Below are 132872 nucleotides of genomic sequence, written 5' to 3' on the forward strand. Positions count from 1 at the left end.
GCCTTTCCCTCCCCATGTCCTGTCTTAGCTCAGGTGCCTGGAGAGAGAACACTTCACATGTGGGAGGAGTGCAGGGAAAGGGAAAATGAGTGGGTAAATGAATGAGTGAACGAATGAGTGATTGAGTGAATGAGTAAATGACTGAATGAGTGAATAAATGAGATAAGGAATGTGTACCTGCATGAATGAGTGAATCGATGAGTGAGCTAGATTGAATGTGAATGAGCGAGTGAGCGACTGAATGAGGGATTGAATGAACGAATAGGTAAGTGAATGAGTAATTGAATGAGTGAGAGCGCGAATGACTGACTGAGTTAATGAATGAATGTGAATGACTGAGTGAATGAATAAGTGAATGAGTGAGTCAGTGAGTGAGTGAGTGAATGAGTGTATGAGTAAATGAGTGAATGAATGAGTGGGTGAATGAATGAGTGAATGAGAGAGTGAGTGTATGAGTGAGTGAATGAATGAATGAATGAGGGTGAGGGAGGGAATGAGTGAGTGTATGAGTGAATGAGTAAATGAATGAATGAATGAGTGAGTGAGGGAGGGAGGGAATGAGTGAGTGTATGAGTGATTGAGTGAGTAAATGAATGAATGAGTGGGTGAGGGAGGGAGGGAATGAATGAGTGAGTGAATGGGTGAGTAAATGAAAGAATGAATGAGTGGGCGAGGGATCACACTGGAGGCTGAGTGACTGATGGGGTTAGGTGGACCGCCCCAGCCACTGGTGCTTCAGGAGGTCTGACCCGACCAGGTGTAGCCAGGGTCCCCCGCCCTGGCCCAGGACTGGACACCAGGTCTCCTGGTGCTGTTGAAAGCTGAGGGTCCTGGTAGTGGACAATGGGCCCCGTGGTGAGGTCAGATCCCAGGGCCATGCGATTATGTCAGCAGGGCATAGGGAAGGCCTCGAGGGTCTGTAGGTGTGATCAGGACCCTGGACAGGGGTGCGTGTGACTGCCCACAGGCCTGCCCTCCTTATGCCCTCAGATAGACAGGAGGCAGCGGGTGAGCCAGTGTCCAGCCCCCGGTAGAGGACAGGCTGAGTCACTGGCCCAGTCCTTACTGTGACCTCTGACCAATCTGAGTCACCAGCCTGACTCTCAGAGGGGAGTGCCCCCTGGATGTCTGAGGCTGGCCAGGCCCTGGGGCAGCTGGTCAACTGGCCACTCAGGTCTTGCCGTCTCAGCTGTAGCCTTCCTTCTCTTACCCCGAGCAGATGCCACCCAGGGCCACTGCTGGGGTCCAGTCTGGGGGTGACATCCCCCTGTCAGCATTGGTGACCCCTGGCTGTGCTGGGCATTCTCTTGGAAACTGGGTTCAAGCACCCAAACCACTGGACATGGGCCACCAGCTGACCGCCTGGTCCCATGAAAATCCCACCAGGCTGAGGCTGCAGGAGGCCTGAAGCCGGTGCCTGCAGCTCCCGGAGGTTTCCAGAAAGCCTATAGGGCCTTGTTTCTGAGCCCTGGAGGCGGGTGGGGGGAATTCCTGTGTGTCCCCAGGGGAAGCAAGGTCCTGGTGCCCCTGGCCACCCCACAAGCCTCAGAGGGGAACCTGAGGTGGTCACTGCAGGCTACCAGGGGCTCTCAGAGGATGCAGGCAGGGCTGGCCGAGCTGCAGCACAACTACCTGGCTCCTGGGAACCCTCCCTGAGGCCTAAGGCTCTCGGAATGCGTCCGGGAGTCCCACCCACCTCAGGGCTCCACGCAGTCTCCGGCCCCCTCCGTTCCCAGCCCCCCATCCTGCAGAGAAACCTTCCAGCAGAGGCCCTGACCAGGCCGGCTGGATCCTTCTCCCAGCCTGGGGCCCGAGTCGGCTCTGAGGCCAGCAGCCAAGACAGGTGTAGGCCCCGTGACTTGGCCTCAAAATCAGGGTCACTCTCCCCCGAGAGCTTCCGGCCCCCGAGGCAGCTGAGCACAGCACGTGCATCTCAGAGCCCTGGTGCCCCGGCCACCCTGCCTGCAGCACCGTCCATTTCAGTGAGCACGGCTGCGCGTGTGGCATGGGCGGGCTGCGGCAGGGCCTGGGGGCCGGTGGTCTGAAAAGCAGGTGCATTCCTTAAAGCAGACCCTGCCTCAGCCCCCGAGATGGGTGATGACCCCACTGGGGAGGAGTCCACCCTCCTGACTTGAACCTCCATGCTCAGGTGAGAGGCTCTTTCGGGGAAGGTGTGTGCCTGGGACCAGCAGCCGCCAATCATCTGGAAAGTGCTCGCAGGAGGAAGGTCTCCAGGGCTTCTGTGGGATGTGCCAGAGGAAGGCCGCACATGGGGATGGCACGTGGGCTCGGCGGGGACCACAGCCCCTCGAACTTCACTCTGCACGTCGGTGTCAGAGGCCCCACAGCTCCAGTCCTGGGCAGCCACCAGTGCCCTCTCTCCCCAGGATCTGACACATGAATGCAGACTTGGGAGCACTGGAGGAAGGACGGGGTCACGCCCCGATAGGAGCCCCCAGCCAGGCGTTGCCGTGGAGAACAGGATTGGGACCGATGGAGGCCCAGCCGCATCCCAGGGCGGTGCCGTCTCCTGCCGCCAGGTGCTGACCCCCACTCTGGCCCCCCGAAACTGGGGAGAAATCGCATGGGATCGCCATTCTTCCTGGGTGACTAACTCCAGTGACATGAACCCCAGCCCACACCGCATCCTGCGGGGAAACCCCTGTGGATGGCTTTGGCCCCACACAGCTGAGGGAACAGCCTGCGGTGACCTGGGGCCACTTCCCCTGGAAGAGGAAGTGAAGAGGGTCCCATTCCCAAGGACTCCCCAGGACCCCCCAAAACGCCCTGGGAGCCCCTCAGACACCCCCACAGGTGTCTACATTCCAGGCTCCTCGGCCCCACCGGGCCCAGCGGACACTGTTGGGGGCGCCCGGCCCAGTCTGTCCTCCAGCGGCATCAGGGGAGGTCCCCACCCAGCCTGGGCCCAGCCATGACCCCCTGGCCTGGTAGTAACTGACCAGGTGAGCAGGGGTGGGAGCCACTGCTTTTTACATCGCAGGCCGTGGCTGGGATTGCACTCCGCCCCCTGCCTGTCACTGCCATCCCGGTTTCCCGGCACAGCCCCAGAGAGGTGACCTGCAGGGCCGCTGTGGTCAGCCTGGCTCTGGCTGGCGGGACCTGGGAAGGCCACACCCTCCCTGATGCATGAGGTGGAGGGCAGGGGTCAGTCTTGGGGAGGCCACGGGAGGGCAGCTCCACACACCTGCCCATATGGGACCCCAGGGCTCCGTGGAGCAGACATCTCTCCCCAGGCGGGGGTGGCGTTGGACTCCGGCAGCAGCCACTGCGGGCCCTGAGCCCGCACAGTGACCGGCACATTATCCTCCTGTGCCTCAGGCCCCCATCTGTAAAATGGCTCATTTAGGGCCCACTGCTCAGAGCCCTGCTGCCCAGGGGGGGACCTGGCCATGCACCCCCACAGCATCCAGGCGGGGCTCAGTGCCAGCTCGCCCCACGCTCCTCCTAGATGTGGGGCCACTGGAGGCCTGCAAGGCTCCCGCGTCCTCATCCACAGCACGGGGAGGGGCCTCCATGTTCTACCATTCCCGCCACCTCCACACATCTGAACGTAGCCTCTCTCATGCCTGGCGGTTCAGAAATGATGGTAGCTTCCCACCTGTGACCCTCGGTCTCACCAAGGCGAGTGGCCTTGGGGTCCGGGACAGCCCCTGGTGGCTGGTGTCCTGGGGGATGTGGCAGAATTGGGAAGCCTGATTAGGCTCAGTGTGGGAATTGGAGAATTATTTCACAGAAAGACAATAGAGCTTCTCAGCGCTGGGACCAGGAAACGCAGAAACGCTCTGGCTTTGGAAGGGGCAGCGTCCAGGGCGGGGCTGGGAAACTGACACAGGAATTATCGGAGGCTGTTGACAGAAAGCACAGGTTTCGGGTGGATTTTAACCAAGCCAGGAACTTACACAATAGGAGGAAGGAGTCTTACGTTTCTTCCCGGCTTTACCAGGGGCCCGAGGGAGAGCCGTGGGGCCATCCCCGTGGCAGGTTGGGCGGCCCCTGCCTGGAGGGAGCTGAGACCCTGCCGGGCCTTCTGGGTGGGGAGGGGGCAGAGTAAATTTGGTTTTGCGGCGGGGCTGCGTGATCTGTAGGCTTCCCGCGTATATTTGTTTTCTCTGAATCACTGGACAAACAGAATTCCTCCCAAGACCTGGCCTGGGCTACTGAAGCCTGGCCCCAAGGCCCATGGTTCTGGCCAAAGGGTCAGTTCCCTGCACCGTGTCCACAGCAAGGGCCATACTGACCACCGGGAGTGGCCTTCGGCTCCGTGGCCTCCCCTGGGGTGGAGCTGCTCATCTGCATCTTCATCTTCCCGGGTGGGAAGGTGGGTGCGTGGGCAGGCGATGCTCTGTGCTGGGGGCCCTCCCTGGGCCTGGGTCCAGCGCAGCTCCTGGGAGCCCCGGCCTCCTCATCCCCTCCTCTCACCCCAGCCTCCTCATCCCCTTCCCCCTCCCCTCAGCCCCCATGCCTCTGGCTCCCCATTGCCCTCACACCTCCTGGACCCCAGGTACCTTCAGCAGAGCCCCCAAGTACACACGCACCTCTGGGTAATTTGGGGCTGGGAGCCACAGATTCTGGGGCAGATCTGTGGACCCCAAATCCCCCTCAGTCCGTCACCCAGGCACTTTCTTGGACCCTGCCTTTCACCGACCCCAGTTGCCCCGAGGGCCCACGAGATTCAGGGGATGCTGCTGACAAGGCTCCCCAACTCCGCCAAACTCACGGTGCCCCTCCAGGGTGGGGGGCCCGGCCAGGCTGCCTGCACCATGGCTCACCTTCCGGGTCAGCCTCTGGGAGACAGGACTGGCCAGAGCCTGCTGCCCTGGCTGCAGCACCCAGGGGCACAGGTTAGCACCTCTGGGGCCACCAAACCCAGAGACACAGAAAGCAGATGGTGGCCATGGGGGCTGGGCAGGGGCCGGGCACGGGGAGTGGGGAGCTGGTGTTTAACAAGACGGAGCTTCACTTCTGCCGGACAAAGAGGTTCTGGAGTTGGTGGTGCTGAGGGCGGCAGGGCAGCGTGGATATACAAACAGCACTGAACTGCACCCAGCAGTGGCGAAGATGGTGAACTCTATGTTACATGTATTTTACACAAAAAATTCGGAACAAAATGTAAAGCGAAAATTGCTCCCCTCATCTTGAGAAAATATCCACCAGTATTTTGATGAGGCCTTTTCAGATCTTCTGTGGACATGCCCACTCCTCTTATAAAGAGGCATTGGGGGCCTTTCCTGCTGGAGGCCCTAGGAAACTCAAGCTCAGCCCGGCCCCGTCACCGGGGGTCCTCTTCAGGTCCAACCTTCTAGGTTCATATAAAATACAAATGCCCGGGCCAATCTCCAGGGATGTTCTCCAAAGTGCTGGGTGAGGGGAGCTGAGCCACGGGAGCTGAGCTGGGCCCAGAGTCCCCAAAATACCCCGAGGGGAAGCTGAGTCTTCCCAGGGCTGGTGCCAGCCCAGCTCTAGGAGCAGGCAGGCCGAGGGACACCCACTTTTCGGGGCTGGAAACCCAGAGGTGCTGGGGGCCTCCCTGCCCAAGGCCCTGCCTGGCAGACACACCCCAGTGTGTGCACAGCCTCACCCTCACACCTGAACTGTGTGAAGAATGTGCAGGTGAGTAAGCCCTGTGTGCACCTGCTCTGAGCCACACCCGAGGCCAGGTGGGTTCGGGCCTCCGCGCCAACTAAGTTCCATCAGCCTCAAAGGGCTCTGCCAGCCTCACCTCCCCTTGGCAGGCCTGGCCCATCCGCCTGCATCTCAGAGCCCCCACAGAGCACCCCAGGGCCCTGTCCCAGAGCCGGGGGACAGGGAGTAAGTAGGACCAGGGACACAGGAGTGAGGCCACTGGCACCTGACCATGGTCCTGGGAGAGAGGCAGAGGAGGCACGAGCCAGGCTGAACTGTACAAGGGAGGCCCCACACTCACCCCACACACAGGCAGAACTCGCAAAACAATGATTACAAAAACGCCCAAGGAAACAATGATAGCCCATTCAGCTCTGAAGGTGGGACCGTGGATGGCCACAACACAGAAACCCACAGAACTGAGACACGGCAGCAGTAGCAGCCCCCCCACACACACACAACCGTGCAAAAACAACCGTGCAAACAACCGTGCAAAAATAGAACCGTGCAAACACACACAGCCATGCAAACACACACAACCATGCAAACACACACAACCATGCAAATATGCACACACAACTGTGCAAAAACAACCGTGCAAACACACAGAACAGTGCAAACACACACAACCATGCAGACACTGTGCACACAACTGTGCAAAACACCGTGCAAACACACAAAACTGTGCAAAAACACAGAACAGTGCAAACACACACAACCATGCAAACACACTGTGCACACACAACTGTGCAAAACACCGTGCAAACACACAAAACTGTGTAAAAACACAACCATGCAAACAGAACCATGCAAACACGCATAACTGTGCAAACACACACAACCGTGCAAAAACAACCATGCAAACATGCACACACAACTGTGCAAAAACACGACCGTGCAAACACACACACCGTGAAATCACACATACACACACAACCTGCATACACACACACACATGCAAACACACATACACAAGCACATACAATCTGCATCACACACATGCAAACACACACAACCATGCAAACATGCACACAAGCACGTACAATGTGCACACACACATGCAAACACAAACATGCACATACAACCTGCACACACACATATGCAAACACACACGACCGCACAAACACACGCACACACATGGAAACACATGCATGCAACACACACAACCATGCACACACACACACACAACCATGCACAGACACAAATACACAAGCACATACAACCTGCATACACACACACACACACACACGCAAACACCCAGAGCCCTGTGAACACACACACCCCAGCGCTGTCAGTTTCCCTTGGTGTGTGTGCCGGGTGCAGGTGACAGTCTGGTTCTTGCTCTCCCTTCGTCTCACCAACCTGAATGTCTAAGTCAAATCAATGTCACACCATCTCAACTAGCAGAGCTTTATTCTAAGTCTTGGAAATGTTTTTCTGCTCTGTCAAGATCGTCATGGAAAAACCCAGGTCTCTTCCGTGACCATCTAAGTTTTAGAATGCACCTGCCAATGTCCACCCAGGAGGTAACTGGATTTTTTATTGGGATTGAATTTACAGATGAGTCTCGGGGAAAACGAAGTTTAACAGTGTTGCCTTCTACTCTGTTAATGCAGCTCCACGTTTTGGTCTTTTTGCATTTCTGCTATTCTTTGCAGCGTCAGTGCAGAGGTTGCAGGTACATTTTGTTACATTTATTTCTAGGCAGTAGAAGTTTTGGGGTGCTCTTTTCTAGGAGCCTGTTGCTGGCATACGGAAACGCAGTGTTTACTATACGACTGATTTAGTCTGAATAACGGCCCCAAGGAGGCCCGCGTTTAGACCCTGGAACCTGGAACCGCGGCGGAAGGGACCCGGCGGACAGAGTGCTGGACCTCGGGGTGCGGAGGTTGTCCTGGGTTCCTGGGTGGGCCTGAAGTAATCTCGGGGTGCTTGTGAAAGAGGCAAGAGGGTCAGAGAAAGAAGTCACGCACACAGACAGCAGGGAAGAGGAACAGGCCACAGCCCTGCTGGGTCCACCTCCAGCTGCTGAGGCGCTTTTGTCTCACTCACACTTTCGTTAGCAGTTTTCAGTTGTATTTTGTCAGAAAACGTAGCCACAAAAATTAATCTCACATTAGTGCAGAGAGACCTCCAGCCGCTTCCGTAGACAAGACATTGGACAGAATCATACACTAACAAGGGTGAATACCCTAAAAACGAAAAACACATGCAAAAGAAGATTCATTTTTGTAACGCTTCTGTGGCTGCCTAAAATGAAGGAGCTTTATCTGTATTAGAGGAAAAGTTTGAAATAAATGTGTAAATAAATCTTATTAATTACATAATTCAAATCTTCTCTCCTCTGTATCTGTCATGGAGTAAGATACTATAACTGAGCTCTTTAAAATTTCTCTGCTCTTTTTCCTACATCAATTTTACATATATTTTTCATTTTTTATTAAGATGTGATTTGCATACCGTAAGATGCACTCCTGTTGGGGTGCAGTTCTGGGAGTTTTAATGAACGCACAGTCACGAAACAGCCACGACACTCAGATAGTCACTCGATGAACGCACAGTCACGAAACAGCCACGACACTCAGATAGTCACTCGATGAACGCACAGTCACGAAACAGCCACGACACTCAGATAGTCACTCGATGAGCACACAGTCACGTAACAGCCACCACACTCAGATAGTCACTCGATGAACGCACAGTCACATAACAGCCACGACACTCAGATAGTCACTCGATGAACGCACAGTCACGTAACAGCCACGACACTCAGATAGTCACTCGATGAACGCACAGTCACATAACAGCCACGACACTCAGATAGTCACTCGATGAACGCACAGTCACGTAACAGCCACCACACGTAGATAGTCACTCGATGAACGCACAGTCACGAAACAGCCACGACACTCAGATAGTCACTCGAACGCACAGTCACGAAACAGCCACGACACTCAGATAGTCACTCGATGAGCGCACAGTCACGAAACAGCCACCACACTCAGATAGTCACTCGAACGCACAGTCACGAAACAGCCACGACACTCAGATAGTCACTCGATGAGCGCACAGTCACGTAACAGCCACGACACTCAGATAGTCACTCGATGAGCGCACAGTCACGAAACAGCCACGACACTCAGATAGTCACTCGATGAGCGCACAGTCACGAAACAGCCACGACACTCAGATAGTCACTCGATGAGCGCACAGTCACGAAACAGCCACCACACGTAGATAGTCACTCGATGAACGCACAGTCACGAAACAGCCACGACACTCAGATAGTCACTCGAACGCACAGTCACGAAACAGCCACGACACTCAGATAGTCACTCGATGAGCGCACAGTCACGAAACAGCCACCACACTCAGATAGTCACTCGATGAATGCACAGTCACGAAACAGCCACCACACTCAGATAGTCACTCGATGAACGCACAGTCACATAACAGCCACCACACTCAGATAGTCACTCGATGAGCACACAGTCACGTAACAGCCACGACACTCAGATAGTCACTCGATGAACGCACAGTCACATAACAGCCACCACACTCAGATAGTCACTCGATGAGCACACAGTCACGTAACAGCCACGACACTCAGATAGTCACTCGATGAACGCACACTCACGTAACAGCCACCACACTCAGATAGTCACTCGATGAACGCACAGTCACGAAACAGCCACCACACGCAGAGTCACTCGATGAACGCACAGTCACGTAACAGCCACCACACTCAGATAGTCACTCGATGAGCACACAGTCACGTAACAGCCACCACACTCAGATAGTCACTCGATGAACGCACAGTCACGAAACAGCCACCACACGCAGAGTCACTCGATGAACGCACAGTCACGTAACAGCCACCACACTCAGATAGTCACTCGATGAGCGCACAGTCACGTAACAGCCACCACACTCAGATAGTCACTCGATGAACGCACAGTCACGAAACAGCCACCACACTCAGATAGTCACTCGATGAACGCACAGTCACATAACAGCCACCACACTCAGATAGTCACTCGATGAGCGCACAGTCACAAAACAGCCACGACACTCAGATAGTCACTCGATGAGCGCACAGTCACAAAACAGCCACGACACTCAGATAGTCACTCGATGAACGCACAGTCACAAAACAGCCACCACACTCAGATACAGTCGTTCAGTCACCCCACAAGGATCCTTGTGCCCTGTGCAGCTGACCTTGTCCCCTCTCCCACTCCCTGGCCACTGCACATCTGTTTTGCACCCTACAGCTTTGCCTGCTCTGCAATGGTGTGTGTGTGTGTGTGTGTGTGTGTGTATGTATATGTATATATATGTATATGTATATATGTATATGTATATATGTGTATGTATGTATATATATACATATATTATATATATATAATGGAATACTACTCAGTCATAAAAAGGAATGAATTAACAGCATTTGCAGTGACCCAGATGAGATTGGAGACTATTCTATTGAAGTCACTCAGGAATGGAAAACTAGCATTTTATATTCTCACTGATAAGCGGGAGCTGAGCTATGAGGACCCAAAGGCATAGGAATAATATGATGGACTTTGGAGACTTGGGGGGAAGGGTGAGAGGGGACGAGGGATAAAAGACTGCAAAATGGTGCAGTGTATACTGCCCAGGTGACGTGTGCACCAAAACCTCACAAATCTCCACTAAAGAACTTACTTATGTACCCAAATACCACCCCATAACTTACGGAAAAATAAAACAAAATAAAAAAATAATAAAATTATATAAGCAAAAAAAAGGAAAATCAATGTTTTTTTTCCATACATGGTGAAGTATTTGCCAATTCTAATGTTTTTTGGAAGTGTTTGTGGGAATAAAAATCTATTCTAAATTTAAAAAAAGAAAGACTTTCATCAGCGTTTTGTAGTTTTCAGCACCCAAGTCCTCCACGTTTTGTTAGATTTACGCCTACATTTCACGTATTTGAATGATTGAAAATGGTAGTTTATTTTTAACGTCAGTGAAGTTGTGGTCACTGCTAGTACACAGAAATACTATCCATTTTTGTATGTTTATCTTGTATCCTTTGACCTTTCTGCACAGATATTAGTCTTGAATTTTTTTTTTTTTTGGTATCTTTGGAATTTTCTATATAGACAATCAAGTCACTTGAAAATAGGGACAGCTTTATTTCTTCCGAACGAATTGGCTCTTATTTCCTTTTCTTGCGTTATTGCAGTGGCCAGAACTCCCAGCAGTACACTGAATAAGAGTGAGGGGAGGGGACGCCCGCACCGTGCTCCCCGTGGTATCAGACAGGAAGAACTCAGCCGTCACCATCAGGTACAGTGTCAGCAGCGGTGGTTTTTGCTTTTTTGGTTTTTCTGTTTTGTAGCTGTTCTCTATCTCATTGAGGAAATTCTCTGTATTCTTGTTTTTGAGAATCTGTAAGAATGCATGTTGGGTCTTTTCAAATGTCTTTGCTGCTCCGATTGATATGCTCGTGTGATTTTTCTTCTTTGTCCTGTTAGTATGGTGAGTTGCATTAATTTTTTAAATATTGGCCCAGTCGCCTTGCGTTTCTGGAATAGATCCCTCTTGGTTAGGATGAATAATGCTCTTCACACAGCACTGAATTCTCTTTGCTGCTATTTTGTTAAAGAGTCTGTATCCATCTTCATGAGGGGTGTTGGTCTGTAGCTACCGTTTGGGTTTCCTTCGTTTTTGTCCTGCCTGTATGATTTCAGTATCCGGGTCATACTGACACCCTCCTCTTCTACATTCTGGAAGAATTACGTACGATTGTGTTAATTCTTTAAAGTTTTGACAGAATTCACCACTGAACTCATCTGAGCCTGGAATTTCTTCTTTTGGATTTAAAATCAAATTCAATGTTCTCAACCATTTATCAGGCTGCCTGGTTATCTGTTTGCGTGAGCCGAGTTGTCATCGCCTGTGCTTTCTGAGGAACTGGCATAGTTCATCTAAGGTGCCAAAGTTCTGTGTGCAGAGCTGTGCCGCAGCCTCGTCACCCTCGCACCGTCTGCAGGGTCTGTAGCGATTGCTCCTGTTTTAGTCCTGACCTTGGTCATCTGTGTCTTTGTCCTTGTTTCTTGTTGTACTGCTGGAGGCTTCTCAGTGTTACTGGTCTTTTTCTTTCTGTCACTGCTGTCTCCCTGCTTTTCGCTTCACTGAGGTCCTTACGCTTTCCTACCTTTGGCTTGCTCTGTGTGCAACCTGCACTTCTTTTTCTCATTTCCCCAGCGGGTGGCATAGATTAGTGACTTGACTTGTCCTCTTTTCTAGTGCGTTCAGTACTGCTACAAATTTCCCTCAGAACTGCTTTAGCTGTATTCCTCAATTATATATATGTAATATATATGTTATATATACGCATATTTTTATATATTATATAAAAACTGTACACACACACACACACATTTTTTTTTTTTTTTTTTTAGAGACGGAGTTTCGCTCTTGTTACCCAGGCTGGAGTGCAATGGCGCGACCTTGGCTCACTGCAACTTCTGCCTCCTGGGTTCAGGCAATTCTCTTGCCTCAGCCTCCTGAGTAGCTGGGATTACAGGCACGCGCCACTGTGCCCAGCTAATTTTTTGTATTTTTAATAGAGACGGGGTTTCACCATGTTGACCAGGATGGTCTCGATCTCTTGACCTGGTGATCCACCCACCTCGGCCTCCCAAAGTGCTGGGATTACAGGCGTGAGCCACAGCACCCGGCCCACACACACATTTTTTAAGAGATGGGGTCTTGCTATGTTTCCCAGGCTAGACTCAAACTCCTGGCCTGAAGCGATCCTCCTGCCCCAATCTCCTGAGTACCTGGGGCTCCAGGCGCACGTCTCCGCGCCTGGCTACGTCCCTCAATTCTTGACATGTCGCAGTTTCCTTTTCACTGAGTTCAATGTCGTTTTCTAAGACTTCCCTTGAGACTTTCTCCTTGGTCCACATACTATTCAGAGTCTGTTCTGTAGTTTCTGAATGTCTGGAGATTTTCCCCTTAACTTTCTGCTGTTCATTTCTAATCTGATGTCACCACGGCCAGAGAGCACGCTGGAGTGCGACGTCAGTGGGTCGAATGTGCTAAAGTTTGTGTTCAGGCCCAGGATTCGGCCTTGGCCAGGGCTCCTTGGCCAGTTGGGAGGAATGTGTGTTCTGTGGTTGGGTGGGGTCCTCCGCAAATGCTCGTTAGATCCTGTTGGTTGATGGTGTTAGGTTCTTCTACATCCTTGTTGATTTTCTGCCTAGTTGTTCTATTAATTGTTTAGAGAGGGGTGTTGATGTCTCCAGCTATAATTAGAAACGGGTGTATTTCTCCATTTTACCAGATTTGCTTCACCTCTTTGAAGCCTTTGGGAAAATGTGTTGCTCTTTCTGGCCTTGGGAGTTCCTGATGAGGAATCCACTGCCATTCCAACTGCCTTTCCCTTCTGTGTAAAATGTCTCTGCCCTGCTATTTCCACAGCTTCGTTTTTCTAGTTTTCAAAAGTCTGACGACGAGATGTCTTGCTGTGGATTTCCCCGGGTTCATCCTCTTAGGGGTTCATCCAGCTTCTTGAATCTGTGGGTGTTTTGGCAAATATGGGGGGTTTCCAAGCTTATGTCTTTGAGTTCTTTCTCAGCCCCACCCTCGTTCGCTTCTCCCACGACCCCCAGAGCCGGAGTGCTGGGTCTCCTGTTCTAGGTGCGGTTTCTGAGGCTCCGGGCGTGTTCCTCCCGCCCCGTTCAGCCTGTTCCCTTCGCTGCTGGGTCTGAGAAGCTCTGTTTCTCTGTTTCCCTCCTCACTGTCTCCTCCTCTCGCTGGCCTCTCCCTTGATTCTGTGATGGGCCCCTTCACTGAAGCCTCGTTTTTGCTTTTTATCCTTTCAGTTACCGTGATTTTTACTTGTACCATTTCCATCTGGTTCTTCTTTACGTCCTCGCTTTCTGTGCTGGGATTTTTCTATTATCTGTCGAGACTTTCTATTTTAAAATTTGTTTCAATCTGTTCATGAGTGAAGCACTTTATGGGCTGCCCCAAAACGCTCTCCGGATCCTACTAACGCCTCTTCGCCTCAGGGCCAGCCTCTCCCGACTGTCCTGTTGAATTCAGTCTGAGATCTTCCTGGGTCTGGGCGTGATGACCGACTTTCTATTGAAACCTGGCCATTCGGGAAACTGCTGGAGACTCTGGGTCTTGTTTAACCCTTTCTCATTGAATTCCTCTGGCACAGACTCATCAAGGGAAGGGGCAGCTAGTGGGATGCAGGTGTTCATTCCCCACCGGCCCTCTCTTAACACCCCACGGGTTCTTCCCATGCCTGCCAGGCAGGGTGGAGCCCTTGCCAATGCCTTTCCAGTTTGAGGGGGCTGGGAGCCTGGCAGTTGCTGCCATCCCCTCTGTGGGCATGACAGAGGGGCCCTGTCTCACTGAGCAGTGGTCAAAGTCCTGATTCTCTGCCTGGCCTCCTCTGACAGCCCCGTGGGGAAGGGGAGGAGTGTTTCAACACCAGGGCTGCGGTGGAAATGCAGGCCCCCTAACCCCGTATGGTCTCCACCGTCCCCATCACTGGCCACAGGGAAAGAGGTTCAGAACCACCTGCTGGGATAACCCCCACCTGCTGCTGCACCCACTTGGACAGCAGCCCTGGGGCCATCTGGGGTGCCTCGTTCCAGTGTCCAGGGTGGGTGCGCAGCCCCGCCCAGCTCTGCCCAGCCTTTGCTCCAGTGGAGCACAGGTTTTCGGTGACATTTGGCTGGAGCCAGGCAGTTATCACCTAAAAGTCTTCGGCTCAGTGGGGCAGCTGCTTTCGCGGCCACGCTGGCTCCAGGAGGCAGACACTGCGGCCTTTTCTTGGCGGACCCGTGTTGAAGGGTCCACACTGCCAGCTTCTCCAGCTCCAGGCCTGAGATCCATGAGGCAAGAGCAAAACCCAGGGAACTGGCAAAGAGTCTTTCCTGGTCCCCAGAGGTCCCGGCTGTTCTGCACTCTCCTCTCCACCTTCCGGAACCTTCCTACATGTCTCCCGTGTCTAATGTTCAGGGTTGTTCTTTGCACCCAGGAGGAAGGATGGGGAAAAGATGATGCATGCCATCCTCTGGGGCAGCAGCGCTGCTTTCTAGTGAGCGAAAATCAGAACAAATCAGCATTGTTTCTTCTGTAAACTCACACCGACCCTCCTCGTCCTGTTTGGTGTTTAATTGTTTCATTCCGTTTATTAATATTGTGGCCACGGCTCTGCATCTGCCGGCTTTGTCTCATATCCTGTTGCCTTTTTCTTTTTGTTTTTTGAGGTGAAGTCTTGCTCTTGTCACCCAGGCTGGAGTGCGGTGGCACTGTCTCGGCTCACCGCAACCTCTGCCTTCCGGGTTCAAGCAGTTCTCCCGCCTCAGCCTCCCGATTGCCTGGGATTACAGGCGCCCACCACCACGCCTGGTGAATTTTTGTATTTTTAGTACAGATGGGATTTTGCCATGTTGGCCGGGCTGGTCTCAAACTCCTGACCTCGTGATCCACCCACCTCGGCCTCCCAAAGTGCTGGGATAACAGGCGTGAGCCACCGCGCCCGGCCCTGTTGCCTTTTGCTTTTAACTTTGCTGTGGCATTGGCATTAGACGTGTCTCACAAGCGCCGTGCAGCGAGGCGGTGGGCGTGCTCCCGTCTTTCCAGCCCCCCGTCCAGCCTCCTCGTCGCAGGAGCGTCCGGCCAGCCCTTATTGCCGTGACTGGTTGCCGGGTCTTCGGTCTGCGGCCTGAGAGTCCGGACCTTTCCCTGGTCTGTTCTTGTGCACGGCGCTCCTGCTCACTCTCCCGTCTCCTCCTGCAGGTGTTGGCTCTGTTTTCATTATCACAGAGGCCAGGTTTTAACCCTGGGACCTGCGTTTCTGTGAGTGACACTGACTCGCCTGTGTGTGCGGAAGAGACGTCACTGCCCCTTCCCTGCCTCCCGCCGGCCCCTCCTTCCAGGTCTCAGTCCTCGGCTGTGTGCTCTGGATTGTAACCATGACGCCCACCCTGGTCCTCCTCCAAGAACTGAATGTGCTCCCTGCAGCCTGGGGCAGCAGACGACCCAGATGACCCCTAAGCCCAGTGGTTCCGGACCTCTGAACTGCAACTGTTCCTTTCTTGAGTTTCTGTCTGCTCTGCCGTTTTTGTGGGGTTTTTTTGCTGAGATTGTATCTTGATTGGCTGAAGTATGTCCCCCGCTCCTTTCTGTTTCCTGGAAAAGTGCACGGGGAAATACTCTTTCTAACTGATTGCCTGAGCAGTTTTCCAGGGCCCGTTCCCCCACCCCAGGACTTCACCACAGCTGCCCCATCTGAGCACCCCACCTCCCCCGTCACCCCATCACCCGTGCGGGACACATCCCCTGGCTGTACCCCGTTCAGCTCCCGTGTGGAATTTCCCCATGGAAATGTGCTCCCTTCTGCAGTTACCCGTTGATTCCTGAGCTTATACAACTAAAATATTAGGGTCCCACTACGTCTAATCCCAGTGACAGCAAGGCCCCTGTCCGGTTCTGCGCGCTCCGGTGAATGACACATGGGAGAGTCTCAGGAGCTGAATGCGCCAAGTCTCGCTCTCACTCAGGCGGGCATGATTCTGTCACCGCTCCAGTGCTACCGCTGACAGGCGGGGCGGGCTCAGCCACCATCTTGCAGTTTGCTTCACGCGTAAGCCAGGTGTTCTTCTCCCATCTTGTTTGCCGGCTTTCCTTTCGGTGAATCGATTTTCTTGTTTTCTTTTGACATAGCATTTTTTGAGATAGAGTTTACCTATAATAAAATGAATTATTATTATTTTTGAGACGGTCTCACCCTGTCACCAGGCTGGAGTGCAGTGGCACAGTCTCGGCTCACTGCTACCTGCGCCTCCAGGTTCAAGGGATTCTCCTGCCTCAGTCTCCCGAGTAGCTGGGATTACAGGTACGTGCCAGCACGCCCGGCTGATTTTTGTATTCTTAGCAGAGACGGGGTTTCACCACGGTCGCCAGACTGGTCTCGAACTCCTGACCTCAAGTGATCCACCCTCCCCAGCCTCCCAAAGTGCTGGGATGACAGGTTGAGCCACCCGCCCGGTTAACAGGAATTCATCTTAATACAGCCAACCCTGCACTTCTGTGGTTTCTGCATCTCTGGATTCAACCAACGGCTCATCCAAAATATTCAGAACAAAATTTTTTCACAAAGTTCCAAAAAGCAAAATCTGAATGTGCCAGCCGCCGAGCGCCATGTGGAATCCACGGGAATGAAGTGGTGTGCAGGCATCATCTGCAGTGTGAGGGATAACCAGAGACGACTCCCAGTGCCATCAACCCTTGAATGACGGGGTGGGAACTACGTGGGCCACTTACACATGGAGTTTTTTCCAGAAAAGTTACACCGAGTGTGCCTGCCTCTCCCGACCCCCCTTCCACCTCCTCCATATCTTCCACCTCTGCCACCCTTGAGACCAACCCCTCCTCCTCCTCCTCCTCCTCCTCCTCCTCCTCCTCCTCCTCCTCCTCCTCCTCAGCCTACTCACCAGGAGACAACCACAATGAAGACCTTTACGATGACCCACCTCCACTTTGTATAGTTAATATATTTCTCTTCCTTACGATTTTCATAATGACATTCCTCTACTCTAGCTTCCTTTACGGTAAGAATACAGTCTACGATACCTATAACAGGCAAAATATGCGTTAACCAACTGTTTATGTGATTAATAGGGTTTCCAGCCAATGGGAGACCATGAGTAGTTAAGTTTGGGGAGATCAGAGGTTACACATGGATTTTCGACTGCCTGAGAGGCTGGCACTGAGTCCCCGTGTTGCCCAACAGACACCAAGGGGTGATTGTATTCAGTGAGCTTGGCAAATGCGTGCACCCACGGAACCACGGCCACGATCAAGCCAGAAGATGTTCCCATCACCCCAAAGAGTTTCCTCTGCCCCTTTTCCAGTCAGCTCCACTCTTTGCTTTGTTTCGTTTTTTAAGACAGACTCTCAGGCTGGGCACAGTGGCTCACACCTGTAATACCAGCACTTTGGGAAGCTGAGGCCGGCAGATCGCAGGGTCGGGAGTTTGAGACTAGCCTGGCCGATACGGTAAAAACCCGTCTCTACTAAAAATCAAAAGTTAGCTGGGCGTGGTGGCGGGCACCTGTAGTCCCAGCTACTTGGGAGGCTGAGGCAGAAGAATCGCTTGAACCCAGGAGGTGGAGGTTGCAGTGAGCCAAGATTGCATCATTTCACTCCAACCTGAACAACAGAGCAAGACTCTACCTCAAAAAAAAAAAAAGATGGAGTCTCACTCTTTCGACCAGGCGGGAGTGCAGTGCCGACACTGCACTCTTATTCCTGACCCAGGCAAGTATGGGTCTGAGTCTTGTCACCATACATTAGTTTGGTCTTGTATGGGACTTCAGACAAATGGAATCATAAAATATTAACTCTTTTGTGTCTGGCCTTCTTCACACATGATGTTTTGAGATTTCTCCATATTCTGGTGAGTTTCCATTGTTAGTTTCTTTTTATTGCTAAACAGTATTCCATTACGTGGATATACCACAATGTATTTATCCATCACGTGGATATACCACAACGTATTTATCCATCACGTGGATATACCACCATGTATTTATCCATCACATGGATATACCACAATGTATTTACTTCATGCACCTCTTCAGGAATATCTGAGCCTTTCCCAGTCTTTCAGTTATGAGTAATGCTGCTAGCAACATTTTTTGCAAGCAAACGTTTTCATTTCTTTTGGGTAAACATCTAGGAGAATTGCTGAGTTCTATGCTAAGCACCTGTTTGATTTCATAAGAAACTTTCAGACAGTCTTCCAAAGTGATCATACCACTTTACGTCTTGTCTGCAGTGTCTGAGAGCTCCGCCTGTGCCATGTCCTTGCCAACACTTAGTATGGTCAGTTAAGTATTTTTCAATATTCAATTTTAATACCTCTTTTTGCTTTCTATCTAGATATCATTATATTTTTAGTAGTTTCACTGAAAGTTATAATATGCATTCTTATCAGTCTATCTTGAATTAATATTATATCACCTCATATAAAATATAAGAACCCAGCCAGGCATGGTGGCTCACGCCTGTAATCCCAGCACTTTGGGAAGCAAAGGCAGGTGAATCACCTGAGCTCAGGAATTTGAGACCAGCTTGGCCAACATGGTGAAACTTCATCTCTATTAAAAATATAAAAGTTGGCCAGGCGCGGTGGCTCAAGCCTGTAATCCCAGCACTTTGGGAGGCCGAGGTGGGTGGATCACGAGGTCAAGAGATTGAGACCATCCTGGTCAACATGGTGAAACCCTGTCTCTACTAAAAATACAAAAAATTAGCTGGGCATGGTGGCGCGTGCCTGTAATCCCAGCTACTCAGGAGGCTGAGGCAGGAGAATTGCCTGAACCCAGGAGGCGGAGGCTGCGGTGAGCCGAGATCATGCCATTGCACTTCAGCCTGGGTAACAAGAGCAAAACTCCGTCTCAAAAAAAAAATTAGCCAGGTGTGGTGCCCCATACCTGTAATCCCAGCTACTTGGGAGGCTGAGGCAGGAGAATCACTAGAATCTGGGAGGCGGAGGTTGCAGTGAGCTGAGATCTCACCACTGCCTTCCAGCCTGGGTTGCAGAGTGAGACTCTGTCTCTCTCTCTCTCTCTCTCTCTCTCTCTATATATATATATATATATATATATATATATATATATATATATGAATCTTTGTACAGTCTAATTTCATTTTTTCTCCATTGTTGGTGTTATTTAGAGTTATGTATTTAACTACTCCATGTGTCATAAACTTCCACAATTAATTTTTTGCTTTAAACAGTCCCTTAAGGAAAGTTTAAAAAAATAGAACATTTTACTTATATTTACACTCATATTTATCATTTCTGGTGCTCTTCATTCCTTCCTGTATATCTAAATTTCAGTGTTGATTGACAGGCTTTCTTTTTTCTTTCAACACTATGAAGATGCCTCTCTGGCATCTTCTGACCACCCTTGTTTCTATGAGAAGTTCGTTGTAATTCTTATGTCACTTTTTTGACCCATAGGTTGTGTGGAATGCATTGTGCTACTTGATTTTCAAATATTTGAGGTTTTTCTTAATATCTGATTGTTACTGGTCTTTAATTAATTTATATTTTAGTGAGAGAACATACGTTGATTATTTCAATCCTTAGAAGTTTACTGAGACTTGCCCAGCACTGTTTCATCTTGGTGAACAATCCACGTGGACTTTTGAAGAATGGTGTATTCTACAGTCATTGAATAGAGTTCCAAAAATGTCCATTCACTCAAGCTGGTTGATAGTGGTTTCAGAACTTCTAATTGCCTTCCTGAGTTTTTGTTTATTTGCTTTATCAATTACCAAGAAAATGGTGTTAAAATCTGCGTGTGCTTCACCCTAACGTTTTGTCTGTTTTTGCCTTGTACACTTTGAAGCTTTGTTATTAGATGTATGTACATGAATATTGTGCTTTCTCAATGAATTGTCCTTTCTTTCGTTATAAGATGTCCTTTTTATCCCCGGCAGTATTCCTTGTCTGGAAGTCTACTTTACCTGATGTCACTGTAAGCACTCTGGCTTTGTTATCTCGACGGCTTGCATGGCAAACGTTTTTCCATCCTTTCACTTTTTCCTGATCTGTGTCTATAGCCACAACAGGTCTCTTGTAAGCAGCATATATCTGGGTCTTGCTCATCGAGTCAATCTTTTTAGATTGAATGTGTCTGTCTTTTAATTGGAGTGTTTAGTCCACTGACACGTAATTTATGTTTCGATATGACTGCTTTTCTATCTACCATTTTATCATCTGTTTCCACGGTGTGCTATGCCTTTTTCTTCCTGGATGCTTTAATTTTCTTTTACCTTTCCAGTGGTTTGACTATCACATGCATCGTAAGTGTCGTTTTCTTCATATTTATTGCACTGAAGGTTTGTTTCTTGGAATCCAGAGTTGATGTTTTTAGCCGAATTTTACAACCTGTGGCTGTTTTTTCTTTAGTTTTTTTTAACCCCCTTTTCCCTTTCTTCTCCTTCCTCAGACAACTTAATATCGTCCGACCAGTCACTGAGACTTTTTCAAAAGACTGTTTTCTCTGTAGCTTCCCACCTTCTGTTAAGGCCATTCAATGACTATTAATGACTGTTTCATTTCAGATATTCGGTCGTGTGTGTTTGTCTTCAGTTTCAAGATTTTCATTTAGTTCAGTTTTAGAGTTTCCACACCTCTCCTGATGTTCCCCACCTCTTTTCCATCATGTTCATTTTCTAATGTAAGTTATATAACACTTTTATAATGGTTCATTGAAAATATTGATCTCCTGGCCGGGTGCGGTGGCTCAAGCCTGTAATCCCAGCACTTTGGGAGGCCGAGGCCGGTGGATCACGAGGTCAACAGATCGAGACCATCCTGGTCAACATGGTGAAACCCCGTCTCTACTAAAAATTACAAAAAATTAGCAGGGCATGGTGGCGTGTGCCTGTAATCCCAGCTACTCAGGAGGCTGAGGCAGGAGAATTACCTGAACCCAGGAGGCAGAGGTTGCAGTGAGCTGAGATGGCGCCATTGCACTCCAGCCTGGGTAACAAGAGCGAAACTCCATCTCAAAAAAAAAAAAGAAAATATTGATCTCCTAATTTCAACATATGGGTCTCTGTGGGTCTGCTTCTGATGATTGGTTTGTTCCTTTGATTGTGGTCCATGTTATGCTCTCTGGTGATTTTTATTGTACCCTGTGCATTGTGTATGATATGCTGTAGAGACTTTGGATTCTGTGATCTTCCTGAGGAGAACGTTAAGTTTTACTTCAGCAGCTGGTTAAATGATTGGTGGATGGACTTGATCCTGAGGAGGATCCTTTTCAGGCTTTATTATCTGGGTCTCTTTCAGTTTAGCCCTGTTCCTAGGGCATACCTCTTAGTCCTAGGAGATGGTCCTTGCTCCTAAGCACAATGCTTATGGAGTCATAATGGGGAGCAGTGTGTTTATCCAGGAGCTCTAGCTGGGCCATCTTGAACTCCAAACTCTGTGACCCCATGCTCCTATCTTTCAGCCTTCCAGCTGTTTCCTTTCACTCCGGTGTTTAAGGTCTCAGCCTACATGTGACTTTTAAGGACTCAGTCGCTAATCTGTGGATCCGTTCTTCCCGTAACACCCTTCCTAATTCCCAGCCTCTAGCAACCTTACGCTTGGACCTCTGTCTCCTCAGCCCAGCCTGGGAGCTGCAGTCAGCTGCACCCTCTCCCTCACGTTCTTGTGAACGGGGAAGCTCCTTCCAGTGGAAAGTGAGCTGAATGGGGATGTTCCTCATCTACTTCCCCTTTCAAGGGTCGCGTCCCTTCCGGTGCTGCCTGCCTCTGACTGTTTACCCGTCACTTTTTTTTTTTTATTGCATTTTAGGTTTTGGGGTACATGTGCAGAGCATGCAATACAGTTGCATAGGTACACACATGGCAGTGTGTTTTGTTTGCTTTCTCCCCTTCACCCACATTTGGCATTTCTCCCCAGGCTATCCCTCCCCACCTCCCCCTCCCACTGGCCCTCCTCTTTTCCCCCCAATAGACCCCAGTGTTTAGTACTCCCCTTTCTGTGTCCATGTGTTCTCATTTTTCATCACCCGCCTATGAGTGAGAATATGCGGTGTTTCATTTTCTGTTCTTGTGTCAGTTTGCTGAGGATGATGTTCTCCAGATTCATCCATGTCCCTACAAAGGACATGAACTCATCATTTTTGATTGCTGCATAATATTCCATGGTGTATATGTGCCACATTTTTCCAATCCAGTCTATTATCAATGGGCATTTGGGTTGATTCCAGGTCTTTGCTATTGTAAACAGTGCTGCAATGAACATTCGTGTGCATGTGTCCTTATAGTAGAACGATTTATAGTCCTCTGGATACATACCCAGTAATGGGATTGCTGGGTCAAATGGAATTTCTATTTCTAGGTCCTTGAGGAATCGCCACACTGTCTTCCCCAATGGTTGAACTAATTTACACTCCCACCAACAGTGTAAAAATGTTCCTATTTCTCCACATCCTCTCCAGCATCTGTTGTCTCCAGATTTTTTAATGATCGCCATTCTGACTGGCGTGAGATGGTATCTCACTTTTTTCTTCGTTTGTCTGTTTTGTTTTGTTTTGTTTGAGACTGAGTCTGACTCTGTCGTCCTGGCTGGAGTGCAGTGGTGCGATCTCAGCTCACTGCAACCTTCATGATGAAATTAGGTTCAAGCGATTCTCGTGCCTCAGCCTCCCGAGTAGCTGGGATTACAGGTGTGCACCACCACGCTCAGCTAAGTTTTGTATTTTTAGTAGAGACAGGGTTTTGCCATATTGTCCATGCTGGTCTCGAACCCCTGACCTCAGGTGATCTTCCCACCTTGGCCTCCCAAAGTGCTGGGATTAGAGGCATGAGCACCACACCCGGCCGTTCGCCAGTCTGTAAAACAGCTGCCTTTTCTACTTCACCTTGAGTGTGTAATGATGAAGGGCAGGCAGGCTAGTAATAGGAGCCATTCCCCAAACGCTGAGGGAGCATTCACGCCAGTTTGATCTCTCTGTTCTTTCCCTCCTGTTCTCAAGGAACTTCCGTTGTCTTCCACCTTACTTGTCAGTTTCATGCAGTGATTTTTGCTATTTACTGCCTTACTGTTTTGCGTACAGATATTAACTCTCCCACGGCGGTTTCTCTGCAGGATCTAGTCCCCCCATCTCTGCCTGGGGCTGATTCTCTCCTCTCAGGCTGTGACCTTTTGTTTCATTGAATTCATAAATAATAAAAGCACATACTTTCTAAATGTACTTTGTTTCTAATTTTTTTTTGAGACAGGGTTTCATCATATTGGCCAGGATGGTCTCGATCTCCTGACCTCATGATCCAGCCACCTCGGCCTCCCAAAGTGCCTGGATTACAGGTGTGAGCCACCACACCTGATTTCTAATGTATTCTAAAAAATAAAACTATGTGTTCCCTCTGCCTCTCAGGAGAAACAGTTTTTTAAAAAATTAATATGTAAGGAAGGCCAGGTGTGGTGGCTCACGCCGGTAATCCAGCACTTTGGGAGGCCGAGGTGGGCAGATCACTTGAGGCCAGGAGTTAGACCTGCCTGGGCAACATGGCGAAACCCTATCTCTATAAGAAAATATTAAAAATGGCCAGGTGTGGTGGCACGTGCCTGTGGTCCCAGCTACTCAGGAGGCTGAGGTGGGAGGATCACCTGAACCCGGGAGGTTGAGGTTGCAGGGAGCTGAGACTGTACCACTGCACTCCAGCCTGGGCAACAGAGCAAGACTTTGCCTCAAAAATAAATAAATAGGCCAGGTGCAGTGGCTCACACCTGTAATCCCAGCACTTTGGGAGGCCGAGGCGGGGGGATCACAAGGTCAAGAGATCAAGACCATCCTGGCCAACATGGCAAAACCCCATTTCTACTGAAAATACAAAAATTAGCCAGGCATGGTGGCGTGTACCTGTAGTCCCAGCTACTCAGGAGGTTGAGGCAGGAGAATCACTTGAACTGAAGAGGCAGAGGTTGCGGTGAGCCGAGATCACGCCACTGCACTCCAGCCTGGCAACAGAGCAAGACTCTGTCTCAAAAATAAATGAATAATATGTAATGAATCTCTTAGTAGGCCCCTCTTCCTCGGGTTTGCCAGTGTGGACGTGTTCCTTCCAGGCCCGGGAACTCTCCAGTTGGGAGTGTGGACTCTCCCATCCCCTGGGTCCCCAGTTGGATGGTGTGTCAGCCAGGTACTTAAAAGTCTGTCTGTGACTTAAAATAGCAAAGCTGGAGCCCAGGCTCCCACGGCACGTTCACTGCAGGCAAGCTGGACCTCCCCCTGCGGATGCAGCTGCCACTGTCAGGAGCATTCCCAGGTGGACAGCGGAGGTAAAAGGGAACGCCACTCTGAAGTCAGTCGGGGGGATTGTTAAAGATGGTCATTCTTTCACATCTTTATTCCCCAAACAGGTGAATTAATCCTGAATAAATGGAGAGCTGAGTGTATGGGTGGGAAGGTGAGGACACCAGGGAGGCTTGCATTTGAGGGGCAGGGACTGGGGTTGGGCTGGGAACTGAGGGAGTAAGATGTGAGTAACAGTCCCAGGGCCATGTTCGGAGCTGGCAGAAGACCAGAAAGGTGGTCCTGGCCTGGGCTGCTGGGAATTTCCATCAGCTACAGGCACAACTTGGGGCACCAGGGTGGTAAATACGCAGGGCAGGCCTGGGTGAGGACATGAGGCTGGTGAGCAGCTGTGGGGGGTTGGGGCACAGGGAGAGTGAGGGGAGAGGGCAGGTGCAGCTGGGGGGACTGTGGTGCAGGGAGAGTGAGGGGAGAGGACAGCTGCAGCTGTCGGGGGGTTGGGATGCAGGGAGAGTGAGGGGAGAGGGCAGGTGCAGCTGGGGGGGCTGGGGTGCAGGGAGAGTGAGGGGAGAGGGCAGGTGCAGCTGGGGGGGCTGGGGTGCAGGGAGAGTGAGGGGAGAGGGCAGGTGCAGCTGGGGGGGCTGGGGTGCAGGGAGAGTGAGGGGAGAGGGCAGGTGAAGCTGGGGGGGCTGGGGTGCAGGGAGAGTGAGGGGAGAGGGCAGGTGCAGCTGGGGGGGCTGGGGTGCAGGGAGAGTGAGGGGAGAGGGCAGGTGCAGCTGGGGGGGCTGGGGTGCAGGGAGAGTGAGGGGAGAGGGCAGGTGCAGCTGGGGGGGCTGTGGTGCAGGGAGAGTGAGAGGAGAGGGCAGGTGCAGCTGGGGGGGCTGCGGTGCAGGGAGAGTGAGGGGAGAGGACAGCTGCAGCTGTGGGGGGGTTGGGGTGCAGGGAGAGTGAGGGGAGAGGGCAGGTGCAGCTGGGGGGGGCTGTGGTGCAGGGAGAGTGAGGGGAGAGGGCAGGTGCAGCTGGGGGGGCTGGGGTGCAGGGAGAGTGAGGGGAGAGGGCAGGTGCAGCTGGGGGGGCTGGGGTGCAGGGAGAGTGAGGGGAGAGGGCAGGTGCAGCTGGGGGGGCTGGGGTGCAGGGAGAGTGAGGGGAGAGGGCAGGTGAAGCTGGGGGGGCTGGGGTGCAGGGAGAGTGAGGGGAGAGGGCAGGTGCAGCTGGGGGGGCTGGGGTGCAGGGAGAGTGAGGGGAGAGGGCAGGTGCAGCTGGGGGGGCTGGGGTGCAGGGAGAGTGAGGGGAGAGGGCAGGTGCAGCTGGGGGGGCTGTGGTGCAGGGAGAGTGAGAGGAGAGGGCAGGTGCAGCTGGGGGGGCTGCGGTGCAGGGAGAGTGAGGGGAGAGGACAGCTGCAGCTGTGGGGGGGTTGGGGTGCAGGGAGAGTGAGGGGAGAGGGCAGGTGCAGCTGGGGGGGGCTGTGGTGCAGGGAGAGTGAGGGGAGAGGGCAGGTGCAGCTGGGGGGGCTGCGGTGCACAGAGAGTGAGGGGAGAGGGCAGATGCAGCTGGGGGGGGCTTCGGTGCACAGAGAGTGAGGGGAGAGGGCAGGTGCAGCTGGGGGGGGCTTCGGTGCACAGAGAGTGAGGGGAGAGGGCAGGTACAGCTGTGCATCCCTGGGGGCTGCATTGGGGTCTGAACTGTGTGCGCTGACACCGGACACCACCAACGGACGGAGAGGCCCACATGGCTGGTGAGAGCCTTCTCCCAGCTGGGGATGGTGGCCACAGCCGCGCCTCCTGGTGCTGCACCTTGTCTTGGGTATGGCTCTATCAAGTCCCACAGGTGAGTCCCCATCACTGCCCCTCACTGGGGTATCTCTGAGGCCAGCGACAGTCAGAAGCTGGTGCAGGGCTGGACATAAGATGTGGGTTCCTAGAGTCCTTGGGAGGCAGGGTCAGGTCCTGCTGGCTTCCTGGAGGTGGTGACCGGCAGAAAGGAAAACCAGGGAGAAACTTGAGGTGGGGCCCAGGGTCCCTGAGGAACAATGCCCCGCTCCCCCCACCCCCGTGGGCCTGGTCGCTTATCCGCCCTGGCCTGGCCCTGCAGTCTCAGGATGCCTGGCACCTGCTTCTCTGCCCAGGGAGCCCCTTCCTTTGCTTGCCTCGTGGGGTGGGGCTGTCTAGACAGCGGGGGCTCCTTGGCCCACTGGCTTTGTCCCCAGAGCCCCCCGAGCAGAAGAGGTGGCCGCAGACAAAGGGGTGTTTGCTTTCCCCCCACAGCCAGGCAGTTCCCCTGGCTCCAGGCCAGCCTGCGGCCCTGGCCCCCACCCAGAGCTGGGCCTCCCCGAGGGGTGGGGTGAGGACCGACACCAGGACTCGCTTCCCACAGGGGCTTCCTGGGGGTGCCTCCAGCCGAGTCCGGGGTGCAGGGCAGGGCTCTGATGAGAGGATGTGAGAAGGGTGCTGTGGAGGTGGCAGAGATTCAGGCAGAGATGCCCCGGAAGTGAGGAGGTGGGAGGCGGGCAGAGCGGGGTGCAGCTTCCATCGGGGGCACCCTGGCCTCGCAGGTCTCAGGTGGAAAGCCAGTCCAGCGGTGGCCGGTGTAGGTGGGCTCTGGGGTGGGGCAGATGAGGAGGGCCCGGGCAGCTGCAGTTCTGCGCCCCCCCAGCCCGGCCAGCAGGTGCTTCCTCTGCCTGGCCCCAGGTTCGCCCAGCACTCTGGGCTTCTTCAAGTCCCCCGGCCTCTCTCCTGGCCTTCCAGACCCAGCTCCTGTGAGCCAGGCCTGTATCCCTCATCCCAGGTGGCTTCCCAGGCAGCCCTGCCCCTAAAACTGGCACCAAGAGTGTCCCTGCCTGTGCCGGCACCTTCACCCCACCCGGCTCTGCCCGTCCGAGTTTCTCCCACACGATTTCCTGGCATATTTCATGCCAACAGCTGCATGGCCGCCAGGTGCCCAGGTCTGTCTTGGGATGGGGTGGGCTCTGACAGTCAGCCAGGAGGCAAATGTCCCATGACTCAGTTTTTCCACTTGTGAGCAGGGCTTCCCCCCAGGGCTCAGCAGGCGGGGTGCTCCTGGTGCCCTGGTCTAGTGACAGACCCTCCCCCGCCCCTTGATCTGCGTCCCACAGGCCGGGGCGCACGTGGATTTTGTGAATGAACAAGCAACAGAGGCAGCGAACTCTCCTGCACACTCTCACCCCCTGCCCGCCGAAGGCAGCCACAGAGCAGGCAGCTGCAGCGAAGCCCTGGTCCTGCGCCGGCCGGGGGGTGAGAGCTGGGCAGAGCGTATCTGGCCTGGAGCACCCGCCTCACCTGGGGCAGCCCAGCTCCACCTGAGACAACATCCGGGCCCTGATAAACCATTGGTGACCCCTCTAGCACTTGCCACGCCAATCCGATTATCTGCCCGGCTGGTCACAGCTGTGCCCAAGTCCTCTTCCATGCTGGGCAGAGATCAGGGGACAGGCATGGGGTGGGAGGTTTGCTCTGTGTCCCAGCGGCTGTGCAGCCAGGTGGGCACCCAGGCCCTGCAGCCTTCCCCACCTTCCCCCGCTGGGTCTCAGCGCCCAGGCCCCACAGCCTTCCCCACCTTCCCCCGCTGGGTCTCAGCGCCCAGGCCCCACAGCCTTCCCCACCTTCCCCCGCTGGGTCTCAGTGCCCAGGCCCCAAAGCCTTCCCCACCTTCCCCCGCTGGATCTCAGCACCCAGGCCCCACAGCCTTCCCCACCTTCCCCCGCTGGGTCCCAGCGCCCAGGCCCCACAGCCTTCCCCACCTTCCCCCGCTGGGTCTCAGCGCCCAGGCCCCACAGCCTTCCCCACCTTCCCCCGCTGGGTCTCAGCACCCAGGCCCCACAGCCTTCCCCACCTTCCCCCGCTGGGTCTCAGCACCCAGGCCCCACAGCCTTCCCCACCTTCCCCCGCTGGATCTCAGCACCCAGGCCCCACAGCCTTCCCCACCTTCCCCCGCTGGGTCTCAGCGCCCAGGCCCCAAAGCCTTCGCCGCCTTCCCCCGCTGGGTCTCAGCGCCCAGGCCCCACAGCCTTCCCCACCTTCCCCGCTGGGTCTCAGCGCCCAGGCCCCACAGCCTTCCCCACCTTCCCCCGCTGGGTCTCAGCACCCAGGCCCCACAGCCTTCCCCACCTTCCCCCGCTGGATCTCAGCACCCAGGCCCCACAGCCTTCCCCGCCTTCCCCCGCTGGGTCTCAGCACCCAGGCCCCACAGCCTTCCCCACCTTCCCCCGCTGGATCTCAGCACCCAGGCCCCACAGCCTTCCCCGCCTTCCCCCGCTGGGTCTCAGCACCCAGGCCCCACAGCCTTCCCCGCCTTCCCCCGCTGGGTCTCAGCACCCAGGCCCCACAGCCTTCCCCACCTTCCCCCGCTGGGTCTCAGCGCCCAGGCCCCAAAGCCTTCGCCGCCTTCCCCCGCTGGGTCTCAGTGCCCAGGCCCCACAGCCTTCCCCACCTTCCCCGCTGGGTCTCAGCGCCCAGGCCCCACAGCCTTCCCCGCCTTCCCCCGCTGGGTCTCAGCGCCCAGGCCCCACAGCCTTCCCCACCTTCCCCCGCTGGGTCTCAGCACCCAGGCCCCAAAGCCTTTGCCGCCTTCCCCCGCTGGGTCTCAGTGCTCAGGCCCCATAGCCTTCCCCTCCGTCCCCCGCTGGATCCCAGGTTTCAATGGCCTTTCCTGTACCCCAGCCTGCAGTGGTCATCTTGATGCCATGTCCAGCTGCAGGACAGCCATACCTACAGATGGCCTCCCACACAGGGCAGCGGCCACACCCCAGGCTCAGGGCATTCTACAGCAGGCAGGCACAGGACCCTGTGGCAGCCAGACAGGGTGGGCAGATCAGGCAACCTGCTCCCCTGCTGGCCTGCGCCCCAGACTCAGCTCAGGCCGCTCCATCCCAGACCAGGCAGGGCAGCAGGTGTGAGGCCTGCTCTGTGGGGGATGGGCTGCATTCCCCTGGGTCTCGGACTCCCCAGACACACATTAATGGTGTTGGGGCAGGAGCAGCCCCCAGGCCCGGCTCTGGGCCGGTGTGAGCACTGGGCACCTGCTGGAAGCTGAAGTGGACACAGCGGGTGGGAGGAGAAGGCCACTCCATGACCACCCACAGGCCTGTGTTGTGTGCACTAGGGCATTGCCCGGGCCCCACGGGGACCAAGGCCTTCATCCCAAGCCACCGGCATGTCGGCTGCCAAGGGCTTGGCCATCCCTCCCTGGGAACTGCCCTCCCCAGAAAGCCACCTCACCCACGGCCACAGCAAGCCTGCACGTGACGCCTGCCATGTCAGGGGACAAGGCCCAGCCTGGCACGTTCCCCAAGGCCTCCCAGCTCCAGAGGGACTGCCTCAGCTCTGACTCATCCTGACTCATGGCCCTCCAGGCTCCCCTCACCCCAGCGGGTGTCCTGAGAGCCCCACTGACCCAGCCCACACACCTAGGTAGTCTTGCACTGGGTCCCAGCCTCAGGCAGCCTAGTGGCTGGCAATGGGGTGCATGTGGCACTGCAGTGGGGGGACTCGGAGACACATGCAGGTTGGTACCCCCAGGCCTCGGTCCCACTCTGGAGCCCTCAGGGCCTTGACAGGGGTGGGCAGGCCAGAGCAGCACCCACCTCAAGAGGCTCCTCCAAGGGAGGTGGGAACAGATTGGGGGTCAAGAGGGGAGGCCGGGGCTGGGGGAGGGCGATGAGACCTGGGCCAAGGGGCAGGAGGCTTGGGGAGGGTGGCCTTAGAGGAGCCCATCCTCCTCCTCCCTCGGGGACTGGCCTGGCTGAGGTCACAGCACCAGCCACGTCCCTCGGTCTCCCTGCCTTTCTGCCCCCCAAGCCCTCCCTCCCACCTGGGTCCCCCAACAACCCGGGCAGTGCCTTGACCAATAATGTCTCTCATGAGCTCCAGAGCTCGAGAGTTCAGTGCCAACACCAGGAACCAGGGTGCGTCCCAGAGTCAGGACAGGCAGCATTAGACCCGGGCTCAACTGGTTGCAGGTGCTTTTCAGGTGTGTGTGAGTGCGCAGGTGTGTGTTCACGTGGGAGTGTGTGCATGGTTGTGTATGCGCAGGTGTGTGAGTGCATGTGTGCGTGCATGCATGTGTGCACAGGTGTGTGTGTCTGCGTGTGCACATGGGTGTGTGCGTGCATGTGTGTGGTGTGTGTGCGCTTGGGTATGCACGTGTGTGTGCGTGCATGCGTGTGTGGGGGTGTCTGCGTGGGTGTGTGCACGGGAGTGTGTGCATGGGTGTGTGTATGTGTGTGTGCCGGTGTGTGCATGGGAGTCTGTGCATGGGTGTGTGTGCATGTGTGTGTGGGGGAGTGTGTGCACGCGTGTGTGTGCGTGTGTGTCCATGGGTGTGTGTGCGTGTGTGTGCATGGGTGTGGGGGGGTGTGTGCATGCGTGTGTGTGGGAGTGTGTGCACGGGTGTGTGTGTGGGAGTGTGTGCACGGGTGTGTGTGGGAGTGTGTGTGTGCACGCTACAAAGCAGTTTTACTTCTATACACAGACTTCGAGGAAAGGCTAGTAGTTCTCAGCATCTTCACAATCACGGCAGTCTCTGAGCTTGGCTGTGCTGAGGTCTCTACAGGCAGCGTTTTGCCTCAAGACTTCTGAAGAATTCCTAGCAAGTGTTACAGTCCCCATTTAACCCCAGAGCAGACGGAGATGCAGGGCTCAGGGGTCCTCGGGTCACAGGCAGGGACAAGCCCTAGAGAGCCAAGAGCCCCCCAAGAGCCCAGATTGCCCAGGTGTGGCCAGCCCTGCCAAAGTCTGTCCCCGGCTGCAGAGCTGCATAAGGTGGGGTGGGGAGCCTGCTGGGAGCCCTCCATCCCCTTTCCTCCCCCACCCCTTTCCCCTTTCAGTATTTCAGACGATGGGTGGCTCTGGGCTTGGAGCTGATCCAAAAGCTTGAGGTCCCCCAGGCAGAAGGGACCCTGCCGTCGTGGCATGGATGTTCCATGGAGACAGACAGTGAGCTGGCACACAGGACGATGCCAGCCAGTGAAAGATCTAGACGGGAAACTGCGGGCAGCGTGGGCTCAGGGAGGCAGGGGCGGGTGTCTGCTTCAGAGGCCTCTGGGCAGTGACCTGGAGCTCAGGGATGGCAACAGGGCACTGCCGTTACTGCAGACCACCTGTGGGTCTGCAGCGGGAGGCCCCAGCATGGCAGGGGCTGGGCAAACTGGGTAGGGCCGAGCCAGGAGCCACTCTGCCTCAGTTTCCCTGGCTGGCAACAGGGCTTGCACAACAGGCCACTGTAGGAGCCTATTCAGAGTCATCCTCATTCACTGATTCTCATCCCCTCGTTCCCACCCCCTCGTTTCCACCCCCCTGTTCCCACGCACTCGTTCCCATCCCCTCGTTCCCAGCCCCCATTCCCACGCCCCCCCCTTCCCATCTCCTCGTTCCCACCCCCTCGTTCCCACCCCTCGTTCCCACCCCTTGTTCCCACCCTCTCCTTCCCATTCACTTGTTCTCACCCCCTCATTCCCACGCCCCCCCCGTTCCCATCTCCTAGTTCCCACCCCCTCATTTCCACCCCCTGTTCCCAGGCACTCGTTCCCACCCCCTCGTTCCCATCCCCCATTCCCACGCCCCCCCTTCCCATCTCCTCGTTCCCACCCCCTCATTCCCACCCCTTGTTCCCACCCCTTGTTCCCACCCTCTCCTTCCCATTCACTTGTTCTCACCCCCTCATTCCCACCCCCCATTCCCAAGCCCCCACCCATTCCCACCCCCTCGGTCCCACCCCCTCGGTCCCACCCCCTCGTTCCCACGAACTCAATCCCACCCCCTCGGTCCCACGCACTCATTCCCACTGACTCGTTCCCAACCCCTCATTCCCACCCCCTCGTTCCCAGGCCCTCGGTCCCATGCACTCATTGCAGTCAGGTGCAGTGGCTCATGCCTGCAATCCCGGGATTTTGGAGGGGGAGGTGGGAGGATAACTTGAGCCCAGCAAGTGGAGGCTGCAGCAAGCTGTGGTCCATCACTGCACCCCAGCCTGGGCAAGCCCTTTACCCCAAGGCCCCTGATTCCCTACCCTGGCCACGCCCTGGCTGCAGCCCCGGGCCGCTGAAAACAGACCCTGGGTCCCATCTGGGCACCGAAGGGTCCCTGTGTCAAGGGCTACTGTTCAGCCCCGGGGAGACCCCAGCCTCTCTTCACAGGCTGCTTTGAAATCTGGCATAGATGCTGTACGGCACAATTTCCTCAAGTTGGGACCTCGTCCTCTCCCCCTCGTGTAACCCACATAGCTGCCATGCAACAAATTCGATCACAGCCGAGCCCGGCTCAGGGTGGACACAACCCCTGAAGGAGAAGAACCCATGGGGCCCCAGAAACCGGAAAGGAGGCCCCTCCAAAGATGGCTGAATCTAAGACGGGGACCCAGAGCTTAAACCAGCCCTGAGCACACTGCAGCCTCAGCCTGGGCCGCCCCAGCCGTCCCCGGCGCACACCCTTATCCTCTGTGATAGAGCCGGGAGGTGCCCCAAACTCCCCTCCTCTTGAGGCCTCCCCACGGCCTGGGTTCTGTCTCCCACAGCCCTGCCCTCTGTGAGCCACCATGCAGGGTGGCACAGACCCCCATTTTGGGCCCAGGCAGAGCTGAAACAGCCCCCCAGAGCCCGGAGCCCCCAGATCCAGGCAAGGTCCGGCCCTGTGGGATGACACCCCCTTTGGTCTCGAAAGGACACTGGGAGGGCAGAGGTGTCAGGGGCCGGATTGGAGGGAAAGTGCTGGAATTCCAGAGGAGGGAGGACAGCAAGGGACAGGGACCAGGGTGAGGAGGGGAGGGGGTCCCGGGCTCCCCCGGCAATGGGCACAGCCACACCCATGCTGCCTATTTGCACATGGGGCTGGCCCGGCCACCGTATTTATTTATGAGATTTATGGGGTTTTAATTCAGCCCTACCTAATGACGCACGCAGTGGCTGGTCAGCGTCCAGCATGGGGTTTGGGGAGGGGTCCCACCCTTCGGGTCCTGAGGGCTGGCCAGGAGCCTCGGTGACCTGGGGACAGAAACAGTCTCAGGTGCTCCATGACCCCCTCTGGATGGGAATCAATGGCCAGGGTCTTTCTGGAGTGCCCGGAGGTCCACCTACTCCCCAGCTCCCAGCCTCGCTGAAACCTACCGGCTCCACCTTATCTTCCACTTCTGGGAGGGCCTCCACACACTCTGTCCACTCGTGGGCCCTTCCAGGGTCTCTGGTGCCCACCCCTCACCTCCCCCTGCCCTCCCAGTTCCCACCAGCCTCCCCCCTCCCTCCTTCTCTCAGCATCCAGGAGATCCTTCCAGAAGCACTGCTTCCTGCTCATCCCTCTCCAGCCCACCCAGCCCCAGCAGGCCCGCCTTGCCCTCCCACAAAGCCCCCAACTCTTCTCCACCAGCCCCGGCCCCCAGCAATGCTTCTCAAAAGTGCCTGATGAGGTTCTGTCCCGTGCCAGGCCTCTCCAGGCTGCCCTGGGAGCCCCAACTCCCGCTGCCAAAACCCTGCCATGTGAGCACCACCTGCCCAGAGGTGGGACCAGAGGCCAACACGGCACCTCCACACGGCCCCTCACACTCAGTCACCCACAAGGCCTGACCCAAGCAGGGGGTGGTGGGTGGGCAAGGGCCCCGCCTCTGGCTGTGCCCTTAGCCCTGGGCTGCCAGTTTAGGCTGGTCTTAGGGAGCCGACCCTGGGGTCTTGGCCTTCTGATCCACCTTGCACAAAGCACCCCAAGAGATGGGGGTGTCCAGGAAGCGTCAAGAGGCCGGCAGGGAGGGACCCAAAGATGCTGCCCCACCACCCCCAACCATCAATCAGCGAAGACGACGATTGTATTTCTGTTTTGTTTTTTTTGTTTTGTGTTAGACAGAGTCTCACTCTGTCACCCAGGCTGGAGTGCAGTGACACGATCTCAGCTCACGGCAGCCTCTGCCTCCCAGGTTCAAGCAATTCCCCTGCCTCAGCCTCCCGAGTAGCTGGGACTACGTGCCCCCGCACCCTGCTAATTTTTGTATTTTTAGTAGAGACAGGGTTTCACCACGTCAGCCAGGCTGGTCTCGAACTTGTGACCTCAGGTGATCCACCCACCTTGGCTCCCAAAGTGCTAGGATTACAGGTGTGAGCCACTGCGCCCGGCCCTATTTCTTAAACATTTATCCAAGCGGCGCTGGGAGAAGTCAGGGCCGGTCCTGGGGTCTGGGAGTGGGGGACACCTACTCTGACGGGCAGCCTTCGGGGGGGACCCCATCAGCACATAGAGCTCCCCCTCTCAGGGACACCTCCCATCCCAAGTGAGTGCAATGGCCAGCCAGGTCTCTCAGGGATCAGGGGGCAGAGTGACCTCCCTGAACCCACGCCTGTCATAAGCAAGGGTTACAAGCCTGTGTTTTGATGAGAGCAAGGACAGGTGGGCATCCGGGACTCTGACCCCAGGCTCAGACATCCACTCCATGAACCCTGGGTCTTGCTTTGACCAACGAGGAGCTTTGGCCTTCTGTGGGCCCCCCAGCCCACCACTGCTTGCCTTGAAGGCCCAGCCCCTCCAGCCAGCCTCGGTGACCCCATGACGGCCCCCTCGGGCAGCCTGCAACACCACTGTCCTACAGCCAAAACTGTGACATCAGGGGCTGGGCAGGCATGACCCCCGATCGAGCAGCCCGGTGGCCCAGCCCAGACAGGGGTGCGTCCTGGGACAGCCTCAGCTTGTGCTCTTGCCCCAACCACATGAGATAAGCAAGGACGTGGGGGAGACACAGAAGAACCACGGGCCCGTGGCCTGCAGGCGTCCATGCAGCCCTGTGCAGTTAACGGAGCCACGAGTGGACACGGCTCAGCTCCCACTGTCCAAGCAGGACACACCCCAGAAATCTCATCACAACACACCCCAGAAATCTCATCACTCAAAGGGCCGGCGGGGGTCTCAGAAGAGAAGAAAGCCCCTGTGACAGGGGCTGAGGGGTGGGCAGTGTGGCTGACAGGAGCCCAGCCGGTGCTGGACAGGAGCGGCCCCACGGCCAGGCAGGTGAGCAGGATAGATACCCGCCTCCAAGCCGTCGGCCGGGCGAAGCTGGGCTCTTGGTCACCTCCCTCAGCAAGGGCCACAGGGTCCTCCTGCCCAGCCTGTCCAAACCACGCCGGAGGGGGGCGCCCACCTCGTTCTCTGGGAAGGCGCAGCTGCTCAGGTGGGGCGCCCTGGCTGGAGCGTGCCAGCCGTGCCCTGTCCTGAACCCTGTGGCCGAGGACAGAGACGTGAAGTGTGAAGGGCCTCCAGTCACCAGCACTCTAACGCGGACCAAACCACAGCTCCCAGAGCCAGGTGGCCAGGGATAGGCAGGGGGCCCCGTTCCTGCCCAGAGACCTCTGAAGCCCAGGTCAAGGTAGGCAAGTTCAGAAGCCCCAGGGACCTGTGGTGTCCTGGCCCCTTGCCCACCCTGCCGCGGGGCCCCCACGCCGCTCTCAGCGTCCCTGGCCAGCCGGCACCACCCTCGCCTGTGCAGGAAGTGGGGAGGCGGCCGGTGAGTCACCGCCCACGCAGCCCACTGTCGTGATAAGCTGCGGTTTTGTGGCCCACAGCTCAGCCCCGACATCCCCAAGAATGAGAGAGCACCGCTGGCCCGAGGCCACTGGGAGGAGCCCCTCTGACACCAGGCGGCACCAGCCCACAGCCTCCTCCGGGGCCCTGTTCAGTGAGCCCGCTGAGGCGTGAGATTGGTGAAAATGCCGGAGGGACCCACTGACAGTGCCGGAAGCAGGCGGTTTGGGCTGCATGGAGCCGTCTGCCGATTCTTACCAGGTTTAAACAGACAAGAGGCCCCTCGGCCACGTGGCAGAAAAGAACAGTGAGGCAGGCACGGCACCCCAAGCTGAGGACTGGAGGCTACGGACTGGGGGCAGCTGGGGCCAGGGGGACCCTGAGCAGGAGACCAAGGCCTGGTGGAGGGCAGCGTGTGAGGGGCACTGCCAGCCCCAGCTATGGGACCCCCGAGGCCACGTTGGCCAGCTCTGCTACCTGTTAACTGGAGATGGCAGCAGCCGCCCTCCCCAGCAGCCTGGATGGAAGTGAGGGGTTAGACTGTCCGCGGGGGCCGGCCCCTCCCCGGTGATGCCACCCCTTCTTCCTCCAGCTGTTCATGGGGGCCCCACGGCGTCTCTAGCTCCACGTTGTCCCGTCCCGTGCAGCCCAGGTGGACCGTGGATGAGCAGGGACCAGGACACTCAGGCAGCACGTGCTCCTCTCAGTCAGATGGGAGTGGGGCCTGCCCCACTGGCTCATTTGGATTTAACTCCCTCTGCAAAGTCCCCATCTCCAAATGCAATCATCCTGAAGTACCAGAGGGTGGGATTTCAACATATTAATGGGCGGGGGTGGGGGGAGCACAGCTCTGCCATAACACAGGAGCCACAGCTGAGGCAGCGAGCCCAGATCCCCAGAGAGACCCCAGCTCCTCCTGGGCTCCGCGAGGGTGTGCGCTGCAGGGGTGGCCAGTGGAACCCTGCAGGGACAGGATTTGATTCCACACCCTGCGTTCAGCGAGGCTGGGGCTTCTTTCCCAGGGTCTGCCAGAGCGCAGCTGCTCTATGGCCTCGCTAAGCCCTGGCCTCTGGTCCCCGGCCGGCATGGGGGTGGGCCCTGGCTGTCTCAGGATGGAGAGGGATTGTCCACAGGAGCATGGGGACCCAGCACAGAAACCGGGCCTCGAAGAGGCCGGTGGGGGGCACCCTCGCCCCGCAGGGCATGTCCACAGCCGCCCCATCTCCCTCACCTGCCTCCACACCCGCTGGGGTCAAGACTGCAGGCTTCCCAGCAGCTCAGCTCCGGATGCCACGGAGCCCCTGCTGGACGGTTCAGCCCACACACGCGGGGCCCACTCACATTTTTCGTTTTATTTTGTTTTTGTCTGAGACGTGTCTCACTCTGTCGCCCAGGCTGCAGCGCAGTGGCGCGATCTCGGCTCACTGCAACGTCTGCCTCCCAGGTTCAAGCAATGGAAGATTTCACAGCCTGTGAAGAGCAGAGAGTAACGGGATGGACACAGCCACCATTCCTCACCATCAGCTGTAACTAATGTCACACCTGCCACGCCAGCTCAGGGGCTTCCCATCAAGGAAGAAAACCACCGGCAGAAGTGGGTGCTCCTCCTGACCCCCACCCCTCTCCAGAGGCAACTATCACCCTGAATCCAGTGCCTCAAAATGTTTTATAATCTTATTGCTCTTGTGAGTATCTACGATAGGGTCCTGCTTCATATTCAGAGACGCGGATGGCACCGGGCACAGGGTTAGAGAGACCTGCGACACCCGGGCACAGGGTTAGGGAGACCTGCGACATCCGGGCACAGGGTTAGGGAGACCTGCGGCACCCGGGCACAGGGTTAGGGAGACCTGCGGCACCCGGGCACAGGGTTAGGGAGACCTGCGGCACCCGGGCACAGGGTTAGGGAGACCTGCGGCACCCGGGCACAGGGTTAGGGAGACCTGCGGCACCCGGGCACAGGGTTAGGGAGACCTGCGGCACCCGGGCACAGGGTTAGGGAGACCTGCGGCACCCGGGCACAGGGTTAGGGAGACCTGCGGCACCCGGGCACAGGGTTAGGGAGACCTGCGGCACCCGGGCACAGGGTTAGGGAGACCTGCGGCACCCGGGCACAGGGTTAGGGAGACCTGCGACACCCGGGCACAGGGTTAGGGAGACCTGCGGCATCCGGGCACAGGGTTAGGGAGACCTGCGACACCCGGGCACAGGGTTAGGGAGACCTGCGGCACCCGGGCACAGGGTTAGAGAGACCTGCGGCATCCGGGCACAGGGTTAGGGAGGCCTGCGATTCACTCTCTCTGCTCCATGGTGGGTTTGCCATGCAGCCTTGTCAGGACAGGCAGTTCTGGTCTAGGGCTGGGCCCCATCCTGGGGACGAATATGCCGGGAGAAGCAGCAGGTTCCTGGTGGACGGGCACTCAGGGCATTGCCACTCGCCACACTCCCCGGGTGCCCGGAAGCAGAACGGTGTCCTCAGCTTGGCTGCCCTCACCAACCGCTCTCCACTGAACGTGGCAAGTGTGCCCTCTCTGGAGGTGTGAGACGATCACCACGCACCCCCCGGGGTCCCGGCGGCGGAGCCTCTCCGCTGGCTTCTCGCTGCGTTTCGTCCTGTGTGACGCCCGCCTCAGCCTTGGGCTGCTTGTCTGACGGTGACGTTCACTGGATGTCCTGGACCCCGGCCCTCGGCGCCAGATGCGCAGAAGAACCTCCTTCCACTCCGTGGCTCGCATTTTACTATGTCGTCTTTTTTCAAACAGTTTTAAAGTGTAGTGTGGTCAGATGCTCCCTCTTTGGTGGCCTGTGACTTTAGTGACTCGGCTAAGAAACCCTTTCCTGCCCGGAGGTCATAGTTATTACGCCGTTTTCCTTCTAAGCGTTTTCGGGTTTAGCTTTCCACGTCGGAGTTTAATCTCCCTGCTGTTTATTCTGTTTGGAGCGTGACGCAGGCACCTAATTTCCCCACGTGGAGGAAGCATCCGCCCAGAGCGCTCACGGGGGGGACAGTCCTCCTTCCTTGCAGACGTGGAGCACCCGCCCGCCTCAGAACTTCACCGTGAGCGCATGGGCTGTTCCAGCCATCCACTTGCCTGTCCCTGCACCAATGCCACGCCGTCTCAGAGGCAGGAGGCCCAGAGAGACGGCCTCCCACGTGATTCTTCCCTGAAATTCGTGTAGCTCTGCTTGGCTTTTCGGCCGTCCACGTGGAACTTTCGGACCAGCCCACCAAATCCCACGAAAAGCTCAGCCGGGATTGTGAAAGGCTGTTTGGCAGAGGCGGCCTCAGTGTTCAGTTTCTTTCATGGACCTCGTTTTTCAAAACTGAAACCTTTTCGTTCACAAACGGGACACGCCTCTCCAGCCAGTCGCCCTTCGCAACACTGTCCTCACGGCCTGGACACCCTTCCATCCGATGTGGCCGACACGGGCATCTTCGTAGGTTTTGAGGCGGTTAAGGGGATGTTTCTCTATGACATTCCGACCGAGTTTCTCTGCTGTGAACATAAACTATCGCTTTTCCTTCATCGGACTCGTGGCCAACACAAAGTTACCGAACCCTCGCGTGAGTTCACATCATAAAGTCACAATTTCTTTTGTTTTTACGTCTTCTCTTTTTTTTTTTTTTTTTTTTTTCTTGAGTCAGAGTCTCACTCCGTCGCCCAGGCTGGAGCGCAGTGGCGCGATCTCGGCTCACCGCAAGCTCCGCCTCCTGGGTTCAGGCGATTCTCCTGCCTCAGACTCCCAAGTAGCTGGGAGTACAGGCGCCCACCACCACCCCTGGGTCGTTTCTGTAATTTTAGTAGAGACGGGGTTTCACCATGTTGGCCAGGCTGGTCTGGAACTCCTGACCTCAGGAGATCTGACCCCACCTTGGCCTCCCAAAGGGCTGGGGTTACGGGCCTGAGCCACCGCGCCCGGCCAGTTAGCTTTTACATCTTGATAATCATATTACATTAAATGAGGGCCAGTACCGTGGCTCACATCAGTAATCCCAGCACTTTGAGAGGCCGAGGCAGGCAGATCACTTGAGCCCAGGAGTTCAAGGCCAGCCGGGGCAACACGGCAAAAGAAGCAGATGCAAATGGCACGAGTCAGAGCTCTGCTCCTCCCGGTGCTGCTGTTCGTTTCTTCTCGCTCTTGTCCTGCGGCCTTGGTGAAGCCTCCAGTGCCCCGTGGAGGGAAGGCACGGCCGTGGCCAACATCTCCCGTGTGCCCGGCTTCTGTGGGAGGGAGTCCCGCGTCCCACCAAGGGGTCCGACGTGTTTTCCTAAGCAGGCTGAGACTGCTCCTTCCAGCCTGGGCTTGATTTTTTGACAGAAGCAAGTCGAGTCCCGCTGTGACTTCCGTCAGGCACCTGTCTGCCCCTCAGGTCCTGTGGTTTTTACATCCTCCGCACGTCTCTGGCACCCTCTTCTGCTTGGTGGTGGTACTGCAGCCCCAGGGCCCTGGTGTCTGAGCAGAGCCAGAATCTCAGGGGACTTGGACACAGGAAGACCCTCCTGCCCCTGTCTCCACGCTGTGACCACAGAGGCTATAGCTGCTCCCACCGCCTAGGCCCTGGAGTGAGTGGATGAGGAGGAGGGCACCAGCCACGTTGCCACAGACAGCGTGTAAGCCAGACAGAACCCTGCTGCCGTGAGCCACCAAGACTTCGGGGGCAGACGCCGTGGCTCACTCCCGTAACCCCAGCACTTTGGGAGGCCGAGGCGGGCAGATCACCTGAGGTCAGGAGTTCAAGACCAGCCTGGCCAACACGGTGAAACCCTCTCTACTAAAAATACAAAAGTTAGCTGGGCATGGTGGCGGGTGCCTGTAGTCCCAGCTACTCCAGAGGCCGAGGCAGGAGAATCGCTTGAACCAGGAAGGCAGGGGTTGCGGTGAACCGAGATCGCACCACTGCACTCCAGCCTGAGTGACACAGCAAGAATCTGTCTCCAAAAAAAAAAAAGGAAAGAGAAAGGGTCTTTGCCGATGTGATTAAGTTAGGGGCTTCTCGATGAGCTCATCCTGAACTCTCAATCAGGTGGGCCTGAAATCCAACCACCGGCGTCCTTAGAAGAGACCAGAGGAGAAACGTCCGGGAGAAGCCCCCATGGAGACGAGGCAGGGCGTGGACAATGCAGCCACAAGCCAAGGAACGTCCGGAGCCACCTGCAGCTGGAAGGGCCGAAAGCGTCCCACGGAGCCTGAACCGCGTCCTCTCCGAGGCTGAGCGGCGCCCTCCCGGAGCCTGAGCCACGAGTGGTTCCACCAGGCCTTCTCCTCAGACCCAGCCCCCGAACTGCAGGAAAGGGCTTTCCCGTGGCTCCCTGCCCTGGTTTGTGGTGATTTGCTGGTGCACCCCGGAGCACCTGACAGCAGGGGAGTGGCTTGTTTCGGCCAAGGGGACAGCAGCGAGTCTCACGTCGGAGGAAGGGAGGGGTGTGCGCTGGGGCCTTCCATCTGCTCCCAGAAACAGCGAGGCCGCCGTGGGAACAGCCAGCTTCCTCTGGGCAAGGGGAGAACTTGGTCCCAATCCTTCCAGCTACTCCAAGGGGGTGGGGGCTGCCCACCTGCCTGGCTGGCTCCCCATTTCCTCTGCTGTAGGTGTAGCCCACTGTGGTGAGCCCAGGGAAGCAGGCAGCCCCTGCCCCAAGTCACCCCTAGGGAGACCCAGGAGGACCCAGCTGGGGGCATGAGCTATGTGAGGAAGAGGAGGGCACTGGGAATAAAGTGGGGGGCTGCACAGTGACTGGAAGGAGTTGGGGGGAGCCCCTGCATCTCCCTGCCCCTCCATTTGCACCAACCCTGCCTCCACCTGAAGGGCAGCTCCCTCCCGACCCTCAACACCTGCGCTGGGGAAGATCCTGAGGGGGCAGAAGGGGTGGGGCCTGCTCTGGGGAAGGGGCGGGGCCTGTCCTAGGAAAGGGGTGGGGCCTGCTCTGGGGAAGGGGTGGGGCCTGCTCTGGGGAAGGGGTGGGGCCTGCTCTGGGGAAGGGGTGGGGCCTGCTCTGGGGAAGGGGTGGGGCCTGTCCTAGGAAAGGGGTGGGGCCTGCTCTGGGGAAGGGTTGATGTCAGGGCTCATGCTCTCCTGAGCTCCCCAGGTAGCCTCTGCTTTAAAGGGCACAGCAGGGAAGAGCAGGCAGGGGCCCAGCTGTACCCATGTCCACACCGCGTCACTGGGGGAGCCCCCTCTTCACAGCTGCAAGCTGGAAGACAGATGAGGAAGCTGGAGGAAGCCTGACCACCTCTTCCTTACTGGGCCTCTGGCCACAGTGCCCCCACCCCGCCCTGTCCATTTCCTGGCCTGTGCTGGGGCTGCTGGGCTCCACCCAGAAGGCCAGGGCTCAGCTCTCCCACGCACGTGGGCACTGTGTCCAGGGTGCACACCCAGTGCCCACTGTCCAGCTGAGTCCACAGAGCAGCCAGAACTTCTGTAAATTGGTTTGAAGGTGTTGGTGGCTCTGCCCAGCAGCTCCTGGAATTCCTGGCAGGGCCACCAGGTCCTGGCTGCCTTTTGTCACTTTGTAGCAGGAGCTGACAGTGACCTGAGGACTAAGACCTTCTCCCTTTTCCCAGTGCAGAGACCCAGGGAGGGGCACACTTCACACACACATGGCACATACAGACACACATGCACACAGACGCTCACACGTGTGTGCTTAAACACACACCCTCTCCCCAGAGCCACCTGAGCCTCGGGGCTACCCAAAGGCCCCAGCAACCGTGGAAAACTGAGAAATGGCTGTGAAGGAACCCAGAGCTCTTTTCACAGCCTCCAGGCCGGGAGGACTCCTAGAAGGGAATCTGACCCCGTCTGCACAGCCTGCGGTCCCTTCTCTGCCCACCCACCACTGCACAGCCTGCGGTCCCTTCTCTGCCCACCCACCACTGCACAGCCTGCGGTCCCTTCTCTGCCCACCCACCACTGCACAGCCTGCGGTCCCTTCTCTGCCCACCCACCACTGCACAGCCTGCGGTCCCTTCTCTGCCCACCCACCACTGCACAGCCTGCGGTCCCTTCTCTGCCCACCACTGCACAGCCTGCGGTCCCTTCTCTGCCCATCACTGCACAGCCTGCGGTCCCTTCTCTGCCCACCCACCACTGCACAGCCTGCGGTCCCTTCTCTGCCCACCCACCACTGCACAGCCTGCGGTCCCTTCTCTGCCCACCACTGCACAGCCTGCGGTCCCTTCTCTGCCCATCACTGCACAGCCTGCGGTCCCTTCTCTGCCCACCCACCACTGCACAGCCTGCGGTCCCTTCTCTGCCCACCCACCACTGCACAGCCTGCGGTCCCTTCTCTGCCCACCACTGCACAGCCTGCGGTCCCTTCTCTGCCCACCCACCACTGCACAGCCTGCGGTCCCTTCTCTGCCCACCCACCACTGCACAGCCTGCGGTCCCTTCTCTGCCCACCACTGCACAGCCTGCGGTCCCTTCTCTGCCCACCACTGCACAGCCTGCGGTCCCTTCTCTGCCCACCCACCACTGCACAGCCTGCGGTCCCTTCTCTGCCCACCCGCCACTGCACAGCCTGCGGTCCCTTCTCTGCCCACCCGCCACTGCACAGCCTGCGGTCCCTTCTCTGCCCACCACTGCACAGCCTGCGGTCCCTTCTCTGCCCACCCACCACTGCACAGCCTGCGGTCCCTTCTCTGCCCACCCGCCACTGCACAGCCTGCGGTCCCTTCTCTGCCCACCCACCACTGCACAGCCTGCGGTCCCTTCTCTGCCCACCACTGCACAGCCTGCGGTCCCTTCTCTGCCCACCCACCACTGCACAGCCTGCGGTCCCTTCTCTGCCCACCCACCACTGCACAGCCTGCGGTCCCTTCTCTGCCCACCCACCACTGCACAGCCTGCGGTCCCTTCTCTGCCCACCCACCACTGCACAGCCTGCGGTCCCTTCTCTGCCCACCCACCACTGCACAGCCTGCGGTCCCTTCTCTGCCCACCACTGCACAGCCTGCGGTCCCTTCTCTGCCCACCCACCACTGCACAGCCTGCGGTCCCTTCTCTGCCCACCCACCACTGCACAGCCTGCGGTCCCTTCTCTGCCCATCACTGCACAGCCTGCGGTCCCTTCTCTGCCCACCCACCACTGCACAGCCTGCGGTCCCTTCTCTGCCCACCACTGCACAGCCTGCGGTCCCTTCTCTGCCCACCCACCACTGCACAGCCTGCGGTCCCTTCTCTGCCCACCCACCACTGCACAGCCTGCGGTCCCTTCTCTGCCCACCCGCCACTGCACAGCCTGCGGTCCCTTCTCTGCCCACCCGCCACTGCACAGCCTGTGGTCCCTTCTCTGCCCACCCACCACTGCACAGCCTGCGGTCCCTTCTCTGCCCACCACTGCACAGCCTGCGGTCCCTTCTCTGCCCATCACTGCACAGCCTGCGGTCCCTTCTCTGCCCACCCACCACTGCACAGCCTGCGGTCCCTTCTCTGCCCACCCACCACTGCACAGCCTGCGGTCCCTTCTCTGCCCACCCACCACTGCACAGCCTGCGGTCCCTTCTCTGCCCACCCACCACTGCACAGCCTGCGGTCCCTTCTCTGCCCACCCACCACTGCACAGCCTGCGGTCCCTTCTCTGCCCACCCACCACTGCACAGCCTGCGGTCCCTTCTCTGCCCACCCACCACTGCACAGCCTGCGGTCCCTTCTCTGCCCACCCACCACTGCACAGCCTGCGGTCCCTTCTCTGCCCACCCACCACTGCACAGCCTGCGGTCCCTTCTCTGCCCACCCACCACTGCACAGCCTGCGGTCCCTTCTCTGCCCACCCACCACTGCACAGCCTGCGGTCCCTTCTCTGCCCACCCACCACTGCACAGCCTGCGGTCCCTTCTCTGCCCACCCACCACTGCACAGCCTGCGGTCCCTTCTCTGCCCACCCACCACTGCACAGCCTGCGGTCCCTTCTCTGCCCACCCACCACTGCACAGCCTGCGGTCCCTTCTCTGCCCACCCACCACTGCACAGCCTGCGGTCCCTTCTCTGCCCACCCACCACTGCACAGCCTGCGGTCCCTTCTCTGCCCGCCACTGCACAGTGGCCAGGCCACAGCCCTGCAGTGCAGCAGTCTGCTGAGTTTATTGGAAAGCAAAGACTGAACAAAGACTCACACAATGAATATCTGAAGCAAGGGTATTTATTGCTTAGGAGGCCTCTCAGGGGAGGTAAAGCTGCTGAAGGCGGAGCCGGGCTGTGCCCACGCCGCTCACGGGCTCCCCAAACGCCTGATGGAGCGGCGGGCCCGGCGGGAGGTGCTGGCGGGGAGCTCGCAGGCGGTGTCCTGGCACTGGCAGCTTTCGATGTGGGTGTAGGTGTGCGTCAGCGAGCCCCCGTGGGGGCAGTTCAGGACCACCTCCCGCTGGCTGGTCTTCTCCTCTTTGCAACAGGAGCACGTGTGCTCCAGGGCCTGGGCCTCGGCGGAGTACCTGGGGGGAGGGCAGAGTGAGGGGCGACCTCCCAGGGGCAGTGCTGGCCTCCTGCCCCTCTAGGGCCTCCACCAGCCCCACCAGACACACTCCCAGCTGCGGACTCACATGACGAATGTCCCACAGGACCCGGAGCAGTGATTCATGATGACACTCTTGCTGCAGCCGGCATGTGAAATCTCCCTGGTGACGGGGACGGTGGAGCAGGGCACCCTGGTCTCATTTCGAGGGATGCCTGGGGAGAGAGGGCAGCGGCTCAGGGAAGGGTCTCCACATCCTTGAGGCCCAGAGTGACTCCCCCTCGCTGCAGCCCTTCCCCAGGCCCAGCCTCAGCCCCCAGCCTCATGCCCACCCAGAGGCCATGGTCCAGCCACCCCTGAGCAGGCAGGGCTGAGGGCTCCAGCCTCTGTGCCCACACCATGCCTGTCCCCTGGGCCATGCCCTGTACTCACAAGTCTTGCAGCATCCATTGGGCATGAATGTGATGGAGCCCTGGAGGGAACAGAGAGTGAGCCTAGGACCCCTAGACATCCCTGGGGGTGAAAGCCCCTTCCTGCCATGCGGTGGGCAGGGGGACTGCTGCAGAAAGCCCCGGGCAAAGCCTCTCGGCCGCACAGACCAGGCTCTAGGCCACTGCCGCAGCACCACCAGGCACCCTCACTCCCGGCAGAGCGCACAGAGCCAGGCGCCCGAGGCCCACTCACCGGGACGCAAATGGCGGGGTCGAAGTCGGGGCAGGTGATGTTGGAGACGGACGAGATTAGCTGGTTGTGGATCTTCACGCAGCTGAAGAACGTGCAGTTGTTCTTGGGGTCGCTCTTAAAGTCCCCAGGCTGTGGGGCAGGGGGTTCCCGTGAGGGAGAGCAGCAGGCCCAGCCCCAGCCCCAGCATGCCCAGGAAGACACCCTGGATACACTTGGCCAGTGAGGCTTCCCGGGGGAGCCAGGGCCACAGGACAAGTGACATGGGCGGGACCCACGTCAGGCACCAGCCTGGGGCCCACACAACTCTCAAAGGCCTGTTGCAACTCTCTGAACCTGTGAAGGTGACCTGCCTTCGAAAACAGCTCTTTGAAGATGTGATTAAGTGAAAGATCCTAGGATGACGTCATCCTGCGTGGGGGAGGGGGAGGGGGGCCTTGAAGGATCCTAGGATGATGTCATCCTGTGGCAGGAGGGGAAGGGGCGGGGCCTTGAAGAATCCTAGGATGACGTCATCCTGCGTGGGGGAGGGGGAGGGGGGCCTTGAAGGATCCTAGGATGACGTCATCCTGTGGCGGGAGGGGAAGGGGCGGGGCCTTGAAGAATCCTATGATGACGTCATCCTGTGGCAGGAGGGGAAGGGGCGGGGCCTTAAAGGATCCTAGGATGACATCATCCTGTGGGGGAGGGGAGGGAGTGGGGCCTTGAAGGATCCTAGGATGACATCATCCTGTGGAGGGAGGGGAAGGGGCAGGGCCTTGAAGGATCCTAAGATGACATCATCCTGTGGAGGGAGGGGAAGGGGCGGGGCCTTGAAGGATCCTAGGATGACATCATCCTGTGTGGGGGAGGGGAGAGGGCAGGGCCTTGAAGGATCCTAGGATGACATCTTCTGCATTCGAGGGGGTGGTGGGAGGGTACTAAATCCTTAAAAGAGAAACAGACACAGGGAAGGAGACCACATGGCCACAGACAAGAGATGGAGCCCCATGGCCACAACCAAGGGACAGCAGCAGTGACCAGGGGCAGGGAAGGGTCCTTGCCTAGAGCCTCCGAGGGTGCGCAGCCCTGAGGCCCTTTGCTCTTGGACTTCTGGGCTCCAGACCCAGGAGAATCTCTTTCTGCCCTACAATGCCTGCTCATGTGTCACAGCAGCTCCCGGACACCCGTCACCGCTGCACCCAGGACTGGGAGGACTCAGCTTTGCCTGGGGCTCAGACAACCTGGCGGCCTCGGGGCAGTGGCACCCACCTTCAGGATGATGTGCTGGTTGTTGGGGCGCTTGATGATGCAGTGTGTCTGCTCACACTTCTTACAGCACTCTCCGGGGGCCTCCACCAGCTCGAAGCCCTGCGGACAGACACACCGCCGCAGCTGAGCCCCTGGGCCATGCCCCACACCACACGAACCTGCGGAGCTACTGAGACCCCCACTCGGAGGAGGCCCCAGACTGGGCAGGTGTCAGCATGGAGAGGTGGGGACAGCGACAGGTGGGCATTGAAAGGAGAAAAGAAAGTGCCACCATGCAGACATGGGCCCCAGTGCTTGTCTGGTATGAGGGAAGGGGCAGGACCTAGGGGGAAGCCGGGCTGGGGCTGGGGTGGGAGCCAGGGCCAGGGCAGGAGCTGGGGTTGGGGTGGAAGCCGGGCTGGGGTGGGAGCCAGGGCTCAGGCTGGGGTGGGAGCCAGGGCCAGGGCAGGAGCTGGGGTTGGGGTGGAAGCCGGGCTGGGGTGGGAGCCAGGGCCAGGGCAGGAGCTGGGGTTGGGCGGCCACTTACAGGGCTGCAGGAGTTGTTGCAGGGCACGTGGGTGCAGGCAATGGTGTTGAGCAGGGTGCTGTTGTCCACTTTGTGGGTGCAGACGCAGTCCTGGCACTTTGAGGAATACACTGGAGAACCGGGCTTTGGGGACAGTGAGAGATGTGAGGCGGAGGCCACCCCAGCTGGCCGAGAACCTGCCAGGACCCCCACGCCACAGCCCAACCTCCTCCCCCCTCACCCCCACTCAACCCAGGGCTCACCTGATACTCAGCATTCTCGTGAACACACACCCCCTTGGACTCTTGGGAGAAAGAACGGAGAAGGCCGTTGGTTAGCGACTGTCCTGGGGTGGCCATCTGGCCGGACCCCCATTCCTGGTGCCCTCCCCCCGGGGAATGGGGCGTGTGTTCAGGGCTGGGGTGGTGCATCAGCCAATCGTGCAGCCATCTGTGTCCCCAGGATCTGAGCCCCAGGAGGGAGTCCTTCCCCACACACACCCATCCCGGCCGTGGCCTCCTTCCTGCCCACCCAGCAGCCCTGCTTACCACACCAGTAGAAGGGACAGCACCTCCCCGGCACCATCTTGCTCCTCAGTTCAAATCCCAGTGGGCACAGGGGGGGCTCCTCTTTGCACAGGCTGGTGTTGCACTCTGAAGACAGGGCGGGCACGCCCCGTGAGGGTGGCTCCTCGAAGGCAAAGCCCCGGGGCCGCTGCACCTCCACGGGGCCCCTCCCCACCCAGGCCCTGCAGCAGGGATGCCTGGACTTGGCCCAGCAGCCCCTCCCAAGCCCTCTCAAGGGGAACATCAGAGGCTCCAACATCGGCTGTCTCCTCACTGGCCAAGGAGGGGACAGCATGTAGCCCCACCTACAGGGATGTGCACTGGGGCCAAGGCATGGACTTACTGCAGATGCTGATGTTACAGCAGGTGTCATCAGGGTTGACCTCCGTGACCAGGTAGGTGCCATCCTCCACACAGTGGGTAACAGGCCTCTGGCTGCACCTCTTGGGCTGGCAGATGATGCCACTTCCACCCTCCAGGCAGACACAGTCCTTGCAGTCGAACTCAAAGTGCTCCCCAAACTGCAGGGAGGAGGAAGGGGGGTGAGGAGAGAAGAGGAGGCGCCGGCAGGCCCAGAGCTGCATCTGTAGTCAGCAGGTAGAAACAGCTGCCCTGGGCAGCTCGCTGAGGGATCCTGGGGGAAACCCATGTCCCTCCTCATTTCTGAGCACACCGGTCAGGTTCTGGTATAGGACAGGAAACAGGAGCTTGGCACGGGGCAGACACTCCACTCAGGCCTCAGGCTTGTGCAGAATTTAGCTAAGGAATCAGCCAGTGGCTGCGACCACAGGTGGGAGGCACAGGCAGCCCAGAGGTGGCCGAGATGTCATGTCAGAGCTTCTAAACAGAGCATCATATGACCAACGGTGGTGAATGGAGGGAGGGGGAATGGATGGATGAATGGGTAGATAGTGGGTGGGTGGATGTGTGGGTGGGTAGACAGTGGATGGGTGGGTGGGTGGGTAGATGGATGGGTGGATAGTGGATGGGTGGGTGGGTGGGTGGGTAGATGGATGGGTGGATGGTGGATGGGTGGGTGGGTGGCTGGGTAGATGGATGGGTGGATGGCGGATGGGTGGGTGGGTGGCTGGGTAGATGGATGGGTGGATGGTGGATGGGTGGGTGGGTGGCTGGGTAGATGGATGGGTGGATGGTGGATGGGTGGGTGGGTGGGTGGGTAGGTGGATGGGTGAATGGTGGATGGGTGGGTGGGTGGCTGGGTAGATGGATGGGTGGATAGTGGATGGGTGGGTGGGTGGGTAGATGGATGGGTGGATGGTGGATGGGTGGGTGGGTGGGTGGATGGTGGATGGGTGGGTGGGTGGGTAGGTGGATGGGTGGATGGTGGATGGGTGGGTGGGTGGGTAGGTGGATGGGTGAATGGTGGATGGGTGGGTGGGTGGCTGGGTAGATGGATGGGTGGATAGTGGATGGGTGGGTGGGTAGATGGATGGGTGGATGGTGGATGGGTGGGTGGGTGGCTGGGTAGATGGATGGGTGGATAGTGGATGGGTGGGTGGGTGGCTAGATGGATGGGTGGATGGTGGATGGGTGGGTGGCTGGGTAGATGGATGGGTGGATGGTGGATGGGTGGGTGGGTGGCTGGGTAGATGGATGGGTGGATAGTGGATGGGTGGGTGGGTGGCTGGGTAGATGGATGGGTGGATGGTGGATGGGTGGGTGGGTGGGTAGATGGATGGGTGGATGGTGGATGGGTGGGTGGGTGGGTAGGTGGATGGGTGGATGGTGGATGGGTGGGTGGGTGGGTAGGTGGATGGGTGAATGGTGGATGGGTGGGTGGGTGGCTGGGTAGATGGATGGGTGGATAGTGGATGGGTGGGTGGGTGGGTGGGTAGATGGATGGGTGGATGGTGGATGGGTGGGTGGGTGGCTGGGTAGATGGATGGGTGGATGGTGGATGGGTGGGTGGGTGGCTGGGTAGGTGGATGGGTGGATAGTGGATGGGTGGGTGGGTGGGTAGATGGATGGGTGGATAGTGGATGGGTGGGTGGGTGGGTAGATGGATGGGTGGATGGTGGATGGGTGGGTGGGTGGGTAGGTGGATGGTGGATGGGTAGGTGGGTGGGTGGGTAGATGGATGGGTGGATGGTGGATGGGTGGGTAAGTGGGTGGATGGGTAGATGGTGGGTGGATGGATGGGTGAGTGGAATAGATGGGGTGTATAGGTGGATGGGTGGATTGATGAAAGGATGGATAGATGGATGGACAGATGGTGGAAGGATAAAAGGACAGATGTAAGAATGGATGGGTGGATGGATGGGAGGGATGGAAGGATGGGTGGGTGGGTGGATGGATGGGTGGGTGGAAGGATGAGTGAGTATATGGATGGGTGGGCGGGTGGATGGATGGGTAGATGAATGGGGTGGGTGGATGGAAGGATGGGCAGGTGGGTGGAAGGATGGGTGGGTGGGTGGAAGGATGGGTGGGTAGATGAATGGGGTGGGTGGATGGAAGGATGGGTGGGTGGGTGGAAGGATGGGCAGGTGGGTGGAAGGATGGGCGGGTGGATGGAAAGATGGGCGGGTGGATGGAAGGATGGGTGGGTGGGTGGAAGGATGGGTGGGTGGATGGAAGGATGGGTGGGTGGATGGAAGGATGGGTGGGTAAGCAGGTGATGCCAACTTAGCCTTAGATGAGGTCAACTCAGGACTTAGATGACCTCATTCCTCAATCTTTGAGGCTCCAGGTTTTCATGTCCATCCCCCTCACTCCCCAGAATTCAGAATTTGTGGGAGAATCCCTCAGCACCAAGCGGGGCCTACCTCTCTGGGAACATTGTCGGGTCCCACGCAGCCTAGGAAGAGGGAAGAAACAAGTCCTGTTAGCAGGGTCCTGGTGCAGCAGGAGTGGGGCTGGGGGCTCAGCCTCCTGGTTACAGCCTCTGTGGACACCCAGGAGGAGGCAGGAGGGGCGGTGTGAGCAGTGGCCTACCGCAGGTCTTCACACAGACGTCATAGCCAGGAGCATAGTTCATGGTGCCATCAGGACAGAAGCAGCCTTCCACTGGGACCGTGTTGTTCTGCTGGGAGGAGCTGGGGGGGGAGGGCACCGTCGGACGGGTGCAGGTGAGGAGCTGGGGGGGCACTGTCAGACAGGTGCAGGTGAGGAGCTGGGGGGAGGGCACTGTCAGACAGGTGCAGGTGAGGAGCTGGGGGGAGGGCACTGTCAGACAGGTGCAGGTGAGGAGCTGGGGGTGGCACTGTCAGACGGGTGCAGGTGAGGAGCTGGGGGTGGCACTGTCAGACGGGTGCAGGTGAGGAGCTGGGAGGGGAGGGCACCGTCGGATGGGTGCAGGTGAGGAGCTGGGGGGGCACTGTCAGACGGGTGCAGGTGAGGAGCTGGGGGGGGCACTGTCAGACGGGTGCAGGTGAGGAGCTGGGAGGGGAGGGCACCGTCGGATGGGTGCAGGTGAGGAGCTGGGGGGGCACTGTCAGATGGGTGCAGGTGAGGAGCTGGGGGGAGGGCACTGTCAGACAGGTGCAGGTGAGGAGCTGTGAGGGCACTGTCAGACGGGTGCAGGTGAGGAGCTGGGGGGAGGGCACTGTCAGACAGGTACAGGTGAGGAGGTGGGGGGAGGGCACTGTCAGATGGGTGCAGGTGAGGAGCTGGGGGGAGGGCACTGTCAGATGGGTGCAGGTGAGGAGCTGGGGGGAGGGCACCGTCGGACAGGTGCAGGTGGGGCTGAGAGCAGACAGGCAGGACTGCTCTGCCCGGATGGTGCCACCCTCCGCACTACAGTGGCAAGCCCACAGTCCTGGCAGACCCTCAAGCAACATACCTGGACTTGCAGGTGGGCTCTTCCGCAGGGCCACAGGCCTGGTACTCCCTGTGAGATGGGCACTCCACCACTGCGGGACAGGGCCGGGGTCAGAGGGCTGCCCCACGCATGTCAGGGGAGGAGCCTGTACCCCTCTGAGTGACAGAGCTGCCCAGCGCCCCACACACGGCAGATGGTGGCCAGTCGCCTGGGGAGTCAGCCTCCACCCTCATGGTTGCCCTGAGCAGGGTGGTGGGTGCCCGACTGCATCTAGTGACATTGGCAGAACCCCCAGCACCTCAGCACCTCCAGCCTGGCCTTCTCCACCCCGCGGCCCCGGCCCTGGTCTCACACCCGCCATCTCTGGGAGCCGGGCCACAGCCCACTCGAGAGCCTGGCCACAGCCCACTCGCCACAGCCCACTCGGGAGCCTGGCCACAGCCCACTCATGGCCACAGCCCACTCGGGAGCCTGGCCACAGCCCACTCATGGCCACAGCCCACTCGGGAGCCTGGCCACAGCCCACTCGTGTCTAGCTTCAGGCTGGATACAGCACCCGGCAGAGCCTAGTGGGCACATCTGGCCTGCAGGCCCCCAGCTCCAGGGCAGGGGCAGACGGGCACTTACGGCAGGCCCCGTGCGTGTGGTTCCGCCAATCGAGGCAGACGCCCTCCTGGGCACAGAGGGCTGCATAGGCCTGCAGACTGGCGCACTCCAGGCGCGAGCCGGGCACGAAGCAGCTGTCGAACACGCAGGCTTCGTAGTAGTGCTGGGGCGGCACCAGCGCATGGCACTCGGCAAACAGGCTGCGCAGGGAGGGGCAGGGTCACACTCAGGCGGCGCCCGCCTCGCCCCCCCTACCCTAGCACCTCCGCCTAGACCGTCCTCCTGGAGTCCAGCACCCGCCAGAGAGGCACCCGGAGGGACAGCCCAGCCGGGGAACAGTCTGGGGACAAGGGATGGGCAAGTGAGGCGGTCCTGTAGCCGAGTTCCCAGGACAGAAGCCACACATCTGCACGGCCATTAGCTCCAGCAACCCTGGCAGACAGACACCCAGCCTGTCCACCGCACCCACACTTCCAGGGACGGGGTGCTGACTCCCCATGGCTGTCAGCATTGGGAGCACAGCTTGGTCAAAGCGCAAACCTGCCTCCCCAATGTCAGCCCTGAGCTCTGTCCTGGGTTGACTGGTCTGCTCCGGGCCTCACACCCAGCCAGCCCTGCACCTTCCCAGGAGGCGGGAGAAATCGTGGAACTCAATAAAGGCACAGGCACGTGGGACATGGCAGCTCAGCCCCGTGGAACCCAAGGACCCGGGCCCTGGACCCCGCATTGACCTAGCGCCTGACCCTGGTTCCATGGCCTCCTGCCTCCCCAGCCCCACACCAGGCCTCACGTGCTGCCTCCTCCCTCTTTGCAAGAGCTGGGGGCCAGGGCTCAGAGAGGCAGGCAGGCCAGGCAGGGTCACCTGTCCTTGATGAGCTGGCAGAGGGGAGATGGGGTGCAGTCCTTGCGTGGGGTCGTCTTGCTGCCCCCGGGCACCGTGATGGCCGGGCGCTTGGTGGTGGAGATGCTGTGAGGACAGTGTGGCTTGGAGGGGTCGTTCACCACCCACTGGTCGGCCGCGGCCTCGCAGTTGGAGATGATCTCCCCACTGGGCAGAATGCAGTCGTCAGAGGTGGAGTTGGTGCAGGTGCCTGTCGGAGAGAGAGGCCACCGGGGCGGACAGTGTGAGCCCTGCCCTCTCCAGCCCAGATGCCCAGGACTGCCAGGCCAGGCCGCTCCTATGGGCTCCTCGCAGGGCCTGAACCGGGATGATGGCCACAGTGGCCCCAAGCAGAGGGGCAAGAGGCCCACAGCCAGGTCTGCCATGCTCACACGCAGCCTCAGCCTCGGCCCGCCAGGCTGCCCTCCCCGGGGCAGGTCATGTGGACACAGGGCACCGTGGGAGCCGTGGGGGCTCGGGGGCCTCAGAACTCACCACACTGGCCCTTGGTGTTGTTGCCGAATTTGTGGTAGGGTAGCCTGATGGAGAAGGACAGGCCATTGTAGGAGACGAGGGCGCCCAGCTCGGGGACGGCCACCACGTAGTTGATGCCGGACTGGTAAACCTCCAGCCCATACTTCTTGTAGGGCAGCGCCACCACCTGACCGTTCACCTGCACCTGCCGCCGACACACAGGGTGGGGGTGCTGCAGCTGCCCCGGAGGCCGCTGCCCCCGCTCCGCCTCGGCCTCCCCTGGGGAGAGCTCCAGGGCTGCTCCTCCCCACCTGCTCTCCAACGGGCGCCTGCAGAGAGCGGGCCCTGCCTACCCGCCTTTCCCATCCCCTTTCTTGCTTCTGTTCCACTGCGCCTGACCAGACCCTAGTCCCAGAGGAGCCAGTGAAGGAGCTCTCCCGGGAAGCCCCCAGGATTGTGGAGCCCCTCACAGGGGGCCAGGCTCCCTGGGCCTCCTGAGCCTCAGAACCAACGATCCCCTTGCAAGTAGGGGCATCTCAGCCAAGGGTGTGCAGAGCCCTGTCCCCCACTCTGTCCTCGGGAGGCAGCATCTGCTGCAGAGACTGTACCCAGCATGGCAGAGGTGGCAGAGGTCAGGGGGCCCCTCCAGGATGTCCCTGGAGGATTGTGGGAAGGGCTGCCGTGTTCAAGAGCCAGGCGCCCACCTTGCCGCGCCCTCCAGCCTGGGTCTGGGAGAGGCTGTGCCTGGCACCCCGAAGCGCAGTCCTCTGGCCTCGTGGGGAACCGCGGCACGTTGGGGCCTCCGTGCCAGACACCCGCGGCCGCACTGCGCCTACCTGCACCCGCATGGGCATCATCTGCACGGTCTTGACGAGCACCTCCTGGGTCTCGTGGCGCACGATGAGGGTGCGGGGGCAGGACACCCTGTCGTTGACGTCACAGTGGTAGTTGTCAATGTAGACCCCGAAGTTGTCCACGGTGGGGCTGATCTCCTCCACCAGCACGTAGGTGCAGTTCCCCTGATAGCTGTAGTACAGCCCGTCGAAGGTGGTGTAGTGCGGGTCCCCCCAGCCCGTGCAGTAGCCTGTGAGGGAGCCCGAGTGAGCACGCTGCCTGTGCCCCCCGGCCGGAGGCGGGTGCAAGGGCTGGGCTGGGGCACAGTCAGGAAGAGGCTGTAGGAAGCTGGGGCCTGAACACCCACTCCTGGGTGGGGGCCTGGGGACGTATGAGCTGCAGTGGCCCCAGAGCACCCACAGCGGCCAGACTGGGGTTCAAACCCCAGCTCAGCCCTCTCTTGCCTCAGAAGCACCCTTGTTCCAGGGAGGGGCCCTAACTCCACCAGGCAAGCCCTCTGCCTGCCCAGGCCCCCCACCCCTCACAATGGGGCAAAAGCAGGACTGTGAGAAGCCCCTCAGATGGCACCCGGCCTCAGTGAACACAGCGATGGGGTCTGTCCCTAAGGAGCCTCAGCCCTTCTGTCCCCCAGAGACAGCCCCGCAGCCCCCACCCACAGAGAGGGCAGGAGACTCGGGGAGGGGAGGAGATGCAGCCTCAGAGGGCAGGGGATGGGGGAGGGCAGGGGATGGGGGAATGGGGGGCTGGGGGGATGGGGGAGGGCAGGGGATGGGGGAAAGGGGGAATGGGGGATGGGGAGGGCAGGGGATGGGGGAATGGGGGAGGGCAGGGGATGGGGGAATGGGGGAATGGGGGATGGGGAAGGCAGGGGATGGGGGAATGGGGGAATGGGGGATGGGGAAGGCAGGGGATGGGGGAATGGGGGATGGGGAGGGCAGGGGATGGGGGAATGGGGGATGGGGGAGGGCAGGGGATGGGGGAATGGGGGAGGGCAGGGGATGGGGGAATGGGGGGACGGGGGGATGGGGGGATGGGGGGATGGGGGAGGGCAGGAGATGGGGAGAGGGCCTGGGGGTCCCGGACTCACAGTCGCACTCCCAGTGCCAGCAGCAGCCATTGTCATCCATGACGCGCACGGGGGTGAGGCCGTTGGAGCAGGTGGGCCTGGGCGGCGGCTCGCACTTCACCTCCGTGATCTCCACGGTGTTGTTGTACTTGCAGGTGGCCATGAGGCAGTCACACAGCCACCAAGTCTCATTCTCCTGGGGGCGGAAGGTCAGGGATGGTCAGCAGGACGGGCACAGGATGGAGAGGGGTCTGCACTTGGCAGGGGCAGGCACTGAGCCAGGAGGCTGGAGGCCGAGGTTGCTTCCACACATGTCACCGCAGCCAGCCACCTCGCCAGGCACGGTAAGAAGGTGGAGGGTGGACCCCGCACCCAAGGGGCCACAGGAGGCCTCGGCTCTCAAACAACCAGCAGGAAGTGGTGCCTGGGGCCTCAGGTGCACGGACCTGCTGTGCTCAGCACCATGGGGACAGAGCCGCCTGCAGCCACTGACCTGCCTGGGTGGATCAAAGTCTGGGCACTCGGGGGGCTTGGTGCTGGGAGTGGGCTTGGAGGGCGTGAGCGTGGGCGTGGGCTTGGAGGGCGTGGGTGTCGGCTTGGAGGGCGTGGGCGTTGGGGACGGCGTGGATGGGCAGGACCAATTATAGATCTCCAAGGTGCAGCTCAGCGAGCAGTTCACGAAATAGCAGGTGTCCCCGAGTGTGCCGTTGTACACCTGCTCACCTGCAAGGGGACAGACCCATGCTCACGCATCCAGAGGCAGGCTGTCCGCTGACTGTGTAGCAGGTTCCCACAGAGGCCACCCAAGGGAAGCCAGGCCCTGGACACAGCCACCCTCCTGAGATGCCCCACTGTGACCTCAGCCCTGGCGCCTGACCCATCGGTATGTGCCGGGGCCAAAACCAGCCTCAGCCGCCTGAGCACAGGGTGTGAAACCCGAGTACCTGCTGAATAGTAGGTGTCGTTCAGGACACAGCACGTGATGATGGTGTGGGTCATGTGGCTTGTGGTCGTGATAATGCTGGATGTGGAGATTGGGGTAGGCATGGGGGTCCAGGCGCTGGTGGTTGTCCGTGCAGTGCTGGGGGTGGTGGGTGAAGATGACCCAGTTGTGGTGCCTCGTGTGGGGGTGCCTGTGAGAGTGGGGGCCACAAGTGAGGGCTGAGGTGCTGCGCATCACAGACACTGCCGTGGGCTCCCCACCTCCACTCCCCAGCTGCAAGGGACACTGACGGCCGAGTGGGTGGTAGTACCGGAGAGCCAGGGCCTCCCGCCCACCTCCCAGGCCCTCGGAATCACGGGGGAGGTGGACTGCCAGGGCTGGCGACACCACGCCCGAGCGTCTTGGGAGCCCTCAGATGACCCGGCGCTCCAGCAGCACCACGGCTTGCTGGACACACTGACTGCCAGCAAGAGGTGTCCAGACAGCACTGGTTGTGGGAGGCCGTCTGCTGGGGAGAGGCCCCGAGGCCTGAGGAGGGCATGCAGCCAGAAGCAGGGGTCCTGCAGGCCCTCACTGGCAGCCTGTCTCCACCCCTGCAGCTTGGTGGGCTCCCACAGTGCCACGTCACACAGTGGGGCCCTGAAGAAGGCCATCCCATGGGAGAGCGAACCAGCTTTGGCTGGCTCATGTCAGCAGCTCCTGCCCGCACAGTAACTGGGCTTGGTGAGCAGGGAGGCACCCAGAGCCTGTCCGGAGCCTTCCTGGGACAGTCCCAAATGGCACACAGGAGGAGGAAGCACTGCAGGCAGGAGGAACCCAGCAGCTCTACTTACCTGGAGGGGCCGTGGTGGTGCCAGGCAGTGGGGACGGCGTGCGACCTCCCGTCGTGGTGGCCGTGGGTGTTGTGGGTGTGGAGGGTGGGGCCGTGCTGGTCGTCTTCATGGCAGGAGGTGGGGTACTCAGAAGGGTGGTTGACTCCGTGGGAGGGGAGGAGGTGGACCGAGAGGTCTGAGGAGCTGAGGACTCAGGTGCGGGTTTGAATGTGGTTGACTGAGCAGTGGGGGTTGTGGCTGTGGGGGTGGGGGGCTCTGTGCTTAAAGTGGGGGGTGTTGGGGTTGGGGTCACTGTCGTGGTGGTGGTGGGTGTTGTAGTTGTGGTCTCTGTAGTGGTTGGAGGGCTGGGAGTGGTGGTTAGTGGAGTGGTGGCTGTGGTGGTTGATGGAGGGCTAGGGGTTGGAGGACTAAGAGTGGTGGTGGTGGTTGTGGTTGGTGGAGTGGTGGTTGTGGTGGTGGATGGAGGGCTGGTGGTTGGAGAGCTGGAAGTGGTGGTTGGTGGAGTGGTGGCTGTGGAGGTGGATGGAGGGCTGGGGGTTGGAGAGCTGGAAGTGGTGGTTGGTGGAGTGGTGGCTGTGGAGGTGGATGGAGGGCTGGGGGTTGGAGAGCTGGAAGTGGTGGTTGGTGGAGTAGTGGCTGTGGTGGATGATGGAGGGCTGGTGGTTGGAGAGCTGGAAGTGGTGGTTGGTGGAGTGGTGGTTGTGGTGGTGGATGGAGGGCTGGGGGTTGGAGAGCTGGAAGTGGTGGTTGGTGGAGTGGTGGTTGTGGTGGATGATGGAGGGCTGGTGGTTGGAGAGCTGGAAGTGGTGATTGGTGGAGAGGTGGCTGTGGTGGTGGATGGAGGGCTGGGGGTCGGAGAACTGAAAGTGGTGGTTGGTGGAGTGGTGGCTGTGGTGGATGATGGAGGGCTGGGGGTCGGAGAGCTGGAAGTGGTGGTTGGTGGAGTGGTGGTTGTGGTGGTGGATGGAGGGCTGGGGGTTGGAGAGCTGGAAGTGGTTGGTGGAGAGGTGGTTGTGGTGGATGATGGAGGGCTGGGGGTCGGAGAGCTGGAAGTGGTGGTTAGTGGAGTGGTGGTTGTGGTGGATGGAGGGCTGGGGGTCGGAGAGCTGGAAGTGGTGGTTGGTGGAGTGGTGGCTGTGGTGGTGGACGGAGGGCTGGTGGTCGGAGAGCTGGAAGTGGTGGTTGGTGGAGTGGTGGTTGTGGTGGATGGAGGGCTGGTGGTTGGAGAGCTGGAAGTGGTGGTTGGTGGAGTGGTGGCTGTGGTGGTGGATGGAGGGCTGGGGGTCGGAGAGCTGGAAGTGGTGGTTGGTGGAGTGGTGGTTGTGGTGGATGATGGAGGGCTGGGGGTTGGAGAGCTGGAAGTGGTGGTTGGTGGAGTGGTGGCTGTGGTGGTGGATGGAGGGCTGGGGGTTGGAGAGCTGGAAGTGGTGGTTGGTGGAGTGGTGGCTGTGGTGGTTGATGGAGGGCTGGGGGTTGGAGAGCTGGAAGTGGTGGTTGGTGGAGTGGTGGTTGTGGTGGTAGATGGAGGGCTGGGGGTCGGAGAGCTGGAAGTGGTGGTTGGTGGAGTGGTGGCTGTGGTGGTTGATGGAGGGCTGGGGGTTGGAGAGCTGGAAGTGGTGGTTGGTGGAGTGGTGGCTGTGGTGGTTGATGGAGGGCTAGGAGTTGGAGGACTAAGAGTGGTGGTGGTGGTTGTGGTTAGTGGAGTGGTGGTTGTGGTGGATGATGGAGGGCTGGTGGTTGGAGAGCTGGAAGTGGTGGTTGGTGGAGTGGTGGCTGTGGTGGTGGATGGAGGGCTGGGGGTTGGAGGACTAAGAGTGGTGGTTGTGGTTGGTGGAGTGGTGGTTGTGGTGGTGGATGGAGGGCTGGTGGTTGGAGAGCTGGAAGTGGTGGTTGGTGGAGTGGTGGCTGTCATGGTGGATTGAGGGCTGGGGGTTGGAGAGCCGGAAGTGGTGGTTGGTGGAGTGGTGGCTGTGGTGGTGGATGGAGGGCTGGGGGTTGGAGAGCTGGAAGTGGTGGTTGGTGGAGTGGTGGCTGTGGTGGTGGATGGAGGGCTGGGGGTTGGAGGACTAAGAGTGGTGGTGGTGGTTGTGGTTGGTGGAGTGGTGGCTGTGGTGGTTGATGGAGGGCTGGTGGTTGGAGAGCTGGAAGTGGTGGTTGGTGGAGTGGTGGCTGTGGTGGTTGATGGAGGGCTGGGGGTTGGAGAGCTGGAAGTGGTGGTTGGTGGAGTGGTGGTTGTGGTGGTTGATGGAGGGCTGGTGGTTGGAGAGCTGGAAGTGGTGGTTGGTGGAGTGGTGGTTGTGGTGGTGGATGGAGGGCTGGGGGTTGGAGAGCTGGAAGTGGTCGTTGGTGGAGTGGTGGTTGTGGTGGTGGATGGAGGGCTGGGGGTCGGAGAGCTGGAAGTGGTGGTTGGTGGAGTGGTGGCTGTGGTGGTGGATGGAGGGCTGGTGGTTGGAGAGCTGGAAGTGGTGGTTGGTGGAGTGGTGGTTGTGGTGGTGGATGGAGGGCTGGGGGTTGGAGAGCTGGAAGTGGTGGTTGGTGGAGTGGTGGTTGTGGTGGATGAAGGGCTGGGGGTCGGAGAGCTGGAAGTGGTGGTTGGTGGAGTGGTGGCTGTGGTGGTGGATGGAGGGCTGGTGGTTGGAGAGCTGGAAGTGGTGGTTGGTGGAGTGGTGGTTGTGGTGGATGGAGGGCTGGGGGTCGGAGAGCTGGAAGTGATGGTTGTGGTGGTGGATGGAGGGCTGGGGGTTGGAGAGCTGGAAGTGGTGGTTGGTGGAGTGGTTGTTGTGGTGGATGGAGGGCTGGGGGTCGGAGAGCTGGAAGTGGTGGTTGGTGGAGTGGTGGTTGTGGTGGTTGATGGAGGGCTGGTGGTTGGAGAGCTGGAAGTGGTGCTTGGTGGAGTGGTGGTTGTGGTGGATGATGGAGGGCTGGGGGTTGGAGAGCTGGAAGTGGTCGTTGGTGGAGTGGTGGCTGTGGTGGTGGATGGAGGGCTGGGGGTTGGAGAGCTGGAAGTGGTGGTTGGTGGAGAGGTGGTTGTGATGGTGGATGGAGGGCTGGGGGTTGGAGAGCTGGAAGTGGTGGTTGGTGGAGTGGTGGCTGTGGTGGTGGATGGAGGGCTGGGGGTTGGAGAGCTGGAAGTGGTGGTTGGTGGAGTGGTGGTTGTGGTGGTGGATGGAGGGCTGGTGGTTGGAGAGCTGGAAGTGGTGGTTGGTGGAGTGGTGGTTGTGGTGGATGATGGAGGGCTGGTGGTTGGAGAGCTGGAAGTGGTCGTTGGTGGAGTGGTGGCTGTGGTGGTGGATGGAGGACTGGGGGTTGGAGGACTAAGAGTTGTGGTGGTGGTTCTGGTTAGTGGAGTGGTGGTTGTGGTGGATGATGGAGGGCTGGTGGTTGGAGAGCTGGAAGTGGTGGTTGGTGGAGTGGTGGCTGTGGTGGTGGATGGAGGGCTGGGGGTTGGAGAGCTGGAAGTGGTGGTTGGTGGAGTGGTGGCTGTGATGGTTGATGGAGGGCTGGTGGTTGGAGAGCTGGAAGTGGTGGTTGGTGGAGTGGTGGTTGTGGTGGATGATGGAGGGCTGGTGGTTGGAGAGCTGGAAGTGGTGGTTGGTGGAGTGGTGGCTGTGGTGGTGGATGGAGGGCTGGGGGTTGGAGAGCTGGAAGTGGTGGTTGGTGGAGTGGTGGTTGTGGTGGATGATGGAGGGCTGGTGGTTGGAGAGCTGGAAGTGGTGGTTGGTGGAGTGGTGGCTGTGGTGGTGGATGGAGGGCTGGGGGTTGGAGAGCTGGAAGTGGTGGTTGGTGGAGTGGTGGTTGTGGTGGATGATGGAGGGCTGGTGGTTGGAGAGCTGGAAGTGGTGGTTGGTGGAGTGGTGGCTGTGGTGGTGGATGGAGGGCTGGTGGTTGGAGAGCTGGAAGTGGTGGTTGGTGGAGTGGTGGCTGTGGTGGTGGATGGAGGGCTCGGGGTCGGAGAGCTGGAAGTGGTGGTTGGTGGAGTGGTGGTTGTGGTGGTGGATGGAGGGCTGGGGGTCGGAGAGCTGGAAGTGGTGGTTGGTGGAGTGGTGGCTGTGGTGGTTGATGGAGGGCTGGGGGTTGGAGAGCTGGAAGTGGTGGTTGGTGGAGTGGTGGTTGTGGTGGATGGAGGGCTGGTGGTCGGAGAGCTGGAAGTGGTGGTTGGTGGAGTGGTGGCTGTGGTGGTGGATGGAGGGCTGGTGGTCGGAGAGCTGGAAGTGGTGGTTGGTGGAGTGGTGGCTGTGGTGGTGGATGGAGGGCTGGGGGTTGGAGAGCTGGAAGTGGTGGTTGGTGGAGTGGTGGTTGTGGTGGATGATGGAGGGCTGGTGGTTGGAGAGCTGGAAGTGGTGGTTGGTGGAGTGGTGGCTGTGGTGGTTGATGGAGGGCTAGGGGTTGGAGGACTAAGAGTGGTGGTGGTGGTTGTGGTTAGTGGAGTGGTGGTTGTGGTGGATGATGGAGGGCTGGTGGTTGGAGAGCTGGAAGTGGTGGTTGGTGGAGTGGTGGCTGTGGTGGTGGATGGAGGGCTGGGGGTTGGAGAGCTGGAAGTGGTGGTTGGTGGAGAGGTGGTTGTGGTGGTGGATGGAGGGCTGGGGGTTGAAGAGCTGGAAGTGGTGGTTGGTGGAGTGGTGGCTGTGGTGGTTGATGGAGGGCTGGTGGTTGGAGAGCTGGAAGTGGTGGTTGGTGGAGTGGTGGCTGTGGTGGTTGATGGAGGGCTGGTGGTTGGAGAGCTGGAAGTGGTGGTTGGTGGAGTGGTGGTTGTGGTGGTAGATGGAGGGCTGGGGGTCGGAGAGCTGGAAGTGGTGGTTGGTGGAGTGGTGGCTGTGGTGGTTGATGGAGGGCTGGGGGTTGGAGAGCTGGAAGTGGTGGTTGGTGGAGTGGTGGTTGTGGTGGATGGAGGGCTGGTGGTTGGAGAGCTGGAAGTGGTGATTGGTGGAGTGGTGGCTGTGGTGGTTGATGGAGGGCTGGTGGTTGGAGAGCTGGAAGTGGTGGTTGGTGGAGTGGTGGTTGTGGTGGTTGATGGAGGGCTGGGGGTTGGAGAGCTGGAAGTGGTGGTTGGTGGAGTGGTGGCTGTGGTGGTGGATGGATGGCTGGGGGTTGGAAAGCTGGAAGTGGTGGTTGGTGGAGTGGTGGTTGTGGTGGATGGAGGGCTGGTGGTTGGAGAGCTGGAAGTGGTGGTTGGTGGAGTGGTGGCTGTGGTGGTGGATGGAGGGCTGGTGGTTGGAGAGCTGGAAGTGGTGGTTGGTGGAGTGGTGGTTGTGGTGGATGGAGGGCTGGTGGTTGGAGAGCTGGATGTGGTGGTTGGTGGAGAGGTGGTTGTGGTGGTGGATGGAGGGCTAGGGGTTGGAGAGCTGGAAGTGGTGGTTGGTGGAGTGGTGGTTGTGGTGGATGATGGAGGGCTGGTGGTTGGAGAGCTGGAAGTGGTCGTTGGTGGAGTGGTGGCTGTGGTGGTGGATTGAGGGCTGGGGGTTGGAGAGCTGGAAGTGGTGGTTGGTGGAGTGGTGGTTGTGGTGGATGATGGAGGGCTGGTGGTTGGAGAGCTGGAAGTGGTGGTTGGTGGAGTGGTGGCTGTGGTGGTGGATGGAGGGCTGGGGGTTGGAGAGCTGGAAGTGGTGGTTGGTGGAGTGGTGGTTGTGGTGGATGATGGAGGGCTGGTGGTTGGAGAGCTGGAAGTGGTGGTTGGTGGAGTGGTGGCTGTGGTGGTGGATGGAGGGCTGGGGGTTGGAGAGCTGGAAGTGGTGGTTGGTGGAGTGGTGGCTGTGGTGGTGGATGGAGGGCTGGTGGTTGGAGAGCTGGAAGTGGTGGTTGGTGGAGTGGTGGTTGTGGTGGTGGATGGAGGGCTGGGGGTTGGAGAGCTGGAAGTGGTGGTTGGTGGAGTGGTGGCTGTGGTGGTTGATGGATGGCTGGGGGTTGGAGAGCTGGAAGTGGTGGTTGGTGGCGTGGTGGTTGTGGTGGATGGAGGGCTGGTGGTTGGAGAGCTGGAAGTGGTCGTTGGTGGAGTGGTGGCTGTGGTGGTGGATGGAGGGCTGGGGGTTGGAGAGCTGGAAGTGGTGGTTGGTGGAGTGGTGGTTGTGGTGGATGATGGAGGGCTGGTGGTTGGAGAGCTGGAAGTGGTGGTTGGTGGAGTGGTGGCTGTGGTGGTGGATGGAGGGCTGGGGGTTGGAGAGCTGGAAGTGGTGGTTGGTGGAGTGGTGGTTGTGGTGGATGATGGAGGGCTGGTGGTTGGAGAGCTGGAAGTGGTGGTTGGTGGAGTGGTGGCTGTGGTGGTGGATGGAGGGCTGGGGGTTGGAGAGCTGGAAGTGGTGGTTGGTGGAGTGGTGGTTGTGGTGGTGGATGGAGGGCTGGGGGTTGGAGAGCTGGAAGTGGTGGTTGGTGGAGTGGTGGCTGTGGTGGTGGATGGAGGGCTGGGGGTTGGAGAGCTGGAAGTGGTGGTTGGTGGAGTGGTGGTTGTGGTGGATGATGGAGGGCTGGTGGTTGGAGAGCTGGAAGTGGTGGTTGGTGGAGTGGTGGCTGTGGTGGTGGATGGAGGGCTGGGGGTCGGAGAGCTGGAAGTGGTGGTTGGTGGAGTGGTGGCTGTTGTGGTGGATGGAGGGCTGGGGGTTGGAGAGCTGGAAGTGGTGGTTGGTGGAGTGGTGGTTGTGGTGGATGATGGAGGGCTGGTGGTTGGAGAGCTGGAAGTGGTGGTTGGTGGAGTGGTGGTTGTGGTGGATGGAGGTCTGGTGGTTGGAGAGCTGGAAGTGGTGGTTGGTGGAGTGGTGGCTGTGGTGGTGGATGGAGGGCTGGGGGTTGGAGAGCTGGAAGTGGTGGTTGGTGGAGTGGTGGTTGTGGTGGATGATGGAGGGCTGGTGGTTGGAGAGCTGGAAGTGGTGGTTGGTGGAGTGGTGGCTGTGGTGGTGGATGGAGGGCTGGGGGTTGGAGAGCTGGAAGTGGTGGTTGGTGGAGTGGTGGCTGTGGTGGTGGATGGAGGGCTGGTGGTTGGAGAGCTGGAAGTGGTGGTTGGTGGAGTGGTGGTTGTGGTGGTGGATGGAGGGCTGGGGGTTGGAGAGCTGGAAGTGGTGGTTGGTGGAGTGGTGGCTGTGGTGGTTGATGGATGGCTGGGGGTTGGAGAGCTGGAAGTGGTGGTTGGTGGCGTGGTAGTTGTGGTGGATGGAGGGCTGGTGGTTGGAGAGCTGGAAGTGGTCGTTGGTGGAGTGGTGGCTGTGGTGGTGGATGGAGGGCTGGGGGTTGGAGAGCTGGAAGTGGTGGTTGGTGGAGTGGTGGTTGTGGTGGATGATGGAGGGCTGGTGGTTGGAGAGCTGGAAGTGGTGGTTGGTGGAGTGGTGGCTGTGGTGGTGGATGGAGGGCTGGGGGTTGGAGAGCTGGAAGTGGTGGTTGGTGGAGTGGTGGTTGTGGTGGATGATGGAGGGCTGGTGGTTGGAGAGCTCGAAGTGGTGGTTGGTGGAGTGGTGGCTGTGGTAGTGGATGGAGGGCTGGGGGTTGGAGAGCTGGAAGTGGTGGTTGGTGGAGTGGTGGTTGTGGTGGTGGATGGAGGGCTGGGGGTTGGAGAGCTGGAAGTGGTGGTTGGTGGAGTGGTGGCTGTGGTGGTGGATGGAGGGCTGGGGGTTGGAGAGCTGGAAGTGGTGGTTGGTGGAGTGGTGGTTGTGGTGGATGATGGAGGGCTGGTGGTTGGAGAGCTGGAAGTGGTGGTTGGTGGAGTGGTGGCTGTGGTGGTGGATGGAGGGCTGGGGGTCGGAGAGCTGGAAGTGGTGGTTGGTGGAGTGGTGGCTGTTGTGGTGGATGGAGGGCTGGGGGTTGGAGAGCTGGAAGTGGTGGTTGGTGGAGTGGTGGTTGTGGTGGATGATGGAGGGCTGGTGGTTGGAGAGCTGGAAGTGGTGGTTGGTGGAGTGGTGGTTGTGGTGGATGGAGGTCTGGTGGTTGGAGAGCTGGAAGTGGTGGTTGGTGGAGTGGTGGCTGTGGTGGTTGATGGAGGGCTGGTGGTTGGAGAGCTGGAAGTGGTGGTTGGTGGAGTGGTGGTTGTGGTGGATGGAGGGCTGGTGGTTGGAGAGCTGGAAGTGGTGGTTGGTGGAGAGGTGGTTGTGGTGGTGGATGGAGGGCTAGGGGTTGGAGAGCTGGAAGTGGTGGTTGGTGGAGTGGTGGTTGTGGTGGATGATGGAGGGCTGGTGGTTGGAGAGCTGGAAGTGGTCGTTGGTGGAGTGGTGGCTGTGGTGGTGGATGGAGGGCTGGGGGTTGGAGAGCTGGAAGTGGTGGTTGGTGGAGTGGTGGTTGTGGTGGATGATGGAGGGCTGGTGGTTGGAGAGCTGGAAGTGGTGGTTGGTGGAGTGGTGGCTGTGGTGGTGGATGGAGGGCTGGGGGTTGGAGAGCTGGAAGTGGTGGTTGGTGGAGTGGTGGTTGTGGTGGATGATGGAGGGCTGGTGGTTGGAGAGCTGGAAGTGGTGGTTGGTGGAGTGGTGGCTGTGGTGGTGGATGGAGGGCTGGGTGTTGGAGAGCTGGAAGTGGTGGTTGGTGGAGTGGTGGTTGTGGTGGTGGATGGAGGGCTGGGGGTTGGAGAGCTGGAAGTGGTGGTTGGTGGAGTGGTGGCTGTGGTGGTTGATGGAGGGCTGGTGGTTGGAGAGCTGGAAGTGGTGGTTGGTGGAGTGGTGGCTGTGGTGGTTGATGGAGGGCTGGTGGTTGGAGAGCTGGAAGTGGTGGTTGGTGGAGTGGTGGTTGTGGTTGTGGATGGAGGGCTGGGGGTCGGAGAGCTGGAAGTGGTGGTTGGTGGAGTGGTGGCTGTGGTGGTTGATGGAGGGCTGGGGGTTGGAGAGCTCGAAGTGGTGGTTGGTGGAGTGGTGGTTGTGGTGGATGGAGGGCTGGGGGTCGGAGAGCTGGAAGTGGTGGTTTGTGGAGTGGTGGTTGTGGTGGTGGATGGAGGGCTGGTGGTTGGAGAGCTCGAAGTGGTGGTTGGTGGAGTGGTGGCTGTGGTGGTGGATGGAGGGCTGGGGGTTGGAGAGATGGAAGTGGTGGTTGGTGGAGTGGTGGTTGTGGTGGATGATGGAGGGCTGGTGGTTGGAGAGCTGGAAGTGTTCGTTGGTGGAGTGGTGGCTGTGGTGGTTGATGGAGGGCTAGGGGTTGGAGGACTAAGAGTGGTGGTGGTGGTTGTGGTTAGTGGAGTGGTGGTTGTGGTGGATGATGGAGGGCTGGTTGTTGGAGAGCTGGAAGTGGTGGTTGGTGGAGTGGTGGTTGTGGTGGTGGATGGAGGGCTGGTGGTTGGAGAGCTGGAAGTGGTGGTTGGTGGAGTGGTGGTTGTGGTGGTTGATGGAGGGCTGGTGGTTGGAGAGCTCGAAGTGGTGGTTGGTGGAGTGGTGGTTGTGGTGGTGGATGGAGGGCTGGGGGTTGGAGAGCTGGAAGTGGTGGTTGGTGGAGTGGTGGCTGTGGTGGTTGATGGAGGGCTGGGCGTTGGAGAGCTGGAAGTGGTGGTTGGTGAAGTGGTGGTTGTGGTGGTGGATGGAGGGGTAGGAGTGGTGGTCGTCGTGGTTGGTGGAGCGGTGGCTGTGGTGGTGGATGGAGGGGTAGGAGTGGTGGTCATGGTGGTTGGTGGAGTGGTGGTCATGGTGGTTGGTGGAGCGGTGGCTGTGGTGGTGGATGGGGGGCTAGGGGTTGGAGGACTAAGAGTGGTGGTGGTGGTTGTGGTTATTGGAGTGGTGGTTGTGGTGGATGATGGAGGGCTGGTGGTTGGAGAGCTGGAAGTGGTGGTTGGTGGAGAGGTGGCTGTGGTGGTTGATGGAGGGGTAGGAGTGGTGGTCATGGTGGTTGGTGGAGTGGTGACTGTGGTGGTGGATGGAGGGGTAGGAGTGGTGGTCGTGGTGGTTGATGGAGGGCTGGTGGTTGGAGAGCTGGAAGTGGTGGTTGGTGGAGTGGTGGTTGTGGTGGTGGATGGAGGGCTGGGGGTTGGAGAGCTGGAAGTGGTGGTTGGTGGAGTGGTGGTTGTGGTGGTGGATGGAGGGCTGAGGGTTGGAGAGCTGGAAGTTGTCGTTGGTGGAGTGGTGGCTGTGGTGGTGGATGGAGGGGTACGAGTGGTGGTCGTGGTGGTTGGTGGAGCGGTGGTCATGGTGTTTGATGGAGTGCTGGGAGTGCTGGTTGGTGGAGGGCTAGTGGGGCCACACTCACAGCACTGAATGTTGATCTCGTAATTGAGGCAGAAGGGCATAGGGATGTTCCCACCTGGCTTTTGGTCTTCATTTTTGCACACCAGTCCCATAGAGACATTACACAGCAGTGTTTGTCCAAGCTGTCCAATGGGAACATCAGGATACATGGTGGCTCTGCAGGAGATGTTAGCTGCCCAGCCTCCTCCACAGGTGTCTCCAATCAATTCCTTATCCCCACCTTGTATGGTAAAGTTAGGTTTTCCCGAATCCAGCCAGCCAGTCCAATGGCAGACAGGCACACATGGGGTTGTTGACGGTGGTACAGGTGGAGGGCTGGGAGTGGTGGTTGGTGGAGCAGTGGTCATGGTGGTTGATGGAGGGCTGGGGGTTGGAGGGCTGTGAGTGGTGGTTGTGGTTGATGGAGGGCTGGGAGTGATGGTTGTGGTGGTTGGTGGTGGGGTGGTTGTGGTGGTTGATGGAGGGCTAGGGGTTGAAGGGCTGGGAGTGGTGGTTGGTGGAGCAGTGGTCATGGTGGTTGATGGAGGGCTGGGGGTTGGAGGGCTGTGAGTGGTGGTTGTGGTTGATGGAGGGCTGGGAGTGATGGTTGTGGTGGTTGGTGGTGGGGTGGTTGTGGTGGTTGATGGAGAGCTAGGAGTGGTAGTTGGTGGCGTGGTGGTCATGGTCATTGTTGGAGGGCTGGGAGTGGTGGTTATGGTGGTTGATGGGGGGCTAGGAGGGTTGGTTGTGGTGGTTGGTGGAGGGCTGGGGGTTGGAGGGCTGGGAGTGATGGTTGGTGGAGTGGCGGTTGGTGGAGTGGTGGTTGGTGGAGTGGTGGTTGGTGGAGTGGTGGTTAGTGGAGCAGTGGTCGTGGTGGTTGGTGGAGTGGCGGTTGGTGGAGTGGTGGTTGGTGGAGTGGCGGTTGGTGGAGCAGTGGTCGTGGTGGTTGGTGGAGTGGCGGTTGGTGGAGTGGTGGTTGGTGGAGTGGTGGTTGGTGGAGTGGCAGTTGGTGGAGCAGTGGTCGTGGTGGTTGGTGGAGTGGCGGTTGGTGGAGCAGTGGTCGTGGCGGTTGGTGGAGTGGCGGTTGGTGGAGCAGTGGTCGTGGTGGTTGGTGGAGTGGTGGTTGGTGGAGCAGTCGTCGTGGTGGTTGGTGGAGCAGTCGTCGTGGTGGTTGGTGGAGTGGCGGTTGGTGGAGCAGTCGTCGTGGTGGTTGGTGGAGTGGTGGTTGGTGGAGTGGTGGTTGGTGGAGCAGTCGTCGTGGTGGTTGGTGGAGTGGCGGTTGGTGGAGCAGTGGCCGTGGTGGTTGGTGGAGTGGCGGTTGGTGGAGAGGTGATGCAGCCAGGTATGGGCTTGCAACAATTGACACGTATCTTGTAGTCATAACACAGTCCAAATGGTCCATTTCCAAACTGGTCTTCATTCTTGCAAATGAACCCAACGGAGAGGTCGCACTGCACCTTCTGGCCCAGCTCCTCCAAGCTGAGGTGTGGCTCATTGACAGACCTGCACTCGATGTCCTCAGGGGCGCTGCAGACCCCATCAAACGTCTCTCGGTCACCGCCATCGCTGCCGCTGCTGGGGTGGTTCTCATTGATCCACTCAGACCAGGAGCAGCACGGCTCTAGGGAAGCAAAACCCAGCTCTGGTGACTCACTCCTAGGGAAGGCACCTCCAGGAGGCCACCCGGATTCAGAGGACCCGGGGACCTCCATGCCCGTCCCCCAGATGCAACCTCTCTTTTCCCTGTCATTGCCAAAAACCTGAGTGCAGGACCAGAGAGCTCAGGGCTGGACACCACTTCCATCCTCATTTTGCAGCTGAAAACCTGTGCCCAGAGAGACGGGGACACCAGGGCCACACCTGGTGTGAGGGACCCTTTCCTCACCTATTTTGGATACTTTTTTCAAGGAATGAATAGCAAGAGAACCACCCATTCCAGTAAGGAAGTGTGCCTGAAAGAGCTTTGTCTCCACTCTTAAGAGTGGTTAACCAGCAATATTGTCACCCACAGCCACTCAGGTCCCGCTTGAGTCCCTGGTCTCAGCAAACCATGAACCAAGTCCCCGAAATACACCCATCTTGGGTCCATAAGCAGAGGAGGGCAGCCCCGCCGGCCTCACATCTGGGCCTGAAGGAGGCGCCCTGCAGGTGACTTTGCAAACTGCTCCTCCCAGCCTGTGTTCACCATGAGTATCGTCACCATCACTTACCCGGAGTTGCCGGGGACACTGCAATAAAACAGGAAGAAAAGAGAACGTCTTTATATAGTTCGAGAGCTTTGGGAATCTTGTCTTAATTTTTAAAGCTTCTTTTCTCTGTGGCTGTCGTACCCCTGTTGGCTTTTGGGTAGGACCTAGGATCTCAGCCAGAACAAATGCAGGGGCATATCAGGAAGTTTCTCTGATTTCTCTAACCCTCGGGGATGTTTTCCTGCTGGTTTTCAGAAATCTCCTCAAGTCATCCTCCATCATGACCTGGGTTTGGGGATGTGGTCAGGATGCCACCATCTCAACTCACCAGGTGAGGGGAGCCAGGGCACGGCCTCTGCCCCCCATCCCCATCCTGCCCAGTGCACAGGAATGTGACTGTCACCTTACTCTGCAGCTGCTGTGCACAGGGCAGAGCCTGGCTGCACCGGGCCAGGGCCTGCCCCTGAAAGTGCCCTCTGTGCCGGAGGCTGGATGCAGGGTAAGGTGAAAGCCTGAGGAAGCACAGGGGCACCAGGGGGCCTCACCTGTGCTGGGGGTCTTGGTGGTGCTGGTGGTGGTGAAGGTGGTGGGGGTGGTGGGGAGGGTGACCGTGGTGAAGGTGGTCAGCGTGGACGGGCGTGGTGTAGTGGACACACAGATATTGAAGTGCTTCTCCACTGTCCCATTGGGGCCACAGATCTCCCAGTAGCAGAAGGCGCCATCCTGGGTCTCATTGAGAATCTTTCCTGGGGGTGAGGGTGAGGCCAAGGGTCACCTCACTGGGAGCAGGGTCGGGGAAGGTGGGTGTGCCCAAGCTCCACATGTGGGAGGCAAACGCCCCAGTGGGACTGCCTTTGCCCCGGAGCCACTCTCTGAATAAAGGGAATCCCATCAGAACACAGAAGCTGGATCATGGGAGAGGGTGACAGAGATTCCCCACAGGGCACCAGCACCCCAGAAGAAGAGACAAATGTGTTACGGGAGCCCCACGGGGCCGATGCACATCAGAGCTGGGTCCGAGCCAGTGGGGGGGACCCAAGGGGGAGAACCCGGGAGGAGACCAGCACCCCCCACCCATCCAAGCTCCACAGGCTTCCCAGGGATGGGCCCAACCAGCACAGGGCTGGGGCGAAGGGCAGCTCACCTTCCTCCGGCCTGCAGACAACTTGGGAGGAGTTGGTGCACACACTGCAAATCAAGCAGACAGCTGCAGGTTCACCCCCCGACGCCATGCCTGCCCCGCTCAGCCCCCGGCTTCCCCCTCACGTCCCCCCACGACCGGCATCCCCCTGCTGTGCCAGCCCTGCTCAGACCTCTGGTACCCCCATGCAGCCAGCCAGTGCCGAGCCCAAAGCCCCTGGGTACTGCCCCAAAAGCCAGCTCCAGAAGAGCCCCCCATTGGGTCCTAACTGTGGGAACAGAGCAGGGACAAGGAGAGGAAGGAAAAGCCAGACCCAGAGGATGGGATGAGAACAGAAGACCCCACCCCAGTGAGGCAGGGACTGGTGCCTCCGTGGCCTGGCTCCCGTGTGCCTGCATGGCTGTGTGCCTGTGTGTGACTGTGTTTCTGTGTCCATGCATGTGTGACTGTGTGCACGTGTGCGTGTGTGACTGTGTGCCTGGGTATCTATGTCTAGGCATGTGGACATGTGTGACTATGTGCATGTGTGACTGTGTGACTGTGTACACATGTGACTATGTGTGCATGTGTGACTGTGTGTGTACACGTGTGACTATGTGCGTGACTGAAGTGTGTGCATGTGTGACTGTGACTGTGTGACTGTGTGACTGGGTGTGTGCCTGGGTATCTGTGTCTAGGCATGTGTACATGTGTGACTGTGTACACGTGTGACTGTGTGCGTGACTGAAGTGTGTGCATGTGTGACTGTGACTGTGTGACTGTGTGACTGAGTGTGTGCCTGGGTATCTGTGTCTAGGCATGTGTACATGTGTGACTGTGTACACGTGTGACTGTGTGCATGTGTGACTGTGTGACTGTGGGTGTGTGAGTGTGTGACTGTGAGTACGTGCCTGGGTATCTGTGGCTAGGCATGTGTACATGTGTGACTGTAACTGAAGTGTGTCTGTGTACACATGTGACTGTGACTTTGTGACTGAAATGTGTGCATGTGTGACTGTGTGACTGTGTGTATGGTGTGACTGTGACTGTGTGTGCCTGCATGGCAGTTATCTGTGCATGTGTTCATGTGTGACTGAGAGTGTATGCATGGTGTGACTGTGTGCATGTGTGACTGTGTAACTGAAGTGTGTGTACATGTGTGACTATGTGTGACTGTGTGACTGAAGTGTGTGACTGTGTGACTGTGGGTGTGTGACTGTGTGAGTGCCTTCCTGGGTATCTGTGTCTAGGCATGGGTACACGTGTGACTGTGTGTGCATGTGGTGCACTGTATGACTGTGACTGTGCCTGCATGTCCGTATTTGTGCGTGTGTGCATGTGTGACTGTGTGCATGTGTGACTGTGAGCGTGTGTGCATGTGTGACTGTGTGTATGGTGTGACTGTGACTGTGTGTGCCTGCGTGGCAGTTATCTGTGCATGTGTTCATGTGTGACTGAGACTGTATGCATGGTGTGACTGTGTGTATGGTGTGACTGTGAGTGTGTGACCGTGTGGCTGTGTGTCTGCATGTGTAATTGTGTGCACGTGTGACTCTGTGTGTGCATGTGTGACTGTGTGACTGTGTATGGTGTGACTGTGACTGAGTGTGTATGTATGACTGTGTGACTGTGAGAGTGTGCATCTGTGTGCCTGTGTGACTGTGTGTGTGCATGTGTAACTCTGTGACTGTGCCTGCGTGTCAGCATCTATGCATATGTGAATTGGGTGTGTGTGACTGTGTTTGCATCTGTAACTGTGACTGAGTGTGTGCATGTGTGACTGTGTGACTGTGTATGGTGTGACTGTGACTGAGTGTGTATGTATGACTGTGTGCACGTGTGACTGAGTGTGTGTGCGTGTGTGACTATGTGACTGTGCCTGTGTGTCAGCATCTATGCATGTGTGAATTGGGTGTGTGTATGACTGCATGCATCTGTAACTGTGACTGTGAGTATGTGCATGTGTGACTGTGTGACTGTGCCTGCGTGTCAGCATCCATGCATGTGTGACTTTGGGTGTGTGTGTGACTGTGTGTGCATGTGTAACTGTGACTGTGCGTGCATGTGTAACTGTGACTGTGTGTGCATGTGTAACTGTGACTGTGCCTGCGTGTCAGCATCTATGCATGTGTGAATTGGGTGTGTGTGTGACTGTGTGTGCATGTGTAACTGTGACTGTGAGTGTGTGCATGTGTGACTGTGTATGGTGTGACTGTGACTGAGTGTGTATGTATGACTGTGTGCGTGTGTGACTGTGAGTGTGTGTGCGTGTGTGACTGACTGTGCCTGTGTGTCAGCATCTATGCATGTGTGAATTGGGTGTGTGTGTGACTGTGCATGCATCTGTAACTGTGTATGTGCATGTGTGACTGTGTGACTGTGCCTGTGTGTCAGCATCCATGCATGTGTGACTGTGGGTGTGTGTGTGACTGTGCATGCATGTGTGACTGTGGGTGTGTGTGTGACTGTGCGTGCATGTGTAACTGTGACTGTGTGTGCATGTGACTGAGAGTGTGTGCATGTGTGACTGTGCCTGTGTGTCAGCATCCATGCATGTGTGGCTGTCGGTGTGTGTGACTGTGCGTGCATGTGTAACTGTGAGTGTGTGCATGTGTGACTGTGAGAGTGTGTGTGTGTGTGACTGTGTGACTGTGCCTGTGTCATCTATGCATGTGTGAATTGGGTGTGTGTGTGACTGTGACTGAGTGTGTACATGTGTGACTGTGACTGTGAGTGTGTGCATGTGTGACTGTGTGTGCCTGCATGTCAGCATCTATGCATGTGTGAATTGGGTGTGTGTGTGTGACTGTGTGTGCATGTGTAACTGTGACTGAGTGTGTGCATGTGTGACTGTGTGACTGAGTGTGTGTGTATGGTGTGACTGTGACTGTGTATGTATGACTGTGTGTATATATGACTGAGTGTGTGCATGTGTAACTGTGTGACTGTGCCTGTGTGTCAGCATCTATGCATGTGTGAATTGGGCGTGTGTGTGACTGTGCGTGCATGTGTAACTGTGACTGTGAGTGTGCATGTGTGACTGTGCCTGCGTGTCAGCATCCATGCATGTGTGACTGTGGGCGTGTGTGTGACTGTGTGCACATGGTATGTGTGCGCATTTGTGTGCATGTGCGCCCATGTGGAATGGTTGTGTGTTCATGCATTGTGTGCTCACATGTGTGTGTGTGCCCATGTCCCCATATGTGCAGCTCCCCAGACCCCCTGCCATGTGGCTTAGGTACCAGGACTTGCAGATCTCCTCTGTGGGAACCGACGCTCCAGGTGGGTAGTGGGTGTCCTCAATGTAGCAGCCACACTTGTCTGCACTGACACACTTCTTCAGGTCCTCGTCATAGATGGGCCTGTCCTTGGGGCACCGGGGGTAGCAGCCTGGTGGGCACAGGGCATGGAGTTGGGACCACCGCAGTCTACCACACCCCACCCACCATCCCCACCCTGGCAGGCCCTTCTCTGGAGGATGCCCCTCTGGGAAGCCCAGGAATTAGAAAGGCAAGACCTAGATCTCCCCCTGCACTGTGCCCGAACACTGCCCGCTGAGGGTCCCTGCCAAGTCTCAAGAGCACCCCTGAGTCCCAAGACCCACATTCCTCTCCCATGGCGGAACTCTCCTTCCCAAATTTCCCACCACACCCTCCTTCACATCACTGGTTCTCAGCTCAGATGCCAGCACCCACCGGGGCCTCTGCGGACCTGTGCCTGAAATGTTCCCCAACCTGCCCTGCTCTGCACCGACCTTAGGACCTCCCACCATGCCACTTCTGATTTCTGGGCCAGCCTGTTTCCCTCCTGATCCTGCAGCAAGGGGAGCCTGGCCTCCCTGGGCTGAAGGTGCCCTGAGGGTCATGCCTCCCTCCGCATGTCCCCATGGGTCTCCAGCCTTCAACCCCACATGGCCAGGCCTGTCTGCCATCACCCCTCCAGGCCTGCCCCACTCACACTCCAGGCTCATCTGCCATCACCCCTCCAGGCCTGCCCCACTCACACTCCAGGCTCATCTGCCATCACCCCTCCAGGCCTTCCCCACTCACACTCCAGGCTCATCTGCCATCACCCCTCCAGGCCTGCCCCACTCACACTCCAGGCTCATCTGCCATCACCCCTCCAGGCCTGCCCCACTCACACTCCAGGCTCATCTGCCATCACCCCTCCAGGCCTGCCCCACTCACACTCCAGGCTCATCTGCCATCACCCCTCCAGGCCTGCCCCACTCACACTCCAGGCTCATCTGCCATCACCCCTCCAGGCCTGCCCCACTCACACTCCAGGCTCATCTGCCATCACCCCTCCAGGCCTGCCCCACTCACACTCCAGGCTCATCTGCCATCACCCCTCCAGGCCTGCCCCACTCACACTCCAGGCTCATCTGCCATCACCCCTCCAGGCCTGCCCCACTCACACTCCAGGCTCATCTGCCATCACCCCTCCAGGCCTGCCCCACTCACACTCCAGGCTCATCTGCCATCACCCCTCCAGGCCTGCCCCACTCACACTCCAGGCTCATCTGCCATCACCCCTCCAGGCCTGCCCCACTCACACTCCAGGCTCATCTGCCATCACCCCTCCAGGCCTGCCCCACTCACACTCCAGGCTCATCTGCCATCACCCCTCCAGGCCTGCCCCACTCACACTCCAGGCTCATCTGCCATCACCCCTCCAGGCCTGCCCCACTCACACTCCAGGCTCATCTGCCGTCATCTCCTGCCCCAGGCCCACCCTGCTCACACTCCAGGCTCATCTGCCATCACCCCTCCAGGCCTGCCCCGCTCACACTCCAGGCTCATCTGCCATCACCCCTCCAGGCCTGCCCCGCTCACACTCCAGGCTCATCTGCCGTCATCTCCTGCCCCAGGCCCACCCTGCTCACACTCCAGGCTCATCTGCCGTCATCTCCCGCCCCAGGCCCGCCCTGCTCACCCTCCAGGCTCATCTGCCATCATCTCCTGCCCCAGGCCCGCCCTGCTCACACTCCAGGCTCATCTGCTGTCATCTCCCGCCCCAGGCCCGCCCTGCTCACACTCCAGGCTCATCTGCCATCACCCCTCCAGGCCTGCCCCACTCACACTCCAGGCTCATCTGCCGTCATCTCCCGCCCCAGGCCCGCCCTGCTCACCCTCCAGGCTCATCTGCCATCATCTCCTGCCCCAGGCCCGCCCTGCTCACACTCCAGGCTCATCTGCTGTCATCTCCCGCCCCAGGCCCGCCCTGCTCACACTCCAGGCTCATCTGCCATCACCCCTCCAGGCCTGCCCCACTCACACTCCAGGCTCATCTGCCGTCATCTCCTGCCCCAGGCCCACCCTGCTCACCCTCCAGGCTCATCTGCCATCACCCCTCCAGGCCTGCCCCACTCACACTCCAGGCTCATCTGCCGTCATCTCCCGCCCCAGGCCCGCCCTGCTCACCCTCCAGGCTCATCTGCCATCACCCCTCCAGGCCTGCCCCACTCACACTCCAGGCTCATCTGCCGTCATCTCCCGCCCCAGGCCCGCCCTGCTCACCCTCCAGGCTCATCTGCCGTCACCCCTCCAGGCCTGCCCCACTCACACTCCAGGCTCATCTGCCGTCATCTCCCGCCCCAGGCCCGCCCTGCTCACCCTCCAGGCTCATCTGCTGTCATCTCCTGCCCCAGGCCCACCCTGCTCACCCTCCAGGCTCATCCGCTGTCATCTCCCGCCCCAGACCCGCCCTGCTCACCCTCCAGGCTCATCTGCTGTCATCTCCCGCCCCAGGCCCGCCCTGCTCACCCTCCAGGCTCATCTGCTGTCATCTCCCGCCCCAGGCCCGCCCTGCTCACCCTCCAGGTAGGACACGGAGATGTTGGAGTGAATGCCATTGATGGTCCTGCAGGTCTCGAAGCTCCGGTTCCCACACGGCTCATAGTGCCACTCACACTCATGCGGAGGGTTGTAGTAGTCACAGAATACGGCTGGAGGGAGGTGGGGCCGGGGTCAGACGCCGGGGCTGGGGGCTCAGGCATGGGCCAGGATGAGGCGAATCTGGGGTGGGGGGCTGGGGCAAGGACACATCAACCCTGCTCTGCCATCCCAGGTCTATGGGGCCCCAAAAAAGGACTCCAAGGAGGTTGGGGAAAGGGTGGCGATGCACACCTATTGCCTGGATGGGCAAAGAGTGCCACCCCAGCCCACAGGACAGCCCTCCCAGCCCCCCTGCTGGCCCCAGATCCAGTTTGGGGGGCTCTTACGGCACAGGTCCGGCGTCCTCCAGAACACGCAGGCCTCTGCTTTGGTACACTCCTGGGCATAGGAGGCCACAGCAGAGCAGAAGCACTCACAGTCCCCACCCGTGTCACAGGAGCATGAGTCATGCACGCAGGCCTCGTAGAAGGGTGTGGGGTCCACCTGCGGAAAAGACCCTGGTGTGCCCTGGGCCCGTGCTGCCTTCATGGTGCCAGGAATTCACAGGTGCCCTAGAGCTCAGGACACTGAGGCTGCCCCTGCTCCTGGGACAGGGCACATCACCTGGGGCCCCAGCAGGGCTAACCTCTGGGAGAGGCTCCAGAGACACCTGTCCGCCGTGGCTGTGTGGACCTGTCACCCCGCCCCTCAGCGTCCTTGGCTGCAACATGGCCATCCTAGAACCCACCCTCCCCACACTCCCTGCAGCTGGGGGCATGTGGGCCTAGCAGGGGTGGGGGTGCATGTCCTTTCTCCCTCCAGTTGAGTGTCTGAGCCTGGGAGGCAGAGGGAGGCTGCGGGTCCAGCCCAGGGCCAAAGGGAAGGCTGATTACATGGCCCGTGACCTAAGGATGCAGCGGCCAGAGCCAAAGCTGGAGGACAAGCGCTCCATGGTGGTGCAGCAGGGCGACCCCTGAAGGTGCCCACTGAGCATGTGGAGAAGTCCGCTAGCCCCAGGAACACCTAAGACACCGCCCTGCTGTGACCACGCCCTGATCAGGAATATGCTCTACTAGGCCCTAACCACGTCCAAGGTCAACCCATAGCGCCACTCTGCCTAGGCGGCCCCGCCCATGGCCCCACCCACAGCCACAGCCACCTATAGACCTGCTCTGACTATAGTTGGCCCCACCCATGTCCCCGCCCACAGCCACAGCCCACCTACAGCGCTGTTCTGCCTATAGTCGGCCCCGCCCATGTCCCCGCCCACAGCCACAGCCCACCAACAGCGCTGTTCTGCCTATAGTCGGCCCCGCCCATGGCCCCGCCCACAGCCACAGCCCGCCTATAGCACTGCTCTGCCTACAGTCGGCCCCGCCCACAGCCACAGCCCGCCTACAGCCCTTCCCTGCCTACTCTGCCCCTCCATGGCCGGCCCCCCACCTTGCTGTGACAGATGCTGAACACGCTGCTTTTGAGGATGCTGCACTGCTTCTCCGCCCAGGAGCGGCGGTGCGGGTTCAGGCTGCAGGGCTCGGGGTTGGCGCTCACGTCCGGGCAGGTGGGGGCCTCCTTCCAGCTGTTCCCAAAGTCCAGCTCACTGCTCACCACCATGTGGTCCCGCGTGGTGAAGTCGTTGCTGGAGCGGTCATCGAAGTTCCCACACAGGCCACACACGGTGCCCTGCAGGAGACAAGCATCCTAGGACTCCAAAAAGGGACTGGAGGAGGGCAGGGGCTTGTCTTGCAAACACTGGGGTAGGGGATGTGGGGTGGGGCGGCCAGGAGAGGACAGGGAGGACAGGGCAGGCAGGGAGGCAGCCCACCTTGTAGGAGGGAGCCAGCTTGATGAACACGGTGGTCCTCTTGTCCCAGATGACGATGATGCCCGTGCTGGACTCCACCACCAGGTACTGGCCCACCTCCCGCGTGGTGTAGGCCACGTGGCGACCCTCATCCCGCTGGATCACCACTCGATGCTTGTCTTCCAACTTCAGCTCTGTCCTCTGCCCGGAGGAGAGCCCCAGTCACTGGCTGGCCTGAGGGTCCCCCAGGGCTCACACGTTCCCGGGGCCGGCGGCACTCACCCCCATGAAGATTTTGATGGCCTTGGAGCAGGTGACTCCCGTGGTGCCACAGGGGACGTTCTCGGTGATGATGCTGAATGAACCCAGTGAGGAGTTCTGGCCACAGTAGTCCTGGGGGCCACGAGGGGGAGGTCAGCCAGGACGGCTGGGCCCCAGGTACCCCTCAGGGCACACCCACCCTAGCTGGTGGGGCCACAGCCACTGAGCACACAAACCTGGCCCTGCTCCTGCCCATCCAGGGACCTGACCAACTGCAGGCCCATCCCCTGTCCCCAGGGATCATGGTGCCTCAAAGGGCTGTGGGATTTGGATCCAGAGAGCCTCGTGGGCAGGGGCCTAGCCCTGGCCCTTACTCAGCTCCCTATACAGGTCCCCTCAGTCCCCATTGCTGGGCGGTCAACCCCACCCACACCCACAGGAGGGCCACAGAACTGGGTGGTGCAGAGGGGATTTTACCACCCCCGCCCACCCCTGGCTGGAAGGCCAAATCTCCCTGCAGGTGTGGGTCTGGGGCTGAGGAAAGTCCAGTGCTCCCACATCTCAGGACCTCTCAGGGAGCTGAAAGCCTCACTCGGGGCAGGCAGGGGGTCCCTGACCACAAGCAGCTGGCTAGGACGTGGCCATGACCGCACCTGAACAGCCACGTAGGAGCAGTGTCCGTCGAAGTCATAGTACTTCCCATCAAAGGTGACGTAGTGGCCACTCCCATAAATGGAACAGGTGCCGTGGCACACGGCCTGGGAGCACGCCCAGCGTCCTTTCTGGCAGGTGCTGAGGAGGACAGGAGAGGAGCCTGAAGGGACCCAGGGGCCAAGGCCCCCCCACCCACTCATGGGTGCCTGGAGGAGACCCTGGGCATCAGGCAGACAGCTCCCTGTGCCGCCCACACAGGACACCTGCAGGTCCATGCTGGCCCCAAAAGTGGCTCCAAATGCCTCTCCCCCCATGGCTTCAAGACCAGCAGCTGACATGAGAGACCCCCCACCCCCGTGGTGGGACAGGGGCTACCACACCCAGGCGGACCCCCCCAGGAGAGGCACCTGCCCCTCAGCCCATTCTCCAGTGGCCACCGCTGTAGAGCACGTGGGGCCTGGGAGGCAGCCAGGACAGGCCGGGCCAGCTTACCAGGTGTTACAGTCCACCTTGATCTTGTCCCCGGGGGAGTACAGGTCCTTGTTGTGGACACAGGGGCACTCCTCCTCCACCACGCAGCCCCCCCGGCCATCGTCCATCAGCCCATCGGGGCACACACAGCCACTGACACACTCTGTGTGGTACTGGAGACAGCCAGAGGGTGGGATTCGGGGGTGGACAGGTGAGGGTGCAGCCCTCCCTGGGGTCAGGATTGGATGCCCGGCCAGGATTGACAATGCAGTCTCCATTATGTCCTGGACCTCCCACCTCTCTCCCTGGCCCAGGCTAAGGCCTCCCCACTCTCAGGTCCGCCACTGGGCAGGGAGACTGGTAAGGGCTGCCGCCGAGGGCCCTACACTGGCCCCTGTGCCCCAGTGGCCCACAGGCTGCCGCTTCCCTCCCAGGGACAGGGCCTGCATCCTCAGGACTCAGCACCCAGACCCTGGCCGGGGGCGCAGCTCAGGATCCAGGCTCAGCCAGCCAGGGACCCCCCCACCCACAGCAGCACCCCCAGCACGCACATAGCCAGCGGCCAAAGTCTGACAGCTGAGGGCTCGGGGCTTCAAGGTGGCCAATGCGGTCAGGTTATTGCAGTCCATGTGGATTTTTGGGGCTGAGCAGCCTGTGGGACGGAGGGACCACCTCAGCTCCAGCTGAAGCTGAGGGTCTCAGGAAGGCTGGGGAGGTGTGGCCAGGCCAGGGAGGAATGGCTGGGGAGGGTGACTGGGGCAGATGGCCAGGGTGGGCAGGCAGGTGGCCGGAGAGAGGTGGCCAGGCTGGGGTGGCCGGGGAGGGGTGGCTGGAGAGGGGCGGTGGGGAGGGGTGGCCAGAGAGGGGTGGATGGGGAGGGGTGGGCAGGGAGGAGGGCAGGGGAGGGGTGGCAAAGGAGGGGTGGCCGGAGAGGGGTGGCTGGGGCAGGGTGGAGGGGAGGGGTGACGGGGCAGCGCCACTTACTCTGGCCAAGCAGCCGGATCTGCATACAGTGCAGCTTCCCATTCTGGCAGACGCTGTGGGAGAGGCCAAGGATGAGCAGGGCCCACTGGGGATGGCCACAGACAGCAGCAGCTTCCCCGGGACACAGGTGAGCCCGGCGACTCTCGGAGCCCCCACCCAGGCCCCCCTCAGCCTCGGGCATCTCAGCTTCCCCAGGTAGAGCCTCCCAGGTCCCCGGGGCCCAGCACCCACCATCGTTCCTCCTGCCTGACGACCACGTCCCCCGCCTCCAGGTACAGGCCTCGGTGGTAGCAGGAGCACTTGGCCAGCGGCACGCAGCGGCCCTTCTCGTCCAGGAAGGTGTGGTCAGGGCAGCCACAGCCGTCCACAGGTGCGAAGCCCTCGAGACAGTGGCTGTCGGCCTCGGAGAGGGAGCGGCAGGTCTTCTGGCAGGTGGTCAGATTGTAAAGGAACACCTGTGAGCTGGGGCAGGAGCCCACATCCTTGTCTGCGGAGGACCACGGGTGGCGTGAGGGGCGTGAGCAGCCAGACACCCAGCTCCCATCCCCAGGGCGTGCACACTCTGGGACCCACTCCCACACTCGGCCGCCCGTCCCCAGTTCCATCGCTGCTGCGTGGCTGCCCCTTGCTGTGGGAGGGACTGGTTTCCCACTACTGCCAGCTTCAGAAGCTGGGGCCTGGTCCGCAGCTGCCTGGGAGCCGACCCCTCTCCCCGGACCACCCATGCTCAGGGCCCCAGCCCCCTCCCAGGAACCTGAAGCCCAGACCCATCCCCGGGACGCAGCGTGCAGGGGCAGACTCACTGCAGACGCGCTCCCGCCAGCCCCACAGCATGACGCCCTTGGCGGCGCAGGCGCGCGCGTAGGAGGACAGGGCGGCGCACAGGCAGTCCTCGTTGTTCTGACAGTTGCATGTGTCATATTTGCACCTCTGGGTGACAGAGCAAGGCGGGTGGGCAGTGAGGCCGGGGGACAGAGTGGCTGGCACTCACACATACAAGCTAGCATACCTCACACGCACAACCCGCGGGCTGGGCCGGGCCGGGTGCACTGAGTCCACCTCACGTGTGGCGTGGGGGGCTGGGGCTGCCCTGCATCCACCTCGATGGCGTGGGGGGCTGGGGGTGCGGGTCCCACTCACCTTGTAATACTCAGCGGGGTCCACGGCCGAGTGGCACCTGCCGAAGGGGGTCTCTGTCTTCTTGAGGAGGGAACACCAGTGCTCAGCGTAGTTGGCTGGGGAGAGGGTATCGGAACCTCATTGGGACCTGGGACCCCCATGAGATCCCCTGGACCCCAGACATGGCTCCCCCTGTGTACCCACGCCCAGTCCCCTTCCTCCCCTGGAATCAGATTTCCAGGCAGCTCCAGGCTGGGTAGAGCCCCCTGCAGGGTACCCACCACCTCCCATCTCTCACCCAGGGCCCAGCATCCCAGTAGGATCCAGCCCAGGCTCTCTTCCGGGTCACCTGGCAGGCTGCCGCATGGCCACCATAAAGCAGCCCCAGCAGGAAGTCAAAGGTGCTGTGCTGCCCCGTGGGGAGAGCCGCCTAACTGCCCTCCCCACCCACACATCTGACTGGAGCCCCGGCTCCATGGAGGCCATGGGCGGGTCCCCCAGGTGGGCTGGGCAGAGTGCCCGCGTTGCCGAGCCTCACCACTCTCGATGTTCAGGGAGCAGGGGTCGTCCAGCCAGTCCAGCTTGTCCTGGCAGCTGGACTGTGCCTTCCAGCTGTTGGCGAAGCCGGCTCCCGTGGCCTCCACCAGCCCACTGGCGGTCTTGAAATCGTCACCTTCCAGGCCATTGAAGTTCCCGCAGAGCCCTGAGGGGCCAGGGCAGGTTGGTAAGGGTCTGGGGCTGGCAGGGCAGGGCCCCCTATGGGCCTTTGTCGGGGCAAGCTCGGTGGAGCCACTCACCCTGCACCTGCCCCTGGAGCCACTCACCCTGCACCTGCCCCTGGAGCCACTCACCCTGCACCTGCCCCTGGGCGGCCTGGTCCAGCGTCAGGAAGAGTTGCATGACCGGGGCCAGCTGCACCTGCAGCCGGAGGCCGACGGCCACGCTCACGACGATGTGGTAGGAAGATGGGCGGAAGATGGAGAAGCTCGCTGCAGGCAGGGGCACGGTGAGGGGCACGATGAGGGGCACGGAGATGGGCGGGGTGAGGGGCGGGGTCCCGGGACCTGCCAGGCCCAGGTGAGCAGCGGGAAGGTGCCACCCTCCCACCGCCCCCTCCATCAGAGGACCCAGGACGGAGTCTGCGGGGGGTCACAGGGACCCTCCCAGTGTGGGATCTTCCCACCCAGCCTCCTGGGTCGGAGGCATCTGGACTGCCCGAATCACTGCAGGCCCCGTGGAGCTCGAAGGGCCCGGGCCCCTCCCTGGGCGCTACTCACCAGTCACGTGGGGCAGGTTCACCTGCAGCTCATTGAGCAGCACGCTGCCGTCGGACTTGAAGACCACCACCTGGGGAAGGGCCGAGGATGCTCAGGGCAGGGAAGGGCCCCCTCGGGGGACCGGGGGCTCCAGAAGGAGAGGGCAGGGCCACTCACATTCTTCTTCCTGTCGGCCAGCAGCACCACCGTCTTCAGGCAGGTCTGCTTGTCCGTGGAGCCGCAGGGGGCCAGCTCGCCCAGGAGAGCGTAGGAATCATTGTCACCCTGTGACAGGACAGGAGGCAGAGTAGCCGCTGAGGGCCGGGGCGGACAGCACCCTGCACCCTAGGACCCGGCAGTGGCTTAGAAGGGAAGGCCCACTTCTCATCCTCCAGCCAGAGAGCAGAAGCCCCATCACCTGCCCCGAGACAGCCCACGGGCACCCTGTGCTTCACGGACAGCCGGCCCACCACCCCCGGACAGCTGAGGGCCTGGATGCCAGCCCAGCTCTGCCCCGTGCCCCAGCCCCTGGACGGCCTCTACCTTGGCCAGAACGTAGTAGCAGTCCCCATGGAAGGTGAACTTCTTCCCATCGAAGGTGGTGATGTGGGACCCGCCTTCCAGGGTGCAGGTGCCGGGGCAGGGCAGGTCTTTGCACACCCAGCGGCCATCGTTGCAGATGCTGTTAAGCGGAGGGCACAGGGTCAGGGCTCTGCCGCCCCCACCTCTGCCGTGCCAGCCCTGGCCCAGGACTCACCACTGCTCGCAGTCACTGGTGATTCCCTGGCCTGGTGTGTACAGGCGTCCGTGCAGCCTGCAGTGGCACTGGCTCACGGGAACACAGCCGCCACCCGCGATGTCATCATACACGGTGCCTGGGACGGCCAGGGAGGCAGCGTCACCCCGGCTAGCTCAGAAAGAGCCAGAATCCCCACTGGGGGGACTCCCGGCCAGGCCTCCCACCCGCAGGCACCGCTGATCCTCTGGGCTGACACCTGTGGTCTCCACCCAGTCCCTGGGTCAGGGTCTGGCCATGGGGCTCCAGCCTCCAGGCCAGGCAGTAGGAGGTCTGTCCCCAGGGTGATAACCAGAAGGCAGCCCCCTTCCCGGCCTCCCCAAAGCCAGCCTTGGGGAAGAGCCTGACACTGAGGCCCCTTCTCCCTGGACCCGCCCGGGTATTGGGTGGAGGCAGAGGCACTTCTGTGCCGCCACTGCCCCCACCACCCAGCAGAGCCGTCCCCTCAGCACAGGTGAGAACCCGAGGCCAGGGCTGCAGGCATCTCGCCCGGTGGGCAGTGCCGGGGCAGGGCCTCCTCCACACGCACCTTCCGGGCAGAAACAGCCGTCCATGCGGTGCTCCTCGCACAGGCTGCTCACTTGCAGGTGTGAGCAGGTGTCCATGCAGGGCGAGCCACTCTCCAGGTACACCATGTTCCCGGGGCAGGTCTTGGCTGCAACCACAGAGGCCCGAGGTGAGGGTGAGGCTGGGGCACAGCAGCGGCTCCACCCCGAGGTGCGGCAAGAAGGGCTCCCAGCCCGAGGTGAGCATCCCCCCGCTCCCGGTCCCCTGCGCAGACACTGCTCCCACCCCCACCTCCAGGCTTGGGGGGACAGCGTGGGGTCCCCCCGGAGTCCCCTGCCCGCAGGGCACCGGCGCTTACGGCAGAGCGAGGCGGTCCTCCAGTTCCTGGGCCGGCCTCCGGCGTGGGAGCACTGGCGGGAGAACTCGGCCACGGTGCTGCAGACGCAGGCGTCCCCGCCGGAGCAGCGGCAGCGGTCCTGCTGGCAGGCTTGCAGGTACGGCTCCAGCGGCACCCGGTCCGGGCAGTCGGCGAAGGCCTCGGCGGTCAGCAGCCGCTCACACTCGGCGCGCTGGGAATGGATGTGGGTGAGCACGCTGCTCAGAGGCCAGCTCCACCGGGACCCCCACCCGGGACGAGGGGACTCACGTGCTCGGTGCAGGACGCTGCGGCCGGCTCCTCCTCGGGGTCCTTGCACTCCACGTCAGGCTGGTTGATCTTCTGCATGTTCCCGAACTCCAGGGCACTGAAGAGCACGCCTGGGGAGGCACGGCCTTCAGCGGGGCTCCCGGGAGCCCCCAGCCCACCCGCCCCGCCAAGTCCTCTGGGCCTCACCGTCAGAGAGGAATTCGGAATAGCTCTGCAGGCCGTTGTAGTCCCCGCAGAGGCCACAGGTGCGGTTCCGGAACTTACTGTCCAGCTCCAGCTGTTGGGGAGGGAGCGGGTGAGCTGGCCTCCCACCCGGCCCACGGCCTCTGGGACAGCGGCCAGGAACCCCCTCGCTGCTCATTTGAGCCAGAGGAAGGTGGGACAGGAGGGAGGGCAGGTGACCCAGAAGCCAAGTGCGTTTGGGGGAAGGGTGAGGCCCGGGGGTCAGAGCCAGGCTGGCTTCTGCTGCTGCCCCCCAAGTCCAGCGCCATGCCCTGCCCACCCTGCCCTCCCTTGGGGTCCACCCAGAGGCCTGACGGAGCCCCTGCCAGCCCCACAAGCCCGGGGCCCCTGAGCACCATGATCGCATCCTCGCGGTTCCACAGGAGGGCGAGGCCGGCTCGGGAGTACACCTTGGTGTAGGCGTCACTCTTCTCGATGAGCAGCCCAGGGCTGTAGTGCGGGGTGCTGACCCTGGCCGGAGCACGTCGGGGTCACTCTTGGGTTCACCGCCCAGACCGCCCCGCCGACCCCAGCTTGTCCTCCCGGGACCCTGCAGCCCGGAGGGGACTGAAGCTGTGTGTGAGTGGTGGGGGCGGCTCTGTCCAGGTCAGTGGACGTGGCCTAAGAGCCCCTGTCCATCTCCGCTGGTTGGGCTTCCCCGCAGAGCCACCTCCGGCCTGTACAGCCCTCTTCACTCTCTCCTTGGAGCACAGTCCTGGGCAGCGTCCCCTCTCAGGGCACAGTCCGGGGCAGGGTCCCCTCTCAGGGCCCTGAGGACACCAGGTTGGGAGACTAGGGAGGGCCAGGCTGCCCAGCCCCCTACTAGGCCCCCTGCTCAGTGAAACAACCCCCCATGGGAACCCCCAGGCTGCCCCTGAGGCTGTCAGGGCCCTACCCCACCTTCTGCTGGTGCCCGTGCTGGCCCAGGTAGAGGCATTCACCCCAGCCTCTGCACCTCAGTGCCCAAGGGCCTCTACCTGTCCCACCCACCATGCCCACACCTGAGAATCTCTACCCTCCCATCTGTGCCCACACCCAAGGGTCTGTACCGCCCACCCTCACCCACACCCAAGGGCCTCTACCTCCCACCCTCACCCACACCCGAGGGCCTCTACCTCCCACCCACCCTCACCCACACCCGAGGGCCTCTACCTCCCACCCACCCTCACCCACACCTGAGGGCCTCTACCTCCCACCCTCACCCACACCTGAGGGCCTCTACCTCCCACCCACCCTCACCCACACCTGAGGGCCTCTACCTCCCACCCACCCTCACCCACACCTGAGGGCCTCTACCTCCCACCCACCCTCACCCACACCTGAGGGCCTCTACCTCCCACCCACCCTCACCCACACCTGAGGGCCTCTACCTCCCACCCACCCTCACCCACACCTGAGGGCCTCTACCTCCCACCCTCACCCACACCTGAGGGCCTCTACCTCCCACCCACCCTCACCCACACCTGAGGGCCTCTACCTCCCACCCTCACCCACACCTGAGGGCCTCTACCTCCCACCCTCACCCACACCTGAGGGCCTCTACCTCCCACCCACCCTCACCCACACCTGAGGGCCTCTACCTCCCACCCACCCTCACCCACACCTGAGGGCCTCTACCTCCCACCCACCCTCACCCACACCTGAGGGCCTCTACCTCCCACCCTCACCCACACCTGAGGGTCTCTACCTCCCACCCTCACCCACACCTGAGGGTCTCTACCTCCCACCCTCACCCACACCTGAGGGCCTCTACCTCCCACCCTCACCCACACCTGAGGGTCTCTACCTCCCACCCTCACCCACACCCGAGGGCCTCTACCTCCCACCCTCACCCACACCTGAGGGTCTCTACCTCCCACCCTCACCCACACCTGAGGGCCTCTACCTCCCACCCACGCCCACACTGGAGCCCCTTGCAGAGAACTGAATCCCCGAGGCTGAAGAAGGGCTAGCCCTGCAGGTGGAGAACCCGCTGGACAGGAACGCACCCACAGGGCCTCATTGTTCAGGAGACAACAGCACAACAATAGCTGGGGGTGGGGAGGGGTCCCCCACAGACCCCCTGCACCGGCTTCTGTAACTGTAGCCTGGGGATGGAGCACACGGCCACTCCAGGCCCAGGACCAGACACAGGAGCCTCCGGGGTGCCAAGGCCGCCCAGAGCCTGGTGGGCTCCCACGAGGGGAGGAGCCGTCCGGGCCTCATGCAAAAGGGATAATAAAACCCTTTGCCTGGGTTCATCAGTGTTTGTTGAATGGATCAGTGACCTGAACCCAAACTGCAAGGCTGTTCTCCTAAGCTGTGTGCTGGGACAGAAAGGCGCTCGCTACGAGGGAGACCCCTTCGGGAGCCATCGACCCCCTTTGCTGGACGTGGGAGAGGCGCCGCCCGCCACACTCACACGGCCCCGTTCAGCACAGCCAGGTGGCGGGTGAGGTAGATGGTGTCGTCCTTGATGGTCAGCAGGATGGACTCCACCTGGGGGGTCGCCCCGGCCTGGTCCAGACCCCGCTTCAGGTGCACGGCGAATTCCTTGTAGGAGCCTCTGCAGTCGGAGGCAAAGTTGTAGTCGCAGAGGCCGGGGAAGCGGAAGACGTCGCCGTCGAAGGTCTTGTAGTGGAAGTCGCCCCAAGCGCTGCAGACGTTGTGGCCGTGGTCTCGGGTTCTGCCCTCTGAGGGAGTAGCCGGGGACGAGGGGTGAGGGGCGCCGGCCGGGGAAGGCTGCCCACGCTGCCCTCGGGAGGAGGGCCCCACGGAAGACCTGGAAGCAGCTTCGAGCCCAGCACAGGCCCTGGCCGGGAAAGGTTCCCACTGCTGGGCCTTGGTCACCCCACCCCAGGGGTCTCACCCAGCGAGGAGTGAGGCCGGGTGCCGAGCAGGGTGTAGGGGAGGGGGTCTGGGCACCCCAGCAAGGGCTATGCAGCCTCCACCCTTCCGGGGTCTCTGCCACCTGAGACGGGGGCCTCCTGGTGGGGTCCTGGCCACCCTTCCCTCCCCGGCAGACAATGACCCAGCTCACTGGGGCCTGGGCTGCTGTTTCCACCTGGTGCTGGCTGGGGACCCACAGTGTTGTCGGGCAGTCAACCCCAAAGGAATGGCAGGGGAACCCCGTCCTTCCAGCCCCTTGAAAGTCAGCAGAGCTGGGGGCTAGAACCCAGGCCCAGAGCCTCTGCTGAGCCGCCCAGATCGCTAGGAGGCACTCGGCAACCACCTCCACCTCCTGGGTGCGACTGGCCTGCCCCCCAGCCCCGGCCCCAGGACACTCTGCCCTCTCACCTGTCTGGAGCTCTGAGCCCCTGGCCAAAGACAGGGCCAGGCAGACGGCTGCCAGGCGGGCTAGTGGCAGCCCCATGGTGGCTGGAAGGGGCGGTGTAGGTTGCGCCCGGGCACAGGGGTCGGGGCCTTATATGCCCCAGCAGGAGTGGGAGGGCGGGAAGGTAGAGGAGGGCCAAGGGGTGGGTGTGGCGTTTGCCAGATGATCAGGAAGACAGCTGTGGGGGCCCGGGCCGTGGGGAAATATTGGTTCAGGTTATCAGAGGTCATCTCTTTATGGCTTCCTGGGCAAACGCAGCCTTCTTCAGGATGCGGCAGCCCTGCAGCCCGAATGCCAACACACACCCAGGGAGCACGTCCAGCCACTAGTGGGATGAGCCCAGGGTGGCTGGGGGAGGGGTGTCCTGCCAGAAGAATGTCTGTTCAGGCTCCGTAGCCCCCCATGGGCCCCCAGGCCCCCACTGAGCCAGTCCCAGGTCTGATCAGGCTCACGTTACCCTGGGAAGACCAAACCCTTTCTGGGGCCCAAGCCCTGGGGCAGCTTCTAGGCCTGACCCAGGAAGGGGTCTCCCTGAGAGCAGGGAGGATATGGGATCCTTTGGGGTCCTGGGGGGCCACTGACTTGCATGGAACGCTTGGCCAGGCTCACAGAGCTGTCAGAGGCCCCAGCCTCCCACCACCCTCTAAGCCCATCCTTTTCCCAGGCTGAGCCAGTCTCTGGAATTACATGTAATTGGAACTTGAGGGGTACCCGCCCCGCCAGGGGAAAGGTTACAGAATCCCGCACGTGGGGAGCCAGCTGGTGGCCGGAAGTGGCCATCTGTCTCTTCTGCGGACCTCAGGGCTGAGGGCTGAGAAGGGAGCAGCTCGCCCATGCTCCCCAGAGCCACCTCTCAGTCTGGGTGGGGGTCAGGCCCCTGAGGCTTGGGCCTCTGATGAGTCTCAGTGTCACCCGCCGAGCCCAGCAGGTGTGTGGAAAAGCCTGGAGAACTGCAGCTCACAGAGACACAAACCGTGAGACCCCTGGGCACACCAGTGCTCGCCCTGGCCCGGGAGGACACAGGCAGGTGTAGCCAGTAGGTAAACTGAGGTCTGGGGCCCTCCCCGCCGCTACATTTTTCTCCCCCTGAAAATAGAGCCCGGCCCTGAGTTGGGTTTATGGCTTTGGCCCAAGGGGAGGGGGACGTGCTAGCAGCATGATGGCCGTGGGGAGAGCTCACCCCAACAGTTATGGAGACTCGGGGCCCGAGGCACCAGGCCTCTTTTCCTGGCTGACCTGCTTCTCAGACCAGGCTCCCCCAAAGAGGCGGCGACCCCCTGGAGCTGGAGCCCTCACCTGGGCTGAGCCAGGTCGGGGAGCCCTGCCAGCCTTCCCCAGCCTGGCCCTCCAGCTCCATCTCCCACTCAGGACCCACAGGGGTCCCCACCCTGCCGAGACGTCAGGAACGAGGGTGGCCAGGAGCTAGGGCCTGGGCCGTAGCCACTCCTGGCCTCCTGTGGTGCCCACCAGAACCAGAGCCTGAGTCTGTGCTCCCTGCCAGGACCTTGGCACATGGGGGAAGCTGAGTGTGTGGCCCCAGCAGGACTGGGGATTAGGAAACTGGAGCCAGCAGGGCCAGGCCAGAGGGGACCATTGTCCACCTCCCTGTGTGGCCTCCGCACACTGGCACTGAGCCCTGGGAAAACCCAAGGATGGCCCCAACTTCGGCCCCCACCCTCCAAGGGGCCTTGGGGCAGATTGTCCAGGCCAGGCTCCCTGCCCTAGGGAGACTGGAGGGACCCTGGCCGAGCACAGGCTGCCCAGCACAGCCCCTCCTGCCCTGAAGCATGAGGTGCCCTGATCCTGTGTCCCCTCTGGGCTGGCAGTGGTCGTGCCCAGACTCAGGGGTTTAACCCTAACACCCCTCTCGGCCCGTGGCGAGGTCCCAGGTGACAGCCCTGTCTGAGCTCACGGGCAGCCCTTTGTGGGGTGAGGTGCAAAGAGCTGAGGCCCATTCCTAACGGGGAAAGGGAGCTGGGGAAGACAGCAGTGAGGAGTCCCTCAGGCCAGGGTGACTGGAGTCACTGGCACCCCCACAGCGAGAGTGTCCCCGACCTCTTTGACTCCCAGCCCCGGCCAGTCCCCACTGCCGGATTCACAGCATCTACTGGGGTCGTGGAGGCGATGGGGCTGCGCAGGTTGGCAGGGTGGGAAAGTGGACAGCCGCACTGCCCTGGGACCCCGTCACCACCCTGGGACCCCGTCACCGCCCTGGGACCCCGTCACTCACCACCCTGGGACCCCATCACTGCCCTGGGACCCCGTCACTCACCGCCCTGGGACCCTGTCACCACCCTGGGACCCCGTCACTGCCCTGGGACCCCATCACCGCCCTGGGACCCTGTCAGTCACCACCCTGTGGCTTTCCCTTGGGGCTCGAGGGCCCCGGTGTCATGAGAGAGTGGGGGCTTTGACCACCCCAAGAAAGCTGCCTGTTGGTTCTGCTTTCTGTGTCAAGGATGTGACAGCCGCCCAGAGGCAAGCGGGATGCTGTGGAGCCAGGAGCCGACAGCCCTGGCCCCACGTCAGGCTGCCCCAGCCTCAGGCCCCGGCTGGGACTCAGAGCCGGGGCCACATGGAGCTCAGACCCCCACACAGACAGCATCCTGGCCTCCCGGCCTCTCCCTGCCCCACCCACACCCGGCGTGTTTACCCTGATGAGAGGCTGTCACCAAGGCCAGCACAGAGTTGAGTCGTGACTGCAGGGAGGAGGCAGCACAGACGTCACGCGGCGCCTGAAGTGATGCCCCCTCCCCACTGTGTGTCCACAAACCTGACTCACCAGGAAGCCCGGTGAGGGGCAGCCATTCAGGGGTCAGAGCCACCGAAGGAGGAGGGAGAAGGGAAAGGAGAGGGAGGAGGAGGGAGGGGAGGAGGAAGAGGAGGCTGGGGAAGGAGGGGAGCAGAGGGAACCCCTGTGCTGCTGGGGGAGCCGAAGACAGCAGGCACGTTCCCCCACCCCGTCCAGTGGCTCACTTCTGGCTCAGGCAGTGTCTGTGGGTCTGCCCGGCGGGCCATGGCTCCAGTCTCCGGCTGGGCGCTGGGCTGGAGGCTGCTGTGAAGGGATTTCTCAAATGTGACCCTGGCGAGGCGGGCGGGTCTCACACAATCCACAGAGGGCCGTGAGGAAGAGACATATGTCCTCTACAGAATTCGGTGAGTGGCCTCCAGCTGGCCTCCGGGGTCTCCAGCCAGCGGCCCCCACCCTTGCATGAGCCACATCCCTAGAGTAACCCGACGGCCCGCTGGTGTTTCCCTGAAGAACCAGTGCTCCCACGGGGATGGGGGACCCGCAAGGAGGCTGGTTTCCCAGAGAGCACCCCACCCACCCACACTGCGGCCCCCTGCATTCCCCGCTGCAGCCAATCCCCCCATGGCCTGTGTTGGTGCAAAGGTGGCCCCCATTGCTGATCACTGAAATGTCAGCCTTCGGCAAGTGCAGGCCACCCACTCCTCAGCCACTGTCATCTGGGGCCATTTTTCCATGATCTCCCCCATGTGGAAGGTCTGATTATCAGCCCACATTACAGAAGGGGAAACTGAGTCACTGGATATCTTGTGCTTCCGTCATAAGACCAGTGACTCAGGGCACAGGAGGCCATGCTGGCCCACACCCATTCTTCCAGCCTGAGCCACCCTGTCGCTGCCCACCCTGCCAGCACCAGGCTGCCCAGGCCCAGCCAACTGGGCTTAACCAGGGTGGTGGGGGCTCACACCCACCCCCAGCACCATGACTCTGGCCCTGCCTTGGTGGGCAGATGGAGAGCACACCCTAAGAAGCCATGGTTCTCAACCCTCTGGACACCAAGGAGGACCCAGCCCCCGCCGCAGCCCCGCACAGGGACAGAGTGGCAAGACCCAGGCCTGCACCCTGGCAGGCAGCATCTGAGGATTCAAGGGAGGGCAACTAAAACACCAGCCATGCCCACCTCCCAGGGCAAACTCAGACCCCCAAGCATGCCCACTTTCTGGGCCTCCAAAGGTTCTGAGACCCCTGGAGGGAGGTGTGTGCATCACCTCCCAAGGCTGCGGGGGTGAAAGGCTGGATGTTGGGGCCACGCTGCGTGAGGGGTGAGCAGGTGAGCACACAGAGTGTTTGTTCTCAGGTGAGGGATTGAGAGAGGCCGAAACCAGGCCAGGCCTCCGCTGGGCAGGCAGGCACTGGGAGGCTCCACTGGGGAAAGGGCAGCCCGGGACCAGGACCATCGCGGGGGGAGCTGTGCCTCAGGAGTCCAGACACCTTGGGGTACTTGCTTCTCAAGACTTGGTCCAGGTGTCACATCCCTTCACTGAACACTGTCCTCACCACCTTGGCCACACTGTGTGACCCTTGCTGGCCTTCCTGCTCTGAATGCCTCAAAGGTAGCAGCCCATGTGGATCCCCGATGGTCACCCTCACAGCAGATGCACTCAATAACTTTGCTTTCGGTGGGTGAGTGGATGGATGGTTGGGATGAATGGATGGATGGGTGGAGGGAGGGAAGGATGGATGAATGGGTCAGTGGGCAAGTGGATGGATGGACAGATGGATGGATGGATGGATGGATGGATGGGCAAATGGATGAATGGAGGGAGGGAGGGAGGTCTGGATGGGAGAGAGGGAGGGAGGAGGGATGAATGGGTCAGTGGGTGTGTGGATGGATGAGATGGCTGGCTGGCTGGATGGATGGATGGATGGATGGATGGATGAATGGGTGAGTGAGTGGGTGGATGGATGAGATGGGTGGATGGATTACTGAATGGACAGGTGGATGGATGGAGGTATGGATGAATGAAAGGATGGATGAGTGGTTGAGTAGATGGGTGGATGGATGGACAGATGGGTGGATGAAGGGATGGCTGGATGAATGGACAGGGGGAGGGAGAAATGAGTGAGTGGATGGGTAGGTGGGTGGGTGGATGGATGATTGGATGGATGGATGGATGGATGGATTAATGGGTGAGTGGGTGGGTAGATGGATGGACAAATGAAATCTCCCTGGTACCAGAGCTCACCTTCCATGGCAGCTCCACATGGCTTCACCATGTGCAGGGAGCCCAAGTGCTCTATAGCCCCACTTCACTGGAGCCCTCAAGCCTGGGAGGAAGGCATCCTGTAGACAAGGAAACCGAGACTCAGAGAGGGTGAAAGCTCTCCCCAGCCTCACTGAGTTCAAGAATGGCAGCTCTGCAGTGTGGTCCAGAGAATCTCCACAGCCCCAAACTCACACTGTCCACCGCTTGGTAACGGCGTGTTATCAAGGAGACTGCTGCTTTTCTGAGATACCACAATCACAAGTAACGGAAAAATCAGGGGTTCCTAGGTGGTTTCATGGGCCCAGGGCAGGATCCTCGGTGCCCCCTTGCCCTTTGCTGAGGTGCCCAAATTGTGGGCCCTTCAACATCCCCCACCCCCGCCCCTTCGGTGAGTCTATTTCATGCCTTTATAATATGGTTAGATTGTTTTGCCGCATTCTGCATTTCACCTGTGGCACCCCCTCAACCTCCTGAATATGTTTTCATTTGCATACATTAAGGTTCACTTTTTGTGCTATTACGTTTTCTGGGTTTTGCAAATGTAGAGTGTCGAATATCCACCAGGACGCTGGATGGTGGCACCACCCTCACACATGCCCTGTCTGAGCCCTGCCACTCTCCCCCAAAACCTGGCAACCACTGACCCTTCGTTCTGTCACTATAGTTTGGGCTCTAATATATTTTTCTGATTATGTTTACATTTCTAAGAGCCAAAAAGAACTGTAGAATAACATGCAGCCACTATAAATTGTCAGTAGGGTTTTTTATTGCAACGAGGAAAACACTCCTGGTTGAGAAAGTGCATAGCTGCCGGCTAAAACAGCTTGACTGAGGTGGAATTTGCACGCAATAAACTCCACGTGTACGTGTATGATTTGGTCCGTTTTGACACAAATAGGTTGCACCCGTGAAACCACCACTCCAGTCAGGATGGTGAATATGTCCACACCCATCACCCGCAAAGGGTTCCTCACACAGCCTTGGAATCTCTCCCTCCCACCCTTCCCAGCTGGGAGCGACCCTGGGTTTCTCTTCCGTGACTGTAGACTGTTTGCATTTTCTAGGATTCTGTGTAAGTGGAACTATGCGGTGTGCACTCCTTGGCCCCTTTCCCGAGCATAAGTACGTGCAGACGCATCCGGCGTTGCTGTGGCGATACCTCATTCCTTCCTGTGTGCATTCACTCCCTGCTGAGGGACACTGGGCTCGTTTTCCATTTGAGGCCACTACAAACCAACCTGCTTGGAACCTCTGTGCAGTCTTTGAACACACACTTTCTTTTCTGCCAGGTAAATGCCTACAAGTAGAGTATTCAGATCAGACAGGGAGGTTTATGTTCAACTTTTTGAGAAACTGCTAAACTGCTTTCCAAACTGGTTGTGCCATTCTACATTCCCACCAGCAGTGCACAAGACATCTGTTATCCCACAGCCTTGTCAACACTTAGGATGCTCAGTCTTTTTAATTTTAGCCATTCTAAAAGAAAAAGAAAAAAAAAATTTAGACATTCTAGTTAAGTGTGTGATGTTGTCTCATTATGACTTGAGATGGTATTTCCTTAATGACTAACGGTGTTAAGAATATTTTTACACACCTCTGCCATCCATGTTTTTAAAACACGGTGGCTCATGCCTCTCACTTTGAGAGGCCAAGGCAGGCAGATCACCTGAGGTCAGGAGTTGGAGACCATCCTGGCCAACATGGTGAAACCCTGTCTCTACTAAAAATACAAAATTAGCCAGACATGGTGGCACATGCCTGTAATCCCAGCTACTCTGGAGGCTGAGGCAGGAGGATTGGTGGAACCAGGGAGACAGAGGCTACAGAGAGCCAAGATCATGCTACTGCACTCCAGCCTGGGTTACAGAGTGAGACTCTGTCTCAAAGAAAAAAAAATTATTTCAAAAACCTCTATTATATAGTTTTGCTTTTTTTTTTTTTTAGACTGAGTCTAGCTCCATCGCCGAGGCTGGAGTGCAGTGGTGCGATCTCGGCTCACTGCAACCTCTGCCTCCTGGGTTCCACCGATCCTCCTGCCTCAGCCCCGAGTAGCTGGGACTACAGGTGTGTGCCACCGTGCCTGCCTAATTTTTTTTTTTTTTTTTTTTTTTTGTATTTTTAGTAGAGACGGGATTTCACCATGTTAGCCAGGATGGTCTTGATCTCCTGACCACACGACCCGCCCGCCTTGGCCTCCCAAAGTGCTGGGATTACAGGCGTGAACCACTGCACCCAGCTTCATTTTGCTTTTTCAACAAATACTGGGTGTTGTTTTTAAATATTAAATTCATTATGGAGAAATATTTGGTAATATACTCATGACTAGTATAGCAATTTCTGTCAAAACACTTCCTCCTCGTATCCTGGTGTGACTGTTTAACTTATGATATCTGATTTTTTTTTTTTTCTGAGACGGAGTTTCACTCTTGTTACCCAGACTGGAGTGCAATGGCACGATCTCGGCTCACTGCAACCTCCGCCTCCTGGGTTCAGGCAATTCTCCTGCCTCAGCCTCCTGAGTAGCTGGGATTACAGGCACGCGCCACCACGCCCAGCTAATTTTTGTATTTTTAGTAGAGACGGGGTTTCACCATGTTGACCAGGATGGTCTCGATCTCTTGACCTCGTGATCCACCCACCTCGGCCTCCCAAAGTGCTGGGATTACAGGCTTGAGCCACCGCGCCCGGCCCTCTGATTTCTTTTTTTAAAAAAATCCGTTGACTCCTGGGTTTATAAGCCCCACAGGTCTTCTTTAGTGAAATGCCTACTCAAATCTTTTGCCCGTTATTTATTGGGTTATTGGGGTGGGTTTCTTTTTAAAGATCTCAACGTTATTTATTTAAGGTCTAAGTGTTGTTCTAGGTACCAGTCCTTATCAGAGATGTCCTTTGTAGAGAGTTTTCTCCCAGTCTGTGGCTTATCTTCTCATTCTCTCGGTAGTGTTTTTAAGAGTAGGAGTTTTTTAATTTTGATAAAGTCAAATTGATCATTTACTTTTTTATAGATTTTGCCCTTGGTAGTAAATGTAGAAAATCCTTGCCTAACCCCAAAGTCACACAAATATTTTCCCCTATGTTTTCTTCAAGAAATTTTATACTTTGGGGTTTTACATGACACGTGTTTTTGAGTTAACTTTTATATATGGTGTGAGGTACGGCTTGACCTTTATCTCATTCTGTATGGATAGCCTATTGTTCTAGCACTATTTGTGGACAAGGCTATTTTTCTTCACTGCAATAATTCTGCTCCTTTGTTGAAAATTCAATTAGCCATGTGGGGTGGCGTGTGCCGGTAGTCCCAGCTACTGGGAGGCTGAGGTGAGAGGATCACTTGAGCCCAGGATGTGGAGGTTGCAGTGAGCTGAGACTGGGCTGCAGCACCCCAGCCTGGGTGACAGAGGCAGACCCTATCTCAAAAAAAAATTTTTTTAAGAAAAAATAGGGCCGGGTGTGGTGGCTCACGCCTGTAATCCCAGCATTTTGGGAGGCCGAGGCGGGCGGATCACAAGGTCAAGAGATCGAGACCATCCTGGTCAACATGGTGAAACCCCGTCTCTACTAAAAATACAAAAATTATTGGGCGTGGTGACATGCGCCTGTGGTCCCAGCTACTCAGGAGGCTGAGGCGGAAGAAGCACTTGAACCTGGGAGGCGAAGGTTGCAGTGAGCCGAGATTGCGCCATTGCACTCCAGCCTGGCGACAGAGTAAGACTCCGTCTCAAAAAAAAAAAAGAAAGAAAAAATAATTATTGTTTATATAGACATAAATTTGTTTCTGGACACTACTCTGTTCATTGATCTGTTTACCTGTCTTTATGCTAATGCCACACTGTTCTGATTATCATAGCTTTGTAACAGTTCTCGATCTCAGCCAATGTTTCAGTTTCTTCCAACTTTGCCCATTTTTGGGGACTGCTTTGGCTCTTCTATGTCCTCTGCATTTCCCTCTAAATTTAGTCTCGATTTGTCAATTTCTACCAAGAAAAAAAAAGGCTGCAGGGATTTTGACTGAGATTGCATTAAATATATTTATCAGTTTAGAAAGAACTTCCATCTTAGCAGGGCTCCCGCTTCCGTCCCAGTGGTTCCCAGGTTTCAGTGTACTCGTCTCTCACATCTTTTTTCAGATTTTTCTCTAAGTATTTTATATTTTTATGCTATTGTAAATGATATTTTTGTTCCCATTTCCAATTATTTGTTGCTAATATAGAGAGATACCGTTGATTGTTCTCAGGACTTTTTACTGCAGAAAGGTTCACAACAGAACTTCTCGTCTTACCCAGTCTTAAGTGCATGGCTCAATGGTGTTGACTGTGGCATCATGCCGTGCAGCCGTCACCAGCATTCATCTCCAGAACGTTTCCATTTTTTAAAAACTGAAACTCTGTTCCCATTAAACACACACTCCCCTCCCCCTCCCCTCCCATCCCAGGCAGCCCCATTCTGCTTTCTGTCGCCATGAATCTGACAACTTGAACACCTCAAATCAGTGGAAGGAAGGATACAGGGTTTGTCTTTTTCTGTCCGGCTCATCTCACTCAGCATCCTGTCGCCTATCTGCATTGTAGCCAGTGTCAGAATTTCCTTCCTTCCTTTTCAAGGCTGAGTAGTATTCCACCATAAGGACAGACTGCAATCTGTTTATCCATTCGCCTGTCAATGGGCATTTGGGGTTCCACGCTTTAGCCATTATGAATTTATGAATAATACTGCTATGAACGTGGATGTGCAAATATCTTTTCACGACCTGCTTTCAACTTTTTTTTTTTAGATGGAGTCACTCTGTCACCCAGGCTGATGTGCAGTGGTACAATCTTGGCTCACTGCAATCTCCACCTCCCAAGTTCAAGCCATTCTTCTGCCTCAGCCTCCCGAGTAGCTGGGATTACAGGGGCCCACCATCGCACCTGGCTAATTTTTGTGTTTTTAGTAGAGACAGGGCTTCACTATGTTGGCCAGGCTAGTCTCCAACTCCTGACCTCAGGTGATCTGCCTGCCTCGGTCTCCCAAAGTGCTGGGATGACAGGCATGAGTGCCTGACCTCAATTATTTTGGGTCTGTACCCAAAAATTGAATTGCTGAAACGTATGCTAATTACACGTTTAAATTTCTGAGACTGCCATACTGCTTTCCACAGCACTCTCACCAGCCGTGGACAAAGGTCCCAATCTCTCCACATCTGTATCAACAGTTGCTCTTTTCTGTGTTTTGATGTGTGTGGTGGAGTCTCCTGTGGTCTTGATTTCCATTTCCCTAAGGATTAGTGACGTGGAGCACCTTTTCACGCGCTTATTGGCCATGCGTATAACTTCTTTGCAGAAATGTCTGTTTGAGTCCTTTGCCGTTTTTTGAACAATTGCTTTTTGCGTATTGATCTTCTGGTACCTCTAACTTTGATAAACTCACCCATTTATACACAGTGGGCCCTCTCTATCCCAGGGTTCTGGGTCCTCAGATTCAACCTCAGTTGGAAAATACTTGAGGAAGAAAAGTTAAAAATACAATGATTTAAAATAATACAAATAAGAATACAGGATAACCACTATTTCCATAGCACTTACGTTGTATTCGGTATTATAAGTAATCACATACACGGTAGACTTATGTCTAATTCTATTTTATTTATTTATTTTTTGAGACATAGTCTCACTCTGTCACCCAGGCTGGAGAGCAGTGGTACAGTCTCGGCTCACTGCAACCTCCGCCTCCCGGGTTCAAGTGATTCTCCTGCCTCAGCCACAAGAGTAGCTGGTATTACAGGCACACACCACCATGCCCAGCTAAATTGTTTTTCTATTTTTAACAGAAACGGGGGCTTGCTATGTTGGCCAAGCTGGTCTCGAACTCCTGACCTCAAGTGATCTACCAACCTCGGTCTCCCAAAATGCTGGGATTACAGGCCACTGAGCCTGGCCCCTAATAGAAATTTTTAAATGATATAAAGATGATTTAAAGTATAGGGGAGGATGTGGGCAGGGGCAGTGGCTCACGCCTGTAATCCCAGCACTTTGGGAGGCTGAGGAGGGCAAATCACCTGAGGCTAGGAGTTCGAGACCAGCGTGGCCAACATGGTGAAACCCCATCTCTACTAAAAACACAAAAATTAGCCAGGCATGGTCGTGGCACATGCATGTAATTCCAGCTACTGAGGAGGCAGAGGCAGGAGAATCGCTTGAGCCCAGGAAGCAGAGGTTGCAATGAGCCGAGATCATGTCACTGCACTGCAGCCTGGGTGATAGAGACTCTGTCTTAAAATAAATAAATAACACGGAAAGATGCAGGTACATTATACACAAAGACCAGGCCATTTTATATAGAGAATTAGAGCGTGCACACACTTTGTGTCCTGGGGTGCTGGAACAATCCCCCGTGGATGGACAGCCTCAGTTGCCTCCTGTGGATTCTCGATTATGCGCAGAGGCTCACATCACCTGTCAGTTTCACCTCCCCCTTCCCGCCTAGATCTTAAATTTCTCCGTCCTCCCGGTTGCCTGGCCAGGGTTTCCAGCGCCCTGTTGATTGAAAGTGGGGAAAGCAGGCGTCTCGGTCTCGTCCCTGATTTCAGGGGAAGCACTGGGGCTTAAGCAGATGTCATCTGCAGGCTTTTTGTGAAGGCCATGAGGAGGATGAGGACGTTCTCTTCCATTTTTTAGAGTTTTTGTCGGGAGTGGGTGTTGAATTTTGTTCAGTGGGAGCTTTTGCACTGACTGGGATGCTGGTATGGTTTGTCGTCTCTAGTCTGTTCAGGGCATGAATTACATCGATGCTGGATGTGAGACCGACTCTGGATTCCTGGAATCAATGCCCTTTGGTCAAAATTTGATTGCTCTGTTGGACTGGATTTGCAACAATCTTGTTTAGAGTGAGAACACATGGATACAGGGAGGGGAACGGCGCACACCAGGGCCTGACATGGGGGGAGAGAGAGCCGCAGGACAAACAGCTAATGCATGTGAGGCTGAATACCCAGGTGACGGGCTGGCAGGTGCCGCAGAGCACCTGGCACATGTTCACCTGTGTAATAAACCTGCACGTTCTGCACATGTGTCCCAGGGCTTAAAGTAAAACAATATTTTTTTTAAAAAACTGTTTAGAATTTTTACATCTGTGGACCAGGCACAGTGGCTCACGCCTGTAATCCCAGCACTTTGGGAGGCCAAGGCAGGTGGATCACTTGAGGTTGGGAGTTCGAGACCAGCCTGTCCAACATGGCAAACCCCTGTCTCTACTAAAAAAAATACAAAAATTAGCTGGGCGTGGTGGTGAGCACCTGTAATCCCCGCTACTCAGGTGGCTGAGGCAAGAGAATCGCTTGAACCCGGGAGGCGGAGGTTGCAGTGAGCTGAGATCGCACCACCGCACTCCAGCCTGGGCAACAAGAGCGGAACTCCATCTCCAAAAAGAATTTTTACGTCTGTGTTTATGAGGGACGTAGGTTCATAGTCTCCTTATAACGTTTTCATGTGGTTTTGAAATCAGGGTAGACCTGGCCTCAGAGGAGAAGTTGCGAGTAACCCTTTCTTTCCCAGTGTTGTCGGAAGGGTCTGTGTAGAGCTGACAGACTTCTTTCTTGCCTCTTTGGCAGAATTCACCAGTGAAATCATCTGACCCTGGGGTTTTCTTTGCGGGAAGGTTTTGTTTGTTTTATTTATAATTCAATTCCTTTAACACATAGGGCCGTTCCGGTTATTTCTGCTCAGCCAGATGTCCGGTAGTCACGTCTCTGAGGCACCTGTCCGTTTTGTCCCGGCTGCCGAGTGTACTGACTCAAGTTCTTCACCGTGTCCCCAGTCACCTCCCTAATACCTGCAGCACCTGTGGCGTCACCCCTCTTGTTTGTAATCCTGGTGATTTGTCTGTTTTCCCGTTTTTTCCGCCAGCGTGGCTAGGGAATCGTCCATCCTTCTCATCTTCTCAAAGAACGAGCTTTTGGTTTTGTTGACTTTTCTCTAGTGTTTCATTTTGTCATTTTATCAATGATTTTGCTTTGTTCTGCTCGCCTTGGGCTTAATTTGCTCTTCCCTTTCCTTCCTGATTTCTTAAGGTAGAGAGAGGGTTGTTTTGAGGCTCTTCCTCTTTTCCAGGGTAGGAGTGGAATGTCGTGGGTTTTCTCCAGAGGCTGCTTTGGCTAAACCATGGGTTCCCTCCTCCCTGAGGCTGTCTCCTCACCCCCTGCTAGTGCATCTCCAGCTTCCGTACCTCGGACTGACCTTGAAAGTCCACCTGGCATCCATCACTGTGCAGTCGGCCACGCTCACATTTCAAACAGAAGGAAGTCAATGCAGAGAACTGGGTGCCCAGGTGCTGGAGGCAGGAGGAGAAGGCGGGCACCGAGGCACCTGACACTGTGAACACCAGGAAGCAGCTTCCACTCCCGGGTCTGGGGGAGCAGATGAAAGAGGTCGGGCTGCCAGAACCCGGGAAGACAGAGAAAGGGAGGGTTGGCAGAACCAGTATTGGGGTCCCAAAATAAGTGGTGGGCTGTAGCAGCTGTGGAGGGGTGCTAAAGTCAGTAGGCTGGACCCCCCTCATTGGCTGGAGCGTTCTGAAAAAGCTGGTGAAGAAACAGAAATCTCTCCTCACCTCCCACCAGTGCCTTCCAGGAAGCCATCTGGCCAAGGAGACCGAGTGTGCACAATCTCAGCTGCATGTATCAGTCAGCTAGTGCTGCGTAACAAAGCACCCAAAAACCAAGGGCTTAAAACAATAAGTGTTGGATGGATGACAGAATGGATAGAGACATAGATGAGATAGAGGTGTGTGTGTGTGTGTGTGTGTGTGTGTGTGTGTGTGTGCAGGGGTTAGGGTATATACATGTGTTTTCTAGTATTTTCCCCTGAGAAGGTCTACAAAAAATGACACCCCAGTAGTAATTACCACACCCAATGCCCAGAATGGCTTCTAAACACCGTTCTCCAATGAAAAGAACCAGGACTCCTTAGAGAAGTTGCTGGGTGTCTGGGGAAGGAAATGACAAGATAAACCCAGAGCATTTTGTGGTGCCAGGAAATGAGGATGTGCTCAGAAAACAGATGGGGCCGCAGCACGAGAGCACACCGGAGCCAGTGAGAAGGAACTGCCGTGGCCACCACTGGAACAATGAGAGCAACAAAAGAAAGGTCATATTGGATTATAACCCAAAGAATACGACACATATCTACGAACCCAGAGTGAAGTAAATAATTGCATAAACAAAGAAGAATCAGCTTATTTTTATAGAATTCCAGTAAATTACTGCAGAAGAAGCGAAGTAAATAGAAAATCACCATCAGACCCCACAGGATTGGCAGCTGTCTACAGCTAAAGTCAGTGGCTGCAGAAGAGAAACAAGTTATTTACACAAATGCAAAGTATCCTCCGTAAGATATGTATTAATTACAAAGTAGCAAAATAGTAACTTTGCAGAGTATAGGCCTGGCAGACGCCTCCTTAGCCAAGGCCCCAAGGCTAACAGCCCCAGCAATGGCACAGGTGGCAACAGACACTCTGATAAGCTACACTAGGAAGGGCACGTGGCCTCCCCAAATGCTGGCCCACACATATAATCCCAGCATTTTGGGGGCCTAAGGTGAGAGGACCGTTTGAGGCCAGGAGTTCGAGACCAGCCTGGGCAACCTGGGGAGACCCTGTCTCTGCAGAAAGTGTTAAACAGTAGCTGGGCACCGTGGCGCATGGACTCCAGGGTTCCCAGGGACCTGGCTCTCCACCCAGTGGGGCTGGACCCCAGGTGTGACCTGTGCCGGATGTCCCTGGCTGACATTTGCTTTCTTTATGACTCCCTTCCTTTATTGCACTGTTCAATTTAATTAAATGCCCGAGGTGTAAGGAGCAGGATTTTATGGCCTCGGGGTGACCCTGCGGCAAGGCTTGCCCTTTCCATCTTTACTTTGTGGGCCCAGGGCTGCCCCACCCTCAGCAGTGACACTGGGGGAGCCCTTGACTCATGCATGTGCCAGGAATTGGGAGGGGCGCCGAAGCCTGCCCAGAGCTGTGGTGCTCATGATGGAAATCAGAGTACAGGCCAGTCCCTGGGTGGAGGAAAAGTGTCCCCCTCCCTCGAGCAGCTCTTCATCATTCGGCCTCTTCCCTTCTCTTCTGTTCTGGCAGATTCCTGGCGTCGTCCTAAACATTCCTGTGGACAATTCTGTAGACCGACCCTTCCTTCTAGTTAAACGACACGTCTCGAGGTAAAGCATGTTCACTAATGGAACATCCAGGACGCAGAGATGTGCTCGGAAGCTCTGGACGTCCCATGTCAGCAGCCCGGGGTCCCCATGCGGCAGTGCCGTTTCAGATGGGGAGGGGTCCCGGCTGCTGGGCGCCTTGGCCTGGCGCAGTTGCTCGTCTGCAGTGGGTCCTGGGGGTGAGCAGCGCTTGTGAATCTCAGCTGGCCTGGGCCCCACACGCACGCCTCAGTCCTCTGAGCTGTCCCTGCAGATTGTTACAGTCTCTTCTCCCACACACCATATACTGGGGAAATTAAATATGTGCAGAGAACGTGATTTTTGTATTTATTTTGAGACAGGGTCTCACTCTGCTGCCCATGCAGGAGTGCAGTGGTGCGATCTTGGCTCACGGCAGCCTTGAACTTCTAGGGTCAAGCGATCTTCCTGTCAGCCTCCTGAGTATCTGGGACCGCAGGTGTGCACCACCATGCCCAGGTAATGTTTTAGTTTTTAGAGGCGGGGGTCTCGCTATATTGCCCAGGCTGGTCTTGAACTCCTGGTCTCAGGCGGCGCCCCCGCCTCGGCCTCCCGCAGATCCAGAAACTTATCCCACGCTCTCCGTTTTCCTCCCAGAACTGGTTAAAGGTCAGCCCGGCCCGACTGTCGCTCTGCCTCTGCTGCTCCTCATGGAACCCGCATGCCCCTCGCCTCCGACGGCTGAGAGCCACCGCTGGGTCCCGGGGTCCATTCTTCCTGTCTGTGGCTCCCACTGTGGGGTCTTCACCCCTGAGAGAAGGGCCGTCTAGGGTCTGTGCCTCTTTTTATCTCCCTCCCTCATCCATTTCTCAGTGTGGGGAAGGTCTGTCCGGACCTTCTGTATGGGCGAGGAGGTCTTGAGCGACAAGCCCGCCGTAGCCTGCCAGTCTCCCGAGGCCTCTTCGTCCCTTCCTCCCAGTGACCCAGGCAGGTCTGGGATTTTGAGTTTAACACAGACCCGTTCTGTCTCTGTTGCAGCCAGCGGGGCAGCCTGATGGTTAGCGCCCTCCATGACCCGCACTCCAAAAGGCAAACTCTGCTTGGTGGGTACCTGTGGCATGTTCCACGTGACCCTCTCTTGGTCCTCCCACGCCCCGTCCCGCATTTCTGTCTGTCTGAGCGGGACGGACACACCCTCTGTGTGGCTCTTGCCGTGGACTCACCCGTGTGGCTCACACTCAGCTCCGCCTCTGGGGCTGGACTCGAGTCGCCTGCCTGGGCCCCGTCAGTGGGGATCAAACCCTTGTTCTTACGCCGGTCCCCGGAAGCGTCGCGTTTTTTTAGGGAGGTGACAAATGTGTCAGTTTTTTTCTTTTTTATCTCTATGCTTGGAAAAGTGCTCTTCCCCCAAAGACCAAACAGTGGACTCCATTTTCTTCTCGTGTTTAAATGACCGTACTTTTCCTTATTTTTACTGTATAAGCATTTCTCATGTTAAACCTTATTTTTTATTAAATGTTATTTTTAATTTTTAAATTATTTTGGGTTTTTTTTGTGGGGTTTTTGTTTTTCGTTTTATTTTTTTGTGACCGAGTGTCGCTCTGTCGCCCTGTCGCCCGGGCTGGAGCGCAGTGGCTCAATCTCAGCTCCCTGCAACCTCCGCCTCCCCGGTTCAAGCGATTCTCCAGCCTCAGCCTCCCGAGTAGCTGGGACTACAGGCGCGGGCCACGACACCGGGCTAATTTCTGTGTTTTTAGGAAAGACGGGGTTTCGCCATGCTGGCAGCGCGAGTCTCAAAGTCCTGACCGCAAGTGACCCACGCGTCTCCGCCTTCATTTTAATTGTTTTCAACAGGCAAAGAATCGATGGTGAAAGCAAACCTCCCCCCTGCCCGGCCGTCCCAGCTTCCTGTCCCCTGCCCGGAGATGACCACATGGGTGGGGACAGGGGTGCTGCAGAGGTTGGAAGTGTCATTATCTGGGTCACTCGGGAGACCAGGCGAAAATAGTACTAGAGTTATTAGAAGGAGGAGAAAAGTTAGACGTGTATGGCGGGGGTGCAAGGTCACTTGTTGGGGTCTGGTGAAACCCCTGAGGGGTCGTCGCATCCTGTGTCACGTGGGAATGACGGTGAGCAGCTGCTAGGACTGCGAGGATGAAGGGCGAGAGGAAAGGGCAGTGGCTTTGTCAGCCGAGCCTCCGCCTCAGATGCGTGGCCCTGGGTCACTTCCGACCTGTGGGACGCTGAGAGTAGATATGTGATCACTGCAGCACCTGCAGACGCCACCTCGGGGGAGCACGAGGCCTGAGAAAGTTGCTGCCGTCGTTGTGAGTGGGAGGATAATGCTGATATTTCGGGTCTGCAGAAATGTAACTGTCCACAGAATAAACCTCGGGCAGCCGGTGAGAAGAGGCAGATAGAAAACATCGAGGCAGCATTAGCATGAAAATAGACCATTCAGCACGGTTCACACCAATCCCAGCCACGGAAGAGAAGGCAGTTGAGGTGTCCCACGTGTGGTGCGTGGCCAGAAGCAGCCCTGCAACGACCCGGAGCGTGAGGCGGGCACCCAGCTTCAGCATGTGAAGCGTCAGATGCTGTGGGAAGATGGCTAAATTAGCGATTCACCGTCTTCATCAGCGGGTGTGTGTCGCGGGGACCGGGCGTTAGCGTTCTTCGAGCCGGAACACCGCCATGGTTCTGCGCGTCACTCGTCCTGCTTACAGTCCATGCAGGAGGGATGGCATATACGAGATTTTTATTCAGTGTGTTTTTGGTTCTAGGAGGTCTAGGGCCGATTATCACTGGTGCTGAGGGCCGTGGTGTTGTGTTGAATCTTGGTGGGGCTTTCGCGGGGTTGCTGGCCTTTTTGATTCACGTGTGTGAGTTGATGGTTGTTTTTGGCCCTGCCACGGCAATGGCTCCCGAGGTGGGTCCGTCGGGTGCCGACATCCGAGGGGCTTCCTTAGCAGGACTGTTAATGGAGTTGGTGTTGGTTTGGTGAATAGCTGAGCCTGATGCAGTGGGGATCCCGACTGATTTTAACACGTAAAGAGTCGGGTGATTTTTGAGGTGAGGGCAGGTTGTGGCGTGAAGATTCCGTGGGCGTGGCTGCCCGTGCAGTCGTGGGTGCAGATTCGTGGTGGTCGCTGGTTGATCATTATTTGTTAGTATTTACGTCGCGATTGAAATTACTTGGGATGATAGATTGGATAATTAGGGGTAGGGTTAGAAGGGATGGAATAAAAAAGAGAAGCGTTTCATTAGGCCTTTCTGAGTAGATACAGTCATGGAGGCCAAAGCTTGGGTTTGTGAAATGGTCTTCGATGTAGACTTTTCTGGTCAAATTAGGTCAGGAGAGGTGAAGCCAGATTTTGGCTTCTGAAGAGGCCTGAGTGGGGATTGTGGTGGATTCCGGCTGAATGAATTCCTAGTACACTGGAGAAGCTGAGTATCTGTGATGGCTGTTTGGGTTTAAGCTTATCAGTTAGGTGGTTAAGCTCCGTTGCTGGCGAGAAGCCTAAGGTGGTCCTGCTGGGGCCGTGAGCGTCAGGTGAGAGGCGTGGGTGTCGGGGACAAAGACACTGCCGATCGTTTGGTGCTTAATTGAGTTAATTAGGAAGGGGTTGTTTCCGTTAATAGTAACCAGAGTGTGAGCAGCTTGTGTAAGGAAATACTTGGTGGCTGCTTCTGTAGAGAGGGTTATTTTTCTTTTTGGAGACGGAGTCTCGCTCTGTCGCCCAGGCTGGAGTACAAGGGCACAATCTCAGCTCACTACAACCTCTGCCTCTGGATTGGATCAATTCCCCTGCCTCAGCCTCCCGAGTAGCTGGGATCACAGGCGCCCACCACACCTGGCTAATTGTATCTTTAGTAGAGACGGGGTTTCACCGTGTTGGCCGCGATGGTCTCAAACTCCTGACCTCAGGTGATCCGCCCGCCTCGGCCTTCCAAAGTGCTGGGATTACAGGCATAAGCCGCTGCGCCCGGCCTATTTTTTTAAATTAAGATTGGGAGAGGGGCTAGTATATTTATTCCTGGGCCTGTTCAGATGAGAAATCAGAGTGAGCCTAGCATTGTGATGAGTTCCTGTGAGACGGCGAGGGAAACAGTCGGTGAGCTAAGGGATTCGTTAGTACAGGAAGGTGGTGGCGTCCGTGGGAGGAAGCGTTTTCATAAGAGATGTAGGAGTTGGTCGTAGCGGATCGAGGATGTGCCACCCGATTCACAGGATGGGGTGGTGAGAGGAAGGGTCTTGGTAGCCAGGACTGCGGTGCAGTCCTGGCGAGTATAGTGTGTAGCGTGTAGGAAAACAGGAGTCGTTCCGGTGTTTATTATGATATTCACGTCTTCTGCTATAAAGAAGAGGGCAAAGCCTGGGCGCAGTGGCTCATGCCTGAAATCCCAGCATTTTGGGAGGCTGAGGTGGGTGGATGACCTGAGGTTGGGAGTTCGAGACCAGCCTGGCCAACACGGTGAAACCCCTTCTCTACTAAAAATACAAAAAATTCACCGGACATGCTGGTGCGTGCCTCTAATCCCAGCTACTCAGGAGGCTGAGGCAGGAGAATCACTTGAACCCGGGAGGAGGAGATTGCAGTGAGCTGAGATCGCACCAATGCACCCCAGCCTGGGTGACAGAGCGAGACTCCATCTCAAAAAAAAAAAAAAAGAAGAAGAAGGCAGATGAGTGGGTGGCATATTCAACGTTGAGGCCTGAGAGTAACTCTGACTCGCCTTCCACCGATCAAGAGGGGCTCGGTTAGCTTCCGCTAGTGTGGAGACAAATCACGTTACCGCTAGGGGCCGCGAGGGCAGGGGCAGCCAGGGGAATTCTTGCGTTGTGATGAGTGCGTACAAGTTCAATGAGCCACTGATCAGTAGAACTGATAGCAGATGGTGGCTGGGGAGACCTCGTATGAAACCGTCAGGGCCACGGCTCGTCCTGCGCCGACGCACGCGTCCTTTGAACTGGATGCTCATCCCGACCAAAGAATAGACGCTGGGCTTGATGTGGCTGCTACAAAGAGGAGGCCCATATTAAAATTGATTAGAGGCTCTGGCGTAGGGAGGGGAGTTCCTAAGAGGAGAGCGATGGACGGGGCCGGGGCTGGAGCAGCCACGGAGGAATCGTGGAGCAGCCACGGAGGAATCATGGAGTTCCTAAGAGGAGAGTGAAGGACGGGGCCGGGGCTGGAGCAGCCACGGAGGAATCGTGGAGCAGCCACGGAGGAATCATGGAGTTCCTAAGAGGAGAGCGATGGACGGGGCCGGGGCTGGAGCAGCCACGGAGGAATCGTGGAGCAGCCACGGAGGAATCATGGAGTTCCTAAGAGGAGAGCGATGGACGGGACCGGGGCTGGAGCAGCCACGGAGGAATTGTGGAGCAGCCACGGAGGAATCATGGAGTTCCTAAGAGGAGAGCGATGGACGGGGCCAGGGCTGGAGCAGCCATGGAGGAATTGTGGAGCAGCCACAGAGGAATCATGGAGTTCCTAAGAGGAGAGTGAAGGACGGGGCTGGGGCTGGAGCAGCCACGGAGGAATCGTGGAGCAGCCACGGAGGAATCGTGGAGCAGCCACGGAGGAATCATGGAGTTCCTAAGAGGAGAGTGAAGGACGGGGCCGGGGCTGGAGCAGCCACGGAGGAATCGTGGAGCAGCCATGGAGGAATCGTGGAGGTTGAGGGCCTCGGGGTTCTTTGGTGAAAAGTTTAATCACATCAGCAGATGACTGAAGCTGCCCGTAGGACCTACTATGTTGGGTCCTCTGCGTGGTCGTTTATAGACTAAGGTTTTTCGTTCGAAGAGTGTCATCACTGTCGTGATGACATTGGGGAGGGTGAGCAGGTCGATTAAGAGGAGCTGAACCTCTGATGATAAAGTCTGAAGTTTTATGCAATTGGCAGACTCTGCCGTAACAAGCACTGCTCTTGAGTCGGGCGTGGGATGGTTTGTTAGATGAAGCTCCCGTGGTCTGTGGAGTGAGGGCGCTTTATGAGGCGGGCCCGTGTCTCGCGTGGTCTGTGGAGCGAGGGCGCTTTATGAGGCGGGCCCGTGTCTCGCGTGGTCTGTGGAGCGAGGGCGCTTTATGAGGCGGGCCCGTGTCTCGCGTGGTCTGTGGAGAGAGGGCGCTTTATGAGGCGGGCCCGTGTCTCGCGTGGTCTGTGGAGAGAGGGCGCTTTATGAAGCAGGCCCATGTCTTGCGTCCTTTTGTGCTGGGAGAAGTGCTCAGTAGAGAGAAACTGACCTGGATTACTCCAGTCTGAACTCAGGTCACGTGGGACTTCAATCATTGAACAAACGAACCCTGAGTGGCAGCAGCACTGTGAGGATATCCTGACCCTCAAGCTTGTCAATAAACCCCGTTGCCGACACGGGCTCCGGCGTTGCCGACACGGACTCCAGCTTCGGCTGTGCTGTTAACACCCACGGTGACTTATTCCACTGATGAAAGCATCAGGTCAGTGCGTGTTAACTCGCTGAGACGAGTGCGGTCTTAGTTTACGTTGTTCAGAGGCTGGATTATGCTCCGAGGTCGCCCCCAACCAGAACTTTTAACACCGGGATGGTGGGCCAGGGCCTGTGGGCCTGATGAGCTTGGATTTGCAGTTTGCCTTAATGAATTAACAGTCCATAGGGTCTTCTCCTCTTATTTATTTCGGCCTCTTCACGGATAGGTCAATTTCACTGATTAGAAGCAAGAGACAGCTGAGCACTCGTGTGGCCGTTCATACAAGTCCTGTACGAATCGGCGTTCTCCGTATGATTTTTACGATGATTCTACAAGTCTAACGTTATTTCATGGTAAGAAGTCTGTCACTAGGCCGGGCGCGGTGGCTCAAGCCTATAATCCCAGCACTTTGGGAGGCTGAGGCGGGTGGATCACGAGGTCAAGAGATCGAGACCATCCTGGTCAACATGGTGAGACCCCGTCTCTACTAAATATACAAAAAATTAGCTGTGCATGGTGGTGTGTGCCTGTAATCCCAGCTACTCGGGAGGCTGAGGCAGGAGAATTGCCTGAACCCAGGAGGCGGAGGTTGCGGTGAGCCGAGATAGCGCCATTGCACTCCAGCCTGGGTAACAAGAGCAAAACTCCGTCTCAAAAAAAAAAAAAAAAAAGGAGTCTGTCAGTATGGCCATTGTGGAAAAACAGCACGAAGATTCCCCCAAAACTAAAAACAGAACCACCACGTGATTCGGCTGTCCCACCCCGGGCATGGCTGGTGGAGGCTGCATCAGCACGTGGAAGGGACACCAGATCGCTGTGTTTACCAGAGCGCTGTCCACACGGCTGGACACGGAACCAGCCTCAGCGTCCCGCAGCCAGGGAACGGCGCACCGTCATCAGAGAACGGCTCCTCCACAGAAGAGGGAACCTTCATAGGTGCCGACGTGGAGGAACTGCGGGGTTTTACAATGAATGATGGAAGCCAGGCCCAGAAAGACAGTTGCTGCACGATGTCACTCAGACGTTCAGCCTAGAAAAGTTGAACTCACAGAAGCAGAGGCGGGACCCGGGGCGATGGGGGGTGGGAACTGGGGAAGGTTGGTCCAAGGCTACAAAGTTTCTCTTAGAGACCAGGTGCAGTGCTTCACGCCTGTAATCCCAGCACTTTGGGAGGCCAAGGCAGGTGGATCCCCCGAGGCCAGGAGCTTGAGACCAGCCTGACCGACATAGTGAAACCCCATCTCCACTAAAAATACAAAAATCAGCTGGGTGTGGTGGCAGGTGCCTGTAATCCCAGCTACTCGGGAGGCTGAGGCACGAGAATTGCTTGAACCCGGAAGGTGGAGTTGCAGTGAGCCAAGATCTCACTACTGCACCCCAGCCTGGGAGACAAGAGCCAGACTCCATCTCAAAAAAAAAAATCCATTAGACAAGAGGAGTAAGTTCCAGAGATGTTACTGCAGCTGATGACACCACATTCTGTTTTTGAAACTCAGTAAGAGGAAAAAGGAAATCATTGACAGGAGATGTAAGTGTTCTCACCGCAAAAAAACGGTAAGGATGTGAAGTGATCTGTGGTTCGACTCAGTCGTTCGGCAGTGTAGTCACATTCCCCAATGCCATGCTGGACGTGATAAATATATACGGTAAAAGAAAAAACACGTTTGTAAAACTAAGCATTGTTACCGTGCGGGCGCTGCTGGTCGCCCGCTCTCAGCTCTGGTCCTGGCGGGACTCTGGGTCCAGACCTCTCTCTGCGGCGATCGGCGTCCCCTTGGCTGCCAGGATCCCCGGCCCCACCCGCTGGACAGCAAGCTCACATTCTCTGTGGATTCTGTGGGAAGAGAGGCCCCTGGAACAGTCCCGACGCTGAACTCTGCGCAGCCAGCACCAGGACTCTGGAGCACCTGGACTCTGGAGCACCAGGACTCTGGAGCACCTGGACTCTGGAGCACCTGGACTCTGGAGCACCTGGACTCTGGAGCAGGACTCTGGAGCACCTGGACTCTGGAGCACCTGGACTCTGGAGCAGGACTCTGGAGCACCTGGACTCTGGAGCACCTGGACTCTGGAGCAGGACTCTGGAGCAGGACTCTGGAGCACCAGGACTCTGGAGCACCTGGACTCTGGAGCACCTGGACTCTGGAGCAGGACTCTGGAGCACCAGGACTCTGGAGCACCTGGACTCTGGAGCAGGACTCTGGAGCACCTGGACTCTGGAGCAGGACTCTGGAGCACCAGGACTCTGGAGCACCTGGACTCTGGAGCACCTGGACTCTGGAGCAGGACTCTGGAGCACCTGGACTCTGGAGCACCTGGACTCTGGAGCACCTGGACTCTGGAGCAGGACTCTGGAGCACCAGGACTCTGGAGCACCTGGACTCTGGAGCAGGACTCTGGAGCACCTGGACACTGGAGCACCTGGACTCTGGAGCAGGACTCTGGAGCACCTGGACTCTGGAGCACCAGGACTCTGGAGCACCTGGACTCTGGAGCAGGACTCTGGAGCACCTGGACTCTGGAGCACCTGGACTCTGGAGCACCTGGACTCTGGAGCACCTGGACTCTGGAGCAGGACTCTGGAGCACCTGGACTCTGGAGCACCTGGACTCTGGAGCAGGACTCTGGAGCACCTGGACTCTGGAGCAGGACTCTGGAGCACCTGGACTCTGGAGCACCTGGACTCTGGAGCAGGACTCTGGAGTACCTGGACACTGGAGCACCTGGACTCTGGAGCAGGACTCTGGAGCAGGACTCTGGAGCACCTGGACTCTGGAGCACCAGGACTCTGGAGCACCTGGACTCTGGAGCACCTGGACTCTGGAGCAGGACTCTGGAGCACCAGGACTCTGGAGCAGGACTCTGGAGCACCTGGACTCTGGAGCACCTGGACTCTGGAGCACCAGGACTCTGGAGCACCTGGACTCTGGAGCACCTGGACTCTGGAGCAGGACTCTGGAGCACCTGGACTCTGGAGCACCTGGACTCTGGAGCAGGACTCTGGAGCACCTGGACTCTGGAGCAGGACTCTGGAGCACCTGGACTCTGGAGCACCTGGACTCTGGAGCACCTAGACTCTGGAGCACCAGGACTCTGGAGCACCTGGACTCTGGAGCACCTGGACTCTGGAGCAGGACTCTGGAGCACCTGGTCCATTCTGCAGGGTGGCATCCATCCCTTCCAGAGGTCTCCCGGCTGGCGCCGTAGCTGGTCATCGGGGGCTGTCCCACGCTCTGTCGGACCCGCTGCCCTGGGAGCCTGGCCTGAAGCATGGGATCAGTCTGTGGTGGGAAGCACGCTGGTGGGGGCGTGATGGAGAGTGGGGGGCTGTTGAGTTTGTGGGCAAAGCCACAGGCAGAAATGTCAAGTCCACATTCAGAAAACCTCGAGGGGTGATGCCTGTCCCTGTCCTGTCTGTGGAGGGCGCCCGAGGCAGATGAGGACCTGTCCCCAGGGAATGGCACCAGAAGGGCCTGCAGTGGGGCGTTGTCCCTGGGGTCAGCAGGGCACTTGTGCTGCGGGGCTGGGCAGAGCCCCCATCCCGCACATCCCAGCTTCCTTTGGGCACCATGGGTCCTGCCTGACCTGTCCACTGAGGGACGCGGGTGCCGACCCTGTTACCGTGTGAACACCGTGGGCTGCCAAGGGACACGGGAGCCGACCCTGTTACCATGTGAACACACGTGGGCTGCCGAGGGATGCGGGCGCCGACCCTGTTACCGTGTGAACACATGTAGGCTGCCAAGGGATGCAGGCGCCAACCCTGTTACCATGTGAACACACGTGGGCTGCCGAGGGACGCGGGCACCGACCCTGTTACCGTGTGAACACATGTAGGCTGCCAAGGGACGCAGGTGCCAACCCTGTTACCATGTGAACACACGTGGGCTGCCGAGGGACGCGGGCGCCGACCCTGTTACCGTGTGAACACACGTGGGCTGCCAAGGGACGTGGGTGCCTACCCTGTTACCGTGTGAACACCGTGGACTGCCGAGGGACACGGGCACCGACCCTGTTACCGTGTGAACACCGTGGACTGCCGAGGGATGCGGGCGCCGACCCTGTTACCGTGTGAACACCGTGGACTGCCGAGGGACGTGGGCGCCGACCCTGTTACCGTGTGAACACCGTGGACTGCCGAGGGACGCGGGCGCCGACCCTGTTACCGTGTGAACACCGTGGACTGCACAAGTCACATGCTCCTCTTGATTTTTATTTTTATTTATAGAGACAGGGTCTCACTCTGTCTCTATCTGTCTCACTCTCTGTCTCACTCTGCAATCCTCCCGCCTCAGCCTCCAGCCTCAGCCTGGAGTGGGGGGGACAGGATGACGAGAGCTCACCCTGCGTCCCAGCAGATCTCTGAGCCACACTCTGGCCCAGACACGTGGCTCAGACATGGACACCCTGGGCCCCAGGGGAAGCCTCAGCTGCATTCTGGGCTCCCTTCTAGGCACAGAGTCAGAGGACACCAAGACCCCTCTGCAGGTCCCCTCGAGCAGGTGTGGCTCAGACCCCTTCAGCCTCTAACCAGACAGGAGCCAGGGCCTGGAGTCCCCACCGGAAGGTGAGGGGTGACTAGTGAGGCCCAGGAGCCTGGGATGGGGGCATCTAAAGGGGATGCAAGTGGCACCTGGTTTTGGGGCATTCGCTGATGCACCTGGGGCACCCCAGATTGACCCTGGCCCCTCTTTCCCCAGGAGCTGCGTCAGGAAGGATAGGAGCTGCCCAGTCAGGCCACACGGGATCCAAGTACACATGGGATCCAAGCACACGGGATCTGAGCACATGGGATCTGAGCACAAGGGATCCGAGCACATGGGATCCAAGCACACGTGGGATCCGAGCACAGGGGATCTGAGCACACACGGGATCCGAGCACATGGGATCCGAGCACACACGGGATCCGAGCACATGGGATCCGAGCACACACGGGATCCAAGCACATGGGATCCGAGCACACACGGGATCCGAGCACATGGGATCTGAGCACACACGGGATCCGAGCACATGGGATCTGAGCACACACGGGATCTGAGCACATGGGATCCGAGCACACACGGGATCCGAGAACATGGGATCCGAGCACACGCGATCCGAGCACACGCGGGATCTGAGCACATGGGATCTGAGCACACACGGGATCCGAGCACACACAGGATCTGAGCACATGGTATCCGAGCACACGCGGGATCTGAGCACACGGGAGCACAGTGAAGAAGCCAGGCCACATCTCAACCTCGTTATGAAGATCATTTAGGGCCATGGTCTCCCCTGAAAGGATCCGGGGAAGCTCCGGGACCCATGGGCCATGTGGGAGAGCGGCTGAGACAATCCATCACGGGAGAGGATGATTAGTGTCAGCAGGTGAAGGTCAGTGCCTGGGTGGGGACTTCGTCCTGGAGCAGCCAGGTGGGAGCTGGAGGGAACTCCGTCAGCACCGCCCCCCTCAGCCCCTTCGGAGCCGAAACGGATGAAGAGGCCACTCCAGCCTTTCCTGTCAACGTCCTCAGCCCAAGATGGGGCTGGCCCTGGAGGAGACTCACCCGGCCCAGTCCCAGGCCAGAGTCGCTGTCCGCCAGGCCCCTGCACCTGTTCCCTGCCTTTCTGGGGCCTCAGTTTCCCTGCCTGGTCCCTGGCAGCCTCTCTAGGCCTGCAGCCTGCTGCTGGGTGGAGCTGGTGTGGGAGGGGGTGGGGGGACGGCAGGTGCAGCCCCCAGGCCTGCCGAGGAGTGCATGGCAACACAGCAGCTCCTTCAAGGAACGAACAAAGGCCGAAGTTCCTCAGAAGAGCTGACAGCTGCGGGCCAGAGCGGGGGAAAGTCCACCAGGAGGCTCGGCCGCCCGCCCCACGGCCTCACCCTGACCGCGTTTATGGCCAGATCCTGTTGTGGGCACGAGTCCAGCTCCACCGCCCTACCTCCTGCTGGCATCTTCCGGGAACCTGGGAATCCGGGAGCCAGGAAACGGCCGGGAACGGCGTTGGTTCCCAGAGGTGGAGAAAATGGGCAGCTGTCCCCACTGTCCCCACTGTCCCGATCGTAGAGCTGCAGTGACTCCATCAAGAGTTTTAGGTGACGTCCCCCAGCTCCCCGGACTCAGCCCTCCCGGAGTCCAGGGCTCCCAGGCTGCCCTCTGGCCCTTGGGGATGTGCCTAGGGAGGACGAATGGGGCTGGAGTGGGCTGGGCCCGGTGCCCACGTGTCTGTCCATCCATTCTGCAGGGGGCAGCCTCCCAGGGCCCCCACTGCCTCCCCAAGCCCCGGGGGAGGGTGGATGTGGGTAGGACCAGGAGGCGTCCGGGCAGGAAGGTTAGGGTGAGGCTGGCTGGCAGGTCGTGGGGTTAGGGCTGGTCTATGGTTAAAGTGTCAGGGCCAAGGACTTGGGTGGGGGCTTGGGGTGAATTAAGTGTGGGGCAGGCTGGGGTGAGATGTTAGGGTCAGGACCCTGGGACCACACTGGGTCTGATGGATTCAAGGGCGATTTGTCAGCCATCGAACAGGGCAAGACACACCACGTGGGCAACCGGGGCCCCTCCTGTGCCCACAGGGCCTCCCCTGGTCAGCTAGGAGAGCTCTGCAGGCTGCCCCCTGTCCCTAAGTGGACGCAGTCCCTGGATCCTTCCTCCAGGACTGGCCACACCCAGCTGACTGTTCCCCTCTGGGCCCAGGCAGTCACCAAGGGGCCAGCTGTCCTCAGGCCACTCAGCCGCACAGGCCTGGGCCTCAGTGGGGCTGTGGGACCTCTCCTCTACAGCTGGGCAGTCCACAGTGTCCAGGTAGCCTGCCCTGGGCCTGCCTAGGTGGTGCCTGGCATGCAGAGGATGGGAGGGTGGCTAGACCCCCACGCCCCCAACAGCAAGTTCCCTCTCTGGCCCAGATAAGGTCCTGGGGAAGTCATTTCCACCAGGCCCAGCTTCAGGAGGGGCTGCAGTGTCCACACCTATCTCCCCCTGCAGCTCAACCAGGCACCAGGAGAGGCCCCCAAACAGCTGTGGGAGCTGCAGGAGAGAGGGAAGGAGAGGGCAGGACGTGGAGGAGGGAGGAGCTGGCCAGGCAGCCCCCTGCCATGGGTGCAGGCTCCTGTGGATGCTGGGGACCCCGGGTCCTCCCTGGCCCTTCCCAGCTGGCCCACCCTTGCTCTGCATACAGTGGGTGCTCAGCAAAGCTTGCCACTGCTGATGGATGATTCCATGGCTCACTCCAGCATCTCTGTGCCCCAGGAGACAGTGCCCTCCTGGCCCCAGCCTCTGCCCTCTGTGGCCATCAAGAGCCCCACCAGACCTGCGGTCACAGACAGGGCCAGGGCAAGGAGGAGACCGTGACCACAACAGGGGAGGCGCCAGCATCCAGGCACCCGTGTCCAGTCAGGTGCCACCTCCAACATGGACAGGGCATCAGGACCGGGGCACAGGTGCCAGGGGGCAGCAGGGACAGGGAGGGGGGGCGAAACCCCTGCAGCAGGGCAGGTTGTGACCACACAGCCCCATGGGAACAGTGGCTTGCAGGGACCACAGCACAGGGCGGCGTCACCCCCAGCCCATCCCAGCAGCAGCAGCAGCGACTGCTGTGGCCACCAACATGCTCATCGAGACCGCCACCCACACAAGGGCCTCCGTGGCCAGGCCTCCCATCACCCACAACCCCATCTTGCTCATGAGTGGGCAGAAGGAAGCAGAAAAGACAGGGCCAGGGACCGGAGCCAGGCCCCAGGTGGGAGAGGCCTGGTCTCACCCCCAGAGTGGCCCACCCTGTCCCATAGCCAGGAGCTCAATGCCAGTCTCCCAAGGAGCGAGCACAGGGGAGTGTCTAGCGCCATTATGGGGAGATAACTCTCCTAGGGGGCCAGGGGTTGGGGGGTATCTTGACCCCCCTTATGGGGAGGGAACTCTCCATGGGGCCAGGGCCTGGGGAGCCTCGGGGGTCACAAGAAGCTGGTAGAGCTGTGGCCATGGCATGGGGGCAGGTGCCCAAGGACAGGGAGGGGAGGGCGTGGCCTTGGGTACTAGCAGCCCCCCCCAACTAGCGCTCGGGCCATGTAAGGGCACATTTTGGGCCTGGGCCTGTGCCGTGGTGGCCAGGAGCACCTTGAGAAGTTAAGAGGGCCATCCAGGGTGGGGCAGAGCAGGGCAGGGCAGGGACAATCGGCACAGACACCTCTCTGCCCCTCGGACACCCCCAGACTCGCCTGGGGCAGTGTAAATATGTAGAGTCCTCAGCCCACGGCCCTGAATGAGGCACCTGGGGGGCTTTCCTATCTGGCTGGGACCCCTGCCTCACTGTGCAGAATCCTGATGCCCCCTGGCAGGCCCAGGGCTCCAGCAGAAGCTGGTGGCAGCCCCCGAACCCCTCTCCTGGGGCCACACAGAACCTGGGCCAAGTGCCACGGATGTGGGGCCTGTGGACACAGTGGCTGTGTCGCTGCCCCAGGACTAGGGTCGGATCTGGGAGTGGAGGACCCAAGGATGGTGACGGAGAGATGCAGACGGGCCTGGGCTGAGACAGTGTCTAGGTGGGAGTCCAGGTCAGGGGGCCCAACTTCCCAGGTGCTGAGGGAGCCCCCGCCCCTGAGTTCCTGGTCAGCTGAGTCTCCAGTCTGTGGTGCTCCCAGTGTCCTGGCCAGGCCTTGTGGCTGCAGAGGGAGACATCAGGCCCGGCTTTCTACTGGGGCCACCTCTCCCCAGGGGCCAGGGCACTGCCGCTTCTGAAAATGAGCAGGAAAGGGGGAATTGGTGCAGCCTCAGGGCCTTGGGGACCCTCAGGATCCTTGGGTCTTACACGCTCCCAAAATGCAGAGGGAGAGCCGGGCGGTGGGGCCAGGGCTGCGGCCCCCATGTCTCCTCCACGTCTGCCCAGTGCTGTCCACCTCGGGGAGCCGGGGCTCCTCAGCCCCAACCTGACACCCCCCAGCCCCAGGCGCTCAGAGCAACGTCTGCCTCCCTAGTCTCCTGGCAGCCATCGATTCCTTGCCCAGCCCAAGCCGGCTGCAGCCAGCCCTATGGCCAGTGTGGTGCTGCGGAAGGTTCCAGAGGGCCGTGATGCCACAGTCTGCCAGCAGGTGGCACCCGGAGCTCACAGGGCAGCCCAGAGGAGGGCTGGGAGAGGCGTGTGCTCAGAGCGTGCGGCCCAGGCGTGTTCCCTCGTGTGCCTGCGTGTGGGCGAATCCAGGTCTCCGGGGGCTCTCAGCCATCGTGGGGAGCACAGGTGGCCAGGCCGAAGCACTCTGGCCCCATGGATGGGAGGCTCCGGGACAGACAGCTCTGAGTGGCAGAGAAGCCGGGCGGGGGGGCCGGGGGCAGGCGTGAGGGTGACCCCACTAAGTGGCACAGAGACCATCTGAGCCCCACAGGGCCCGGCGGCGCCTGAGTAATGGGAGAAGCCACATGAGCCAGAGTGAGCCGTGCAGGGGCACGACAGCAGGGCGGGCAGGCTCGGGCCCTGTACACATGGCTGTGGGCCCCTCATTTCTTGGTCCCGCTGGGCCCACCTCCTGCCTGGCCCTCCCAGAGACTGACCTGCAGCCTCCACCACCTCAAACCACAGGGGTTTCCTGTCCCACCTTTGTCCCCGTACGTGGGGCCTTGCGTGGCTCCTGTGGGCTCAGGTACCACGTGAGGCCTGGGACACTGGAGACCGAGGCATGTTGGGGCAGGGAGGCTCCAGTTGGCCCAAGGGCCTCTCCACTCCCTCCCTGGTGACCTTGGGCAGGCCTCAGTCTCCCCATCGACGTGGGCACAGGAGCCATCTCACCTTCGGTAAATCCAGTGACGTCAGAAGCACACACTAGGACCCCTTTGCTGCAAGGATCACACGGGGAATGCCCTGTCCCCAGCCGGCCCAGCTCTATCATGGCCTGGACCCTCCCTGCCTGGGCAGCTCGGACCCAGAGAGAGGGAAAGTGGCCGGGGCCACCCTAGAGGCCTGTCCAGCTGCTGCTCCCTGTTTCGGAGCCGGGGTCCCCTGACATTCGCCCTGTATCAGGAAGGTATCAGGAAGGCCGGGTGCCTGGTGGCCTCCTTCCTGCCGAGGCCTAGGGAGGGTCCGGGCCAGCTTCTTTGACAGCCTGCCTGGGTCCCACCTCAGGCCTGGAGGAAGGTGGTGGAGTCCACACCGTGGCTGACCCTGGGGACTGGGGACACATGGGCACCGGGACACGTGAGGCCAGTGGGGGATGAGGGAGTCCACAGAATCCCCACTTACCACTCTGGGGTGGGAAGAAACGGAACCTGCATGTTCCCTGCGTGGGGCCAGCCTGTGGACGTGCATCTCCTGATGTCCAAAGAGAGCCCCAGGCGTCCCCATTCTCCTGCAGAAGGGGGTGGTGGCTCCCAGAAGATTCCAGGCCTCGCCCAGCCAGAACCCCAGAGCCGGGCCTGGGGCCACAGGGCATGGCACAGCTCTGCCCACAGCCACGGGCCTGGCTTTGAGGAAGTGACAGAGCTCTTGCGCCAGCAGATTCAAACGCTGCCAAGCGGAAGAGTCAGCACAATCTCTCAAGGAGCAGCCGGTGCTGGGGTGGTGTGGGGGCCCCTTGGGAGCTGTGACGGGTGCCCGGGACCCCAGCAGTGTCTTGCACAGACGCACAAAGTGCTGAGCCCGGCTCGTGGCAGTGTCAGCGGTCACAACTGTTACTTCCATCATCATCATCATTACTGCGACCACCAGGAAACTCACCTGCGTTCTGCAGGCTGTGGTAATGCCAAGGAGCAGAGGGCTGGGGGCTGATGCGGGCCAGCAAGGCCCAGGCTTGGGGGCGGGGGCGCCACATTCACCCCAGGGAGGCCAAGACCCAGCAGTAGAAGGTGAGCAGGTGCGGCGGGGAGAGACCGTTACCCCAGGGTGACCCCACGGCAGGGGCTGCATGTGGGCACCAACTGGAGGCCTGAGGGAGGCAGGTCTGGCTCAGAGGCTCTTTGGCAAGGTGGGAGCTGGGGCTCCCTTAAGAGGTCCTCCAGAGTGACCCTCGAGAACCGTTCTCCGTCAGAGCCTCTCCTGGATCTCAGGCTCCCAGCCCAGGACGGGGAGACTCCATCTGGTGTTGAACGGTTTCCAGGCCTTCCAGGCCTGTGCTGCGGGTCGTGGCAGCCCCAGGAAAGCCATGTGGGAAGTGGGTCCGGGCTGCCCAGCCCCTCTGCCAGGGAGACGGGGCCGGGAGGAGGCGCCTGGCAGGGCCCCCAGGGCTGGGGTGTGCTCTCTTCCTGCTACCCTTCTACCTCTTTCCAGGTTTTATTTAGTGACTATGTGCCCCTCTTACTTTTCCAAAGTATCAAGGTTGCAGCTCATCAAGGACTAGCATTTTTAGCAAAGAGACTAGCAAACGCCGGATTTAGCAGCGAAAACGCTCCAGGAAATGTGGGAAACAACAGCTGTCCAGTCGCTGGACGTCAGGCAGGGAAGAGAGTCCCAGGGACACAGCGGGTCAGTCGGTGGCTGCTGCCCGGAACACTCCGGCTTCAAGGCTCTGGCCATTCAGTGTCTGGTGGCCCCTCCCCGTGGCATCTTCTGGCTGGGTCACCTCCCTCTTTGGTGGAAGGGGGGAGGGAGCTCTCTGAGGCCTCTCTTTATTTATTTATTTATTTATTTATTTTATTTTTTTGAGACAGAGTCTCGGTCTGTTGCCCAGGCTGGAGTGCAATGGTGCAATCTCGGCTCCCTGCAACCTCCACCTCCTGGGTTCAAGCAGTTCTCCTGCCTCAGCCTCCCAAGTAGCTGAGATTACAGGTGCTCACCCCCACACCCAGCTAATTTTTGTGTTTTTAGTAGAGATGGGGTTTCACCATGTTGGCCAGGCTGGTCTCGAACTTCTGACCTCAAGTGACCACCTCAGTCTCCCGGAATGCTGGGGATTACAGGCGTGAGCCACCATGCCCAGCCTCTGGGGCGTCTTTGGTCAGGGCACTAACCCGGTTCATGAGGGCTCTGCCACTTCTGCCACCTCCCAAAGTCTCCGCTCCTAATACTGTCACCTCGGGCACCAGGATTTCAACATAGGAGTGGAGGGGAGGGAGACACATACGTTCAGTCCATGGCAGGCAGTCAACACACAAGGGGAGCCCTAAAACTGCCCAGGTCACCACCGGGGAGCCCTAAAACTGCCCGGGTCACTGCCCGGGAGCCCGAAAACTGCCCAGGTCGCCACCAGGGAGCCCTAGAACTACCCACGTCACCTCCGGGGAGCCCTAGAACTGCCCAGGTCGCCATCAGGGAGCCCTAGAACTACCCAGGTCACCTCCGGGGAGCCCTAGAACTGCCCAGGTCGCCATCAGGGAGCCCTAGAACTACCCAGATCGCCACCAGGGAGCCCTAAAACTGCCCAGGTCACTGCCCAGGAGCCCTAAAACTGCCCAGGTCACCTCCAGGGAGCCCTAGAACTTCCCAGGTCACCACCGGGGAGCCCTAAAACTGCCCAGGTCACCACCGGGGAGCCCTAAAACTGCCCAGGTCACTGCCCGGGAGCCCCAAAACTGCCCAGGTCACTGCCCGGGAGCCCTAAAACTGCCCAGGTCACGTCCAGGGAGCCCTAAAACTGCCCAGGTCACTGCCTGGGAGCCCTAAAACTGCCCAGGTCGCCACCAGGGAGACCTAGAACTGCCCAGGTCTCCGGGGAGCCCTAGAACTACCCAGGTCACCTCCGGGGAGCCCTAAAACTGCCCAGGTCGCCACCAGGGAGCCCTAGAACTACCCAGGTCACCTCCGGGGAGCCCTAAAACTGCCCAGGTCGCCACCAGGGAGCCCTAGAACTGCCCAGGTCACCACTGGGGAGCCCTAAAACTGCCCAGGTCACCACCGGGGAGCCCCAAAACTGCCAGGTCACCACTGTGAGGGTTTCCAGGACAAGGGGCTGGGAAGGGGAGCTCAGGAAGAGCTCACCTGGGAGGCAGGGAAACCAGGCAGCTGGAGTGCCCAGGAAACTGGCAGGGAGAGAGCTGCCCAGAGCAAAGCCTGGGACCTGCAGAAGGTCTGTCGTGAGCAGCAGAGAACCCGCTCAGCACGTGCCTGGGAGGAGACCACCAAAGGCTTCGAGGAACTCCCTGAGGGGTTTGAAGGAAGAGCAGGTGGAGCCCACACAGCTGGGAAAAGCACTGCTCCCGCCAGCGATGCCGAGAAACCTCGCCACTCAGCGTCACGGGCAGCAGGCAGAGCGCCCCTCGGGGTCTTGCCTCTATGGTGAGGAGTAGTTTGCCCTTTACCCGGCACTGCTCCGATCTCACCCTCAAGTCACACAAGGCCCAGGAGGCCCAGACTGTCTCCAATCCCTTCATTTTGCCCCAGAACAAAGCTCCAGGGCACAGAAATATCCAGCAGCCCTCAAGGTAACATTCACCAAGTCCAGCGTCCAGTCAGAGCTCGCCAGGCAGGTAAAGAAGGGGAGAATTCCACCCGTATCGGGAGAAAAAGCAACTCATCGAAACCATAAAATCAACACAGACGCTGGAATTAAAAGACTCTAAACCAGATGTTAGGATGGTGTCACGTCATCAGAATGCAACGCTGAAAACTCAACATGTTTAGTAAAAGGCATGAAACAAAAAGGATCCAGATTAAACATCTGAAGACGGAAATGACCGTGTGACGAAAACACGCCAGACGTGACTCGGCAGATGAGGAGACAGTGAACTCGAAGGCGTTGTCACAGAAACACAGGAAGACAAAGGAACCCAAAACTCAACGGCTCAGTAGTGAGCAACAGGCGGGAAACTTCGAGCATCCTCACAGGTCTGGAAACGGGGCCACGAAGGAAGAGAGAAGGACAGGAAAGATCGAAGGAATCATGGCCGAGATTTGTTCAAATCTGATGAAAACTTGGCCAGGCGCGGCAGCTCACACCTGTAATCCCAACTTTGGGAGGCTGAGGTGGGCGGATCACCTGAGGTCAGAAGTTCGAGACCAACCTGGCCAACATGATGAAACCCTATCTCTACAAAAAATGAAAGTGTCAGCCGGGCATGACGGCACGCACCTGTGACCCCAGCTACTCAGGAGGCTGAAGTGGAAGGACCGCTTGAGCCCAGAGTTGGAGGCTGCGGTGAGCCGAGATCGCACCACTGCACTCCAGCCTGCGCGACAAAGTGAGACTCCATCTCAAAAAAAAAGAAAGAAATATGGAGCTACACGATGAAATAATGCATTTGAACAGTAATTGTACGGGTAAATATGGAAGTATTTTACTATTTAAACCTCTAAAAAATAATTAAACAAACAAAAAAACCATTAAACAAAAATAATAACAATGTAGTGTGTTGTGAATTGTGTGTAGAAGTGAAATGTATGACATGACAAGAATCGCACAATATACTGGGAGAAGGGAATTGTACGCAGCTGCTTTTTTTTTTTTTTTTTTTTTTTTTGAGATAGAGTCTCGCTCTGTCACCCAGGCTGGAGTGCAAGGTCGCAATCTCAGCTCACTGCAACCTCCACCTCCCAGGTTCAAGTGATTCTCCTGCCTCAGCCTCCAGAGTAGCTGGGACTACAGGCGCCCACAACCACACCCAGCTAATTTTTATATCTTTTGTAGAGTCAGGGTTTCACCTTGTTGGCCAGGCTGGTTTTGAACTCCTGATCTCAGGTGATCACTTTGCTTCAGCCTCTCCAAGTGCTGGGATTACAGGCATGAGCCGCCGTGCCAGCCCGTAGGTTCTTATTCCACACGTGGAGTGGAATTAGACTATTGGAAGGTGAAGACGGACTATGAACTCTAAAACAACCACTAAAATAATTTAAAATTATGGCAATAAGCAAACAAAGGGATAAAATTGAACCATGGAAAAAGAGTCAATCCAAACAAAGGCAGAAAAGCAGAAAAGAAAGACAAAAAACAAACGGAAGAAACAGAAAACAGGCAGCAAGACGGTAGATTTTAACCTGGCCACATCGATATTACACTAAATGTAATAGTCTAAACGCCCCCAATAAAAAGATGTGGATTGTCGGACTAGAATAAAAAGCAGGATCACTCTCTAAGCTGCCCAGAGAAACTCACTGTAAGCAGAATGCACAAATCAGTTACTGAGAGTAAAAGAACAGAAAAAACAAACCACACTAACGCAGAAAGAAAGATCAAGTGGCACTATTCATATCGAGGTAGGTTTCAGAGCAAGAAACATGACTGGCAATAAAGAAGTTCATTTCATAATGAAAAAATGTTCACGGCCTTGGATTAAGCAAAGATTTCTTAGCTACAACACTAAAAGCAGGATGCATAAAATAAAAATTAACAAATTGGCCTTTGTCAAAATTAAGAATTTTGGCTGGTCAAGGTGGTTCATGCCCGTAATCCCAGCACTTTGGGGGGCCGAAGTGGATGGATCACCTAAGGTCAGGAGTTTGAAGCCAGCCTGACCATCATGGTGAAATACCATCTCTACTAAAAATACAAAAATTAGTGAGGCGTGGTGGCATGTGCCTGTAATCCCAGCTACTCAGGAAGCTAAGGCAGGAGAATCACTTGAACCTGGGAGGTGGAGATTGCAGTGACCCGAGATGGTGCCACCGCACTCCAGCCTGGGTGACAGAGGGAGACTCTGTCTCAAGAAATAAAGAACGAAAGAATGAACTTTGGCTCGTTCGAACAGAAGTTTTGACACTTACTAGCATCTTCCGACACAATTAAGGAATAAAAAGCCGCAGACTGGGAGAAGAGTCTTTGCCAAGGATGTGTTTAGTAAAGGACTCCAGTGCAGAATATATAAAGAACTCTCAAAACCGAAGCAACCTGGTGTGAAAGGGGATGGACAAAACACTTGAAGACACTTCACCAAAGAAGATACGCGGATGGCGAATGAGCACACGAAAAGATGCTCAGCGTCATCAGTCATTAGGAAAATTCAAATGAAAGCCACAGTAAGATCCACTGCACGCCTGTTAGAGTGGCTAAAAGGGGACCACGCCGAGCACAGAGGAGGATGAGCAGGTGGCGGAACTCCCATCACGGGTGGGAGGTAGAATGGCACAGCCGTGCCAGAAAACAGTCTGGCAGTTTCTGAAAAATTCAGACGCCAACTGTATGCTCCAGCCACTCCACACCTGAGAAGTGGCCGCACATGCTCCTCCGAGACGTCGACACACGTGGGCTAATGACTTTGTAATTGCCCAGCACAAATCAACAGACCACGGAACTTTCCCCATCGATGGACACATAGGTCGTTTCCAGTTTGGGATTGTTAGAAACAGCCCCTGGGAGCATGTGTGTGCACACAGCTGCCTCGGGCCCCGGCCATGCTTGCAGGAGTTGGTGGCGTCAGGACCGGAGGCCGCTACCCACCACAACCTGGGTGCACCTTGGCCACCAGTCATGAGCCAGGCTTCGTGGGTAAGTCAGAGGTGCTCCTCGGCCACCCTGCTTGTGCTCCCATCTGGGGGACCCCTGGGGAGCTGCAGACACAGTGGATGGTGGACGTGGGCTGCTCTGCTGACCAGTCTCAGCCACAATCAGCCCTGACACTTGCTGGGAGGGCCTGAGCCTCTGGCTCCCCAAGGCCACCTTCTGCAGCACCCAGGCTTCTGCCTGGCCTGCATGCTCTGGGCCCCCCAACTCCTGACGCTGCAGCCCACATGCACAGGGCCTCCCCTGGGCCATGCAGCACTCAGACAGCTGCAGGCAGCGGAGCAGGCCAAGGCCCCTGTGCCAGCACCTGCTGTGAGTGGGTGGGAGACCCACCTGTGCCCGTGTGGCCTCCACTGCACTTCCCCTGAGCAGCCCGAACAGCCAGCCGTTGTGATCCTGGGCACTCTTTGGCTCTCCACAGACCACACCAGCCATGCCAGTGTCCCCTGGGACCCCCCAGATGGGACCCTCCCCATCACCCCACCTGCCAGTGCTCTGTGGCTGCCCCCCCGCCCGCACCTCCGCTGCCTGGGACGGCCCTGGACATGATTCTTGAGAGAGACTCGGGTCTGGCTGTTACACCTGGAGCTTTTCTGGGGAAAAAAACAAATTCTCCGAATTCTCCACAGAGTCTGTGCCAAACTGCCATTGCTGGCATCTCTGCCAGGACACCTGCAGACTCTGAGCCAGCACACGGCACCACCAACCCCAGGCTGGCTCAGGGTCCCTTCTCCGCCCCCAGCTCTTCGTCCTCAGTTTACCTGCCCCTCCGAGCTCACTCTGGGCCAGGACGCCCTCCAGCCTGCTCTCCGACACCTCCTGGTGACCTAGCCCCAACCCCACCTGGTCCTGCCCCTCGCCTGGGGGTCCTGGCAGCCCCTTGTCTCACCCGGACTGTGAGCTGCGCCTGCCCTCAGAGGCCATTTGGCTTGTGCTTCTGGGGCCCCACCTGACTCCCCAAAGGGACCCCCTCAAACATCACCCCCGTGACAGGAATGAGAATTCCAGGAGAGAGGTGGTCTTGTGAGCCTCAGCCCCAGCTTCACCTCCACCCCCGCTTCACCAGCAGCCTCCCGTCCCCCCACACTCCTCAAAGCCCCTCACCAGCCACCCCCAGAGCAAGCCCTCGCTAACTCCGCATCCAGCTGCACTCACTGAAGGCAAAGGCACCCGATAACCCCGCCCCGGCAGTGCAGTGCCCCCGGGTTGCAGCTCGGGGCGGGGGGGCCCCTTATCTGTTTGCACTTGACTCCACATCCGCTGGTTATCGGCTCCAGCACCTGGGCGGGGCAGGCAGCTGGACACCGGCCGTCCCTGCAGCCTCTCCCTGTGGGTGCTCAGATGAGGGCGCCTTGGGTTCAGGCCCAGAGTTGGCAACGCGTGGACATCTCCACCAGGACATGGGAGGGGCAGCCCAGCCCTCGGGATCCCAGTCTTCCCCTCGGGGCTCGGGGGGCACAGCCACCCACTCTGATGGCCTGCCCAGGGCCCCATGGCAGGGGGTGCAACTCGGGGTGGGTCTGATGGTCCTGCTCCTCCTGGGGAGCAGCCGGGGCTCTGCACCCTCCCCTGTGACACTCAGCCACCTCCCATGGGTGGGAACGGGGGTGAGGAAGAGGCATTTGGGTTGCCCATTGGGGGTGGCTCAGCCGCCTACTGTGGGGCTCAGAGGTACCAGAGTCCGGTGTGAGCCTCTCCTGGGTGCCTGCCCAAGGCCACTGGTCGACAATACACCCCCCAGGAGGTGGGGGTCTCGCCCCAGCTAAGCTCCCACCTGGAGGGAGGGGTGACAGGGCCAGGACCATTCCTGTGGGGCTGCCCACAATGGCCCCGGCACCCCGTACCCCACCTTGCCCCAGGCTGAAATGTGCCTGCTCCTGAGGGCTCCACCCGGACCCACTTCCCACATGGGGCATAAGTAGACGAAAAGGACCCGGGAGGAGGCAGGTGACCTGCTCCCTTCCCAGAACATGAGGCTGCCGGCCTCAGGCAGGGCTCCCCACTGGCCACTGCTCAACCCACCCTGGATGGGGGCCAGCCCGGCATCCCAGCCACTTCGAGTCCAGCGGCTACCAGGCTCCTCCCACAGCCAGATGAGACCATCTGTCCACTCGAGGCCACACAGTGTGCTGTGGGCAGCGGGCAGCACAGGGCCAGGGGTGGGGCTGTGTGCACCTGAGTGTCCCGCTCCCACAAGGGGTCCCAGGGAGATGGGGGGACAATGCCCCCAAATCCCAGCCCAGGCCCCAACCAGTCAAGGCTGAAAGTGCAGAACCGTGGGTGCCTGGGGCGCCTGGCCCTCTGAGCATCACTGGACAGGGGCTGCGGGGTCTCAGTTGGGGGGGTGCCTGGCCCTCTGAGCATCATGGGACAGGGGCTGCGGGGTCTCAGTTGGGGGGGCAGGCTGCTGGTCGCCCGGGTGAGCCGCACACCCTTCCCTTACAGCTGCCCTCCTGGGCTCACACTGCCCTCCCCATGCCCTGGGAAGGCCCTCACCTGTGACAGGCAGCTGGTTCTGTTTCTACCTCTGGCAGGGTGGACCCTGGCAGCTGGGGTGGGGGGTCTGCAAGACTGGTGGAAAACAGGAGTTGGCAGGGTTAGGGACAGAGGCCAGAGGTCAGAGAGGGCTGCAGCCAGGCAGGGCCTCCCCTGGGTGCTGGGGAGAATGAGGGGCACTCCTCTCACATCCATGGCTGCAGGGTGGGGGCCACAGCAGGCCAGATTCGGTGGGGTGGCTGCAGGTAGGAGCTGGACTGGAAGCGACAGCTTTTCAACATGCTCAGGGGGGCAAAACCACAGGGGACCTACCAGCTGGCCATGGTAGGGTCACTAATGATACTCAGGGACCAGGGAGTAGGGAGGAGACCCAGGGCCGGCCCCACCCCAGCCACACAGGGCCTTGGAGGGAGGGTGGGGCAGGTGACCTCCTGCAGGCCTAATGCCCCTTCCCTGCCGTCCCCTGTCCCCGCCCCTTGGGGGACTTGCATCCAGCCACCCTGTCTCCAGGGTCTCGGGGTTCCCACCCCCTCCCCAAGCAGTGTGCTCTGGGACCTGGCCCAGGGTCAGCGCCTCCCAAGACATCAGGCGTCCGGATCAACAGGAAGCTGTGACTCGCCCCCTCACCCTCGCACCTGGGCACTGGCTGCCACAAGCTCTCCCGGCCAGCACTGGGCCTGCGCCTCGGATGGGAGGTGGCAGCTCTCCAGCTCGGGGGCCGTTCTCACTCCCGGTGCTGAAGCCTTTCCCAAACACTCCCCAAAGCCACCGGTTTTCAGTCCTTTGATCTGATGAAGACCGGCTGCCAAGCCTCGGGGTGACACCCAACCTACTCTCCCGGGGACGTCACACCTGACCGCAGGGCCAGCGGGGCAAGGGCAGGGGCAGGGGAGGTGCTGGCCGAGGGGCAGTGGGGGTCTGGACAAGGGGCAGTGGGGGGCCGGCCGAGGGGCAGTGGGGGGCCGGTTGAGGGGCAGTGGGGGGCCGGCTGAGGGGCAGTGGGGGTCTGGACGAGGGGCAGTGGGGGGCCGGCCGAGGGGCAGTGGGGGTCCGGCCGAGGGGCAGTGGGGGGGCCGGCCGAGGGCAGTGGGGAGGCCGGTCGAGGGGCAGTGGGGGGCCGGCTGAGAGGCAGTGGGGGTCTGGACGAGGGGCAGTGGGGGGCCGGCTGAGAGGCAGTGGGGGTCTGGACGAGGGGCAGTGGGGGGGCCGGCCGAGGGCAGTGGGGAGGCCGGCCGAGGGCAGTGGGGGGCCGGTTGAGGGGCAGTGGGGGGCCGGCTGAGGGGCAGTGGGGGTCTGGACGAGGGGCAGTGGGGGGCCGGCCGAGGGGCAGTGGGGGTCCGGCCGAGGGGCAGTGGGGGGGCCGGCCGAGGGCAGTGGGGAGGCCGGTCGAGGGGCAGTGGGGGGCCGGCTGAGAGGCAGTGGGGGTCTGGACGAGGGGCAGTGGGGGGCCGGCTGAGAGGCAGTGGGGGTCTGGACGAGGGGCAGTGGGGGGCCGGCTGAGGGGCAGTGGGGGGCCGGATGAGGGGCAGTGGGGGGCTGACCGAGGGACAGTGGGGGAGCTGGCCGAGGGGCAGTGGGGGGGGCTGGCGGAGGGGCAGTGGGGGGGGCCGGCGGAGGGGCAGTGGGGGAGCCAGCTGAGGGGCAGTGGGGGGCCACCCACAGGTCATCCCAGTGCCTCTGTGAACGGGAGTCCCCGCAGACCCAGGGCCTCGGCCCCCCGTGAGGCAAGCCAGGCCCCGAGCCCCTTCCAGAGCCTCTGGAGACACCTTCGGGGGAGAAGGCCTCAAGCCCAAGGCAAGGTCTGCTCATGCCTGGCCAGGGAGCCCCGGGGCCTAGGAGACAGCGCCCACCCTCACGGCTCAGCCGGGAAGCTGGTCCGGGGCCCACCCTGCCTCCTGCTTCACAGCCACGCCAGGCCTGGAGTGACCGCTGTTCAGGTCCAGGCCTCACAGACGGACATGGGGGCGGGGCCTGCACTGCGCATTTAGAGGGGTCAGTTGCCCATGTGTCCGGTCCTCAGGCCCCGCTCTCCAGCCAGGCCGGTGGACACGGCTCCTGTCCCCAGTCGCTGCAGGAACAAGGCCCTGCACCCTCATCTCCCCAAATGCTCCGCCAGTTGAAGCACTTCCCGGCAGAGGACAGAAACGCCGCCCAGCCATTTCCCACCAAGCGAGTGCACTGGAAGAGAGGGACCCCAGGCTCCAGAGGCCCCATGGTGCCAGGCGGAGCCCTGCCAGGACTCAGGACAGGGCCTTCTACACACCCTGAGCTGCCCTGAGATCATGGGGATGATAAATTCTGGGATGCACAGCTCTTACCAGAAATTCAACACATACGCAGGCACATACATGTACAGGCACATACATACACACATGCATACATGCATGCACACACATGCCCATACATGCGGGCATGCACACATGCACATGCATACATGCACACACAGGCATATGCACACACATGTACACACACGTCACATGTCTGCAAGCGGGCATCAACCACAGGCAGGCTGGTGGCATCCACCCCCACCCACCCCACACCTGTGCAAGCTACAGGGATCCCCCAATTCTAGGGGACACTGGGGACTTCCTTGCTGAATGTCACGGCCATAACTGCCCCTCAAGGTCAGGGGTCTCTGCCACTTTACAGCTGGGACATGGAAGCCTCGGTGGCCAGGACCCCAAAGCCCTGCAGGCCTGACCGGGGAAGCAAAGTGTCCAACAGCTCCCGCCCCCAGCCCATCCCTGCCCCTGCATTCAAAGCCTCATGAGATCCCTTATGATAACCTGAGTTCCGCTCTCACGAGCCCGGACAGGCGGCCAGACAAGCACAGCTGCTAGGCTGACACGGCCACGGGGCTCCCGGCCACACCACCTGCCCACGAGGTCCCTGTTGGCACCGGCTGCCTAGTGCAGTGACCCCACCCAGGGAAGGGGGCCCTCAGACCTCTGCTGTCATCGTCCCCACTGCAAGCCTGGGCTGAGACGAGGGCCAGCTGTGAGCCCTGTGTCTGTCCAGCCTCTCAGCATGAGTGGGCAAGGGCTTCACTCCTGTGCCTCAGTTTCTCACCTGAACAAGGACCCTGAGTGTGTTAAGAAGGGACGGCCAAGGTCAGACGCAATGGCTCACACCTGTCATTCCAGAGTTCGAGGCCAAGGCAGAAGGATCTCTTAAGCCCAGGAGTTCACGACCAGCCTGGACAACACAGTGAG

The 132872-nt window shown here is 58.8% G+C and overlaps 1 protein-coding gene across 1 annotated transcript; it reads right to left on the bottom strand.

Annotated features, from left to right (window-relative positions):
• Positions 1–45140: 45140 nt before the first annotated feature.
• Positions 45141–89300, bottom strand: MUC2 (mucin 2, oligomeric mucus/gel-forming). The gene is made up of 49 exons (XM_078341802.1): positions 89197–89300; positions 88322–88592; positions 86277–86391; positions 85885–85975; positions 85699–85808; positions 85411–85621; positions 85075–85200; positions 84507–84624; positions 84293–84431; positions 83927–84034; positions 83771–83840; positions 83345–83482; positions 83032–83196; positions 82515–82609; positions 82178–82304; positions 81606–81861; positions 81375–81427; positions 80942–81042; positions 80412–80563; positions 79919–80057; positions 79287–79397; positions 79026–79205; positions 78644–78883; positions 77548–77704; positions 77140–77271; positions 74567–74714; positions 71349–71392; positions 70750–70950; positions 70226–70243; positions 65733–69636; positions 57072–57166; positions 56621–56850; positions 56149–56323; positions 55043–55290; positions 54228–54411; positions 53715–53943; positions 52874–53052; positions 52268–52337; positions 51421–51521; positions 51252–51283; positions 48812–48989; positions 48451–48555; positions 48166–48206; positions 47924–48046; positions 47398–47496; positions 46150–46278; positions 45898–45937; positions 45554–45680; positions 45141–45445 (listed from the first exon to the last, which is right to left on the bottom strand). The coding sequence occupies exons 1-49, from the start codon at positions 89270–89272 to the stop codon at positions 45226–45228; spliced, it is 10401 nt and encodes a 3466-aa protein (XP_078197928.1). The 5' UTR covers positions 89273–89300; the 3' UTR covers positions 45141–45225.
• Between the last annotated feature and the right edge of the window lie 43572 nt (positions 89301–132872).

The sequence above is a fragment of the Callithrix jacchus genome, chromosome 10 (assembly GCF_049354715.1).
Source record: "Callithrix jacchus isolate 240 chromosome 10, calJac240_pri, whole genome shotgun sequence".
In the NCBI taxonomy this organism is placed as follows: Eukaryota; Metazoa; Chordata; class Mammalia; order Primates; family Cebidae; genus Callithrix; species Callithrix jacchus.

What these genes read in the sequence shown, in the direction of transcription:
- MUC2 (XM_078341802.1), bottom strand. Translation starts at nt 89,272, where the DNA reads ATGGGGCTGCCACTAGCCCGCCTGGCAGCCGTCTGCCTGGCCCTGTCT. An exon ending in GAGGACGCCGGACCTGTGCC is followed by an intron (nt 77,272 to 77,547) that starts GTAAGAGCCCCC and finishes ACCTCCCTCCAG; the next exon opens with CCGTATTCTGTGACTACTAC. An exon ending in CTGGCACTGGGAGTGCGACT is followed by an intron (nt 55,291 to 56,148) that starts GTGAGTCCGGGA and finishes GCTCCCTCACAG; the next exon opens with GCTACTGCACGGGCTGGGGG.